Raw genomic sequence first — 135047 nt, forward strand, 5'->3', positions numbered from 1 at the left:
TATGGATCATTGATGGGAAGTGTATCTATTATATATTATGTACCTTGCCGCCCTATTAAACTTATTAATGAGAAAACATATTTTTAAGTACTTATTTAACATAACTACTAAAAAAATAAATCATAAATACTATTACTAAACAATAACTATTGGTTATGTTAATAAACTGTTCTAATCAATTAAATAAAATTTAATATATCACCATGGTTTTAAATAAATTTGCTCTACCAATTAATATAATTATTATATAGATATAATTAAGTTCCTTCAACAAACTAACGTGTTCAATAAAATTTAAATTATATTATTATAAAAAACAATAGCAAATAACCAAACTTAAAAATTCATACTTTTTATTATACAACATACAAATAATGAGAAAAAAATAAACTATTTAATTTGTTTGCGTCTTGCTTTTAGTGCGTACGAATAAATTATATAAAAATATTCACAGTGACTGGTTTATAATTATATTATCGTTCCAATACGAACCTACGTCACCCATATCGTATAAAATATATCATATATGTATGTATTGTGCGTGTAGTGAGTAGGTACGCCATGCCATCGAACGACCCACAACCGATTATTAATAATTTTTACGAATTAGTAAAAAAAAACAAAATAACGAAATATGTTATTTATAGTTGGTATTTAAATAATAGATATACTTTCTGGCAGTCGTTCAATAATTTACTTGGACGTTTATAGTTTATTGTTATGTATTATAAAATAAAGAAGAAATGTTAATTATATTAACAAGAATAATATGTTATATTTAAATATTAAACATTTTTATTCATCATCCTTCAGAGTAATAAACGTACATTAGAAAATAAAAAAAAAATCCTAGATTCTCAATAAAATATTGACCTAAAATTGCCGCCCTAGGCAACTGCCTACTTTGCCTGACGTTAAATCTACCACTGAATATATAATTGATTTATAAACTTATACTATCTAAACTATTAACATATTAAAATACTTATATTTTAGTGCAACTGTGCAAGTAAGTAGGTATTTGATTACAACTGAACTAAACCTGTAACAATTCTATACAGCAGAAATCAATTTATGATCTCAAAAGAAAAATTTTTACAGAATGTAGACGAACTAGGTAATTCAATTGAATTGCAAAAAAAGCAGCCCACTATACTTTTCTAATTTAGGAGGACAAGAATATGATCGGTGTACTTGTATAGTTGTATGCTGTTTAGCAAAACAAATAAATACAAATGTAGGAAAGCAGACAGACAAATTGCATAGTCTATAACTTATATATAAGTGTCATTCTACTAAATCTTGTACAAATTAATAGGTAATAATAAAAATAAAATTATGAATGATCGATATTATAATTCAATATTAGGTATGTAAATTATTTGTTTGTATTCGCGGTTTACATTGCTTGTATATATCTAATATACAAAAATCTCGTGTCACAATATTGAAAATGTTTGTTACCAAACTTCCTAGAACGGCTGGACCGATTTTCATGAAATTTTGTGTGTATATTAAGTAGGTCTCAGAAAGTGATGTTAACTATTTTTCATACCCCTAGGTTTAAAGGGTGGCTCACCACAAAGGGTTGAAATGAGTAAAAAAAAATAATAATAATAATCACGCGTTGCCACGGCTACTAGAATATTTTTTTTATATGTGTATTTTATCGGCGTGTAGATATAAAATGTTTTGAAGCGTAAGCACCGGCTAGCTCAATTTTATTACCTCTTTATTATGTTTAAAAGCTGTGCGATTATTTAATATATTATTCGAATAATAGATTATTTTTAACGAATGATACATAATCGGTTAATCGATTGAAAAAAGGTGTACCTAGTACCTGCGATAGTTATAAATAGTAATAATTAATAAATTAAGTTAAATTTAAAAAAGGTGGGCAAGTGAGTATCGCTCTGCTGTATAATAGAGATGGAGAGTAGGTCACTATAATGGACGAGTTAAATTTGAATGCAATGATAGGTATCATTGTGTACGAAAAACGATTCTGAACGGAGTTGATTTGTCAATCTAGGATAATTAGTAGGATATATTACATTACTACCTATATTTAAATTGTAATATAATATCGTTATTTTACACGATTTCGTAAAAAATTAAATTTTGTACGCTCATAAAATGTTTTCTATAATAACGTTAGAATTCTTTTTACAGTTACTTGAAGGAAAACTTAAGAATAACCTTGTAATAGGTTTTTTAACCTTAGGTATAAATCACAAAAACTTTATGAATTTTCAACTTCAAAATTCCTTATACGTTTTCGCGATTTTAATATATTTTGTGAATATTTGAACTTTAAATACTTATTTTTACTAAGATATGTACAATTTATAATAAGCCTTGTATTAAATTTTAAAGATTTTTTGGAAAGCCAAATTTTTTATAGGCATTTTAAATTAAAAAAAATTAAGAAAAATCGAAAATTTCAACTGTCTATAAATAGCTTAAAACAAGTCAAAATATTTTGAAAATTTAATCGTAAATAGATAACGCTAATATAAATATTTGGTGAAAATTTCAAGTATATACAATGATTTGTTTTCGAGTTACAGCAAAATAAAAAAATCGGTTTTGTCAAAAAGTGATTATGTGTAACGTACGTTTATGCGTAATAATTCCCATTTTCCGTCACTTTTTTAGGATTTTCCTAACGCTTTTGAAAACTGCTGGAAATTTGTTACTTTTGACCCTCCAGAGTATCAACTAGATAAATTTTCTTTTTCGAAGAGGGGCTAAAGTCAAAAATCAAATCGTGATGACAAACACAAAAAAACATATATTATTATTATAAAATTAATACATTCCTCACTTCGTTCATAATCTAAAATGAAACTTTAGACGGAATAGTTATGTACAATTGATATGTCAGAGATATTATCTATACACCAAATCAGAAAACCAAAAATAATTATTATCCTGTTATTACACTGTTGAAAATTCGTAAATATATTTTGTCTAATAATTGTTGAACATAAAGTATAATCTAAGATTATTATTAATCATTAATGTATGGTTATTGAACAGAAACAAATAAGATAAACTATAATCAAGTTATTAATATTAACTAATACTTATTTTCCGTATGGATACACTTACAATTTTTACGAGTACTATTATCGAAGTATAAATGTACAATACTAAATACTACTAAACCACCGAAATGGTCAAAATTTATTAAATATGTAAAAAAAGCAGAAATTTTACAAATAATGTTAAAATATGTATTTATGATGAAATATATAAAAACATGTAAAATAAAATATATTTTATTTTATTGCAAATCACGTGAAATGAATTTATCATGTTTTAGTAAAAATATGTATTTACATACAAATACCAGCCCTAGTTATAACAATTGAAGATTTTATAAGTTTTTACTACAAAATACTTGTAGTTTGTAGATATGAAATAAAATTTACATCATTATTAATAAAATCAAAAAATGTATTGCACCATTAAAATTTAAAAAATAATATTGTAAATAGTAATAGATGAAAGTAATTTTCAAATAAAATTTATACGAATTCAAATATGTTTTCAGAAATATTATTTATTATACAATTTAGTCAATACGAATTACGATTGACAAAATATTTATACTTTTAGATATACATTAATATTAATTGTGTAACACAATTAATGCATTATTGACAAATGCGTGTAGATAGGTACTACGAGAACGGTATTTTCTTCTATTTCTTGTATATACCAAATACCAATGTTATACGGACTATATGATAACCTACTACTCACAAATTTACACGATACGTATGCACAACGATTGGTATCGAATCACTGCAAATTAATTTTTTAATAAGAACAGTTTAACAATTTTTAATTTCCAAAAGTGTGAAAAAGTGTGAATCAAATATATGTATTGTATCAAAGCCAACTCAATAGTTAATAATTAATATTGGCGATAAATTTGATAGTATAAGAAGGGGGCCACTTCACATATACACGATACACATTACTTCATCTTTCAAAAATATTAAAAATAATATTACCTATTATTGGCTATTTCATATACTTATATGCATACCAACTATATTATTTATACTGTCTGATTGTTAATTGATAATAATCTATAAGCATATACAAAACACGTTCGTTTAGTCGTCTAGAAGTACAACATAGTAACAGAATAAGGAATTATAAGTGTAATTGTTGTGTAATATCGAATATATTAAACATAATCGTTAATTATGATAGGTACAAAGTACGTTTGGAAGAAGTATTATTGCATGAGTAACAACTAAAAAATAATCTACTTTTCCAGGCACCGTAAAAATAGTACAAAGTACAATATAGAACTCTAGCAATAATAGTTATACAGATAACAATAAGTAATTCTGTTCATTTATGGACATTTTTTATTCTCTATTTAATCATAGACAATATAGTACATTAAGAAATGAAAAATATATGGTGAAATACAGTACCACTTTTCATGACATATCCGGGTCCCTACAAAAGGGGGTAGTTGCACCTGAAGTAAATGAATTTAGAATTTTTGAAATTTTGATAGGTATGTACATCTTATATTATATTAAATAATATTTTTTTATCACTAAAGCATTCGACATTTATGAACGATTTATTGAATTTATAAATTATAAAATGTATACAAGAAAGAGGAATATTATTAAAGTTTAACCTCATTTCAGTTTTAATATAAAAGATCTACAAAATATATGGGATAGTTGGTATCAGCCCTCAAAGGCTCAAAGTTGTATTCGAATCGTAGCAAGTAACTAACAAAAAGTAAATATAAAATCAAATTTCGGAGATAATATGTATTGACGTATTATATAAAACGAATACAAATAAAATGAAAATTTTTTCGATAAAACTTCAAAATCTCATTCACCAATTCATCTCTTCTGAAAGTACTGAAACCGAAATGATACTTAGAAAATTAGAAATTATGTGACTTACTACACAACTGACTTTATTCTATTAGATTTATAATATTTAGATCAACGATTTCAAGCAGTAAAAAGTATTTTTTAACATTTTTAAACCATTATTTATCATCACTAAACAGTGAAAAACTAGAATTGAAAACAAAATTACTTATTCAAAAATACAAATCATTTTTATCTAAAAATATATGTGTCATGAAATATTATTTCTAAAAACTATAAATTCTTCAACATTTCAAAAAGTTATATTGTAATTTCGACCATTTAAACTATTAAACTTCATTTGCGTGAAAAAATGTCCAGACAATTTTTGTAAATTGTGTATATTAATCTTTGAATATTTTAATTATGTATTCCAGTGACTGTAGCAGGAGTAGAAAGACCTTTCGCAGAAAGTTGGGAAATTCACTGAAAAAGTGACAAATATCAATAATGAATCAAGAACGATTAAACTCACTATAATGCTATATTTTATAAATGAAGCATGCATTGGCTCCAACACTAAATTTCGATGATGTCATATTATCTGAGTTAGCTGTACTCAAAGTCCGTTAATAAAATTTGTACTTAAAAAAAAATACAATTTATCATATTTAGCCAAATTAAAATATAGACATTTGATATTTTATTTTTTCATAAACAACATTGTAATAAAAAGACATTATTATTATAAAAATGCTTATTATTCTTGACTTTTAATAATTCATAGTAAATCTTATTATTGGAAGTTTTATAAATATCTAACCTAAAAAACATTTAGTACAGTGGCCCAAAATTAGATGAAAACCTATCAACCTATACAAATATTGTAATATTAGTACCTATGTCATTATGCAGCAACTATATAAATAACTATACATATATATATATATATATATATATATATATATATATATATATGACATATAGTTAAAAAAATTTAATAAGTATAGGTAACCAGTAACCACTGCACTCTACTACATAATATATTAATAATATGGGTGTAGCTTGTCATTGCAATGGATTAATAATTGTATATTATATATCAAACGATTATGAGCGGAAACGGTCCGGATGGATATTGGCTATATTACTAAGTATGTATTATTTTATATCGTATATTATATATTTATATTATAATTATAATTTATTTTACTTAAGTAACCTAAATATTTTAATAATAGCATTGTGAACGGAAGATATATACAAATATATTAATAAATAGCCAAATAGGTATATACATCAAGTTGTAACATTTTAAGTTTCCACAAATAGGTTGAATGGAATAGGTTAAATTAAAACAAAATAACTAAAATTAATAGCTTACTACTAATAATAGGTATTCATAATTTCACTAACATTTTAACTTCAGATATATATAAACAAAATTGTAATAGTATATTTTTTAGACTTTATGGACTTTTGGTTTTAAAAAGAACTAGCTACCTACATATATTAATAAATATAAAATATTATTATAATTATAATAAGTTAAAAGTTTCTAATAAGCTTATAAATTTGAAAAAGATGCGCTAATAAACCTTTATAATGCATTATATTTTAAAATAATACTTTTAAAAATGCTCTGCAAGTATAATATAATTATATCATAATTTAAAAAATATTAGTATTTATCAAGTGTTAAATATGTTTAATCCAAGATATTACGTATAAAACTTGCATTAAAAATGTGTATTTTATGGTACAAATAACAAATACGTCGATAACCATACATATAATTATTATATATTTTTTTAAGCTTAAATAAAATGTTTTAAATAAATACTTCACATATTATACTTTCCTACCCTGGACATATACATTTCGAACGAAGCAATAACGATAATTAATTTATACGAATAATGCGATAATAAGTAATTTTATGTTTCATTGTTTATAGGTAATAAGTTAATATTACTTTTAACTATTAATGAACTTTTTTTTACAATTAGTTTTAACCAATTAAAAAAATATAACTTTTGGACCACGTCAATAAAATTGGCCCTTCAGCTTAATTTAAACGTTTTGAAAATGATGTCCAAAGACTATGTTCCCATCCTTAATGAATAGACTATTGTGCGGCGTATTAAATAATAAATTTAGTCATGAGTTTTATCTTACTTTAAAATTATTTAATTTAATAAATAGCAAATGATTTGTAAGTACCTATGTGTATTAATATATATAATTTCTTATAATACGTAGAAAAACTTCAAAATACAATTAGGTACTTAATATAGATTATATAAAATATAATTATTATTATATTTTGAGTTTAATTGCCAATTAAAAGGACGTTTCACCTGCATGTGTCGTCACCGTCTTACACACGTACCACAAAGTAAATTTTTGTTCACCAATTTCAATAGTGTGCTTTTAGTTTTAGTATTTGAGTGAATTGATCTATTATTAGACTTTTAGGTAAGAATATTATCCGTGTTCTCTCATTGTCTTTTTATGATATTTTAATTTTTAGGTGAGTTATGAGTATTAAATTATTAAATATTTGAAAATGTTCATAATTCACTTAAAAATTAAAATATCGTAAAAACCCAACGAGAGAAACACAGATAATGTTCTTATCTAAAAGTTAGATAATAGGTCAATTCACTCTAATAATGAAACTAAAATCACACTATTGAAACTGGAGAACGAAAATTTACTGTCGTACGTGTGTAAAACGGAGACAACACATATGTGGTGAAATGTCCCCTTAATAAATAATAATTTTAAATTAAAAAAAAGTTGTTGTATGTATGCATATGAAATTTGAATTATTTTGTAAAAATAAAACTATTGGTAAATAGATTAGTTTTGTATTAAAATAAATTGTATCAAATATCAATACTGCAATATCAATATTAAATGGGTTATTATCAAATTTAAATTTATAAATCTATTCTATAAACTGGAGACTTCAACTACCAATAGGTTCAAAAGGGTAAAATCTAAGAGACAATAGCAAGGTTTTGGGGTTTAAATTGTTAATATAGTTTATAACCAGGGAAAAATTTAAAATTATATATTATCATACTTTGTCATGTAGGTATATATTAATGTTAAGTAAATTTTTCCTGTAGTACCTATTAGACGGTCTAGATCAGTGATTCTCAACTGGTGTGTCGCCGGGTAAGTTCAAAAGCGTTGCGGTAAGTACTAATATTAAATAACACAAAATGTACAAACCTTGTTGACACTATATTTACAAAAATGTATAGGTATTAATGTATTATTCTTATTTTTTTTTATTGTGTGTCACAAAGTATGAAAAATTTTAATAGTGTGTCCCCATAATACAAAGGTTGAGAAATACTGGTCTCGACACTGATCATATTCTAGAACAGACTTATAAATCAGGAAAATACATCCAGATGCTGCACAATAGAGTATTGATATAGTTTAAAGTAGATGGTGATTACATACAAGTTTACTGATAACAGATGGGAATCTTTGCATAGTTGATATGATTTCCCACATAACTAATATTTAATGTGTAATGACTGTAATGTAACTCAGAACATATTAAGTGGGTAACTAACAACTAATAAGATCTACAAAAAATAGGACAATGATGGGATATAATCGCCACACTGAACACACCATTGTGATAATTACAGTGGTCTAGGTAGCTAGGTACTCAATGACAAGGAACATTTTAAATCTACTAAACAACAGAGAAAATTTATATAAATTTATTATGAATATTATTTTATTTTATTCTATTCTAATTAATTTCTTTTTTCTTTTTTTTCTTCTTTGCATAGCTTACTCAGTTATTACCTATTTAATTGTTATTTTATAACTTTTTTTTATAGTTATAAAATATTTATTAATAGTTTGTATTTACTTAAAATATTTGTTTATTTGTACTAAAAATATCAAATTTAATTAATATTATATACTTAAGTTTAATTTTTATTTCTGTATCCTTATTATAGATGTAATTATTTAAAATTGTATATTTTAAAAGGTTATAATTAATTGTATATCTAACTACTGTGTTCTAGTTGTTATAATGTAAGTCTACTAGGAGTTCATGAAATCAGACCTTAAAGGCCTATTATTGTGCAATACCATGTTATCGTCGCTTTTATATTAATTGTTAATGGAACATTCAATAATATTCAATAAAACAACTATAACATAGTATAAAACCCATTTAAATCAAACATTGGTTAGTGGCTACCATTCTGAAATAAATTAATAAAATACAAAAATACATCAAAATACATTTTATGGATATTCGTATGGTTACGTATATTTTATATTATTATAAATATTTAACAACAAACGATGATAAAAGAGAAAAAAACTATAACAATCTCAACAATAACAACGATTGGCAATAAAATATTATTATTATAAAACTAAAACTATACATACATATATATTGTATAAATTGTATATATATATGTATGTACATATTTTTAAAAATATATGTTCGTCTATAATTAAAATAGTCATAATAAAAATATCTATTATATTTTAATACATAAACGTACATCCACAATGTTCGTATACAATTTACACATACAACAATAATTTGGGTATGTTTATGAGAGGAGGGTATTGTGGTAAATAATTATGAAAAAAAGATACGCAAGTGTCACAAAAATTCTAACAAAAATTAAAGATATATGGCAGTAGTGAATTTATTATTTATTGGAAATATATAAACGCTTATATCAACGTTCACTGTTGCCACCGCTATAACTATTGATAAAAAAAAAATAATAAAACAAAACAAAACACTACCATTATTGTAAAACTATTAAACACTACCCACAGACTTTCATACTAAACTAGATAAATAACCCGGAATGTTGTGCATATAAAAAGTTGATGTTCATCTACCATGTCTTTGGTTGTTAAAATTCCATAGAAATATATAAATTATATATTATACAATATCAATGACTATTTATATTTATATTAATTTTCCAACCAAATAAATGTGTCAGGATGCCTCTTTTGATTACACGAGTTTTTATTTTATCTTATGTAGTTTAAAAGTCTGTGATGTCTACCACTGCTATTAATGCCGCGATACCACCCAGAATATAGAGGAGCAATATGACGACCACTGAATAATGTAATTACCGCAAACAGGCCTCCAGCATTTCAACAAACAATTTGTTCATTTTGACAACAGTTGTACTACTGCTACCGGTGCCATTACCTATAGATGATGATCGGTCAGCGGCCGCAGATTGCCTGGTAAAACCTACTCCAGAACCTGCAAGGACTGTATTTTGCGGTTGTAGTGGTTGAGTGGTTGCAGCTAATTGCTGTTGATTTTCCCGGTGAACTCGGGTCCAGTACTGTCGAATTAATTGATCGGCCTGTCGAAGTGCGGGCAAACACATAAGCAGTTGAATGAGCTTAGACGAAGCAGAGTTTGTTGATTCTGAATGATGAGAATGATGATGATGGTGTTGTTGGTTGTCAACTAATGGTGTGCTTCCACAACAATCATCATCGTCCATCACCATGTTATTGGTAGTGCTATTAAAAATTATAAAGTACTAATAAATTTAAGTACTAATTAATAATATAATATTATTAGTAAATAGAAAAAAAATATATTACACATTGATAGTTCTAAATATGTTACTAACCCGACAACAACGACTGTAGCTGCAGAAGCATCTGTAGTGGATATGCCTGTGGTATCCATGCGCTGTTGTGACTGGCGATGATGTTGCTGTTGATGATTGTCAACAACGACAACAATTTCGCTACCGTTGTCAAGCTGATTAGATGCAGTATTGTTGTTGCTGTTAGTTTTGCAGCAACAGCTACAGCAATTGGAAGTCATTCCATTGGCATCTGCAGTGGTAGCTCCACTGTTGCCACAACAATCCATAGTTACAGCTGGCGTAGAACAACAATTAGTACCGCCATCACAACAACAACAATTTGATACTGCTGCCACCGCCACAGTCATCTCTAGATGGGTTTGAAGAGCACGGGCAATGGTAGCACGAAACTGCTTGACAGCTGACTGCTGCTGCTGAACTACAACATCGTCGCCTTTAGACACTGTTCTGTTAGTACTGTGGTTTTTTCCAGTGGTTGCTGCAGTTGTCGCAGATGATGATGCCAATGTTAGATCATCTGAATTAGCCAGGACTAATGCCTTGAGCAGATAGTATTGATCTGAAGTCAAGCCTTCTCCACCATTTACTGCCTTAAATTGTCGAACTATATGAGCCGACTAAGCAGCAGACAAACAATAATCAGATAATTATTAATGTTATATTGGTATACAAAATACATAATTCAAAACTAAACAGTATTCATTTTTATATTATAAAATAAGTAATTATTATTTTGCAATCTTAAATCAAGTAAATTAAAAATGTATTTTGTTGCATTCAAGAAATTAAGTCTATATGGATATTTTACATAAATGAATAAATTATTAAATATGAGGTGGTGCTCAGCAGTAAAGAGTACAGGGATATTAGCATTATTATTTTTTATATGTTTCGGCACAACAAATGTACAATAATAAAGTGACCACATAAAATGTTCCATAAAAAACGATGTTTTACTTTTTATATTGTCTGAGTTAATACACGAAGAGATATATTACAGTTTTATTAACAATTGTTGCTGCAAGTTAAATACGAAGAAACTATGATTATATAGTAGTTTATGCAATAATGACAATTAATTAGTCGGCATATTATAAATAAGTATTAGGTTGATAGGGACAATAAAGCTAACATAATCTTATGTTCTGAGGATAAAAGAATAATGCACTATCATGTCGTACTTGCGTCGTACACTTAAATATATGAGTACACTAAAGATATATCTCTCAATGACGGGCATTTTTGTAGATTTTACAAATAAATTATATAATACTTATAAAATCATACGAATTATATGTTTTATACCTTCAGAAAAAATAAATATATCATACATACTTGCATTCTTTAAGAAGAAGAAATGTATTAGTATGTTTTTATTTTCTAAAAAAAATATAGCAAATTACTTTTATTTATAGAATATTTTAGTAAATTTCATGAGACAACTACACCTAGTATTTTAATTAAAATTAGATAAGTATAATTAAATTAATATAATTTTATATTTTATTATCAGAAAATTATTTCATGGATTTTTCAAGAAAAAAAACATTAAGGACTTGTACATTTATATTATAGTGAAATCTTAGAGCTTGTTCGGTCCATACTCCATACTAACCAAGTTGTAAATGTCCAGCACAGTTGGAGTTGTTATCACCCCCGTACCACTAGTCGTACCATTTGACGATGAAGCGGCGCCGTTAGTTGTAGAACAACACTCTTTAGCTAACTTCTCGTCCAACCAATAGTCTGTAGCATACCGTAACTTAAGACCATTGCCACTACATTCTTCATTGACAACGCCAATACTATTAATGTCACTACCTCCGTCACCACTTTGACCATTAAACTGTTCCAAGGAACGGAATGCCGTGGTTAATGTCAATAATTCCGCCCAAGTTGACTGCAATAAGCGCATCTGGTCATTGAGCGATAGGTCAGTGAACCCTACAAGTAAAAATAAATTTTATCGATATTAAATCACATAGACGTCGATATCAAAACTACGTACAAACGCACGTTAAATCATCATTCATCACATTTCATAGATTGAGGGACTTTTTGTTTAAAATAAAGGTATACCAAATGCACTTGAAATGACTTACCTTAAGTAACGAACAAAGAAACTCTGAAAGTAATTATATACCTATGATCATTCTATTTTTTATAAATTCATTATAAGCACGGATAGATAAAAAAATGGAGAATTTTTCAATATTAATTTATATTCAACAATAAATTTTGCATCAAAATGTGACAATAATACACTTATTATATACATACTTATATAACTATAATATGAATAAATTAAATTATATACGCACCGGGTATCTGCTTGGCCCAACCAATGGTGCTTACCAGCTCTCTGTCATATAGTTCAGCGAGCGTGTGCACTACCATAGTGGCCGCCACCGATGGCGACGACGCTGCTGATGCTGACGACGATGATGATGACGTCGACGATGGCGATGACGTTGAAGATATACCGTCTTCGCCACCCATTGTCACCGCGGTCACTGTTCCTTGTTGTACCCCGAGCGTTGAGGACTGTGTAAAAAACTCCATTGTGAGGGCAGCGTTAGTTGATCCGTCCCCGCTACCTAATAACGTTGGCATTTCCGGTTCACATTGTCTAAGGGCTTCCAACATTTTTTCTAAAAAAATCAACGAACAAAAGTTATTATTTACTTAATTTAATAATAAAAAACATGAGATATTCAAAACAATAACTACATTACATATATAATGTTTTAATATTTAAGAAGACGTCAAATTTACATGACGTGTCGTCTCAGTCTTATAAATATAAGTAAAACATACCAAATTTGCTTTCAGACAAACTTAAAAGTAAGAATATAATCTAGGTCCTTATAGGTTTGTATTGATATTTTTATTTTAAAGTGAGGTGTGTAAAATATTCTAATTTTAAAATGATCATAACTATTTTAAAATTTAAATATCAATAAAATATTTTAAGATAATCTAGATAATATTCTTATTTTCAAGCCTAATAATATCTAAATCCAATTTAGGTTAACTAATAACACGAAATTGGATCTGCAAAAGCAGAACGCGTATTATTGCTATGTGTATGTTTGTAAGATAAAGAGACACGAGAGTTCAACGTCTTTAAAAGCTATAAAATATTATGTACGAATAAATTTAATACTTAAAATTTTAAATTCAGTAACGCTACAACTAATTTACTTACACTTTTTAAAATTATTAAATAAAATAATTATTATACTAATTTTCAAACTCACCACACTCCTTGATTGTATCAACTGCAGTTACAGCATCATTACAACAACACTGCTGCTCATACTCTTGTTTGATACACACGCCATCGTCATTATTGTTGTTCCACCCACCAGTTCCTCTTCCGTTACTGTTATGCAATCTTTGGTGATGATGTTGGTTGCTATGTACTGACACTGCTGCGGTTGTACCATTAGTACCGTTTGAACACATTTGGCCAGGTACTGAATTCGATTGTTGATGGTGATATGAATGATGGTGATGATAATTTCCAGAGGTAATAATTTTGTTGTTTCCGAAAGCATTATTAAAAGACTGCTGTTGATGGTGGTGATGATGAATAGACGATGCAGCATTGTTGTGCGTATGATGATGATGATGGTGGTGAATAGAATTATTGACAGTTGTTGCCGCAGTAGATTGCTGTTGCTGATGCACAGTTTGCGGTGCCGATTGGACAACAGATATCGCCGCAGTAGGTATAGGAGTAGACGGCTGTCTTCGGTATTTTTGACGACCACCGCGCACCCGATCCAGACGTACGCCTTCTTTGAGCATACCGGTCCTCAGACACTTCTGCATCCGACATGCCTGACATGCTTTACGCCGTCGTTTATTGATTTCACAATCCCCACTGGCAGGACATGTATATTCGATGTTACCTTCATATTAAAATTAAGTATAGTTATATAATACCTAACACAATTTATCACAGCAATACAGCATGTATTATAGTTAATAACTACCGATTGCCATTATGTACTCTACAATTACACACAGCGAGGAATTTGATGGTAGTGATAATATTAGAAATAACAGATGGTTGCTGAAATAATGACGTGACGAGATACCACATCCTGACACAATTCGGGAATTGGTTTAGTACAAGTGATGAGAGTGCGGTGTAAGTAAGTCATAAGGAAATAAGTTTATAAAAAAAAGCATGGGCTTGTACAAACCCTGTATGGTGCGCTTGAAGAACGCCTTGCAAGCTTCACACGATGCTACGCCATAATGGAAGCCTGAAGCAACGTCACCGCATACCAGACACAGGCGTCGTGGTGGAGGTGGTGACGAGGAAGTAGCATTGGTGGTGTTATTATTGTTAGTGACAATTGTCACCGCCGCTGACGCGTTCATATTGTGCTGTTGTTGCTGATGATGGTGCTGGTGTTGTTGGTGATGATGGTGATGGTGATGCAAACCATCACCACTGACCACGGATGACATGGATACATCTTCTTCTTTGATCATTACAACGGTAGTAGAAGGCGGAATTTGTTGCTGCTGTTGTTGATTATGATGGTGTTGATGCTACAGAAAAAAATAAAACAATGAAAAAGTAGGTATTTAATAGTTTTTTGTACAACTTAGTACTCGTAATGTGTAATTTATATTAAGGTAATATTATTGGTTATTACTTATTACAATTGTCCACGAAAACAGTAAATATTACTAGATATCCACATTTTGTGAGTAGCGGACGTGTAATTGTATCAGTACGTATCGCAAATGACAACAACCGATTTATTACAGCGAAAACTCAATACAAATCCGTATTATTACATAACCAACCCATAGACGACATAATAACAATAATAATATCGTAATACTATGTGCATTTGCATCGCGATATCGGTGATCCACTATTATTACCACACAACAGTATAGTGCAATAACGATATTATACGGCTATGAATTATTCAAATGCATTCGCAAGTATCATTTAAATGTCAAATTTAATGTGCATGCGAATATATACCGACGAGAAATACATAGTGTATTAATGACATATTTTACATCACATCGTCAAATTGCTATGCAAAATTATATCATAGTTGAATCATTTATTTGAAAATGTATTTGTTTTTTTTAAAAAAAAACCTACTATTATTCTAAAATTTTACCTGTTGCTGTTGTATCCCTGCTGCTGCAGTAGTGCTTGAACAACAAAATTGAGCAACCGATGACGATGGTTGTCGGTGTCGGCCGTTACCAGAATCAACTGATACTAACATAAGCCGTTCTTGGCGATTGGTGGTAGTGGTTGATGCTGATGATGATGTGATACTATCAAATTGCTGATTATGTTGAATTTGAAGCTGTTGATGTTTAGCGGCTGCAGCAGTTAATCTAGGTCGGCGGTGACGACGATACATCTGTAAACAAAAAAACAAATAAATACAAATTAATACTAATAATTCATAAATACATACAGATTATTGGTAAATAGTTAATAAAAGTATCTAGTGTAAAGTATCTCTTAGTATAGTGAAACTATATAATTATTAATTACTAATAAGTGAGTTCAGAAAATAAAGCATTTTTTTTTTAGTTTGACATAAAATGCTATAAAATTTAAGTCATGTTACTATAATTTCAAGTTTCAAATTAAAACTGAAGGTTCTTATTTTTCTTATTTCAGTGGTTTTTTTAAAACAAATCTTTTTACTAGTTATTGTATATTTTTACATTGAGATGATGCAGATAATAATTGAACAAAAACACAAATCTTTTTTTTTCTAATTTTTTCTAATTTCTGATTATTTACCATACAATTAAAATTAAAAAAGAATTATTTAATACATTCTATTTTTTGTTTTTGTTGTATATATTGGTCATAGGGCAATAAACATATTCAAACATTCAAATGATAATGTTTCATTATGGAAAAACAAACTATAATTGACTGGTATACAATAAGTAATATTAAATATTTTTATTATTTTTATTTTTTAGAAAACAAAAAACTTTAATTAAAAAAGTTAAGTCAAGTTTTTTGTTCTACGTGATATATATATAAAAAAAGATTACTTTGTATTAAAACTAATAATTAATGAGTCTTGAAAAAATATACTCAGTACAAGCAGAAATACCTAATATTTTATAATACAAGAGGAAACACATAAAAGTTTTTAAAGGGAGACCCTATTTCTTTATTGAAATTTAAGGAAAGAGGTTTATTATCTTTAACTTATTTATGTTTTTTAAGTAATAAATTAAACACTTATTTTGATGATTTTAGGTGCTTTAATTCTTTTTCCAGTATAATTAATTTAATTTTCTGGTATAATTAGTAATAATCAGTATAACTGGACAGTAGGCTAAATTATGTGGATGCTAAGAGTTTAGCACACAGAATATCATAATTAGCACTCTTAAAAATCCAAACCATAATTTTCAATTTTTGAATAAATAACTATTCAATTTAAATTAATATTGTGTTTTTTGATTATTTAAATTCATTATTTAAACATTTATGCTTTAAAATATTTTATTTTAGATCATTTGTAGAATAGTTTGATAATAATAATAGTTATCACAGTCATTATTATTGATATTACACTTAAGAAAATACCATACAAAAACATACCTTTCAAAATTTGTAAGAATAATTTATAACTCCAATAAGTTATGGAAAACACAAACGCAGTTTTTCAAGCGTACGGTGATTAAAAAATTGATTATGGACGAATATGTTATAACAATTCATTGATTTATCTTTTTTAAATATACAATGAGATATTAAAAATAACTAAAAATCAATTTTATATCTAATTTAGTTATTTTTTTGAAATAGAATGAAGATTGGTTGGATTGGTATTTGTGAACAAGTACTCTCGAAAATCTAAGTCTAGTTGCATCTATGGACTATGCATATGGTAGGGTCAGATTTATGATCTAGTTTTAGATCAGTATACATTTTATTTTTCAATATTATGAAGGAATCATGAAAAAATATTAGTTACAAAACCCTTTTTAAATAAAATATGGTATGGTTTTTAGTGAACTAGTTAAATATATTAGTTTTTATTTCAATCTGGTTCTGAATTGTCATAGTGCTTTCATTCATACTATTTAGTATTTAGTATTTTTTTTAGTAAATTAAAATTAATTAATAAATTAATGATCAACAATGATATGTTGTGTGTTAGTGTTATCTATTATCTAACAACAAGAATATAGTCCAACACCAAGGTACCTATGTAATTTACCAAAAATAAATATTATTGTAGATACCAATTAAAAAAATTAAGTAAAAAGATCAGCAAATTGGATCTGATTAAGTTCTCTTATATTTATTTTAAATTACTAGTTACAAAAAATTTTTAATGCAAATTACTAGTAAAAAACTTTAGGTCACAATTAATAAAACTCTTAGATAAATTCTTTTATAAACTACAGTAAAGAACATAAAATAATATAAGTGTATCTATGTTATTTTGTAGTTCATTATAATATTATCTATATATATTCATAGTTAGGTACAATATCTGTTTTACAAATATTATCTAACAAAACTTTTATTTCTTCAATTATTTTTTTATATTATGATCTAAGATATGTTTATCACAGGCCGATTAATTGTGTCAACATAAAAACAGATCACATTTTGTATCTACACGATAATCAATACTCACATCTTCTATTTCGTTTGTGTCGTGTTGCTGTTGATGCTGCAAGTGGATCAATTGATGTTTAGTGTCATCATCATCGTCCATACTCTCTTTTTTAACATAAATCAGGGTTGTAGTAGTTGCCTCGTCATCTACAGCAAATTCATCATCGTGTCCATCTACACCCACAAATGTTGTAGACGCTGTCACATCAGACTCTTCAACGACCACAGTAGAGCGACGACCGTTTCCACCACCACCGCCGACGACATTGGCACGATGCATGGCACCCAGTCAGTGGGGTTACCTTCCTAAACGTCGGCCGGCAGCACCTAACCAAGACGGTCTAGCAGCCAACGGTAACAGCGGTGGCAGCTGAAGAGTCGTCTGTTTGGCACTGTCTGCGTAAATTACATTCATCACGTGCACGCAGCCAGTCGTTCTCAATACTCGTGTTGCAAGGGCTGGCCGGCGAGTGCCCGTGGACAGCGCAAAAAGAAAAATTCAAACCCCGAATGGAAAAAAATCGTCTAATCTCTGTCGGTTACCTAACTGCCATTAAAACTCCACGGCCGTCCGGTTTACTCGCTCGCACAAATTAATCGCGCGCCCGCCGTACCTGGATAGCGGAGAGCAACGCGCGCGCAACCGTCGGCCGTTCGCGACGACTCTACGATATTTTTTTCAATACCTATATTTTGTTTTTTTTTTTACGGAGAAAAACAGACACGATTGATGATACCGTCGGTGTGCTAGTGTGCGCGTGTGTGTGCGTGTGATAATACGTCGTCGGCACAGCGCATGCGCAAACACGTCCGCTTGCCGATGCCTGGCCGCCCCTTGGACTATGATATTATTATCTATAGATACGGTGACGGCGGCGCCGAGGCGGTGGTAAATAGTGTATTTAGCGTTGGCAATGTGTCTACTAACGGACGGACGCTATTATTTCCTATAATGAAAAAAAAAAAAAAAAAAAAGGAGTATAATTTAATCTAATATTTTTTTTCTCACACGTATAATAATAGGAGGTGTCAGGGGCGAGCGCGCGCGCGTTCGCTTGAACAAATAAAATTACCTACCGCGGTGTTGTAACTCGTGCAAGTCGTCGGGTTTATATAGGAAAAAAAAATAGACTTATTGCGTACACGCAATACAGCCAAAACACATCGCACGTTCGTGTAAATGCGTTTTAAAAGCTGTGACGCGCGTTACGAAACGACTACGACGACGTCGATGGCGATGACGACGAGAGCCGCGTATAAAATACTCACCCGTGCATATTATATTGTATTGAAAATATAACTGTTGACATAATAATAATAATATTCGAGTAGCCCGGCCAAGGCCGCCACCGTAGTCTAAACGACATAATATAATATTATAATAATATATTGTTAGGAGGTACCTTTATGCATTGGCTACATTATATAATTTGTTACAGCAGCTACCTACCGAACGGGTTGGTCCTCAGTGGGTGGCGGGAAGGGGTGAATGACTATGCACATTGCATTCGTCGCGGCGTAAACGAGTCTGGTGCCGTGGCGGCCTTCAAAAAATTTAATTTATAAATTATTAAATTATATTGTGGATTCCTAGTCTTTCTATCGTTAACAATTCATTAATTCGTGTTTAAAATTAATTAATAAAAAAGTTTTCGAATACTTATATGTTACTGATATACATATTTATATATTTATAAATATATACTCATATTAAATTATGTCTGGAATTATTCATCTTTCTAATTGTAAAATTGATGAATTTTATATTATTTTTTATACTACAATATAGTATAGCCAGTATAGGTATATGACCTAGGTATGAGGTATCTACTTATCTTTTAAATAACTTCATGTATTGTAGTAATAACTAATTTTGTGCATAACGTTACAGTTTTTGTTCATGACTATGTTTAATCAGAGGCGTGTCCAAGGCCGTAACTGAAAAAAAATTTCGGGGGGGGGTCCAACATTTTTTTTTATATATAAACGTTGAAAATGAACTATATTCATAACTAAACTATTTCTACTTTTAAAAATTCGAGAGGCGGACTCCTAGACCCTCCCCCCAGTTACGGCCTTGGGCGTGTCTAAGACCAAAATTCAGGACAAACATGGTTATAAAAATTTTGTATAGTCAACAAATTTTTGTTTTTACTTAAGGATTAAAAATCAGGGTAGGCCCGGACTTACCAGACCTACCCGCTGAACACGCTTCTGCGTTAAAAAATTTTATTATATAATTATAATTGTCAATATATAACAGATGATATATTATTAGGATAACTTTAAAAACATATTATTTCTGAGCATTTGGTAGCGTGGACGCGCAAAATGCAAACTATATTATACATTTATATTGGACCAATTGTGATTTTTTTATTGATATATTACTTATATTTATATAATACCATCTTGTTGCTCATATAGAAACAATTTTCAGCCTAAAAATTATATGTGGTCATGTTGAGCCTGTTGAGGACATCGAGGGCGGTTAACTGGAAAATTAAATATAACTCATGATATTAATTCGTTAAATATTTACCAAAAATATATGGAGACATAATTAATTAACTAAGCCAATATTATGTTATCACCTATACCAGCTAGTAAATAATGTATTAATATGTAGGTATTTATTACCTACCTATATTATAGACTATAGACCTGTAGTATTATAAAATATACTTATAATGTTACTGTCGTAGTATTGTCGTCAGAATATATATTGATACCTATTAACCTACAACCTACATACAATAATGTAACTAATATAAGTTAATGAATTTGTAAACAAATATAACGTAATGTAATTATATGTAAACATTATTGAATATGAAATAATATTTATAATATTGTACAGCATTGGATCATTTGGATTCACCATCAATAAAAGTAATAAATATAATAGTAGGCACCTATCTAAAAATTAGGAACTGAAATTGTACATATTTATAAAAGTTTAATAACTAACCTATTTGGAAAGTATTAATACAAAAATATAACAATTAACAAATATTGTAATCATTATATTATTTAAAACTAATCCAAAATATTAAGATAACGAAACAACTAATAATGTAGGTATAGCTATACAATAAATTGATGCTTAATACCTATACTTATTGTCTGCATGATTATAATAATTACATATAGGTTACCTTAATACTACACGTCTGCACAAATGTTTTAATTTTTGAAGATAAATGAACGTCGATTATCGGCCACACATAAAAAATTAGATAACGAAGACACCTATTCAAACACTCTAATACTGTATACTTATAATATAATATACACAAACAAGTGCATAGAAATATGTAAAAATATTTCCAATTTAAAATAATAAAGAATAAAATAAAAATGAGCTAATTCTATCGAGCATAATCTCTATTCTTCCGAATTGATTTATTGTAAATACGTTTTGCTTTTTTTGCTCATCACAAGGTTGGTAAATTACAATCAAAAATGTAATTGATTGAATATTTAGTAGGTACCTATTCATAATTAACATATTATACAAATAAAAGCTTATGATTAAATTAAAATAGTATAGATGTTTAAATATTCTCATAATAATAGGAAGCAAATAGATTATAATAATTATAATAAATAATAATATAATATTTATATATACGAGTGGGTATCTGCTATAATAATTTAGTAATATTGTGGTATGCTGCTGTTAGCGTTACAAATGGAAAAGAACCAGCTGTTATTTCAGTTTATGGCAAAAATGATCCCTTATGTAAACATTCAGTATACTTAAGTACCGATATACCGATTCACCAAGTATATTTAAAATTCAGGAAAATATATCAACAGGGGAAATTTAAAAAAAGTTTAACTTTAATGTTATATATAATTAGGTAGGTACTTAAGGGCTAAGATATTATTATAAACTAGTGTCTAATCACTGTACTTGTTTAAAATAATTCTGAAACTAAAACATTTATATGTTCATAAATTAGCTATATGCTACATTTTTTTTTAAATTTTGTGATTTTCTTAAATCATGAATTATGATTGAAATTATACACCATAAATACATTATTGTTTTTATTGTATTTTTGAGAGGGGGTAGAGGTTAGATAATGGACTGAGCTAAAAAATACAAAAATCTTAAGAAAATGTTGCATGTCTATAAATAGTTCAAAAAAGTTAAATTATTTTGAAAATTTTATCATGTATAATGTATATAAAATGCAGTATAAACATTTTGTAAAAATTTACAGTTATTTGTTTTTGAGTTGTATAGAAAAATCAAAATTTTTAACAAACATACTTTTGCATAGAAATTCTCGTTTTTTTGTTTTTTTTTTTCGATAATTTTGAAAAATACTGAGATCGTGTATACAAACAATTCTTATCGTATTCTTACACAAAAAAAAACACACTAATCAATACTTTTATTATTAAAAATTATAGACTATAAAGTATACGTATAACTGCTCTTTTGTATAGATAAAAGGTGTGGAGCTTACATACTACCTACATACATCTTAGTTGAGTAACTTAACTTGAGTTGGTCATTCCGTCATTTGGAATGGATGTGATAAATTACTTAAATTTGAATTCAACGGTAAACTATGGAATACAAATAAAAAAAAATAGATCCAAGCGGAGATTCTGTCAGACTATGATATTATTACCAAAATTAAAAAATAATTATAAAAAAAAATAATAATAAAAAATTTAAAATGATTATAAATAGATTAAAGTTGGTAGAGATATTTTAAAAATTATATGGAGTACATGAAATAACAATTTAAATAACAGTGGAATGTTTCTAGTGTAAATGATTTATACTATTTTGAATTACTACACAAAAACTTAAGCTACTTGATGAGAAATTATTATTTTATGTATAAGTATCCAATATTGTTAAAATGTATACACTTCAGAATTTCAGATGCTTATAAGAATTATTTGTGAAATTACACTCAATTATTTTTTATAATTTTTTAAAACTATTTCTTCAATATTTAATGTCCAAAGTGTTCAAACATTTTGACATAAATATTATTTTCGAATTTAAAAAGAACCAAAATCGTCTAGGTATTTATAGCTCAAAATATTTTAGATTCTGAATGGAATGTTGAATGTATTGATTTTACAATGATGTGCGTTTATATTTTCATCATATTTTGATGTTTTAGAGTACCTAGTAAAAGTGTTTTGATTTTTAACTTCAGCTCCGATTTTAAAAGGAAATAGAATCTAGTTGCTAGTGTTGCTACTTTGGGGGGACAAAAGTAAAAAAATTCTAGTAGTTTTCAAAAGCGTCAGGAAAAACCTTGAAAACATAACGGAAAAACGGGAATGCTTATATTAACGTTAAATATTTTGACCTTTTTAAAGCTACTTAAAGACAATTTAAATTTTCGACTTTTCTAAATTTTTTTTCTTGAAATGCCGATAAAAAAATATTGGCTTTCCGAAAAATCTTTAAAATTTAATACAAGGTTTATTATAAGTTGTACTTATTGTAGTAAAAATAAATATTTAAGGTTCAAATGTTAACGAAATATATTAAAATCACGAAAGTTTATAAGGAATTTTGAAGTTGATAATTCATAAATTTTTTATGATTTATACCTAAGGTTAAAAAACCCATTACAAGGTTATTCATGAGTTTTCCTTCAAGTAACTGTAAAAAAAAATTCCAGCGTCAATATAGAAAAAATTTTATGAGCGTATGAAATGAAAATTTTTTTCGAAGTCAAGTAAAATATCTAACGATATTGATATATTATAATTTAAATAATTAATATAATAAAATATATCCTACTAATTATCATTGACTGTCAAATCATCTTCGTTGGGAATCGTTTTTCGTATAAAATGATACATGTCATTGCATTCAAATTAAACACATCCATTATAGTGACCCACTCTCCATCTTGGCTATACAGCAGAGCGATACCCTGATACTCACTTGCCCACCCTTTTTTTATTTATTTATTGTACAAATATGAAATAATACCAATATAAACATTTGGTAAAAATTTAAAGTATGAACAATAGGTAATTCATTTTTGAATTTATTTATTACATCAATATAAAATAATTTCTATTTTGTTGAAAATTGGTTTAGCGTAAAACAATCGTTTTTCATATTTTTTTGTATTTCCAATTATTAAAAAAAACTACTGGGAATTTTTGATTCGATTAAACTAGATTCATTATTCTACCACAAAAGAATCTTATATTAACAACCCAAGCATTTTAATACGTCTTCTAATAGTTACGTCACACACACAAAAATACACATTATATTGTAAAACTAATACATAGTTATACTCAGAAATCGTTTTTCTTTATCGAGTGTTTTATTTCCGGAGACTTTGGTACCTAACTAACACTTAATCTTTATCTAAAATTATATTGTATGTAATGAAAAATTATACCTACGCGATGGACAAGTGTAGCTCCATTATTAATCTTACTTAAATATTTTAAATAAAAAGTAAACAATAAAATTATTTACATAACAATTATTATACAGGTGCCTTGCCATAATAATCATCTATAGGCAATAGCCACTAGTTTCTTAAATTTTAAGACTTAAAAGTAAACATTTTTACACATATTTGAATACCTATAGTAATGGAAAAGGTACTTACATTAATTAAATTTTTAAAATATTTACAGGAATAATAAAAAGATTAGTTGAAACCCGATTGAGCACAATCTTTATAATTTTGGAACAACTCGATTAAGCACGGTCTATTTTTTTTAACAACCCGATTGAGCACAATCAAACGAATGCAAATGCATATTTTATTATATGTTTTTTTTAGATAAATTTTTATTTAAAAATAATTTTGTTAAAAATTACAACTATAAATTAACTTTTAAATTAATCTGTAATGAACATACATTATATATATTTGTAAAATAATTTAATTTTATAATTGTATATACTGATAAATACTTTGATGATTATATTATAAAATAATTTCTGTAAAAATATTTTAATTTTTTTTTAAATTATTATTTTGCTGTACGGGACAGCAACGTTGTGGGTATTTATATGCTCAATTGTGTTATATTCTAGATTCCTATTATTTAATTGTATCTGTACTCAATTGGGTTCAAATCTAATTGTGAGATGGTATTTCGCACCAATTTTATTATCTGTAATTTGCGCCACCAATAGGAAAATTTAAGTACATACCTATGTAATTTGCACTAAAATATAAAAATATAGCTTGTATTTTGCGCCGAATCTAAAAATTAATTTTGGTTATTTGCACCACGACAGAAAACGAAATGGAATATGTATCTGCGCCACACTTTTAACTTCTGCAATTGTTGGAATTTAAGTATATTTATACATTTATTTATAATTATAACATAACTAATTTTTATATGTTTTTTAATATTAGTAATTGTGTGTTTTTAATAATTTTCTAGAAATGTATAACTATTAAAATGTACTTGATTGATCAACTAATAAAAATACAGTGTTGATTTGTAAAAAAAAAAATTGTTTAGTTATTTAAAAGTAGCGCAAATAACAATTTTTAAAGGTAACAGATGGCACATATTAGTAAATTACACAATGTCCTTTTATTTAGTTTTATATGGCGTACACTACAATTTTAAAAAGTAGCGCAAATTACTAAAATTAATTTTTAAATTTAGTGTAAATTACATAGGTATGTAATGTATTTTTTTTTTAGGTTGTTTTTGGCGCAAATTACATACGTCCATATAATTTGTATAAATAAATTATAAATTACATACAAATTGATTAGGATTTTTGAAATTTGATTGAAAGCAGATTTCGCTGAAAATAATCAACTTTTGTGAACCATTACTCGTACCAACACACTCGATAAGTAACTGATTTGAAACCGATAAAATATACTTAGTTAAATTTTGGCAGACAAACAATTAATAATATAATAAAATATTTAAAGTCTAATTATGTAAATAATTGTGATTATGAAGTTTGTATGAATAATAAAAAAAATGTTTATCATTTAAATTCCAATACTCTTTTTATATAACTTATTACTAATAGGTATAATTTTATTTTATTACAATTTATTACCAACGTCACAATATTTTAATTGAACAATACAAGTTTATAAATTAAACTGATTTTTTTGATTTGTTAGGTTTTTTGTAGAAATATTATGAAACAAGACGAAAACTTAAAAGTGTTTAAGTATTAAGTAAATAAATTAGTTAAATACCTATATAAATAAAAAACATCATCAACATTTTTAAATTCTAATGTTAAAATTATTTTATCTATTGGTTTTTATAATTTTATTAGTTATTTTTCTTAAAAACACAAATTGAATAAAATAAAAATAATATCTTCTACAAAGAAAGAAAACATTAAATTTTCGCTAACACTGTAATTTTTACTTTATATATATATATATACTTTAAATTTCCGTGATAAAGTCAAAAATTACGGTAAATTCATAGACTATATGAGTTGTTATTAGCTATAATTTATTAATTATAAATAATCAATAATTAATAATGTTTGTCAGGATTTTGCTTTTGAAAGTGTTGAAAATGTGTTATATAGCTATATAGGGAAGGCTTAACTAAGATCTGAATAATTCTTAAACTCTTAACTTTGGTATGATGATGCAGTGAGTATACACGATTTTAGATTTTTGTAGGAACCTTTATAAGCATTTAAATAGCTGGTTAAATTTTTATATGTCTTACATAATATGTTCATAGAAAACTAAAATCATTTTTTTGCTATTTCGTAGAGAGGGAAAGGAATGCACCACCCTCAGCACCAATCGCTACGCCATTGCCAATAATATTATCTATTTATATTCGTAATAAACTAATAATGTTATTTTTTAAGCTACCTGTTCATATTATGTAATTCTAACACAAAAATAAATATGTTCACCTTTTTATCGAGGATATATAACTTTAACTTGTGGTTATCACAATAAAATCAGCTTGAGCTAATTATTTTAATTTATATATGTTATTTAATTAAAAAAAAAAAAAAAACAATACGCGCAAAGCTTAAATACTTATAACTTAAAAATGCATAGCTGTGCTTTGGGGGGGAAGTCTAGGGGGCACACGCATACCTTAAAGGGACGCCCAAAATGTTTTTATCATATTTTAAACTATACATAAATAAAATATACGAGAAAGATTATTGTTTTACAATTATTTTGGATCATTACACATTTTTTCTGAACAAATTTCCGACTATGGTCGAGCAATAACAATTATATTAGTCAACCGCAACGTTTATTTTTATATTATTTGGCTTTATAATAAAACATTGTATTCTTTATCTCAAAATCTATACTGTACGTCCAGCATGCGGGGTGTGATAAGCGATGGTAAATAAAACCAGAAAGGTACGAATTTGAAATTATTGCCTATTGGTAATACCTATATAATTTAAAAATAAATAATTATTTATTACGCTCTTTTAGTAAATTGAAATTAACTAAGCCGTATTTACGATCAACCATGTCGCAAGAGAGATTAACCAATCGTTATTGTCAATTGAGAATGAAATTATGAAATAACGAAAAACATCGATTTTGAAGACGTCATTGAAGATTTTACTTTAAAAAAGTCCAAGAAAATTAAGTTTTAAACTAAGTTCCTATATTATACGCTCTTATGATACATTTGTAAATATAATATGTATAATATAATATAATTTATGAATTTGTATTGATTTTTAATTATTTTATACCTAACTATTTTGTTTAATAATTACTATTCCAATCAGCTTTAGTTTTTTGTCAAATCAATGTTCAAAATATGTTGTAAAAACAAAAAAAAATTCAATCAAATAGGAATGAAATGCATGATGATAAATAAAATAGGGGGCAAAATTTTTAATTTTGTCCGGGGCGCCAAATCTCAAAGGCACGGTTATGGTTATAATTATTTTAAAATGTATTAGAAAATCCTGCATTAATTATTATAAGGTTATACAAATAATATTTTAACAAAAAAAAGAGTTTAATGTTTAGAGTAAGTACCTGTCATAAGTGTAGATACTAGTCAACTACTGATGAAACATTTTTAAGGAATGTAGTTTTTAAATTCTATTCGGTAATTTCCTGTTATACGAGCCTTCCATGATTTTTGACAACATCACAATCCTGTTATTTAAGACTACCAAAATGGTACTTTCTTTTTATACTAGACTACGGCTATTCCGTGACCACCACCCAAGACGACTACCTCCTTTATCGCGACTACCACAATTAGCTGTAAGATATCCACACACTGCGTTCTAGCGTAGCAATTCACAATTGTTATATTATCTATTATATTATATATATATATATATACAGAGTGATTCAAAATTTATGTTACAGCCATTTTAACACATCGATATTCAAAATAGAAAACAATTTATGATACAAAAGTTTTTTGATGTAGAAACATCTAAAATGATTATACGACACTGTCGACACTAATATTATTAGTTATTACATTTTTTTTTTATATATAATTCGTAAATGTGGCTATCATTATTTATTATTTTATTTGTGGATTTATCATTTTTTACCACTATTATTTTTATATTTATTATAATTATTATTTTATTGTTTTTAGTGACCGTACGCCACATATGTAGCGTGTGTTGTGTAATACATTACAAATGATTACTGGGTATTTAAATCCTTTTTTTATATATATAACTCGAATATAGCCATCCCAATAATACCTACTGATTAAAAAAATATCAAAGAATTAAATATGCAGCTGCATTATACAAATATAAATATTAAATAAAACTAAGGTAGTCTGTGATAATAGGAAAGTGTGTAAATTTTGGTAGTCTTAGATAATAGGATTGTGGTGTTTCACAAAACAACCGCGGTAGTCTTATATAACGGAGGTAGTCTTGGGAGGTAGTCGCGAAAATAGCCGTAGTCTCGTATAACAGGAAAGTACCCTCTAATTATATTTATTAAAAATAAATTTTAAATAAAAGAGGAGCGAGAAAACTTTAAAAAAAGAAAAAGTCATTACTTAATGTTTTGTTGATTTTTTCATTGTCATCGGTTACCTAGGAACCCAACAACATGTTCATAAGTATGACATATATTGAATATTGATATATTTTCTTATAGGTTAGTTTCTTTTATTTATTTTTTATAGTTACTATGGATATCAACGTGCAATTAGTTACATTTTATATTAAATTATTTACCTGTATTTTAGGTTAGGTGTGGCTTATACAACTAATATAAGAACTAAGTCTTTAGAGGAGTCTAGACGACCCGTTTTTTTTTTTATTATTTATCTGTAGTGTCTCAAAACATTTTATTTCAATATGTCCCAGAAATATGATTTGTTATTATACTCATAAATTCGTATTGCATCAATTGATATTTAATAATATACCTTTTTTAAGTATCAGCAGTTTCATCATATCAATTTAATAAATAGTGAGATTTTTTTAAAAATATATAAAAAATAAAAAAAGCTTGATATATTTTGTAAATTGTATTATTATCAAATACCAATTAGAAACGATTTGTTTGATTAAATTGTTATTTAATAGTTTAATATTATCAATTTCGTTTGTTATTATTATTTTTTATTTATGGGATAACAAATCAGAAAATTGTAATTAGTTATTATTAGGAAACAGATTTAAATAAAATTGCATTTTTTTTTTTTTTTGAAAACATTGCTTTCCAAGCACAAAGTTTATTTCATACATCAATGTATTAAAAAACATAATTTTTATTTTGCAATTTTTGATATTTTTATTGCATTTTTTTTATGTTTTTAAGTCATTTTATTATAAGAATTCCAAATTGATAAAATTCAATAAAAATGAAGCAGCACCCGATTATACAGCGCATTAGCGCTATTATGAAACACAAGGTAAAAGTATAATGAATGTATCTATATAAATTTTATAATCATTTTTTGGAAATATTTTACAGAGTAAAAAGAAAATAGGAGAACTAGAACATGATGAATATGACATGAATAATACCTAAGAATAAAAAATTATATAATTAAACACATTTTTACATTATTAAAAAAAATGTTAAGAGCATTCTTTAAGTGCATTAAAAAAAAAATTCTGTTATGAGTGCATTAAATCGTATTTTTTAAGGCATTTTTCTTGTTTTTTAGAGTTTTTAAATCCGTCCCCTAGTATACATTGCAAATCAACGAAATCAACTATAGTTTCTATGGCATTTACATTAACATAGAAGTTTGTAAGTTAGTCTATACAATGCTCCTGAAATGTTTATAGTATTTTTTAGTTATTAGAAAATTCTCTCATATAAATGGTTCTATAGGATCTATATTTAAGTGATTTACTCATATATTTTTTTAGTTCATAATCCAATCTTACTACATTATATTATAATACACCATGTTTGCTTCATTTATTACAAAATGCTTCAGAAATGAAAAAATTTTTATCAGTAATTATGTTTCTTAATTATTTTTCAGTCAGTAATACTAACTGATAATTAACCATTCTTTTTTTTTTAATTATTAAATTCTAAATGATCTATAATATAATACCTATTTCCACTTCTTTTATCATTTTTTAATTATACGTTATTACAATAACTTGAATTTTTTCAAAATTATTTTAATTTACAATAGATAAACAATGGCAATATTGAATGCCTATAAACCAAGATTTTAGTGATGATTTAAAAAAAAACTAAATTATTTATTTATTAAACATAATTTTAATATTACTTATGTATAGTATTATAAAAAATAAAAATAATAAAAAGAGTGAACAATTTTATGCTGCCTTTTATAGTTACCTAGAAGGTATAAAATTATGCTTCTTTTAATCATTAAATTAATAGTATAAAAGTATTATTTATATAAAAATAGTTTTTATTAATTTTATAGTTTCAATTTATTAAGTCTTATAATGAAAATGTATACTTAGATTTTTGATGAATAGAAATGTGTACAAAAGCATATTTTCAATTTAAAAGAGTGTACTAATATAAAAGCATATTTTTTGCAATTTCATTATGGTTATTTTAAAAATGACAGAAATTCAACTTTTTAAAATAATCTTGTTTTAATAACTTGTTACCTTGAGACATCAGACACTGATAAATTATATAAGCAAAATACTTTGGTATTTACTACTTTAGTAAACATCATACTATTGATTCAAAAATTATAAAAACTGAAAGCAATCAGTTCTTATCATAAGAAAATACATACTTAACTATCCTAAGAACATAAAGGTATTGATGTACAATAATATATTTTCTGTAGAGAAATTAGTTATTAAGTTATTATTATGACCAATTATTTCATTGAATTGTATGTAAATTTATATTGGTTAAGATGATTAGACAAACAGTTGATTTTTCATAACTTCTCTTATCCAATTATAGAATTATACATAATCTATCCGTCTATGTATATCAAGAAGTAACTTGTCGGCCAACTTATGAGCAAAGGCTCTCTACAAATCAGAGATACGGAAGGAAACTTGGTGGGGTGATGGATGCACATTGCTACCACAGTCTATAATAATTGGTCACTGCTGAGTTTCCTTCTTAACGCCAATGGAGAATATTTATTCATTATTATTTTTGATTGGTCTTCAATCAAATCTTTCATACAATATTATTTATTAGTGATGTAGATATTTAAATCTAACATATTTATTGGCATTAATAAAACTTAACAGATCAATATGTAACAATGATTTTAACGGCAATAGAAATATATTAGATTTTTTGTATAATATAAATTAATTATTTATTTATATTTAATAGCAGATTAATGTAACAGTTTAATCATATAATGGAAATTATATAATTAGTATAAATAGCTAAATATTATTCTCAATATTGTTGATAACATTTTTAATATTTTTTTTTTATTTGTGTGGACAAAATAAAAGATGATAAGTATAGGAAAAGTTTTTATTAGTGTATAAAAGTCACTAATAAATTTATTTAAGAGGATGCCATACTCGTGTTTTGTCTAGCTCTGTCTTACTAACATACATCATAACATATTTGTGTTCAACAAAATACATTTTGTGATGTTAGTTTTAATATTAGAGTAAATTTACCTATTATAAAATTTAAGGTAAGAATACTATCTAGAAAATTACATAATGCTCCTATTGATATTATCATTTTATAGTGAGTTATAGTTATGTAAAATATTAGTATAAAAAAGTTCATAACTCACTTTAAAATGATAATATCAATAAGAGCATAGGTCATTTTTAAGATAATATTCTTACCTTTAAATTTGATAATAGGTAAGTTTAATTTAATATTAAAACTAATATCACAAAATGTTTTCTGTTGAACATAAATTTGTTATGATGTACGTTAATAAGACACAACACATGTGGATATGCTGACCTCTTAAAACATTATAATATATTGATATTAAAACAACAATAGAAAAAAAATAATAATTAATGCGTCACTATTGTTTATGCTCATTAAAATCCGTTGTTAAATCATTAAAATATTATAATTTCTGGATAATATATAACAGTCATTTTTACTTTTGTTATTTTCAAGTATTAATCAAAATAATTGCCTATATGTATTATTGCATGTAGTTATATAAATGGTTTAGGACTTAAATTTCATGTATTTTTTTTAACGATATATTTAATGTTATAATAGATTAATTGTTGGAAATTAACTCAAAATTAAAAAATATACAATAAATAAATACATATTCAAATAAAATAACTTGTTATTAAAGAATGATGTCATTTCCAAAAAAAGAAATACTAGTAGTAGGTAGTTTTATAGTTATTATTGTTAAAAAATTATTTTATACATAATATTATAACAATAGCATGTAGTTGTTTAAAAAAAAAAATTACATGACTTACAATATTGTAAGAATGAACAAGTGGAGGAGGTAGCAGAGAAAATACAATATATTTCCTTGATTAAAGTAATTTTTCACCGCAGCCACTGTCATTTATATTTGCATGTTAATAGTAATTAATATTTACATTAATATACATTACATCATAACTGACTTGTAGTCATAATATACAATATTATTGTTCAGGCTCTGATTTGTGCTGCTTTTCAGTCTCTGTCGTGGAATATTGCTCAATGAGCTTAGCTAGAGTCTTTTTAACACGCAAAGAAGGAAGGCGTGCATGAGGGTTGCCGTGCCAGCATTCTCGCATTGTCAACACTACCGCGTTCATTATCTATTAAAAACAAATAACAATATAGAAAACAATCATTAAACAATATCATTTATAATAAGATATACCCCTTGAGACTAAGCTCAAATGATATTTCAATCAAAATAACAGATGGTGAATTATTTAGAAAACCAAAAAAACCTACCGGGTTGGCTAACCACTCTGCTGCCACGCCGGGACGGCTCTGTATAGGATCGGTAGAGCATACGACACGACGCATGTCATCGAATCCGGGGTCCCACCCAACGCCACGGTCTTGGTATGGTGCGCGGTACACATATGGGTCATATCTGTTATCTGTGGAGGGCTGTTGTTGATTGTCATTTAGTTGTCGCGTGGGTTTTTCAGTATCATCGGTTTCGGGTGCGATTAACGTCCTGGACAGGACTTCCCACATGACGAGTGCGTACGAGTATACATCACCGCGGCGATATGCGTCGAAGCACCAATACGCCGAAGAAGAAGAAGCAGCGGCGGCGACAGATGCAGCGGTGGAAGATGAGGAGGAAGCTACTGATGATACCGCAGTCGTCGAAGTGGACGCAGAAGCTAATGCTAAAGCGGCCGCAGAGGATATGCTGAAAACAAATTACATAGAATAAAAATACGGTTTCAACCATTATATTGATGAAATATTGTCACACTAAAACTGGATATAATTTTATTTCACCTATCGTCCAAAACTTCTGGCGCCATGTACCGCTTTGTACCAACTCTCGTATTTTGGTTAGCACCCGCGGCTGTTGTTGTTTGAATCGGGAGCGTAGCGTCACGGCTAGTGACGGCCATTCCAAAATCAGCTACACAACACGCACCTGTTTCTGCGCATTTTACCAACACGTTTTTACTCTTGATGTCCCGGTGCGCGATTCCCGGTTTACCCTATTTATAAAATACAACCAATATACACGTTAACAAATTGAAATATTACATTGGTGTACAGATAAGATAAAATGACACCATTATCGATTAAGACGTTAGGGGTCGTTATGTGTAGACACAAGTCAATAAACAAGGTGTAAATGAGGTGTTGTGATATATCTTGCGAGGTACAATATACAACGTATTTACATATAATTTAGATAATTGATGATAAAGAGAAAAGTAGGAAAAATGTTACCTGCGTGCCGTGGATTTCAGTGTGCAGATGACACAGCCCGCTAGCTACAGTGTACAGCACGTTTAACATTTGGCCCACCGTGAGTGGTGGTCTATCGCGGTCGATTTGCTGCAGTCGACCACCCGCAGCGTCGATGGCGCCGATGTCATATCCATTGTACGTAGCCTCAGCGGCGGCAGCAGGTGTCTGTAGAAAATCGTACAATGATCCATGTCGGTGATAGTGAGTAATAAGCAGTAACTGAGTGGTATACGAGTTACGTGAAGTCATGATGTCGGAACCAATAAAACCTAATATATTGTCGTGTCTCATCAAAACCGTGCTGAAATTTAATTAGAATTAAATAATTAATATTAACGTTATAGTCGGCAGCGTTTGGGTGTATATTAATATGTACACACACATAAGAATAAGAAAATGAATATATGAAGTATACCTGTAGATTTCAGTCTCTCGCTTCCATGATGGTTCGTCCTTCGATAAGAATATTTTTACGGCCACGTGCTCATGACCACCATTCCAGTAAGTAGCTCGCCACACTTCACCATAACGACCCTTGCCGACCAATTGCCGGAGTTGTATCTGCTTGGCCAAAGTGCGTTGAACTAGCACAGGCATACCGTACCCGCTGCCACTTGTCCAATCATCTTGGCGGTCGTTTCGTTTTTGGTAAGGCGGTGGTAAAAAGTCGTCATCGACTGTAGACTCAGTCATGGCCGCTGGTGAGTACTCTGCTGTATACGATGGTCGGTTGCTGTTACTACCATGTGTATTTTCATCGTCACCTGTTACCTCGTTGGTTACCACGACGCCCTTGAGCAAGTCGACCATGGTTAAAGCGGTCCCGTGGGGTTTCCTCCTACCTCTTTTCTTCCCTTCGCAGCAAGATGATGATGACGCCGCTGACGATAATGACGAAGACGACGATGACATTGACGAAAATGACAAATGTCGATGTCTCTTTTTATCACTATCATCACTGTTACCATCGTCGTAGTGGCGAGTACTCTGCTTTCGTCGTTTACTCCTTCTACTGCTGCTGCTCTTACTCCTCTTTCGACGTTTTCTCTTCTTACTCTTACTGTCGTTTCTATACAACGCATAGACCGTCAAAGTGACTGTAGTCACGATTACAACAACAAGCAGTAACGCCGCTACGGATATGGATGACCACCGCCACCAAGCCACAGCTGCTAGCAAAGAACCATTTTCGTCGATCCCCGATGTTAAGCCGCTGCCGGACAATGATGGAAACGCACCGTCGTTGCAGCGATCACGACCGGTGCAACATTCAATTGCATAGCTAGGAGGCTGTTGCTGGTCGGCGGACCCGGATGAATAAGTATGCGACGACGTCCAAACCATGGACCTGGGTTGTTTTGAGGTATCATTGTTTTTTATTGCCGAGTCATTGCTAATAGCACCCATACAAGGATGCAGCGGTTGATGCTCCAAGTAGGATTCAGTTAAATGTCTGTTTCCACCAGCCATACAGCCACGACTGATGCGTACAAGGCCGTGCTCTTCACGCACTTTTGCCTTCCAGCACTAAAATAATGGAAAAATAAGGGTTATACAATTTTAATTATAACAGTGAAAGGGACAACTACATTATCTGTTGTATCGAAAAATAAAAAAATTTGTCTTTGTAATTTTAATTTCCATACTATACCCAAGTCAAATTAAAGAACAATTTATGACAATTTTGAAGTTTATTAAAACAAATTTTAAGTGTTTAGGTGTCAACGGTATTCCATATTCTTTAACTATTAATAAGCACTATACGGTATAATTAAATTAGTATTACAATTTAAAATTTAAATAGGTATTTTTAAAGTTTTAGATGATTTAAGAATTACTTGGAGCGGAGATTATACAAGCGGTTTACCTAAAGTACCATGTATATCAATGATATAATTAATGTAATCTATGTTATAAGCTTTGAATTGGACTGGGGGGACATGTTGAAGAAATGTAGATATTATATTATTAATATGATAAATTAAATACTCACACGCACAGCACCGGAACACACATTTAATTCTTCGACCCTGTTACTGCTGTCTGGCGTCAGTGGCTGGCCACGATCGGACAAACAGTACGACTGTTCATCAACATTTTGCTCGTCTCGCCATGTAGGTAACACGCCCGAACATGACATGCAAGTCAGCAATTCGGTAAGATGCTCTTGATCGATGTCACTGTCATCACCACCGCCTACCATTGACAGCAACGAGCCATCGCTATCCTTTTCACTATCATCTTCGTCGTCGTTGCCACCGAGGCTTTCAAGCCTTTCCTGTTCACCCATCTCCATTGAGTGGTACAGATCTAAAGACGATATGCCATTTCCTCCAGGTTTTTTCTGCTGTCCAGTCGGCTCTTTTTCCGCGGTGGCCACCGGTACATCTAAGGAGACAAAAATTTAGATAAACATAACCAAGACACATACAAAAATCGTTATCAACGGCTAATAAATGCAATCTAAGTCATTAGCCATTCATTAAAGTATACCAGTAATAAAACTTTTTTTTAAGTTTTAAAATAATTTTGTATGTGGCAATTTGTATACAATTTTGAATATAAGTCTTGCTACAATCAATTTTCAACACGACTAAAAATTGTTATTATTGTGTAATTATTATTATTTTTATTTGAATTTTTTTTTATTATATTATTTGTTATAAATTATACAATCTGAAAAACCTATTCTAAACTGATGTTCACTTACAAAAGAATTGTAGAAGAAATGTTATAGACTAGAGCTATTTATATTTTGTACATACAAATAAGACTTGCTCTGTATTAAAAATTGATCAAAATATTTCTGAAATAATATTATTGAAAAATAATTTTATTTAAAATATTAAAATATTATAATGACAAAAATAAGATTAAGAAATTATCTTAATCATCGATTTTTTATTGTATAATCATTAAGTAATAAATGTGAGAATCATTTTAATTTTGGAAACAAGTATAGTACTAACTATTAATTTTATAATAAAACATTTTTTTATAATTTTTACTATTTATTCATAACTTTTAAGAAACTAAAGTTTAACAAATAAATACTTTATATATTATTGTCTAGTACTTTAAGTAATTATTCAAAAATGTTAACCAAATCTCATATTTATCTCAAAATAAAGTTAAACAATTTTTATTAGATACTATGTAAATTATGGAAATCTTTATCAAAAATGAGAAAAACATTTTATCATTTTATAGTAATTATTACTCAATATGTGTAAGATCGAATTGAACATTATATAATATACACAACACAACTGTAATTTATTGTTTATTGTAAGAAATAAATAATTTAGGCACAAACATTGATATATTTATATGATGGGGTAAAACTGTTTGAAATTCACAAATACTTGGGTTGCTACTGATTATTTAAGATAATATTTTTAGAAATAAATACCAATACATACCAATACCTTGATTAAGTGTAAATAAGTACCGATTTTCTAAAAAAGTAAAAGTATTGAAAAATATAAAAACTATGACTTTTATTAAGAGGCTATTACACCCATATGTGTATTAGATTTACAAACACACAACATATCAAATTTGCTTTCAATAAAACTGATTGTTGGTAACTTTAATATTAGAGTGAATTGAATGATTATCAAACTTAAAGATAAGAACATCATCAACTATCCCTCAACGATTTTGTACAATATTTTGATTTTTAAGCGTATGAGTATGTAAGATACTAAAATATAAAAATACTCATAACTTCCTTATAAATTAAAATAATATAAAAAGCTGACAAAAGATAATAGATAATATACTTGCCTTTAAGTGTGATGACAGATTACTATTCAATTTGTAATTTGCTTTAATACATGAGTTAAAAACACAAAAATAGTTTTATTGAAAGAAAATTGTCCATGTTATTTGTTTGTAAGACGAATATTACACATGTAGGTTTAGCATCCTGTGATGTGATACATAAGTAATATTTTATTAGATGTTTGAATTTATTTTGAGTAGGTTCCTTATATAAATAAAATAAGATGAAAACATCTTTATAGTTATAATAATCTTAATTATACCTACTTAACAATTACAAATTATTTCATTCATTTATAAAAAGTACTTGTAAAAGATTACTGTACACTGTAATAAAGGTAATATTAATTAGAGTAGGTATTATATAATAGATGTTGATTCAAGTAGTATTATGTATAAATCACAGTTGAAATTGTATAGAATTATAATTATATATGTTTTTCCAGTAAATTAACATAATGTATAATGTAAATTATTGATAAAAGTCAACTTAATAAAATAACTAATTTTTCAGAAAAACTAAAATTAAATTATAGACATAATTAAAAAGGTATCTAAAAACGATTAAGTTGTATCAAATTAAGTCTCTATGATATTATGATAAGATTAATATTTAAGACTCCTTTTTTACATCAAACACAAATCACACAATTCAAAATGTAAATAATTTAGTCTTTATTTTTTTTTTAATGTTATTAATGGCTGATGCCTGAATAAAATAAACTAATATTTTATTATCACATTATCTTTCTAAAATTTGTTTTAAGTCGGTAATACTTATCAAGAAATATAAAAATACAAAAAGGCGAGTAGGTAGGTATATCATATTTAAATATTTAATATTTCATTATTTTTATGGCTTTAAGTTGGTTAAAGAACTCAGAGATGTACTAAACAAATCAATGACTAAAATCATCTCAGTTACAATACTAGTGAGTGTCAAATAAATAGTAACCACAATTCAAAAGAAAAAAAAAGGATAAATTAAGTGTCACAGATTAAAAAATATAAATATATTACTTGGTATGACAGTTGCTACTGCAGTGGTGACTAGCAGCATCAGCACTAATGTAACAGTTGTTGCCGTCATTTGTGTGTGTAAAAATTTCACTAGAACACTCATTGCTGTATTGATCTCTTGGGCGTTTTGGTCAACAACCTTTACTGCAGTAGAAGAGGCCCGAGTTGCATTGTCACACTGGTCACAGTAGTCATCACGGCCTTCGATATATGCGTTAGCAACATTCAGCACAGCTGAAGTAACAGAGGAGTAGTGTAGTCATCAGCATCATCACAATTATCGGTGCCGTATAAGCAGACGGCCACGAAACAGCGAACTGAATGCGAAAGCCATTTCTGTAAATTGATATATTATTTTAATTCATAAAAAAAAAAAAAAAACACGATATTATAACAACACACTTACAAAACACCACGACGAACGAATTCGCACGGAGGACTGGTCTAAGTCATCCACCAACACTGTCTGCTCGTTTGTGTAGTCGTTGTTTCTGTCACGGACCGTATATAGAAGCAAAGTATTCAACGCTTATCGTCGAGGAGTGTACTGACTGTACTGAACACTGTACATGCGCGTATGAAAGTGATCATCGTCGTGTATGTACTCTATAATTGTAATTATTATTATGCCGCCGTCGCAATACTCGCGCGCACGAAAGGTTAATATTGTCACAAGCGACACAAGCTATTATATGTTCCTTGGTCACAATGCGTCGGCGGGCACACACTACTACGACTATGGCGGGGCGGGTTGTGGCGGGCGCCGTCGAGGAATGCGGCGGCGGCGGTGGTGGCGGCGGTGGCAGCGGTAGCGGCTCCGCAGTGGACGTAGTAGACGATCGGAGTTGTCGTTCGGTCCCTCACCGCTCTGTAACCGCGGCTGCTAACCAGTGTCCGTCCGTGACCATGTTTCGGTCGGCGCAGCCACGCAGCCGCAAGCGCGCGGGTGTACGGACGTCCGCCACTATCTCACGAGCTATCAGATAGGCCTGCGACGACTTCAGCGCTGCCGCCGCCGCCGACACCACCACGATTTCGTCGACCGCGACCACCACTACCGAGCACCGGCAGTGTCCACGTCACCATCGCGGCAACGCACCGACGGTGACGACGGTTCGAACACAGTGGCGTACATCCAGCGACCGGCCGCCACTACCGGTATAACGCACGTCGGGCATACCGTTCGCACTCTGCAAGTCGTCGTCGTCGTGTTCGGTACGCGCTAATAGCCCATAATGATATTATGATGACAATGATGCACCGTCGTATGTTTCAACCGAGCGGTAGTGTCGCGACGCGTTGTTAATCGTTGTCGTTTCGCATTTCCACGGCCAGTACAACGCAACACCTTTTATCGAAGAACACGCCAAGAGTTGATCGCTGTTAATATTGGGGCGGCGGCAGCAGCATTTACACACCTGTCTACCCGTACGTTGATATCACCGCGGCAGACACTGTAACAGACGGTGTATAAATCATTAGGTTTTCGTCGTCGGGGCTGCGGCCATCACCGGTGAGCACACGATATAATTGTATTGTTATTTAATATATTCTATATTTTTACTTACTCAAGACCGACTGTTGACTACATACGTCTTCGTCGTCGTCATCATGATCGTGGCGGCCGGCACTATTGCTTTTACCCCTCGTGCCGTGCGTTTCGGGTGTCGGCGTTGACCCGCTACCATACTATAATATTTTAACGAAATTGTACACACCAACGTAAAAAACATATTATTATAATTTTTTTTTTTTTTTTGTTTTTTTTTTTGCACCTTACCAATTCGGTATACATGTTGTCTATACATAATATAGTAACCGAAAACTACGTCGGAGAAACGATGATAAAGAACACTTTGGTCGAGACTGCGGCTGCCGCCACTGAAGCAGCGGGCGTGCGGGCAGTGGCGTTGGCACTGCTCGTCACGGTGGCGTTCAGCTGCGCATTTTTCTTCATGATGCGCTGGGCAGCGTCGGCGTCGTCTGCCGAACGGCGGCGGAGGTCGACGCGTCACCAGCGCGGAAACGATGGCGACGGTTTCACGCCGGCGTCGAAGCAGAAGAAGTCAACGTCGGCCGCAGTCCAACCAAAGAGGAAGAACAACAGCGGCAAAAATGGCGCTGTCCGTCCACAGGCGTCCGCCGGCGCCAATACCACTGCGGTCGCGGGTGCCTCGGGCCCGTCTGGTAACACTGCCAACGGTAAGAACGGCGACAAGAAGAAGAAAAAGGGTGCCGCGGACGTTGACGTGTGTGCCGCCGACAACGCGACGACGGCAACGTCCGCCGGCCACCGCGGCGCAAACAAGGCGGCAGAAACTGCGGCGGTGGTCGCTGGCAACGGTCGCGCGGCCGCTGTTGCAGACCGTTCCAACGAGCGGAACCGCCGGGCCCGGCGCCAACGGCAGCAACAGGAGCAGTCCCGCAGCGGCGGCGAAAGTTCGACGCACAGCGGCGACCACAACCTGACGCCGGCCGCCACTGAAAACGACAACCATCGTCGCCGCTCGTCGTCCTGGTCTTCGCACAGCCTGCACGCCGACGAGGATCACCTGGTCGCCGACGACTCGGCAGCCGCGTACGACGACGACGATCCGGATCAGGGCGAATGGATCACAATGGTAACGTATATTTTATTCCCGTTGACATTAATTTAATTTTATCATACGGTTGTGCGGACCATACGTTACAACATTATCGTGTGTAGACTTGGGGGGACCGTATTCATTTAAATACAATATTCCAGTAGTTCGTGTCATCAATTATTACGATTGTGTGAGTCGCTACATGTGGCACAGTCGGGTCACCGATAACGTGCCAGTAGTCTACCTCCTACAATCAATGTCGTATAATGATATGGTAATGAGTACCTAATGTGTGTATGTTTGTCCAAGTACAGAAACATTTTAAGACATTATCATAATGTGCGGTTTAAGACCGGTACTTATTTTGTGTACGATATCGTGTTAACGGATGTGAATTAATAGGTAGGTACTAAAGGATTCGTTGGTAATAAGAAATCGATACACTTTGATTTGATTTGATTTTTAACCAAATTAAAATATCACGGTGTACATTCTTAACCTATGTGTTATTACGACTCAATAGCCGATCGCGCGGTGTTTATTTTTCTGTACGAATTCAGATACTTATTTTACTTACATAATGTTTTTTTTAGTTGTTTCTGTTATTACGTTTTTCATTTTACTCGCAGCACGTCGTACGGATGATAGGGGTATTACAATACCTGTATGATTCTTTTTAAACAGTTATTATATAGAGTTCCCGTCGCGCAATTATTTTTAATAATACCTACGTGTTTTTTTTTTTTTAATCGAGTATTAAAAACAATTGATTTGGAATATTTATTCAAATAATCAAAGGAAATCATTGATTTTGGTAAATACTAGAATATTAGATTGTAAATTTTAAATACACTTTTTATTTGTTGGAAATGTTTTATAGATAAGTATACAATAATAAGGTAAAATATTTTCGTAGGTACATTCGAATTCTTAAAAGTTTCTATATAGACTGTTAGTAATTTTATTTTAATTTCGGTTAAATATTTTATACATTATACCTCCCAATTAGGTTAATATTAAATTAATTAATACATTCCCAACATTTTTTTGTATAATATGTATGTGGGAATACAACTTTATTTAGTTATTTGAGTTTCGCTCAATCATTTTTGATAATACTTACGAGTTTTTTTATTTGAAGAATTTAGATAGATAGATAGATTTGAATTATTTATTTGAAGAATTGAAAAAATTATTGATATTTGATAGACATAGACATTATATATATTTTTTCCTTTTTTTTTGGCAATGTGCTTATTAAACTGCAGGTAGGTATATTTACAAAAACGTTGTAAAATAATCTAGTGCATCTAAATTCTCGAGGTTGCTGTGTAAACTGATGGTATAATTTAATTTGATTTTCGGCCAAATATAATTTTTACATTTTTGTATCGAACAGTTTATTCTGTTAATATTTAATTAATTGATTCAATTGTATAGTTTTTTTTTATTTATTTATTTACTATGTTTTTGTGAGAATGCAATTTATTATAGGGTGATATGGATATTAATAATACATTAAAATAACTTATTTAATCATTTTCCTATTGAATAGAAACTTGATTAATTTATATTTTTTATGTATAAAAGAAATACTGTTTGAATTGATTTCGTTATAATTTTAATAGTTGGTGAACATTTTCTTTTTATTTTGATTGTAAAAATTGGATTTTTGTAAACGCACTTTAATAAGTTCACTCAAAAATAAATATTATATGCGATATAGTCTTGAAATTTCAAAATACAATTCCAATTATTAAATAAAATCGTATAGTAGTTCTCGTAAAAATAATATCACGAAATTCGAGTTTCTTTTTTTAATGGCTTTTAATCAATTACTAAGAAACATAAAGAATTCGTGTGAGGTATTTTAATTAGTGTGTTAAAATAACATTAATTGACTTTTTTTTTATATGTATATACCTAATGTATAAATTAATTGATTTATTTTGATACAATCAAGTTGTTTCTTAACTATGAATTTTAAAATATATAATTATAATATAAGTTTAATGGAATTTATATTGTACAATATTCAATGAAAAAATGGTTTTTCTCTTGGATTATTTAAAATTTAAATTAAATTATTTTATGGTATGTACCTATTATGTTTTAGATTTGTTGTATTGCATATCTATTTACACACAATTGTTAGTATTACAATTTAATATCTTACTCAAGCCTCATACAAATTATTATTCCAAATCAAATTTTTTTAACTTATTTTTTTGTGAATTAATAAAGTTTGAAAAAACACACTTTTTAGTTTGTTTAAAACAATTTCTTTTGTCATTGCTTTTAAATATGATATAATACTATAAAACTATTCTATTCTGTATAGATCATTCTCATTTCAGTTATAATTTGTTTTCCTCATTTTATTAAATTAATTTTTTATATGATATTTAAAAAGTATTAGTTTGGAATGAATGTGACTACGAATGCAATTTTACTGCTCTTTTAATGTAGCAGTAGAAATGTTATCATTTTATCTAAACTATATTTATATAAATATTAACACATTAACATCTTAAAATATTTATTACAGTAATTTTTTTTTTTTTATATATAGACTGGTGGTGGTAGTAGTGGTGCCAATTCTATCGCTGTTGTTAACAATAGTAACACTGAATCAAATCGGAAAAAACAGAATCAACGGCGTGATGATAACGTAGTCATATCCGTTACAACTAAACTTGAACGCCGGCGACTTCAGCATGAGAAACAACAACAAGAAGAAGCCCAGCGACAAGAAAAGCAACAGCGGCAAGAGAAACAACAAAATCAAGAGAAAGAAAATCAACAAGATAAACAACACCAACAAGATAAACAACCGCAAAAAGAGAAACAACAACAGCGGCGTGACAAGCAGCTGCCGCAACAGCAACCGCAACAACGGAAACGTGATAAGCCATCGCAGCAGCAAATCACTGCACCCTCCGTCAACGACATTGCCACTGCATCAACTGCATCAGTAAAAACGGTTGCTACCGATAAACAACCACCATGTCAACAGAACCGCCGAGATCACGATAACAAGGCTGATGTCGACATGACAGATAAACGGTCCCGTGCCGAGTATGATGCTTCGGTAAAAACGTTACGGGCTGAGTATGAAAAAGAATCAAAGATATTGCGAGCAGAACACGAAAAAACGACTAAACGTTTACGTTTAGAAAACGAAAATTTACGATCTAAAAATAGTTCAGTGACAGAGCGTTTGCGTACCGCTGAACGTGAGACAGCGATAACAAAAAGACTACGAATAGAGCACGAAGCGGCAGTGAAAGTATTAGAAACAGAACGTGACGTCCAGCTAGCAGCATTGCAGGCTAAACACGACGCAATGATGAATACATTGCGTATGGAACTCGAGAACCTGCGACAGACCGCGTCTCAGAGTTCGCAAGTGGCTCATAAGGCTGTTGTTGAAGTGACGCATAATGAAGACGTGACAGCGATACGAGATGCTGACGTGGTTAACGAAAATATGAAACACTCAGAAAACGAGGCCATCGCGATCCGGCATCTCCGTGAAGAAAACGAGAAACTTCGTAAGGAGCACGAAGCGACGACTCGGATTCTACGCGAGGAAAATGAGAAACTTCGAAAGGATCACGAGATTGTAATTCGAGGACTACGCGAGGAAAATGATAATATGCGTATAAAACACGAGACTTCAATGAAGAATCTATGGACTGAGCATGAAACTGTGATCGAAGGTGTACGTGCGGAAAATGAAACTGTCCAGCGATCCGCAATGCAAAGTCTACGAGCGGATCACGAGGCGATGATCGGAGCTTTACAAACTGAACATGAGACCTTGGTTCAAAAATTGCGTAACGAAAATGATGGACTACGCAAGCGTCAGGAAACTACTATGCAAAGTATGCGTGAACTTAAAGATCATATGCGTACGGAGCACCAAAATGAAATCCGTAGTATGCGGGTAAAAAATGAGAATATGGCCAAAGAACACAAGATCGCAATCCAAGGTCTTATTGAGGAAAAGGAACATCTACATACTGAGCACGAGGCAGTAGTTCAAGATCTATGTAAGAAAAATGAGGATTTACGTAAGCAAAATGAAGATCTACGTTTGGAGCTGGAGACCACAACAAAGAGTCTGCGAGCTGAACACGAGACCGCGATCAAGGTGTTGCGGGACGAATACGAGGCTGCGGCGGAAAGAGCACGTCGTCTCACCGAGCATGATGCGGCAGTGATTGAAGAGTTGCGTGAGCAACATAGAACTGAAGTTGAGAGGCTCCAGCGTCAACTAGCTGAAGAGGAGCAACAGCGTACCGCCATAGCAGCGGTAAGTACCCAATATGGGTATTTGAGTATTAATATAAATTATTTTAGTATACAGTACTAGGTTTAATTATAATATAATTTAAAGTTGTAATACTTCAAGTTAAATAATTCGGATTTTTATGTTTTATTAGTGTCCACAGACAACCAATGATGTTAACTCCGACAAAATTGACACATTAAAGAAGCAAAATAAAATTCTAAGCGCCACTGTATATCATTACAAGCAGATCATTACTGATACGGTATGTTTTCATTGTATACACACTACTACAGAGTACATTAGAAATATTAGATTTTGTAAGTTGCATGTTGTAATAGCGGTGCTATGGTAGGGATTATCACATAAGTACATATTAATCTATAATACAATACAGAATTTTTTTTAATTATTAAAAATATCTCATCATTTTACTTCAATATTTATTCTCATAATAACATTTTTGAAATTTGTATAGGAACAAATGCTGAGTCGGTTGCATGGACATGTAGAACGTGAAGAGTCGAAGTGGTCAGCTCACGCAGAAGACCTTCAGAAACAGTTGGATGAAGCATTAAGTCAATTGAATACCCGTAATTTACAAAGAAGTAGACAAAAGAATCAAAACAACAGTGAAAATGAAGAGGAAAATTCTGAAGATGAAAGTGAAGTTGTGACATCGACAGTGAAATGATTGAATAGTATAATATTCTAACAGCAGCAGCGATAGCAATTAAATATTATTAATTTTTATACATAATTTATTTTGAATGTATTACCCGCAACTGAACTTTGACTGGGACATTAATAATAATAGAATAATTGTAAAAAAAAAGACAATAAACCACGCGCACGCGTAGGTCGCATATATCATAACTTTTTTAAATTGTAAATGATGATAATATAGTGATTATTTAATATAAATAATTATACAATATTATTTACCATATATAATATTATGTGTAATTAACTGCTATTTCGATATTGTAAATAAATATATATATATTTTTTTTTAATTGCTAGCCACTACCACTGTGATTCAACGCATTTATCCTCCGTTTTTCACTGGTGGTGGTAGCTATTGCCTATTATCCATAAATGTATTTGTTTTTTTACTTATTTTTTTATTATTATATAATTTATTGAATTTGGTACAAGATACAACTCCTAAGTTGATTGTTGTGTATTATGGCTACTCTCATCTGATTATTATTGTGCGTGTACCTGTTTATATTATTACTTTAACTGCTATAATATTATTGTGTACATGTAGTAATAATATTTTTATCATCGCCTTGTGCATTACTTACATACATTGTGCAGTTATTTTATATCCATGTATCACTCACTCACTTAATTATTTATTTATTACTTATTAGTATTATTTATTTTCAATAACAATATGTATTCTCGTTTACTTATTAGTTATTATTTGTATTACTTTTATGTATACCATTACCTTTGGTATGTACAATATTATAATTACTTTATTATATATTATTGATTATACTATTATTGTTTAATATATTTCTACTGTGGGTAAACATCTATTTTTATTGAAAAATGTGCGATGCACTTAATTTTATTAAGTTGTCATAGTGTATTTTAAAATCTTTAGATAATTTTTTATTTTGTAAAATTATTCTTCATGTCTAAAATCATTTTTATAATAATTAAATAATGACATCAAAGAAAAACAGACTTAATGTGCTGATTTATGTCATCAATCACAATAAAAAAAAAAAAATGTAACATTGTTAAATTTAATATATTAACTGATATACTCGCAGTAATGTGTATTAGTATATTACTTTTCACATTACTCATTACAATATTAATAATATATTATTTTTAATTATCTATCAAAAATATATTAATTTTTATATGGAAAATAATAAATAATATCATATTATGTTTATATTTTACTAAAATTGATGTATTATTTTGATACTATAATGTTGATTTTCAATTTTATCATATTATTGTATAAGATTGTCTAAACTGAATGAATGTATCAATTAAAAACTTATTTGATAAAGTTTAACAAATAATAACTATCAAAACCATGCACTATTTAAACAATGTTAAGCTTAATAATGTTATTCAATGTTATAAAATGAGATAAAAATAAATATAATATAAAAATCACACAAAATTTATCTTTTGGCAATTATAGTACAATGTTGCATTAATTTAAAAATATTGTTAATTAAAATAATATTTTATGACAAAAATCATAAAAAACTTATATATTTTTTAAAAGTATATATCTGCATTTAATAATAAATAATTAAATATAAATAAAAATAAATGCATCATAAAAGTGGTAAATTTATGAATCATATGAATATAAATACTCTGTACTGCTGTAGTACCTAGTGTATTATACTGTTTATTCACCTTTCAGTATTATTTTAAATACACTAAACTTAATGTATTGTATGAGTATTACTTTTTTATGTTATTGTTATTCGTTAATAATTGTCGATTGATAATGTTTTATAATAAAAAATGTATATTATACTCTATATAAATTGTCATTATATGAATTTATCATTGTAAATAAATTGAATTTCTTATGGTAGCATAATTACAATTAAAGAATCACTAGAACCATGATAATATTTTAAATAATACAATCATATTACCTAATATATTTAGGTGAAGGGTATTTTTAAATTCAAAATATGAATTGGTAACCTGATAAAAGTTACAAACTATGTTGCACCAATATAAAGTATGTTGATAACTGAAATGTATTATGTATTGCATTTAAAGAAAAAGAACAAAATGGAAATATTAAAAAAAAAAATCAAATAATTACGTAAATTTAAATTCAAAAAAATATGTATTTATTCTATAAAGTTCTGAATTATGTGTAAGAAAAAACCTTTTATCACATTATTAAATGTATATAAATTATTGTCTATATTAAATAATGTACAAAATATATCTTATGATAAGGATACTTTTTATGAGCTGAACAAATAAAATATATCGAATTGTATATAATATCGATCTTTCATAACCACTGTTTGCAAGTTTAACATGATACTAGAAGATTAAAAGCATAATAAGAGTAATATTTTAAGGGTTTGCAAGGGTATTTTAAGATGTAAGATTGCATAATATTATACAATTTGATTATAACAAAATTTATTAAAATATTTTTTGTAAAATGAAGCTAAGTCATTCCGGGAAAAGTGGGATATGAGAGTAATTATTTAATTAGCAATTAAATTGTTACTTCACTGTCAACCTTTAAGGTAAGCGCTACTGATAAGATGGCTTTTGTGAAATACATATTACTATTGATTTTAAATACTATTATTTGTCTTCAATAATATACTCGTATTAGTATTTAACTATATTAGAGACATATTTTCCAGCACTCAAAAACATTATTCAACGGATATTATTTTAAATTGACATCAACAACATTTATACTAATAAAAACGAAAATTTAATGACAATATCAAACATTTTTAAACATATTAATACAACAGAATATTTATTATTAATTTAATATTCATTAAAAGTCTGCGCCGTTCAACTATTTCCCTGTATTATTGAAAAGTCGGCAGTTTTTCTTATTGTTCCCCTCGTTATCCGAGTTGCGTTATACCGCAATAACAATCAACATGAAATTCAAATTCATATGCAGTATGTACAAATAAAATTTTTTATTTTCGATACAATCATTAATGTAACAAGTTTACACGAATAGTACAGAATACGTATAATAAATATAATATAAATAATAGTAGTATTATTAAAAATGTGAATGATTTTTATTTTGTTTTGTTTACGTTGTCGTTGAAACTGTCAGTGAACTCTGTTCGGATGAGGTTGTCGGTGACCGTTATCTTCTGGACTCCCGCGGACGGTGGCGATGGCATGGCGCCATACCGGTGATTGAAAAATACTCTTACATCATTAGCAGCGGATTAGTGTATTGTTGCTGTTGCTGTTGCTGCTGCTGGTGTTGCTGGTGTTGCTGCTGCTGCTGCTGCTGCTGCTGCTGGTGATGGTGTGTTTGATTGTACGCCTGGAATTGCTGTTGGGGCTGATCGAGCAGGCTGCCGGTTGTCGCGTAGCTGTTCTGCCGCTGCACATCGTTGACGTGGTGATGTGAGTGATTGTGGTTCAGCATGTCTTCGCCCGCGTAGTCGATCTGCACGTACAGGTTCCGGACTCCGACTGCGCCGAACACCTGTTGCGCGTATCGCACCAGACCGTTGGCGAATTGGTCGCGGTCGTGCAACAGTCTGGCGGCGTCCGCGGACTGCAGGCTCGTCTGGCCCGCGAATTGCAAGGGCGACGGTGACAAGGACGCCGCGTAGTCGCTGTTGCCGCCCGGACCGACGCTCCCGATGAATCCGGACCGCACCTCGATCTTGATGCTGCCCGCGTAGGTGTCCGCGCACAGCGTCCAGAACCGCGGTTCCTGGATGCCCATCACGGCCGGATGGTACCGGTGCAGTCGGGAGTAGCACGCGTCCAGCACGCGCCGCTCGTCGTCCAGCTCGACGGGCGTGCGCATCATGAGTACGCGGGCCGAGTCGCGGAGCAGTCCCCACACCGAGGCGGCCACGAGCACGGCGATGAATATGGAACACACGGGGTCCGCGCGCATCCACCCGAAAGCTCGCATCAGCAGCGCCGAGATGACCACGCCCACGCTGCCCAGCGTGTCGGCCAAGATGTGCAACAGCACGCCCTTCATCAGATGGTTTTGATGGCTGTGGCCGCTCTGACCGGTGCCGGACGTCGGCGCCGACGCGTTGTTTTGCTGGTGACCGCCGCCGCCGCCCATCGATATGGACACTTGGTGGTGCTGGTTGTACGGGTCGTCTCCGGGCGCGTCGTGACTGTGCCCGTGACCACCGCCGCCGCCGCCGCCGTGACTGTGCCCGTGGCCACCGCCGTGACTGTGCCCGTGGCCACCGCCGTGACTGTGACCGTGGCTGCCGCCGTGCTGGAACACGTATATGCCGACCAGGTTGACGAGCAGCCCCAGCACGCTGACCACGAACAGGCGGTCGTGGTGCACCTCGGGCGGTTCGATGGCCCGTTCCACGGCTTCCGTTAGTATGAAAAACGCTATGAACAACAAGAACAGCGCGTTGACGAATCCGGCCAGTACTTCGGCCCGCTTATAGCCGTAGGCGAACGAATCGTCAGCTGGCCACCGGCTGACTACTTGAGCTGCCAGCCCGGCCACTAGGCCAGTGCAATCGAAGAACATGTGAAACGAGTCCGATATCAAGCCCAAGCTGTTCGTCCACATGCCGTACGCGAGTTCCACGAAAGCGAACACGAAGTTTAGGGCCAAAAAGCCCATCAAATTGCGGGCATTCGAGTCGGACACTACAGAACGTATGGCCCCCTTGAGCTTTGTCAAGAGGCTGGTGGGCGAAGGCATACCGGTGGAACTACCGCTTGTCATTTTTGCTACCACGCTTGATTTTCTCTGTGATGTTGAAGATGATAGTGGAATCATCGTATAGTAACCACTTTTCGGTGGTCGAGCTGTGTCTGTCGATGCTGGTTGATTACAAGTGACTATTGACAATAAAAAGTATCAAACAGCTATTGAGATTTGAGATTGTGACAGTTGAGGAAATAGTAATATGGTATGTTTAATCCTAATCATATAGTACTACTGGAACAATTGAAACACTTATATTTGTAGTTGTCAACGATAAATTTAGTTTCTAAATTCCTTTGCTGTAAAAAAAAAAAAAAAAAAAGGTTATGATTATTTTAAAACATACACAATATTATAGTAGCTAGCAGTTTGTAGTAACAATACAGTGAAAATAAAAGTTTATTTATTTATTGTCTGTACTAATAAAATATTGTATAGTCACAATGCTATATTGTACACCTAAGTAAATATTAAATATAATAAGCATTATTAAAAAAAATGAATATGTTCTTGTTCTATGTTAACCTTTTATATTAGATTTTTATTTATTTTATTGGTTTGTTTGAATATCAACATAAGAATATTTTATGTACAAAAATTTAAAATCATAAGTTGTACATTAAATATTAATTTATAAGTTAAAAATATAAAAACAAATAAGTATATTGCTATATAATAACTGATTTTCACAAAAATATTTATTAATCAATTACTTCTACTTACTACTTAATTACCCATCAGACTATCAGAGTTCTTTATTATTACTTTTTTTTTATCAGTTTAATAATAATCTAGTTTTAGCTGCCTAAGTGTATAAAATAGTATCTAATAGTATCTAATCAAGCGCATATTTCTAGTAGAAGTGCAAGAGAATTTTTTATTATTAATGAAGTGTATTTTACAAACACAACTAAAATAATAAATAATGACATAATATTACAACATTTTATAAATAAGAATGTAACTACAATACTAGTCAACGGTCAACATATTAATAGTTATTAATACTTAATTATTTTAATAATAAATAAATATATTTGTAATTAAATTATTACGTTAAATATTGTAATTTTTTTTATGTATGATAATGTAAACCTAGCTATGCATTTAGTGTTTTATCTTTCATAATATCTTTTCGCCTTTTTTTCAATATTTCTAGCTATGCCACTGGGCACTAATAACAATTAGTAATAATCAGAGTTATTTGACTTGAAAGTTATTAGTATATAGTATTATAACATAATATGTTCTTTTGGGATTGTAGGTTTTTGTTATTTTTTTTGTGTTAAATTTTTTTTTCTACCAGGCAAGAATACAGAATATGGTTAAAGCATTAAAAACTTTCAGTAGAATAACATGTTTAGCACTGGCTGTAACTTAAAGATATAAGGTTATGTATTAGGTAATGTAACAACATCTAAATCGAAGATGTTCAGAGAGTGTCGATTATTGATTAATACGTTTCAAGTTTTAGGTGTTCAAGGGAACAACAATTAATGCAGGTAAAATTTACAATTTTTTTTTCATGAGTCTTTATTTGAGTATGATAAGAGAAAAATTGAAATCGTTATATTAATATTGTAACGTTTTACTTTGCAAAATACTAATTTAATTTAATTGATAAAATTGTCTGCACGTACTAAACTTATGAATAGATAATATGCACACTTATTCTCTAATTATTCACAATGCACAGTTACATTTAGGTAAATCCATGTTATGAGCACAAACCTGTGTATGCAAGTAGATGTAATGCGGTAGAATATGATACACGGTACGACTATTTGACGGTATTCGCTGTAGTTACGATCGGTGTGATCGCTGTGGTTCTGGCGACGACCGTGAAGATATGCATCACTGCTGCGGGCATTCACAGACCTTGGATGGACGGCAAGGGATAGAAAACACGGAAAACAAGGAACCGTCCGTCCGCCTTGTGGATAGATGTGAAGAAGAAGAAGGTGTACGCGAATGAGGGCGTGTAAACGATAGCGGCCGGCCGGCGCGTCGGTCCTCACCACACGCTATCGAATACGCGCTCAAGACGAGAAACCAAACGTCACTAGCTCGAGTGATCGGCGATCGCGGCTTACTTATCTTACGTTGCAGTTTAATGATCTCTCGGTGCGTATCGTGCGTCTCGTGCCCCCATGCGCGCCGTGTGTATACGTGGACGGACTCGGCGCAAGCGGTAGTCGAGCGTTCGCGATAAGCGGTGCGGTGATAGCTTATCACCGAGCCCGTTATCAACCACGGCGAGCGATGATAGCTGCCGCTGGTGAGCTGTTGCTGCTGTGCGGCGCGTGCGGTGGCCCGGCGAGCCGCCGCCGCGGAACATCGTACCGGGCCCGGCCTGCGTGCCGAATCGTCGCCGCCGCCGCCGCCGTTATCACGAGTCGGTCGTGACGAGTTGTTATTATTGTATAGTATGACACTCCGATCGGCTCGGACACTTGTACACTGTAATATAACTATATAGTATCACGTAAAAGCGGTGCACGCACGGACGCTGAGTCGGCTCGTTCTCCCAACTCCGGTTCACGGTCACTCGCTCACTCGTCGTACCCGTCAGCCGTCTGTCGTTAGAACACAACTTCACGGGGTCATCAATGATGTCCGTTGATGACGGAGAGTCGTCGGTGGCAGCGATTCGGTAGGACTGCGCTAAACCCGTAGGTCTCCCGCCGTAATCGCCATTATAAACGTCGACAACAGCGAACGGCCCTCGACGACAACGACGACGATATCGTCGTACGATCGTCTTTTGCGGAGATCGATCATTACGACCGTTCATGGTGCCCGTCGTGTGATTAACGGCGACGGAGTGGAGGTCAACGTCGCGCGTCGCCGTCGCCGTCGCCGCCAATTCAAGGCGAACGTGTATTCGTCATAAGTTTATAAACGGCCAGTAGGTCGCTAGTAGCCGACTCTCACGGTCTCTGCACAACGGCGACTGGCTGAGCGACGATGGTCGGGATCGTCTGATCGTCGCGCTTCTCATTCGTCGGTGGACCGCGACAGTGGACCGAGGAGCGACCACAACGACCAACGGACCCGGGGTCGTGCGGCGCGGCGGCGGTGTCGGCTACGACGTCGGCATCGGCTTCGTGACATAGGGCAGACCAACAGTTTTTTTCTCCGTTGTAACTGCTGAACCGTACTGCTCGGGGCCTGTTCAATTCCATCCGTTGATCGTCGACCACGGACACGAACGATCACTTATACTCGGCGTATCACTGCACTCGAGCAGGTAACAAGACAGTTCATGTGTATTGATTATATAGATAGTGTTACAATCTGAATACGGTGTGTGCACCTGCATAACAACAAGGTAATTCAAGCGAAAAGTTAACTAAATAATTTTTTGGGGAATTTCAAAACATTAAACTGTTTCCATAGTTTTTTTCTACTAACATTCACATACTCGTGTCATATACTAAAGTATTTATTTGTACATTAAAATAGTCATATTTAATTGAGTTGAACTTTTTTGAATTCATTTAAGATGTACAAATTTTATTAGTTCACTGTTTAATTAATATTTGATATAAAGTAACTAAAAAAAAAAAAACCTGTTATTTTAATAGTGCTCTTATTTTTATGCATTAATCTGTTAGTACCTATCAACAACTTCTGTACATTGCCGAACTGGCATATAGTATTAATAAAAAAAAATACTACCAAAATATATTGATTTTTACAACCAAAATATGTGCTAAAAGCTCAATGTAATAGGTATACTAATAATATGATTTATTTCATTTATCTATGGCCTTATTGTTATTACCTACTTACATTGAAAAAGCTATTAAAATCTCAGTAAAAAAAACAACACATTAAAAAAGGTAGATATCTTAAATATTAATAAAATGTTTAATTAACTATAGTGATTACAATTTCAAATGGATAAGAAAGTACTATTTAAAATTGAATAGTAAATATTAATCTGAATTGTCTAAAACTGAGAAAAAAAACAGAATTATTGTAAAATATTTACAATTATTTATATTTTAATGAAATATGTAAAATTAAATGTAACTCATTTCGTTTAAAATTTTGTGAAACAAATTTATCATTTAAAAATATGTATCAAATCACAGCAAAATATATATTTACTTATAAATGTAAGTTTTAGTCTTCAATACTTGACTCTCTGAGTAATTAATTGAATATTATTTACTACTTTATTAGTTATTATTAAAAAACAATGATTATTGTAAATTACATAAATGATATCTACAAGTGCTGTGTCTGCTATACCAACGTATTACGTTAGGAGTATGTCAGTATTATCAATTTTGTGTTTATAGTTATAAATTACAATAAATTGACCTTTAATTAAATTTAAATATAAGAATATAATATTTTTTTATGTTTTAATTTTAAATCAAATTATAAGTTAATATGCACAATTTTAAGATACTCATAACTTGATTTAAAATTAAAATTAAATAAAAAAGCCAACACCAAAACAACATATCTTTTATATTTTATAATTTATAAATTTAAAGTAATACTAAAATTGACTAAAACTATCAACACTAAATGAAATCTTCTGAGAAAAATTTGCTGTTCATATCCTCTTAAAATGAAAACATAAAAATGTATGTTATCGTCAAAGATGTAAATTAATGTTAATTACTAGTCGATCACAATATTTCTTACCAAATTACACAATATTATACAATGTTAACTAGGAAATAACTATAATGCCTATTATTTTCAAACAATGATGTATTTAGAAAAATTTCCTAGGTATTGACGGTATAATTCATGGCTTTTTCTTAAAAATCAACAGATGTGCTTGTAAAAAGTAATGTTTTATGCAATTCAAATCAAAGTGTCACAATACATTAAATTGGGAAAATAAATAATTATGTATAATTTATCTTATATTTTTATAGTTTTGACTCATTTTAAATATTTTGCTTAACAAAATCATCAACATTGTCTATTAGTATTAGACATTAAGGTAATTTTCTAGCCATAGTTATAAATGTATTTACAACATTACCTATGTTAAAAGGTCATTGTCAGTTAATGCCTAGATATTGATGATATTGTCTATTATTGTTAGAAATTTACATTATTGCCTAATTTACATCATTTACATATGTATTGAAAATATTAACAATCATAAAAGTATAACACTGTAAAGATTTATAATATTCCTCTCAATTTTATCACATCATAAATAATTTTAATATCTTAATATTTTATTATATATATGTTCTTAATTTAATTATTTACATTTAAATATTAAATTCACACTATAGCATCTCATAATCAATGTTTTGAGTATATTATCTACTACTAGTAAGTAGTGACTACTTGTTAAAAATAAGCAGTAGTTAGTAGTTACAAGAAAAGTATGAATTTGCTCATTATGAGCAATATTGAGCACTTTAAATTCATAATATTACTGACTCATCTATATTTGTCCATACCAATCATTCTAGTTATAAACACAAATATTACTAATTATTGAAATGTGTAGTAATAGAATATAGATTTTCTTTAAATTTACATTTTAGTTTTTTAATATGTTTATTAAGTACTTACAGATATGAACGTTTTTCATTTATTTTTCATAGTTGATCAATCTATACAGTACCTTTTATTAATTTTTTCTAGAACTTATAATAATATATAACAATTATAACATGCCTTTGATCATTTATTAAGAAAATACTAATTCAGTATAAAATGCTGGAAATAAAATGATATATTTTTAGATTTAACTGATCTAAGTTAACTGTATAGGTACCTATGCAATATTACTATTATAATCGTATTATATTTATGAGAGTTGTTGACTTGTTAAAAAAACATAATATTATAATATAATACCTATACATTTTTTTTTTTTAAAGGATGTTTGATAATGGAAATAAATGTTAATACAAATGGGTAATATGTTAGTACTTAATGTTCATGAAAATGTTAAAAAGGAATAAGAACTAATTTTATTTTGATTATGAAAATAAAATAGTTTTTTTAACATAAATATACTAATGTATAACACATTTTGCTTCTAAAAAATTCTTTGATGATGAAAAAAAAAAGTGAAAAGTAAGCACGATGGTGGTCAAATAACATATATTGATGATTTGTGTAATCCTGGTAGTTAAATTTATATATATAATAATAATAATAAATTAAAATAACATAATTTAATATTTATAATCTCCAGAAAAAAATCAATATTTGGCCAACAGTATTTTTAAGTTTATTTATTTAAGATATATCATTGAACAATTTTTAATGTTGAGCATATTATATCAACACTCAACAGCAGTTTAATAATTTTCAATTGTCAGGTTGCTGGTGGCAGTATGGAGGTCAACGTTTCTTTAAGTCAATTATCTAATATACACAAAAAATAAAATAATTCATGTAGATAAAGTTCTTGGAATTTCAACAAATATAGTACTTATAAGTCAATAGTCATCAATTAAGTGTTCACAAATTTGTTTTTTAAACACTGGTTTATTTTGAATAATAAATATAAAATCTGAAATATTATAGGCTCTACAATTATACCTCAACTTTTAGATCAATAACATTATTTAGGTATAATTTTGGTACATTTAATTTAATAAGAATATTAAAAATTCTAGGTACTAGCTTTAATTTAAACAGTACTATTTTACTATCCTAGGTAAGTAATACACAGAACCATAAACTGGTTATTTTATATCAATGCGTGAATTAATTAAAATAAAATTGGCCTTGATTTTCAACTGATATGTAATGAATTAACAAGACGCGTATTACTAAAACATAATGATTTTTAAAATTATATTTATTAATATTACATAGATATAGGATATATAAAGGAGTTCAAATGATACTGAATGTAAACATATTTTTATATCATGTTAGCAGTCGACTAAATTCACTGTTAAATAAAAAGTATTCATTCTTAAATATCAGTTGAATTTAATTGTTTTATATATGACATCATTAACTTAAGTATTCATGTTGATTGAACTGGCTCATAAAATAATAGATTATCTATATTTTATGATACTTCAACATTGATAAAACTATCAATTTAGTTAAATACATATATTAAAATATACCATTTGTATCTTTTATTATTATTAATAAATACTTCAGTTAGTATGTATACCTAAAATATTTAATAACATTTTAGTATAAAAAAATGTAAATTTAAATCACTAATTTATGTTGAAAATTAATTTTATAATATAATTTGTTTGTTTTAGTGATAAAAGGCTGTGTTTGGTAGCTAACCAAATAATCATCAACAAAATTGTTATGTTTACGGCGGCGCGGCGTTGCGTTTCTAACGCCCTGTCTGGTGTGTCAGTGTGCGGCTGTAATCGATATAGCCCTAATACAATTGCTGGTTGTTATATTAGGAAGTTAACTAGAACTGCCAATAATGGCGGTGGTGGCTTTAAAGCTGTTATCACAACAGCTCTTCTATTCATCATGGGTGCATTATACTGTCTATATGGTACTGGTGGCAGTACAGGTAGCACAGTGACACCTGTTGCTTTTAGCCAACAATCATTAGGTAACTACATTCTATAATAATTAAGTTCACAAGATGAATTATTAAATATTTTTTAGGATTATGTTTGAAGGTCAATTAAATAGTTTTATTAAAAAATAAGTATAAATAATTATTAAATATAATAATATATGTTTTTACTATGATCTGTATAACATAATTCATAGTATATTTTCTCAATATCAATATATTTTTAATGTATCATTGTTAATAAGTTTTTGACACTTGAATTTTTTTATTTTTACTTAATTTGTATTGAATTAAATATACTTTATTATTATGAAATATATTTTATTAGGTTACTATTAAATTAACTTAACTCATAAATAAGAATATAAGATAATCCCGTAACTCAGAATAAGAGCAATCTTGCTATACCCAAGATTGCACATAAAATATCTTCTCTTGGAAAATATTAATCTATACCAAATATTCATACTGTAAACCTGAAATAATTCTATTAATATTATTGTTAGTCTCTTATATGTATTCCTCTTAAGCTACACAATCAATTTATTACAAATATTATTACGTTATTTTTTAATACAATTATTACATATTTACATTATAATTCATCGTTTTCAGGAAGCAGTGATTCGATAATCGGAGTGAATCCAGATGCAATTGCAGACGTAGCGACAATGAATGGTGGAAACTCGAACACAAACCTGGCTTGTGGTGGTAACAACGGTAAGAAGCGACGAAGAAAACAGCAAAAGATAAAACCACCGAATGGTGTGGTGACAGCTGCTGATATGTACGAGCCCGGTTTTCGTATACGAAACGCAGGCCTCTGTTCAACTAACACTAGATTATTAATACTGATTACTTCAGCAGCGGCTCCAGCGCACTCTCAAAATCGACAAGCCATTCGTATGACATGGATGAACCGATATGGTCCAAGTGTGAGTATGGCGTTCCTAGTAGGTACACCACAGATGTCTGAGACAGACCCAGTGGCCCGAGTGCTGGAGGCCGAAGAACAAGCGCTAAAGACCCGTTTAAATCGACATGATATCAACAATAACATCAAACCAAAAGAAAAGGCTAATTCCAAGTCATCAGCAGCTGTGGCCTCTGCAGCGGCAGATTCGGTGGTAGAACCACTGAATGATGCTTCTGGTCGTTCTCGAATTTCGCCAGGCCGAGAACCAAATCCTGGAGAAGGCTTAGATGCGCATGCTATGCATGGACTAAACGAAGCAGAACGGGCGGTGCAACGAGTATTAGGTCGAGAATATGGTCGGTATGGTGATTTAGTAGAGTGCCAGTCTCGAGACACTTACACCAACTTGACCCTGAAATCTATCGCTGCACTCGAATGGACCCGTCAATATTGTCCGTGGGCTCGGTATCTATTAAAAACAGACGACGACATGTTCATAGATGTACGTAGATTATTGCGGTTCATCAACAAAGTGGAAACCGAAACTGTTACGGAATCCAATGTCGGTGGACTTCATCCTCGTCCCCTTGAGCCCATACATGACCCATATGAATTATTCACCTTAGGTGCGGATATGTTTGAGTCTGTAACCACCCCTAGTTTTGATATTGAACTTCCACCTACCATATGGGGTCGATTAGCACATGGATGGCGTCCGATTCGACAACATAACAGTAAATATTATGTTTCCCGTACGCAATATACTGGTCGAGTGTATCCTGATTTCTGCACGGGGCCCGCATACCTTATGACTAGGTCGGCAGTTAGCCCTCTATACGAGGCGGCACTAGGCAAAGATTTTGACGTGGTCGATGATGAAGATGAAGATGGTAATCAGGAAAACAAAAAAAATACGAACGAAGAAGATGAAGGTCCGGAAACCAAAACATACTTAGGAAAAGATTGTGGCGACGGTAATCAGACTTTAGATGTCGATGATGATAAAGCATCATCGAATACATATGTTAGCAAAAATACCGTGCCATACTTGAAATTAGAGGATGTATACTTAACCGGAGTAGTGGCTGAGCGACTAACGCGTCGGGCGACCGAGCGACAGGCGCGCCGAGAGCTCAAAGAAAAAGCAAAACTCGCTTTAAGTAACGGTAATCATAGCCAAAAATCAAATGATGGTAAAGTAGTAACCAATCACGATAGTGGTAAAAATACGAGACTGAAAACGACAGATATAATTGTGAAGGTGCGACGAATTCACGATGATCAATTCGCAAACAAGAAAATCACTGGTCGCGCATTGGATCGAGCTGTGTGCAATGGTCTAAGCCCCAGCGATAATGTAGGTACTAGTGGAAGCAGTGGATTTAGTTGGTTCCGATGGTATTGGGGTGATACAGCGTTGGACAAGGATATAAAAAAGAAGAAAAAAGATCAAGGAGTAATTTCCTTGCACATGGTTAAGTATTACGAGCAGTTTGATCTGTGGCGACGGCTAATGGACGGCAGGACTAAGTGTAAGTCTTAACGCTCGTATTCTACGAATTTGTGAATTTTTTTTTTTACTGTAAGGCAACCGTAACTATAGCTTCTGTGTATATTATAAACGCAGCATATACATAGTCTCCTAGGTTATTGTTTTTGTACTTTTGTTTCAGCTCGCAATATTCTCAATATTTATTTTTGTATTGACGACTTAAAAATTATCCCTTCCGGCTTCCATAATTTTTTTTACCGTTACAGATGCCGGTTAAAAATATTAATACCCACGTGAAGTAATTAAACCTAAGTAATTAGGTTCTATTTTTACAAATGATGTATAATTTTTTTTATTTATGTGTTTGTATATGAACACTGATCAGAATGCAAAGAACATTTATTTATATCTGATAAACAGGCATTCATTTTGATTCCTAGTTATAATTATGATATGAATATCATTTTTATATCCCAGAGTGGTTTACTTATTTATACCATATTACCATGTATTCAATTCTGTGTATTAAAGTATTATTGTTGTAACAAAACCATAAGCATTATAGTATATATATTTTATTTTTCATTGTTATCATTAAGTACTATTCTTCTTGGTCCCCTTACTAATAATTTTTTTTTAATTTAATTTAAGACTCATGCCATGACGCAAAAACTCGTACAAACAATGATATACTATTATGTTTATACATATTTCTTTTTTATATCCACACCTATTTTTTGTTGTACTAACGTCAGGACCCACTATTCCACTATGAACAAATAAAACCCCACCACCATTTATAGGATTATTATTTTATGTTATATTTTTTTTTATTTTATATAATATATTAGATATTTATATTTATATAGTTGACAAATTGTAACAAAATTTATTTTATAGACTAAATACATATGAATGGTATGTTTTATTAAGATGTATAATTCTTATGCAATAAATAATTTTAAAATGGTCGCGATAATCAAACTATATTATATGTAACTATATTAAAATAGTTAAAATTTTAAGGAAAAACTAAATACAAACTTATAATTATATTATACTCATTCATTGAATCTGTATCCATGTATTAATTATATACTTAAGTATGTTGTATTTGTGCTTCTCACAACTCACAAGTTAGGTTGTAATATTTGTAGAAAAATAAACTATTTATATTTTTATTTTTGAATACTAAATACATAACATTCATTATGATACATCATGATTTATGTATATTTTGGTTATTTTTGATAATTCTGTTATCGTTTAACAAAACATATTATCCTCAAGGCTCAAAAGATTAAATATTTTAATTGAAAAGTGAACATTTTTAAATTATATTATACTTCAGTTTTGGTTATGCATTGGAACCAACTTGGCTTTTCTTCCTGGTATCCTTAAGATAATGTCCACTAAAAATATAGAACTATAGTTTTTTTTTTTAATTTATTACTAATATCTTTTTTATTAATTTTTAAAATAAATTTCGGATTTGTATTTTTATAATGTACTTACTCAAACATTATTAATTGTATTAACTTTATTCAATTCATCTACTAGTTTATAATTGTTATACAATTTTAATAGGAATTTAACATCAGAAAATACTATTATATTTTTAAATATTATCAACACTAATACATACATAGCTTCAAACGAAATTTTTGTATGAAAAACACTTATTTAAGTATATTTAAATCAAAACATTTTCTAATACACCATTTAAAAATACATATTATTAATTTAAAATTAATAATACTAACAATTATCCTATTATTATTTGTAATAAACTTACAATGACACTAAAAAAAAAAATATGACCTATACATTTTAATTTCATTTTGTATTTTGTTTTTATTTGAACTTAAATATCATAAATAAAATGTTCTTTATTTGATTTACTCACAATCAATTGTATTAATTTATCTAACTCTTCTACCTTATATAAGAGTGCTAGTTTACTTAATTTATTTTAGAGCAATAAACAGTTTTTGAAGTGTTGTATTTTTTCTTAGAGGACAGCTACCACAAAAAATGTTTTACCAAATAAAATACTACTAAAAGTCCTAAAGTTGCCTTAATTTATGGAGTACTCACATTATATCGTAACATAATAAAATTCATTTCAATGTTAACTTAGCTATGAAAAAATATAATTATTGATTATCCCATGACTTTATTTAAGGAAAAAGCATTAAGTAAAATATATAAGCACAAAATATAAATTAGGCAACAGGTTTAATTTTTGTCCATGTCAAAAAAAAATAAAACACAAAAATAATCATAATTAGTAGAGGTTCTTAAGTATTTGCTATTAGCATTGAATTTACACTGTGATAAATATTCAATAGTATTAAGTTAAGCCATACATCATAATAATAGATTATAAAATGTATTCCTATTATTTAGACAATTAAGTTAAAAAATATTAACTACCTACTATGCCATATTATATTATATTTATAACAATAAAAATAGACTAAGTTACCTATTAGACATCAGTAACTTTTTCACATATTTAAATAAATATAAGTTATAACTGTAAATCTTAACATAAATATAAATATAAAATTAAGACTTAAAATTTAAAATATGTTTTTAAGTTCAAATAAGTATTTACATTGAATATTGTTTTTGATAATTAGGGCTAGGATTTCTATGCATTTGCATGTTTTTTTCCTTAAGTCTAAATTGATTGGTTATCAGATATGTCCACAATTTGGCTTATTCTTGATTAAATAGTACAATTTTTTTTTTTTTTGCATATTTTGAACATAATGCATATAGTTGCATATATATAAATTTAAAAGAATCTTGTTAATTTTAAATGGTATTTATTTAAGGAACGTCTATAATCATTGGTTTATTTGTCGAATTACTGTAAATATACTACCTATCAAACTAAAATGGACTTAGTACTAAAGAAGAATAAGGGATTCAAAATATTTCTCGAAATGTGTAATATTATAAACAGTGAATATAAAAAAGAAGAAATAGATGTTATTATTACTTTATATCTGGGACAAATCACGTCATTTAAATATGCTCCTATAACATCGTGTGATGCAAAAAGAAGTTTCAGCCAATATAAATCTTCGATTTAATCGCTGGTCATTCACATTTGAAAATTAACAAAAAAATTGTTTTTATATATTTTTGCATATTTTATAATTTTTTACTACATAGAAATTCTAGCCCTACTGATAACCATTCACAATAGTACACTTTGAATTTTAAAAATCATACTCATTTGTTTATTTCACAAGAATATTTAATATTAAAACATCAAATTTTAAATGAATATTTTAAAATATAAATGAACACATTGTACATTGTTTTTGAGATAATCATTAATAACTTAACATTTTGAATATACATTATACTCATTTGTCTATTTTAGTCTTGCAATAATTATTTACCCATTCATTTTCTTTAGTAAATAATTCGACTATTTCTTTTAAAGTCAAATTTGGAATAAGTTGATCGACAGTCAAAGGTTGGTATGACACAGGATCAAAATTTCCTATATTCTATTGGGTAAAAGTTTAATATTAATACATTAGTAAATAATTAAATAACTAATGATTATTTATAAAATTTAAAAAAAATTTCATGTGTGTGTTTACACTTCAACTTTTTGTTAATAAATTTAAAACTTATGTCTTAATATAATTATATCAGAAATACAATATATTCACCATTAAGTGTTCCTCTATGTCTTTGCGATCATAACTTAAGCCACATGGAGTGACAACAGGATTTTTTAAAATACCATAACCTATGGTTCCACACAGATAACTGGGTAACTCGTGTTTCTGATAAAAAAAAAAAATTCATTGAAATGAGACATAATGTTAGTAAACAATAAACCACTTATATGTAAAAAACTAGGTATCTATAATACATAAATATTAGTATAATTATTACCTTTAATTGATCATCATTCATAACAAATATCATTTTAAGGTCTGTAGCAAATTTCTCCTAAAAATCAAATAAAATAACAATCAAAAGATCAACAAACATAATTTAGTAACTAAACCAACATGTTTGTTTTTTATTTTCATAACTAAATCTTCACTCATATAGTCGTCTGATGATTTTACACTTCTGATTTGTCGAATCATGTTATCCTTTAGTAGTTTTTGCAAGTATGACTTAAATTAAATATCAGTTTATACCTTAATTGTTAATAATAAATTTAAAATTATTAAAATACAAAATTTAATAACAATATTTATTTACCAAAAGAGTTGTTTGTTGATTCTGTCTCACTTTATTTTGTTTCTCCTGTTTCTGTCTATAAGCTTTTCTAAGTTGACTTGTTAATTCATCACCATAGTTAATTTTCTTTTCCTTTATAAGAGTATGAGCTTTATATAAAAACAAATCAAATTGAATATTATTAAAATAATCATAGCTATACATGTCATGCCTTTCAGTAAATTGTTTATGGCTTCATCATAATTTCTCAATTCAATTAGTGCTATTCCCTGAAAAAAATATGCTTTTTCAATACTTGGGTCAATTTCTAATGCACGACAACAATCTGTATATGCTTTATCCCATTGATTTAATTTAATGTAGCACAAAGCACGATTAGTGAAATACTTAGGGACCTCTGAGTTTTTTATCTAGACATTAAACAATTTTAGCCAAACAAATAATTAATGAAAAATAATTAACTTTGTGCTTACAATTGCTATACTATAACACTGAATTGCATTTTCATATTGTTTGATTTTGAACAAGCGATTACCTTCTTCCTTAAGATTTTCATCAGTTTGATTACTGGTATTATATGTACAAATATTAAATTGACTCATTTTAGAAATAAACCACTGTTTTCAATATTTTAAAATAATATTTTTATAATCTGTATACATAGTTACCAAACACATTACAAATTAATATATAACTACAAAACTTAATAAATATTTATTTATTTATTTCCATTAATCACTGTAAATAATATTACCTATGTGACTAATCAGTTAATCAGTAAGCAATATTACTAATAAATTATTATTTATACCTATTGTTATTATTGTTTTCTATACAATAACCTTTCCATTATTATTTATTAGTATTATTCATGTTCAAGTTGTTCAACAAATTTACAAATGTAGTATTTGGTATAGGAAAACCAATATTTACAGTGAGAACTAATCTAATTTATTTTTACTGTAAAATATTCTTTCAAAAATAAAATTAGGTACCTATGTTACTTCTTTTATCTTCAATACATAATTTATACTGAATATTAATATTATGATAAGATTAACAAAGCAGCGGAATTTAATAAAAATTTTTCTAAGATGTTAAAAAATACTGGAAGAAATAATGATATATGAAGAAATATAGATGGCATAACTTATAGTGATATATTCACGTAAAAATTACTAAACATTCTTTAAAAGTCAACACTACTACTTAATAGCTTTACTCGAACCCGAGAAGATTGTATGTAGCCAAAACAGAAATAGTAAATAATCGACCTGTAACGCTTTTTAATATTACAAACAAACAATTAGAGAGATTAATATTAAACTGAATTCAACATTACAACCAATCCCAGATAAATGCATACCAATAACGCAAGCTCGAATAAGAAACAGCCATGAAAATGGATGTACTCGTATATTGTATATAGAGGCTATAGAGCAAGTCTTAGCGCTCATCGCAATAATTGAGACATGATTTCAGAGGAAGCAAGAGATATTTGTTATGTATATTTGATTAATCAGTAATCTACCGCATACAATTCTGTTTGGAGAAAGAGGTTTGTGTAGAAGTTTATTAATGTAGGTACCTAATTTCTTGCGAGAAAATGAACTATTAACAATAACATGCTAGTAAACCGTGTGTTTAAAGTATTCAAGGATGCTAGAAAAAATAGATTGCGCTCGGTGAATATTGATATACATATACCATATATCTACCGACTACCACAGAGATCAATGCTATCTCTAGCAACAACCAACAACTGAGATTTACGGTTTTAGTAATAAATAATAATAATTATAAAGAAAGAAGAGAATTATATACATTTACAAATGATTTGAGCAAATTTCAAAATGTATTTTAAAATAATACATAAGGGATTATATGTACATATTATGTAGGTACATAGTCAGAATGCAAATTCTATTTAAATATTCATGTATTGATGTAAGATGTAATATCTAATAACAATTTAATTAATTTGAAATTATATTTTATTTTTTTTAAATTTGTATAATAGAATATTTTTAAGTAATAAAATATACTAAACAATCGGTAAGTTTTTAGTGTATAAATGTATAATTAACAAATGGTCTATTGTCTGTAATTTAAAAGAAAATAATGACAAAATCTAAATGAAAAATAAATTTTCAAAATGTTCAGAATTATTGATATTGAAAATGTACAGCTCTAGGTAGTAGGTACAATCAACACGGTTAATAGTGGTTACCGGTACTTTCAAATATTGCACCACCAAAAATTAAAAGGAATGAAACATTAGTAAGACTATATTATTAAGACTGATACATACTAGAACTAAATCTTCACAAACAGGAATAACAGTCAGTTCGTAGGGCATATTGAAGACAAATGTCTTATAATAGAAGGTTCGCGCTGGGAATAAATAATATAGGTATTAATAAAGTTACAAAGGAAGCAATTGAGTAGAAAAAGACCTTGGATATAGATATTTTAATTTAACTGCATTCTATACATATATAATGTATTATTATAAATCTTATAATTTTATTTATAACTTTTATGATTGCTACTGTGTTAGTGTTACTATTTGCCACACGGAATAATAATATTAAATGTGTATGTAAGAAGTTGAATTTTCTAATTATTTATATAGGTAGCAATGTATCATTGTATATATTTATATCACAATAAGTATGAAAACTATAATGCAATTTACATAATAAATTATATCTTCATAAACTATACTAGTTTTTGCCCATGACAAAATAAACATTTAATCGAATTTTCGTATCGGTTTACAGTTATTCGTTTTTGAGTTACCTATATCAAAAAAAGAACAAAAATCGATTTCGTCAAAAGTTTGAAGAAATACGCAATACCTATACTCTGACTTCTGTTAAAGCGATTTTCACACGATAAATCCTATCTGACACGTTTGTCGATATAGGCCATGGTACATTATATACTTTTTTTTATAGTGACTACATATTTTATTGTTATCCAATTACAATCTTAAACGTAATAACTACAGCAACAACAACCTGAACAACCACTGAACAATGTATATTTAGTGCGAAATTGCGGACTATAATAATTATTATCTTAGTTATATCAATATAGGTACATCATGTTATTCGAACGACAGCCCGATGCCCACCCCGTAATTATCCACCGCGTGGTTTAGGAATGTGCTCAGCGACATGGCCATCCGATCGCCCAGCCGTTTCTCCCATAAGCTGCTGACGATGCCGTTCGTGTCGATGGCAGCCCGGAACACGGACGTGTCTGACAGAATGCGAAATGCCAACCGGGTAGTGACTATCGAATGGGCCGGATCCAAATCAACCGTGGTGCCTGTTTGTAGCCAATCTGTGCAATGGCGGTAGTACGCCAGCTTGGTTGCCCAGCTTGTCGTGCTTACTCTACCACTGACCAGGTAAGAGGGCCCTGCGTACTTGGCCACTAGGCTTGGCCGTAAATGAGACTCGTCAAGGCCGCACGAGGTGTCCCTTTTGTACGCCAAATTTACGCCCAACGACAGCCGATCTGTCACGGACTGTCAAAGTACAAAGACGAGGTAGGTATAGATGCAATACACGATAACCATGAAAATAGAATACTATTTATTATAAACTAGGGTCTAGAGGGATTGGAAATTTTTTTTTATAACGTAACATACAATTCAATACAGCTAGTACAGCTCATTCTAATATATTTTTGTAACACGTACATTGAATTTAAAAAGTCAAACTGATTCTTACGTAATTAAAAAGGGAAAAACACTATAACTGAACTTAAATATAATCACTAAAAAAAAAAAATTTTAAATGAAAAAAAATATTTATATAACAAAAAATTGTTGACAGTTATATAAATACAATTTATTGATTCACTTATGTTGAACTAATTTTGTAACATATATTTTTATATTGTACTCGTATAGTATTTTATTGTTTTACTTTTTTATAACACATTGATAATATTATATTTGTATATTAAACTTTCCCTTTGCGGACAAAAATATTTGAAGATTAACATTAATTTCAATTAATAAAAAGATAATAGGTACTTATTTGCATGTCATTTAAGATAAATTATTTTGTTTATGTATTGCATTATTATACCATAAACTGGTGGAATTGATATCAAAACGGTAGAATCGATAAAATTCCTTGTATTATTTGAGACCCGCAAACACGTTTTAACCATAATAGTATGTATATTTTAATGCATTTTTAATCATGTAATATATGTTTTTATTTCAAATTTAAAGAAAAAAATTATAAGTTTACTGTCTAAAAAGGTCGAAGCTTTCTTGTTTTTGCTAATATAAAGCAAATCAAAATTAAAAAAATGTTTTCATTATTCACTACTCGCACAGACGATCTGTGGAACAAAAAAGTTTCGTATACATTCAGCCCTTGAAAAAAGCTGTAGGTACAATGACTATAATCTATAATGTACATTAATCTATAAGTCCTAAACATACATAATATTGCAATGTGTTAAGTTTACTTGCAAGATTTGGAATGAACAGTGCCTAAACAGCGGGTCGATGGTCAAAGACAGCGTCCGGGTCGGAAACCAGTAGTCCAAGTTGACCAGAAACTTGACGGGATTAAGCCATCCGCACACCTGTCCGGCCAGGGACGCGTCCAGCCTGTTGCCGCCGATCTCCAACCGACCGATCGCTTCAAAGTTCCACTTGCCCGACTTGGGGTTCAAGTCGGTCATGGCGGACGCGTTAATGCCCCGCCACTCGGATATTTCGTACAAGGCCGACATCCACAGTCCGCTCGGCTTGGGGCCATCCGTGTTGAGCTTGAACACCGTCGTGATCGGCCACCCCAGCATCGGGGTCTTGGACAGCAGGTGGAGCCGACAGCCGGTGAACGGTACCGGCATCAAACTGTCCACCGACCGGAATATGTCGCGCATCAGGCTCGTCGGCGGCGCATAGGTCGCCTGGCAATCGTCTGCGTTGTCCACGGTCATAACGATGGCGATCGCGTTCGTACGTCTATTCGATATTGTGCTGAAATATTATTATATAAAAAGCCGCGTGAATACGTCACGGAACACTGCTGTGCGCGATATCCGGTGATTGATATCCTCGTGCGTCGCTCTTGACGCTCTATATATCCTGCAAAATCGACCGGCCCGGGCTGCGGACACTACTCTCTATTGCTGTTCCAACGATCGTCGAAGTACGGGGCACTTCCGTCTACTATCGTCTATCGCATAAACGTACGACGTCCATGCGTGTATAATACATATTGTAAGTGTTTTTTTTTTGTAATAAGGTGTGAACGGTAGTAGTTTAACAGACTATAGTCGCCATAGTAGCGTTCTGTACATCGTATTATGCGAATAATGTACAATTTAAGTTTACCGGCGATTATACAGTGTATAACGTTATACTTGTTATTGTTTTTATTGTTTTATTTTTTTTTTATTAATGAATCCTTTGAAAAAAACTAATATTGTAAAACTATATTGAATATATAACATATTATAATTTCGCGTTATTAAGTAGAATTTTACTATCATAAAAATGATGAATAGGCACAATAACTAAAAAAAAAAAAAAACTATAAAAGCCTTGTAGATTAAAGTTTAAATTACTTTTTGATTGAACTTACCTTATTTTTGTAGTAAAAATATACCTACTATAGTATAATAATTAATAATAATATATACTTTAATATTAGACAGTCTCCGCTCAGAATCGTTTTTTGTGGGCAATGATTTATAATTGAATTCAAACTCGACGCCTACTGTACGTCTGTACAACATTTCAGCACAGTGGGTTCCCCAATTTTTTTCAATAAAAAATACATGATCATTGACAATTATTTTTCAAATCAACGCTTTTCGCGCGAATTTAACTCGTGTCTCGTGCACCGAAGTGGAGGTAAAATATCCCAGTCATGTGCACATGTGTATGACAAATCGGTTGTTTTTCCGTCCCAAATAACCAGGGTCCCATACTACTGCGTCACCATTGTTGTATTCCCATAGAGCCGACAGAACACAATACTGGCGGTCGAATAAAAGTTTACTGAAATAATAATTAAAATATATTCTACTATACCTACCTATAGTGTGTGACTATATACAGTACATAGCACATACATTGATACATTACATCATAATTACTTATTCATTTTCATATACCTACATTATACATACTTTAACACATGATAAACAATAAAATTTACTTGATAAACATTTTTTTTTAAATTAAATACAAACATAAATACACTACACACACTTGTATTATATATATATACATTATACGTATTATACATTTATTAACGTATTATAATTTATAGGTATATTAAAATATGTGTGACCAACAATTAATAGTTAACATAAAATTCTAAAAATATAATATAGCTTCCTGAGCTATTTGAAGCTTTAAAATGTAATACAAAGTTCCTTATAAATAGTTGATACTGAAACCAAAAAAATCTAAAAATATATAAGCATAATTTTTTTTATAGATATTTTAATTTCAAATTTATACAAAATTACATACCTATTTAAACTATGAATAATTATTAAATAATACATAATTATTATGTACTAATTATTATTTTCTTATAATTAAAAAAATATATTTTTTAGGATTTAGAATTTTTATACATAGATATAATTATATTTTTTACACAATACAACATTTTCAAATGCAGTATTTTTAACAAAAATGTATTTAGCTAAGAAATATATATCTTAAAATATCCTGGTAGGTACCTATCTAGTATTTGGATAAAATAAGTAAATTAGTTAAATAATATTTAATTATATAAATAATTATATCATAATTATTAAATTTATATTTGATACCTAATCTAAATACCTAATCAATTTTGACTGTGATATCTACCTAAAATAATTTCTTAAATTGACTATTTTATTGAATTAAGTATACTCATAGATGTTCTCGTGGGTATGATGAATATGCAATTCACACTTATTTAAATATGATATATGAATAGTGTTCAAAAATACTTTTTAGTTTATAAAAAAAAAAATTAAAAATATGTAGGTAATAGGTATTATTGATATTTATGGATTTATTATGTAACAAAAATCATGAAATTATATCCTTTTCAATAAGCACGTATTTAAAAAACTTTGTTTGTAGGACATAACTTCCATTGCAATTAATCACAACACTACTAAACAATTCAGTATCTATGATAATAATTATAATATATTAATATCAAAAATAATGATACAAAATGAAATCAAACTATATTTTTTAATATATTATTAAAATATGCTGTGTAAATTTAGCCATATAATGTATATAATTTTCTATTCGTATAATAGAATATTAAAATACTGAATAGGTATATGAAAATTTGAAATCTTAAACAAATTAAATTATACTTAATACTTATATACTTATATTTCGTCTTGTACATATTAAATATAAAATATATATTTAAGCAATTGAAGGTTTTATATATTATTATTACAGTGAGTTCTGCTTAATGTAATCACATTGGTTCAGATCATTTTGATTCTAATAACTGCTTGATTCCATAAAACAGTTTTTTTTTTATTATTATTATTGATGAGTTTATATTTTTATATGTATGTTTAAAATTAAATTAAAATTAAATAAAGAATTTATTTATTTTTGATTGTACTTGAGAATCTACTAATTTCATTTTCATATTAACCTGAAATTAAAATCCATATTCAATTAATATAATATATACATGATTTTTAATTATTTAAAATTAAATAAATAATAATGAATGTACATTGTGTCATTTGTACCAATAACTTTTGGAACAATTGAAAAGTAATGTCATCACTATATTTTTTAATAGCTCCTTTTAACTTTTTCTAAACAATTCTTGTTTCTTTTAAGCGAAAGATTGAAATACTATAAAAACGATAAGAATGTTCTAAAAAATTATCCGGTATTTGGTGATTCTAATAAAAGGTTAATTTAACATTAGTAACATAAGATCTGGTTTAGGATTTTCAATTTTAATTCTAATAAACAGTTGATTCTATAAACCAGTGATTACATTAAACGGAACTCACTGTATATTGTACTTGCTTTACAAAAGAGTAAAAAACAAAATATTTTCATTCAACATTATAGTGAAAATAATATTAAGAAGATAATAGTGTTGTGATTATAGTACCTATACATATAGATATAATACAACTTAAAAGCATCTATTTATATATTATAATGTTTATAGCATACCTACCTTCATTAATTCATTACACATGTTTTATATTATATAATTTCTTTAGGAATTTTAATTCTTCTAGTTATTTAATAAATATTTTGGTCAATTTTTACAACATAAATTTTGTTAGATAACCACAATTAATAAATAATATTACCATAGCCAATTTCATTAAATTCTTCTTTTGATGTGTATAAATTAAAAACAAGTAAAAAAGTACATATTATTTAAAAGTGTATACATGGTCAAATGGAATGGTGGCCTTAAAAAATGTATGTTAATGAATTAAAACTGGTCTCATATTCATATATCATACTTATAAAATTCCCACAGTATAAAATTCTGAATGGAGCAAAAAAAAAAAAAACATTAATTTTTAATAAAATTACATTTTATTCTATTGCAAATTTAATATTAATTTGAGAATATATCATAACTTATATTATATAAAGTTATAGTTATACTTTATTCTCAGACTAATTGTAATTTATGAGTAAACGACTGTTTAAGGGATTTCTGTCTACCTATATGACACAATATATCCACATCATTAAGTATATCAATATCAAATATTTTATATAATATTATCCTAGTTTAATAAGCTTAATTCTAAACGACACACATTTAATTTATTCATAGTTAGTAATGTTAAAAATATTATATTAAAATAAATATAATATTCTTGGTCAAATGTTAAAATTGAAACATAGTTTTGATAATTCTTTATTATAACATTTTTTTCTAAAATAATAGGTATTTTGAATTTCACTGGAACACGGTTTCATATATCTTCACACTATTATCATGTATTATATATATCTCAAAAAAACCAACCGTGTAGTTACAAGTAGAACAAAATAATCATTTAAATCATTATTATACCTATAAAGTATCTGTAGGCTGTTTTTTACCTAGTTATTCTTACTATATTATTAGTAAATATTATTACATAATATATAGTATTTTTTTACATAAAAAAAAATGTCCATGTACATTACTAATTTACTAAATAAGTTATACTTACATTTTCTTAAATAAATACCTATATAATTATTTTAAAAACTAAAACCAATTTATCCATACATATTCAAGTGGAAGTATTACTATAAGTAGCCTTTTTAAAATTCTAAATAATAAATACATTTTTAAATATAAATAAAACTATAATGTATAAATAAATGACCCTAAAACATAGTATACTATAATATATAGGTACATACAAATTATAAATACCTATTACCCATGCATTAATTGTTTATTAATACAGGAATCCACTCCTTCAAGATTGAATAGGATAAAAACATAATTCAAAAACTTCCATACCATCATCAATGTATCCGACTTACAACAGGTTCTACAACTTGGGAAACAAAACAAAAAATCAGCACTTAAGACCATGTCTACCGCAAGATCTTCTACTATCAGACGTTAGTGAAGATGGAGATGAGCATCAAATGTAAATTTATACCACTAAAAATTATCAATAAAAAATATTAACATTTATAAATAATATCACTATACCACAAAAACATTGTAATTTGTAATTAGAATATGTATTTTAAACTTGTAATAGCATGCATATGCTGAAAATTTTTAAACTAAATAATAATAATAATAAATTGTTTATTAATAGGTAATATAGGTATAATTATTAGATTATATTAAAATACACTTTAATTTAAAATATTTTTCTACAATTCCAACGATGATCTAGAAATATCCGTCCTGAAAGTTCAATATCATCTATACCCGTGGAAAATTAATTTATTTTAATGACATTTTTTCGTCAATAACAGGTATGAAAAATTCAATTTAATGACATAGTTCATAAAATAAACTTAAAATTATTGAGAAAATAATTATAAAATTAGTTGTTTAAATGTGATAAAAATATTATATTTTATATTTCTTGTAAACTGTAGCCTAATTCCAGTAATTCCACACTAACCCACATTATACGTATTAATGTATTATATTATATTATTTATTATATTTGAATATCAAACTTTTAGCGCCAAATATATTTGGTATATAAGTGATACAAGCGATCCGCATTCTTAACAGATAACTAGGTCCAGTGTAGGTAACCTCTTATCACCTTGAACACACGCTAAAATGTTGTTGTCAACAATACCTCATTTTTTAAGCAATTAATCGAATCGATGCTGCTTACTGCTTGGTAGTTGGTGTTTACTGTTTAGAAGTGAAAACTATCTATGTGCTATTTGACTTTTCGTTGACGATACGTTCATTTTTATATTATTGTCTTAGCAGATGACTGCTGCTCGTTGATCATTTGTATCCGTGAAAACAGCAAACAAATACTATAACTTACAAAATGGCAGCCAGACGGACAGGACTTCTTACCGAAGATTTATCGCACGTCGAGTTCGAGACCAGTGAAGATGTTGAAGTACTTACGACGTTCGATAATATGAAGCTTCGGGAAGACTTGGTTCGTGGAATATACTCGTACGGTAAGTAGCTCATTACCATTCATGGTCATTACGCCTTAACTCCATTATGTAATGTTGTGGTTTCTTATTTATTGAATTATACTCTTTTAGGTTTCGAACGTCCATCGGCTATTCAACAAAGAGCTATCAAGCCAATGATCAAAGGACGAGATGTTATTGCCCAGGCTCAATCGGGAACTGGTAAAACGGCCACATTCTCCATTGCTATGTTACAATCTATAGACAGCCAGTTAAGAGATACACAAGTGTTGTGTTTGTCGCCAACTAGAGAGCTCGCTGTACAAATTCAAAAGGTACATTACAGGCTTTTTTTATCAAAATATTTTATTTGTGCATTCAGTGTTCTACTGTATAGGGTTTAACCTAATAATTTATAATTAAAATATCGATATCAAAATTGACAAGTGGGACTAATATTTAAAATAAAATAGGATAATATACAATAAACCTATTATAAATTGGTACTTTCCTATTGAGACTACAATTATTATCGTGATTATTCAAGATTACATCCTGTATCGTTACTACCAAAATCTGGAAAATGACCACATGGTCTGAAGTTCAAAACTATTATTATTTTATCATATACATTACATTTACTCGTTAGTTAAAAGTAGTTTTTCAGTCTCACTTTGATTTTATATGCATTTTCATGTATATTTTTTAGTGTATACAGTTAGGTAGATGTAAGAAATGCCAATGATTTGTTTGGAAGAGAATGCTTTTTTTTTATAGGTATTTACTATTAAGAAATTTGCATATTTATATTTTATAGAAAAGTAAACTAATTTTTCTTTTTATGCTTTTTAAAAATAGTTTGATTTTGAATAAGAGCATATTTTCACATATTTCTTAAAAAAAAAACAAGAAGTATAAATGCAAAATGCTCATGTATTTTTATTTTGTTTTATGCATTAATGCATACATATTTGGAAAGTAATAAAATTACCTAACTGAGTTTGTTATAGAGGATAAAACAAAGCATTTTAAAATATTATCTTTCAAATGTTCAATAATATATGTATTAATGCATAATATGTAATAATTATATACATTATATTATGTAGGAGTTATGTTGTGGATTAATATATTTTAAATTCCGAGTGGAGCAATTAATGTATGGATCTTATAATAATGTATTATTATGTGTATGTATTTATAATTTTTAATAAAAAAATACTTCGATTTTCAGTAGAATAATAGACATTTTTACACAAAACTAGTTTTTGACGAAATACATTTTCTTCTTTAGTGTTACTCGAAAACAAACGACCTTAAAAATTTGAAGTTTTCTTTAAATGTATTTATTAGCATTTTTATACATTTCTATAAGTTATTCATACACTGATTAAAAAATAAATAATCATAAGATGTTTTTATAAGTATTTAAAGTTAGAATTTTGAAAAATTCATTACAATTGTGAAAATTTAAATATTATTTTTCAGTTACAAATTTTTAATAGTCATACCTAAGATTTGAAAATTATATATATATATATATGATTACTCATGAGTAGTCAATGCTAAAACCAAGAAATCCAGAGAAATAAATGTATGAATTTTATTTTTTATTTTAAACATTGCATTTAAAACTTAGACAAAACTTGATATTCAAGTAATAAATAATGGTTTTAGTTGTTTATCATAATTTTAAAATATGTTTAGTGGGATTTGAAACTTTCACTTGTATTTTAAATATAATAATTTATTATATTTTATATACACAATGGATTTTTTTAGATATTTTGATTAATTTTATGGTATTTTCTATTTATAGTTTATATCATATAATTTTTTAAATAAATTACTATAATAATCAACAGCTATTTATTTATATGATAATAGTAATAGGTTGACAGACAATCTTCACTCAGAATTATTGTTCTTTGGGTACAATAATTATCCATTTCAGTGACCCACTCAACAATCAATCTTTGATTATTGTTCTTAATAAATAATAATTTTATCTTAGAAATATTTAATTGTTCTATTAATTCACACAACATTGTAGAAAAAACTAGTTATTCGTTTTCTTAATTTAAAATTTAAAATTTAAAATAACACTTAATTTATTATAGGTAGTTCTGGCATTGGGCGATTATCTTAATGTTCAGTGCCACGCGTGTATTGGTGGTACTAACCTCGGAGAAGACTTAAGAAAATTGGATTTTGGGCAACATATTGTTTCTGGTACTCCTGGACGTGTGTTTGGTATGTAATAAAGATTTTATTCTTGAATTGTTAATATATTAAAAAATTTTTACAGATATGATAAGACGAAAAGCATTGCGTACTCGTAATATTAAGACATTGGTGTTAGATGAAGCTGATGAAATGTTAAATAAAGGATTTAAAGAGCAAATATACGATGTTTATCGTTTCTTGCCACCTGCTACACAAGTACGATAAGATTATCATAGAGCACAATAACATAGTTGCTTATTTAGTATTCATTTTTACCATCTAGATAATTTTAAGTTAACTATTTTTATTTTATAACTTTGAAGTTATTATTACTTTAATTATATTTTTTTTTGTCAAATTAAGTCCTACACTTCTAACTTTTATAATTTTTGTTACTAATAAAATATTTTTATAATTTTATTTATTTCATAGGTTATTCTAATATCAGCTACATTACCACATGAAATATTAGAAATGACTAACAAATTTATGACCGATCCAATAAGAATCTTAGTAAAACGGTTTGTATACAATATTTGATTAAAAATATTTTGATTTAAGTTTTTAATGAATTAATGTATTATATAGTGATGAATTGACACTTGAAGGAATTAAACAGTTCTTTGTAGCTGTTGAACGTGAAGAATGGAAATTTGATACCTTATGTGACTTGTACGATACACTAACTATAACTCAGGCAGTTATTTTCTGCAGTACTAAGAGGAAGGTTAGTCATCAATCATTAAAATAAAATAAATCAGCAAATCATAATTAACCACTAACATTGAATTGAATTGCTTAGGTTGATTGGTTGACAGAGAAAATGAGAGAGTCAAATTTTACTGTAAGTTCAATGCACGGAGACATGCCACAAAAAGAAAGGGACGCTATCATGAAAGAATTTCGTGCTGGACAAACGCAAGTGTTTTAAGAAATATTATATTTTTGAGATTATTAATAACTTATAACAATGAAGCTGTTGGACATTTTTTTAATTTATTGTTATTATGTATACACAGGCGAGTTTTGATTACAACAGATATTTGGGCTCGGGGAATTGATGTACAACAAGTGTCTTTGGTTATAAATTATGATTTGCCCAACAACCGTGAATTGTATATACACAGGTAATTTATTTTTGTTGTTAACTAAAAATATAAAATATAGTTAATATTTAAAATACAAATATTTTTACCAGTCAAGGCCGAATTAAGAAAAAATGCGCATCTAGGCAATGGTTTTACTTGTGCCCCTATACCCTAAAATTTTATTGTACTCTGCCCATAAATCTTTGATGTTTATAATCTCATATTATAAAAACCATTGTACCTATATATTATACAATATACAAATATCAAAATATGTATTATAATATATGAAATATACATAACCTAGTTACAATACTTATGGAATAAGCTATTTATACTATTTTGAAGTTCATAAATTATAAAAAAAATAATAGAATATCTAAAATAAGATAAATTATTATAGAGCATTTATTTGTGTATGTTTGATAGTTTATTTTAAAAAACCAACCCGTAAACAATTTTATGAATTTTGATTAATAATATAATATTATATGACCTACTACTTATTATTTATTATATACTATAATATATCATATCACACACCTTCATAAAATAATGAATAATAACTACACACAAAACTGTACACAGTTCAGCATAAATAATCAATGATGAACAAAATAAAAATATAAATCTGTAAACATAGATTTGCAGTATAGAAAACTATAATAACAATAATAATATGATATAATTATATATTAATATAAATAAATTTATAATATAATATGATTTTTTAGTATATTTTTAATTAAATTCAATATCAAATCTGTCAAAAAATAAAAATAAATTAAGGACTTGGCTTCAGATTCTGCTTGGTGCCTTTCAAAATTTGGTACTCTAGATGATTGCCTATACTGCCTCTACGTTAATCCGACTCTGTTTCCAGTGTATTTCAACCCATACCATTTTAATAACATTGTTCTATAACATATTTTTTATTGATATTATCTGTTAATTTTAGGATTGGCCGTTCTGGAAGATTTGGTCGCAAAGGTGTGGCAATAAATTTTGTTAAAAGTGATGACATAAGGATTTTACGCGATATTGAACAATATTACTCCACACAAATTGATGAAATGCCAATGAATGGTAAAGTTAACAAATAGTTGTTGTATTATAGATAATGAAATATTATCTAACATTATTTTAAAAAAAAAACACTATCAATTTATAATTTTATATACACTTTGTACCTTTAGTTTTTATTTCTCATAAAAACAATATTAACTAAAGTATACATCAAAACTTTCTTTAATAAATATTATTTTAAATTGACACTAAAATATTATTTATATTTTTCAGTTGCTGATTTGATATGAAGACATGGAAAAAAAATTAGCATTAGAACTTTTTCTATAACATTACAACTTTTATTATATTATAATTAAATATTCACAAATGAAAAATATTTTGTATTTTAATTTTTAGCACGTATTATAGTATCTACCTATTATATTGCTGATGTAAATTTTTCATAACTATAATTATAAGCATTGTAATACGTAATCCTTTTGCATTGTTAAAACTTTTGCAGAAAAAAACTCTTTCACTGATTATTAGAGATAATAAAATGATTAAATATGATAAATATAATGATAAATGTTTTCTTAATTATCCTTATGAATGAGTATAAAAGTGATCCCTTTGTATGGGACAAAAAAAAAAATAAAATAGAAATAACTTAATAGTGATGATTTCATTACTCAATAAATAACTAATATGTTTTTTTTAAGAATCAGAAGTTTACAAACATGTATAAGTCCTTTAATATTAAATATTTAAGTTAAAGAACTTCATATTTAATAAAATTTTTGTGTAACAATTTTTTTTATAAGCAAATCTTTTACAGTTGGTAAAAAAATATAATAACTATCTATAGAATAGTATCAAAATTAATATTTATAACATACTTTTTTAACATTATCATAATAATTATACCAAAATATTACAAACATTAGTTGTATGATGTCTAGATTTCAAATCTGTAACTTACTTTCCATATATTTTCGAGGTATAATATACTAAACAGATTATGATATAGTTATAAGTATGTATTTTTCAACTTTGTTGAAATAGTGGTGATGGAGCTATCTTTTTAAATTTATAAAAGTATGTTGTTGGATCGTCAAACGTCTTTTAAATTTTAAAACATCTTTAAAATCTTTGTGGTTCTTTATACTCCTGATATTTAAAATACTTATTTGTTAAAATTAATTCATGGAAAATTGTGTTTATATGCAAAGTTGTCTATTAAAATATTTTTTTATTTTTTTTCAAAAGAAATTTCAAATCCAACATAAACAAAAAGGATTGAAAAAAGTATTAGTTTTATATTTTTAGTTTTTAACTTAGCTTAATTTGTTTTTCACACTCAGGTTAGGTATTTAAAATATGATTGATGCTTGTTATTGGTGTTGTAAAGTGTTTGAGTAATATAATTCACTGTTTTTATATTTTCCCTTTTATAAATAAATTTGGAAGATAATAACTTTTCATTGTTATTGAAAAACGGGAAAAATTTACCAACTACAATTTAAAAAAAAAACTAGTTGAACTTCACAACAAATTATTATAAATAAAAATCTAGAGCACTAACATGATTTTAAAGAATGTACATTATTTAATTTGCAATTTTTACTCAGTGACATCTGTAAAATTAATGAAATGGTAACATTTATTGTTTATGTAATTATTTTTTTTTTACGACACTAAAGCAATAACCATCAGTAGCACACCATTCGAATATTACATGACTTATATACTTCATACTGAAAATACTGAGTACTAACTCAGAATAAGACAATAAATAACATTTTTAATAATTTTAATAAAGTGAAGTTAATATTTTATTCTATAAAAATTTGTAATGAAGTATTGTTCAATTAAAATTTATTGATCGATAATAATATACATCCAAAATGTAAAAATATTGATTATGATTTAGAATAAACTATACAAATAAAAATATCGATTAGAGATTCATTAACCTTGTACAAGGTTTTTAATTGAGGAAAAATTCTTTATTGAAATTTAAATAAAAAATAAAAAAAATAAATATTCAACAAGTAACAACTAACCATACGTCCATCCTCACTGTAACGGCGTTACAAACAACTTAAATATTCACAATATTTCAATATAACTAAAAAATCTAACTTATCGATATCCCCTTTAGTCTGTACCCTGCTTATTACTATTATTAAAATGTCAACAATGAAATTTTCTAATCAATTCGCTCTGGCGCTTATTATTCGTTTGCCCCTGTATACCAATGAAAGAAATCTAATATACTTATACAATATACAATATATACACTAGGACAAATGTATCAGGTATAAATATTAGTCAAATGTCACTAGGTAGCTTATTGCTATAAATTATAATGTTCAAGTGTTTATATATATATATTTTAATATTTATTTAATAATCAGTTTTTTCCAACTCGCTTGAATTTCATACTTTTTGGATTGTTTTGTGTGATAGAAATTATTTTTTCTAACAATACCTATACCGGCTAAACCTAATGTAATGATAGAAAAACAGGTACGTAGGATTCGTAGGAAGCCGCTTTGCTTGGTCGTTAGTGTTGTTACTTGTTCTCAACATGGTGAAATTATATTTCTTTCTATGCATTTTTTCCCCATAAAATAACAAACATTGATGCAGTCGGTTGTTTTTTCGTCCGAAACAACCAGGATCCTATACCATTGTAACACGCTTCACCGTTGTTGTGAACCTCATTAGTTAGTTATTAATGTTAGAATATAATTATTATTATAATATTATATTAAATGATGAAATAGGTAAATAGGTAATATACACATTCTAGGAAAAACAAGCGTGTGACGTCGAAAGAGGTCATTTTCGGGAAAATAGATTAACTTGAGTAAGCAATCTATATAGTGGCGTGATCACGAATCTCGATACATTATAAGGAACGGAGATGAGCTAAGCTGTAGAGAAGTCCGAATCGAGTAATAATATACGAATAATATACACACCAACACACGATTTACGTTAAAATTATATTTGTGAAATTTTAGTAGAGTACAAATGTACTCTAAATACCTAATTAAATAATTAGGTACATTGTATTGCTTTATTTCGATTGTCTCGATTGAACGGCGCAATCAAGCGAAGCACGCTATTACTAGTTTACAGTTGTATCGTTGTATGATAATATGTATCCCCACAATATTGCGTCAGGCAACTGGCGATCTAATAAAAATTGGCAGTAAAATAAAAATACTCTTTGTCTACATAATAAATAAACTCATAGTTAATATTAAATACTACATTGAGTACATTGAATACATACACTATGTATAGCATATTTCAAACCCTAAGCAAGCAAAGTATTCAAGATTCAACCAATGATTCACCCAATATTCACTACAATAGTACAACATATACATAATACATAATATATAATTTAAAACTGTAGGTATGCTAATTTAGGATTTTTGACGTAGGAAATTGGTTGTCAACAATTTAATATAAAAAAAAACCTATAATATAATTAATTATTCATTCATTCACATATACATTTTAAAAATGGCAATGTGTATAGTAGATAACTAATATAATGGTAAAAAGTATCATAAAAAGTCTCTATGAATAATATTTTTTCGCCAATTGTTATTTTTCGTTCAAAATATCAAATATCCAATTTTGTCAAAATTGAAATATATATACACTTATAAAAATAATTCGACACATTATAAGTACAATATTTCTCTAAGATTAATATGCTTTATTAATTATAATAATTACAAAAATAATAAATTTTTTTGCAAAAAAAATAATATATACCTTGTACGTTTTTTCTTTTGGTTTTTAGTTAATTTTGTTTTATCAATTGAAGTACAAAAGATTTTTCATTTTAATCAATATAAATCCGATATTGATTTCGTAAGTACTTATACCTACTTCTATAGTGCTATAATATCTAGTATTATATTATAAGCAAGGGCAATATAGGCAATGAATAAAATAAGTCCGAAATTTCCATCGTGGATTAACAAATGAATACGAATTATTAATCAAAAACATTTTGTGAATAAAGATTTTGTTTTAACAAGCTTTCTCAAACCAAAACAAAAAACAAAAAAAAACGATGCAAACGTGACACGGCCTGCGGAAAAACGTAGGTAGTTAAAATACCATAAACATAGATTTTACTTACTATACTGAATTATTTTTAGAATTAGAATGATAATAATATAGTAATTGGCCTCTAATCCACAGTTTATTTGATACGAGAGACTTTATATCAGTCGATGTCTGATGTCTGATTGGCTGAATTCAATTTCTTGTTGGCCGGTTTGTCAGTAAAACATAATATTATTATTATTATAATAAGAATGACGAGTGGAAAGTAACACGAAATATCATAGAGCCCACAACGGCTAACCAAATGTGGTCCGATGTATGACCGTTCGTGGGTCGTAACCATCAGGGTCCCATGCAGACGAGCGCGCGTGCGTCTTTCGAGTAGCTATCGACTGCACGACACTACACAACAGCGATAGTAATACGCGCGCAACATTGTGTATACTCCGCGCCATCGCGAGAGACCGCAACTGGGCGGCGATGTTGTGTAACGTCTACGCGCGTACTATATAGTCAGTATCTGTATATAACAGCGGCTGTCGATTGATCTGAAAACGTTATTCTTTCTTTCCGGACAAAACTGAAATCGCAGAGAGAATGTTCATCGAGATGTACCGAGTGGTGAATTCAAAATCGCCCAATAGTTATAACAGTTATTTTATAACTAATTTGACATTTATTTTATTACCGCGTAAATTATCAGAGCAATCGATCGAATATCCGGATTAGCATATTTCTTATCCGGGATATATACTGTTATTTGGCATCCTCCGACAAAGACTTCCGGGGCAAGTGCCACGGTTCACCTTAGATCCGGCACTGCGAATATCAAACCGTTAGATAATATTTACAGTAATTTTACACATAATATATTACTCCTTCTTAACGATTTCGAAAATTTGCGTTTTTGATCTAAAAACCACTAACGGCACCTAACCTCTTCAGCTTAAATAATTATAAATTTTGGTCAAAATTTGAGGCAAATTGATCAACACGATAATACCCAATCCTAATGTCAGCGTTTCGCACGACGCAGTTGAAACGAGCTCGTACACCAGCGATTCAGTATTCCTAGTTGTTTTCTAAAGGTTTGCGAAGAGACCTTGTATTTTCAATATCGTTCAATATGATGCAGTTTTGTAAAAACGATAATCATACAATAGTAAAAAAACATTCTATTGTGACTAGTGGTCGAAATCTATTCTTGTTTAAACTGAATCAGCCGCCATGCACTGTAGACTACAAGAGTGCACTGTTTTCGTTTTTTCCGAAGCACCGATGACCGAAGATGGTTGCGAAATCGTGTCGTGGTCACATTATTATGGTCGTAGTGGTTTTCGTCGCGAGTCAAACGTATTAGGAGTTCATGCAACTCGCGTCTCGTACTCTCGTACGACTGTGACTTAACGCGCCACTACAAACCGCATATTATTATTATTATTGCGGTTGAAAATCTATACTATGTTTTTTTCGGTACCTATCATGAGTTCTGCCAGTTGTGGTATCAAAATTTGAAAGTTAAAAGGCTCAATCCATGGTTAAATCAAAAGGGCCCACTACAATTATTTACTATTTATTATCCCATAACATTATGATTTATCAAAATTAAACTTTGATCAGATTTTTACACGTTACACAAAATTACATTATTATTTCTTATCAATATTATTTGAACTATAAATCATTAAAACAATTTATCGGATCTTAGAAAATAATATTATTAATTCATACATTTACTTAAAACAATAAGTATAAGTATGATGATAATCAATGAATTATTAACTTTTGTCATTTAAAATATAATTTAAATAATTAAATACGAATAAAGAGGAATCCAAAACCTGAAAGCTACTCAATTATTTATAATAGTCCTATACCGCAATTATGTTTGGTGAACTCTCAATTGCAAAACATTATTAGGGGGACATAAAATGGCATTATCATAACAAATATAATTATTTTTATACTTGAGATATTTTTATTTTTCAAAAAAAGGTTATTACATATTTTGTTATCGTTCAAAGAATATTAATCGTAGAAACTATAAACATTCCATTATTACATCAAATTATTTGAAAAAGATTTTTTTTATCTGTATAACTCAAAATCGAAAAACCATGTTAATAATTGAAATTTCCATCAAATGTTTATATTATAGCACCTTTTTTAAGGCTTTAAACGTCATAACAATTGATGAATTTCGTCAAAATCAGTGAAATTATTTTGTAGTTAAAATTTCATAAAAAATTGTTCTTTTTATATCTAAGATTTGAAATTTAATACAGCTAGGTAAACTATGATATTTTATATGTTTTTCTGCCTATATAACAAACAAAAAAAAAAATGTTTATTGTAAGATTATTATTCCTAAAAAAATGTTCGATGTTTTGTTGCATTATAAAACAAATAACCATATAGATACTTGAAAGTTGAAATTTTCACCAATGTTCATGTTATCATATTTCCAAACATAATGAATTTATAACATTATTTTACTTTTTTTGAGCTAAACTATATAAACTATATATAATTATTTAGAAAGGTTAAAAATACATAGACACATTTTTCTTTTTACAATAATTTTATGTTAGAGTTTTGACGAATATATTATTATTATTTATTATCACGACAATTTACACATAATTTTATATATTCATACCTAAAGATGAAGATGTAGACATTATAATGCAATTATGTATCATAAATACATAATTATAATTGTTTTCAAATTTTTCGAGTAATAATATTTTTTAAATGTTTCAAAATATTTTAAGAATTATTATGGCCAAAAAATGTTTTTAAATCGTTTTTATAAATTTTCAAAATCAAATTTATACTTATGAAATGTTTTTGAAATATTCTACATTAAATAAAAAATTTAAATACATTTTGAAATGTGTTTTTTTCCGTGTAGGAATTATCGTGTCAGACACGACACACGTCATATATACGTCGTATAGTATACGACTATACAAGTGGTTTAAAAATAAATACTTATAGTGGAGGAGTATTACAAAACGTTACAACTATTTACCTTTATAGTCTATGTTTGATAAAAAAATTCAGTTTTCATTTTTTAGCACTAGCTATTCTGAGACATGAAAATGTTACACGGCCCTGTAGTTTTATTTTATCATAAGTGTTTTTTGTTTACAATGATTTATCATTGAATTCAAATTAATCATCAAAACAGATCCACAGAGATACTCGAAATATTCTCTGCGGCATAATCATATCTCTAGGTTTTTTGTCATATGTTTTTTTATAGTATACATATATAAATAAAACATATAACCATATTATACATGATGAATGCACAATATGTAGCATAATATTATTAAGTAAATGGTAATGTGCATTTATTGTTAATGCTAAATAATATATTTTATTATTTTAATTATAAAATAAAATGTTATACCACTACTTATTAACTAAATTATAATAAAATACAGTATCTATTATAATCAAGTAATCAACGGTTATGATGCTCTAGTCTATAACGCTATTATGTTTGTAGTGTTCGTACTGCATGACATGTTGCCGGTAATCGGTATCGCCGCGGTCATCGTGTCTTCATAGACTCCTGGTATGTCGGTGGCGCTTAAGTTGACGATCTTCATTTTTGAATCTAATTTTGGCGTAAAATTATATAATTATAATTATAATATATTTATAATTATTATTATATAATTAATAAAATAAAATAAACTAAAATGTACTAATTAATTCAATTCAATTTAAAATAAGTAATACACATTTTTTTAAATAAAAATTATTATTTTGATCATATGATATTAAGTTATTGTATAAAGATGATGTAGTTCAACAATGTTTAATGATATGACAGTAATCTAAGTAAGTAAACTCAGAATAAATAATTTAAAAATAATGTATACATTATTTTATAACATATATTACTATCAACTCATCTATATACTATATTCACTCATATATTAATTATTATTGATTTTATATTTTTATTATCATTATTAATTTGTTTTTGATTGTATTTTAATTTTAATATTACCTAACTCTCTCATAATTCATAAATAATGTGTGGTATACTGGTATTGTGAAACTTATATTTTTCTATATTACATGTATGCATATTAGAACCAAAACCACATTAAGTTTAAAAAAGTTTAATAGTTTTAACATAGACTGATAATAATAATATATGAGCACTATCTACTTATGAAGTCTGCTCACGCTTAGCATGGGTATACACTATACAGGTTTAAAGTTCAAATGTATGTATGGGTACTTAAAATAAAAGCAATCTCCATCTTCAAGTTATTTAATTTTTATTATTTTTATTTTTTATTTGTATAATATGAGTTAAAAATATGATTTCCTTTATTATTTATTTATTGGATCATGTATATTGATGTCAAAACTCAAAATATATCTATTAACGTATGTATACGAAATTAATAAAATATTTTCATAATCAATTAAATAATAAATATTCAATTATATTCACATCACATATATACACATTAATTAAGTTTAAATATGGTCTATGGCCAACATGAAGTATTAGACAGTATGGTTTACCGATTAAGTAAATTATTGTAAATATAATTTGAAATTTTGCAAATAATTAGACGTAAATAAAAGCACAAAAAAAAATACTAATAAGTTATTTATAATTTATAATATATAAGATCCAATTATGTAGAAAACAAGTGATTAAAGTGTAAGTATTAAAATGATAATAAGCTGATATTTTCACTATGAATAGTAGTGAATATTTTTTAATTTAAATAATAAATATTTTGATATATTTGAATTTATCTTAATCACATTAATTTGTTTGGTTTCAAATTGAGCTACTAATTACGTAGCACTGTACCTGCATAATAACAGTGTTATTTTTAATATAATTTTTTTTTTTTATGATGGGTAGAGACAGAAGTAATGGATAGAGCGGAATTTTAAAATCTGCTCACCTGTGAGCATATTTGTTAATTTAGCCCTGCATCTATACATTTTTAAACAAAAGTTTCAAATTTCAAATGTCTATAAAACTAAAAAAGAGTCAAAATATTTTGAAAATCATACAATGTGTAAAAATGCTAACATAAATGTATAATACCTACATATATTTTTAATATCTATGGTTATTATTTGTTTTTGAATTATGAAAAAACATCAAAATATTCAAAATAGATATTGTTGAAAATCAGTTTAGATTCTAAACTTTAGAATTTATTAAGAAAACTATTGAGAATTTTTTTTTTATCCCTAACAAAATATATTGAAGTTAAATATCAAAGCATTTTTACTGCTTTAAAATGTGATGACAGGCACACCGCAAAAAAAAAAAATACGTCATTCAAAAAATTAATACACTTTTGCCGGGTTGCATGAAACTGAACTTTAAATTTTAATTAATTAATTAATTTAATGAATAGTAATAGTTTTATTGAACCGTTAAATATTTTTACAGACGTGTTTGGGTTGCACAAACCGTTCAATAAAAATATATTGGTATTAAACATGACACCAAGATTTAGCTTATCACAGAAAAAGTACTATATTAAGTTCTATGGTGACGATGTACTACTGATACGTACACGTGATAACTGTAGGGTTATCGAATGATTAAAATTTAAAGAGCCGAAATCTGCCTATTAGTTTAGTGAGCTGATAACCTATATTTTAACGGCCCAATAAAATTATTGAACGTTTAAAGATTGTTTAACGGATGAATAAAATCATTCGTTAGCGCGTTAACGGCTCGTTAAACGTTTAACGTTTAAAATTTGGACGTTCATGCAACCCGGCATTAGTCTCCGCTCAGAATCTAATATCTATGTTTAATAACTGAATATACCGTTGACATAATATTTTGTCAATGGGTTATACTAGTTAATATATTATTATTATTATAAAAAAAGTCCCAGATAAGTAGGTAATTGCACAGATATTTATATTTAATATACATGTTTTGATAATTTAACACAATAAAATACACTACATTATTTAATAGATACTTAATTAGTTAATTGTTAATAAAATTGTTAGCTGTATGGACTGTATACATATAACATATTTTAATATATAATAATACATCAATACATATATTGATATATAATATATATATATATATATATATATATTATCAGGTTTTACAATAATGAATACATTTGTTTATATATTATAATATTTTAATATACATAGATTAATATTATTGAACTATATGCGATATGTCTAATTCATTGTCGTCTATAGTCACTAACTATACTGCACGATACAATATTACAGTGTTCTATAATATTATTATTATTATTATATTACGATTTCATTGGATTCTACCGCGAGTCGGAATACTGTCGGCTCTGTGAGAATACGAAAACGGTGACGCGGTAGTATGGGATCCTGGTTATCTGGGACGGAAAAACAACCGACCGGTCATGCACTAACATGTGCACATTACACTGCACTGGAATACCGGTGAATACGTTCATTGCAATGGCGGCGAGAACATTTCACACCTCCGTTCGATGCACGAAACACGAGTTGAATTTGTGTGGATAACGCTGATTTGAAAAGAATGGTGATCACGTGTGATGATCTTACATATTTTTTATTGAAAAAAAAACCTAGGATGTCGCTCTGCAGTCTGTCAAGTCACACATGAACCCTCTCGAGCAAGTCAAGGTAATAGATGTGTTAAATTTAAATTTAATGATTAGCTATTGCACACGGAAATATGATTCTAAACGGAGACTGACGACAGTTGTCACTTGTCAGCCTATATTTCTTGGGATGTATTCTTATTATAGCTTGGATTGCTAATTGCTATTGCTTATTAATAAATAATAATACATAGGTTGAACTAGTAGTTGTCTGCAAAAACAAATCGTAGGTTCATCAAATTAAAATATCGAAAAAATTCAACACATTTATGATAGGTATATTCATTTTTTAATATGCAAATTTTTTATGTCGTATGTGTGTAAGACGGAATCAATAACAGATGCGGACGTGTTGTCCTTTTTATATTATTCCATATAATAATTACAAGTTGTTTAATTCGTTTAATTAACCAATTTCCTTAAAATTTAAATTTAAAATGTCTATAAAAACAAAATAATTGTGCATATACGTCTTTTCGATATTTTAATATTGCTTTAAGTACTCATGAGTTATGACTAGAACAATTTTATTTAGATTTTTAAACTTTTTGATCAAGTAAAAAAGAATTGAATCGATATTTAATAAAAAAGATTTAAACAAATTCAAGGATTTAAAATACTTACACCTAAATAGTTTAAAATTAGTCTGAATATTTCAACAATTTGATAACTTAAACAATATTCACATATTTCTGATTTCAATAATATATAAATAATATTTTTAAAATAATAACAAATTGATTTAACAATAAATCGTTGTTGTACATACTATGTTTTTTAAATAAATATAATATCATAAAAAATTTGAACAAATAAATAAAATAATATACGGTATACCATTTAAATCGCTCAAAAAAATGTATGAAATTTATACATTAACTTTTTTTTAATTTCCAACATAAAATGTATTGGAAATCTTATACTAAATTTTCAACCATTTTTTATTTAATAATAAGCCTTATAGTGTTCATAAATATAAAATAGATGTTATAATACATAAAAAAATTAAAAAGTAGAACACTTAAAATGTCTGAAGTTCAAATATTACAAAAAGTATTAATATTTTGAAAATGATTATTATGAAAGTATACAGATAATTTTTATTTTTAATGTCTCCAAAGAACTAATTAGATCTATTTTTTTTGTACCAAAAATCAACTTAAAATTTTAAAATTGAATTCTTTTCACTGTTCCCAAAGGTGACATCTAACGCACAAAAAAATCACACATCATTAAATGGTAAGACTAATACATTTATTGTTCTGCTAATAATATAAGTAATAAGTACCTAAATATAAGCAATAATATGCTTTTAAATAAGTATATTAATTGCACATTTTTTTAGCTTTTTACATAAAAAATTTAACATATTAATATAATATACATTTAAATAAATCATCACAAGAAAAATTATTTCTAGAGTTCTTAATAATTAATAAATTATTATTTATTATACAATTTAATATTTATACTATACGTATAACTACGTAGATACATTTATTTTACCACCTAAAGGTTAAGTGAAAATTATGATTATAAAAATTAATACCCAATTAGTTTCACTTACTTTTATACAGTTAACTCATTACTCATATGTCCCGAGTTAGGATACATACATTTTATTATTTTAGGTTAAATATTCAATTTATAAATTGTATTTTTGTTCTCTCAAACCTATAGGTAACAAGAAGTAAAAGCTTTAATCTAAATTTTAATTTCTATGCAATTTTTTACTTTTTAGTCAATAAAATAATTAGATAAATCGTTGTAATGTATTAACTCCCTCAATGAATTTATTAAAAAAAAAATTAGGTTATTAAATACTATGCTATATTAGCATATATTTGCACGATATTTTTATGAGTAATTTATAAAAAACCACTAGGTGGACTAGTGTAACGTTACTCCAATCTCTATAAATGAAATAATCATTTTTTATAAATTTTTTTTATTAAATATTAGCATGCATTATTTGTATGACTGTTGTCGAAGTTGACATTTCAACAATTTCCCGGTAAAACCTGTTTTTTACTTAGCCTACTATAACTAGAATAATATACATTATTTCATATATGACCATTATCTGTTTCCATCTGACGTTTCTCAGGCGCAAATTATTGATATAAATTATATTATATATTGATTTTTAGAATTAGCTTACAATTATATTAAAAAAATAACATTTAAAGGTCATTATTATGACATTTTTTTAAATTAAATTATATATTTTGTATTGCCACAGGGCACTTCTTATATGATATTAAAATTTTATTAATTGAAAATATGGTCCTTAGATCTTAACTCTTAAGGCATATGCATACTTAAACATTCCAAAAATCAAAATTTGAATAATTTTATTATTAAAGAAAAAATAATGTTATCATGCTTGGACTGCATTACCTTGTCTATTTTGTTATTTTGTTGATCGCTATTAAATAGTTAACAAAATTATTTTATGACTATTCATGGTTTAAATATTATACCTATGACCTATTTATTATTATATAATTATTACCTTAACGATTTTTTATAATTTATTTATTTATTTATATTATATAATAAACAGATTTAGAACCCTTGAGCAAAATACAATTAATTACTTGTGCGTACATTTTTTTTAAAACTAATAATGAACAATTTGATAGTTTACATATATATTATATGAATAACAAGAATTATAAGATGTATAAATATAAGTGTAACAATAATAACAGTAGAATAACATAATAATAGTAGTAAACTAGTAAAACTTATAATATAACAACAGTGAACAGAATAACAAGAAAATTACTAATAAATCGGACCATGAATTTAAACAATTAAATTTAAAGCAATATACATATTCTGTCTGAATACATTACGGTCATTACGTGATATAGAAAAAAAAATCAACATAATCCGTTATACTATGGTTCGCCAATGACAAGGCTCTGGGGAAAAATGAGGTGGAAGTACAGTTTTATTTATTTTTATTTTTATTTATATTAATATCGAAAGATTACTAGGCCTCACTGACAAAACTCGTGTGGAGGCCCAGGGTTATTTTATATTACAAATAATTCTTATTGTTTCAAGTACATATTTTACGTTTTCATATAAAGACAAATAAGGAGTTTTTCATAAATAAATCACATAAATAATTTCAGTAATATTATAATCGTTAATTAGTATATTACATACAACATTGAGTTTTAAACACATCATGTTCATATCGGAGCTAGTTGGTAATAAATTGCTTTTATAAAGATGAATATGAAATAAGTTGGATATTATAAATATACAGTAAGTACTTACAAATGAAAAAATCAAGTCCAAATTTTCCAAATTCTTTCTTAGGAATTATTATACCCATAATTAGTAGGGTGGATTTTGATATAAAAAGTAGAACACGTTCGAGAGTAATATATTATTGTGGAACATTGAAAGAAATACGTTCTATAAGAGAAAGGAATATATAATTTTGCTACTAATTAATTTAGAGAGGAAGGATAGGTATGTCAGTTTTTTTACGACGAGTAGATATAATAGTTTGAGATTAAGGATATTTTGAATATAAATTATACTATAGTAGTTTTCATTATTTAATATTTTTTTAAAAATAAATGAAGCGCAAAAATCTTCTTTATGCCCTTTCGATTTTTTCAATATGTAACACGATGATAATAAGCACCATATTATAACCATACGATAGACTCATACTCCAATATAAAACGGATAGGATAACCCGATAACAGTACATAGTATTTAGACAATAATATAATCAGTAAAAATAATATTTTAGTATCTGAAACGCTGCACATAACGATTAAAATTTTTTAATTAAATTTTGTTTATAGATTATTAGTAATGACTAATGTATCTACCTACATATCATAAAACACTGTACTTATTTATAAGTTATAAATCTTACTGCATAATCTGTTTTCAGAATTTAATAATTAAATTATCTTGTATTCAATACTCGTTACGCGTATAATGAAATACCAGTAATTTTAATAATTTGATTTTTTACTTTATTTCATATAAATAATAATTTTTTATTAGCATTGTTCTGATATTTTTAAAAGTGTAGTTACCGGGTCAGCACTAGGATCAATTATAGAAAATAAGTTACATTTATTCATATTTTCAGCAAATTCATTTTTATCTAATGTTATTTGACTATCAGATAATAATTGTATTCCATAGTCTAAAATATATTCTAATACTTTCTAAAATGCTAATACTTGAATATGTCGTCTATCCGCATTCAGTCCTACCCGATGTATACCCTGTTTTTTATATTTGATAACTGCATGTGCATAAATACGCAATTTCGAATAAAAATTGGTATATGAGGTTTTTTCTATCTCAGATACTGCTGACGTACTTTTTTCAGTACTTGCACCATTATCGAATATAATACATTCTTATATTGGTATTGTCCGGAAAACATCTTGGTTATACTATTTTTCCATTAATTTCTAAAAATGACCAATCTATTAAATATTGATTAGTTTTACATTCGAAAATCAATTTGTCAAAAGTTACCATTAAGCCGGTTTGTACATTTGGAGACATATAAAATATCCACGATTGTCAAAAGTTGTATTCAAGTTTCCATGGATTTATATCACGTTTTTTACGTTTTGTATCACCGTTATCCTCACCATTATCATCATATATGTCTATAGTACAAAATGAATCTACTCCGAATGTATCGCATTCTAATGTATCTATATATACTCCGAAAAAGTTATTTGGATAAGCAATTGATAACCTATCATCACTTCTTATACTTTCTGGTTTTTTGGTTTTGGAAAAGAAATGTATACCGGGTTGATTTCCCTAGCAATTATTTTGCATCAAAAAATTATACCATCCACAACAGCTTGCATCTCCTGGATAATAGTTTGAAACTGTATTAGACACAAAACAACGACTATTCTCGTCATTTAAATCTATGTGTGCGCTATTACAAGCACAATGATCACTAAAAAATGTCAAATGATCGCCATAACAATTGTTATTTTCATATAACCATATATAATACTCGGGTGGTAATTATATAGATCCGGGTTTTCGATATTTTATTAAATGCGCTATATCATTATAATTATAACAACTACCACATGCGCTTCCTTCTGGCGATCTAAAACTTACAGTCATCATTGACGATTCTCCGCAGTAATTTTTATGTCCATAAAATACTAAAGATACTGTATCATAAGAGGTAATTAGACAAGTTGTAAAATTAGATACACTTAACAAACATAAAATAATTACGATAAACATTTTGTGGATGTCCCGGATCAAGTGCGCCAGAATGGTGGCTACGTTGCTGTCCTTGACTAACGTGAAGTGCCGGTGTCGGTTGGGCGTTTTCTTCATGGCCACCACATCCTCGACATCCGCAATGGACCTGACACTGATCTGTTTGCGCTTTTTCACCTTGGGCATGGTGATCTGCGCCGTCGGCATCATATTGACGCTTTTTCAATACGATCTACACCCTCGGTAGATGATATAATATAAATGCAATATGTGAAGAGGATAGGTACGCGTAAGGCGTAATGTGTGTCTTACACAACGAGAATCGTGATATTTTTAATTGAGTGCACGATGTGTTTTAAGTCGTTGCCGTTGGCCAGCCGTCGGTGTACTGCGAAGACTGAAGGTACGCGAACAGTTGTATTGGCGTTGTGGATCCCCATAAAAGTTTCGTAGATAAGAGCGCGTTCGCGATACGTATGCATTTTTCTTATTCGTCTTGTGTTGTGATAAAACGCTGCAGGTAACGCACATGCACACGCAATCGATAAAATATTATACGAGGTAATTTTTAATAAATGTTTATACAATATCAACGTATTATTTACTAACTGTAATACATATTTATATATATATAAGTGTCTGTATAATAAATATTTGCATGGGCTTCAAAGTTCAATATTATAATAACTATAAAGGCTGTGGGTTTACTGAAGGTATATGTAAATTCTATTAAAACACCCAAGACAGGTAAGTATTCTCTTATAAGTTATCAAAGTATACGTTCAAAATAAATTAATGAAATTAATAAAATATGATGTAAAAAAAATAACATATATTTATTTGACATCTTTGACAGATAAAAAAGTTGTTAATATCTTGAGTTATGAGAATTAGTTGTTAAGTTTAGCCGTTCAATTAGTTCTGGCCAATTTATATAATTTTGTTTAGTAGTTTGTAAAAACATTTTAAATGTTATAATTTACATCTTTTTTAAAAAGTCAAGGTTGAGAAAAACACATTTATTATATATCGTGATTAAAATGAGGAGCTCTGTACTCTTAGTATAGAGTCTATACTTTAATTATATCTTGAAAAAAGTATTAATCGTTTGAGAAAGATTTCAATTTTGAATTATACAATCAACGTACCAAATAAGTATACAATAATTTAAGGGTATTATAAGTGTCATAAATGTCTTTACACGAGCGTTTTATCGTTATCGGTATGACGATATGAAGTTTAAAAGTTTGATTATATATGTATATAACGTATGATGACAGGCTGGTGAGGAGTAAGTAGGTACTATTTTGTGCTAAGTCAATTTATTAAGAAACATTCTATGATACAAAATGTTCAAAATATAATGTTATAATAATGTAAGAAAAATGTATACATTTATTTTATATTCTTTTAAAATATTACGAATAATAAAGCACTTGAATTATAACTTATAACTTACAATAATAATGCAATAAATTAATAACATGTTTACATATTTAGTTTATAATAAAAATCATAAACTGGTAAATTTTTTAAAATGACTTCTTTTTTTTTAATATAGTTTGAATAGTTTTGTGTGATTTTGAACGCATAACCGAGTATAGGCATTAGGCATATTATATTTTTGTATTATAATTTGACATTCAATATTATAGTTCTTAAATATCGTCTATACAAAGTGATGATTAGGTATATGATCCATAAACTTTGCACATTTATAGATTAAATAAAATATTTTATCTAATATTGTTTAATACCTACCTACACCTATAATAATATATAAACAGTATACAAAATAGGTACCTACATAGGCGCCGCCAGGAATTTTATTAGGGGGGTACATCGTGCAAGTAGGTATACGCTAATTTCTAAATAATGCTTGTATACGTAATAATAATAATAATACATAAAAATATTTTTTCAAATTGTATGACAATACAAAGTTATTTTAGTTTTTTTTTTCAACGGCTAAAATGTAACACAGGCTAATGGTTACAATTAGAAAACTCAATAATGACAATAGTAGCCTTTATCCTACACAACAACTCGTAAGCTTATCGCATACGATAAAAGTGACCGATTTATAGATTGAATATACACGTGACAACTGAAATGTCCTAATGTCCTATACATTGACACTATATGATAGAAAATCGTTGAAAAAAGTAAAAAAAATCACTTTCAAATTTTATAATCGAACGTGTTTTAACATTTTAAGTCAATCAATATAAATAAGCAAATGCTTTAAGTCCCGATCGCTGTTGATGACCGATTGTCCGGATTATGTATGACGAGTGTACATAAAAAGAGACTAGAAGAGGATACCAAATTCATTGAAAATTCAATTGAAGAATTTGGAAAAACCTAGGCGTTTACAATTATTATTTTACAATATAAATGTTTCTATGTTGCCTCACCTTTTATAATACTCATTAATTTCAAATTTTCTAATTTGTAATTTGTTCTGAACTCAGTCCAGGAACATTTTGAAGATAATTTGTTTGAGAACATTCGATGAAGAATTATTTTTACAACATTTTTTATGTCAGTACCATCAATAGTAGTAATAAATGCTTTCTAAAAATAAAAATTTACTTTATATATTTAATAGTTAAGCATTATCAACAAACATGAGTATTTATATAGTATACACTTATTATTTGACATTCAAATTTAGAATCATTTTTAGTTTTTGTATCAACATTATTTATAGTTTGTATATCTTCCATTGGAAAAAGAAAGATGAAATCTTCATCAAACATCTAATGAGAATTACGGTAATAACCTGCTGTAATAGATTCAAGCATTTTTTCTATTTTATCAATTTTGGCATCAATTCTTTTTACATAAGAGTTGGTTGAAATACATAAACTAGTAACTTTTGCAACCATTTCTTCTATAAAATTTAGATACATGAATTAGAATTAATGATTTTTTTGAGATACATTATATAATAGCTATAAATGAAACAAGTATCTATTTATTAAAGAAAAAATAGTAATTAAATATCTTATAATTTGGATTTTGTAATTTACTTTCATATATTTAAGCAACAAAAACAATAATTTCAACAATATTCATTCAGGTATTTTTTTTTTTTTTATTATCCATAATTGATCTATTTGCTTCAACAATAGAGGTTAGTGAATTTTTTATAAGATTGAATTATTGCAATAATAAAATTTCTAATAATAAAATAATATAATAATATAATTTTATAATAATTTTTTTATTTTATTTTATAATAAAATATAGATATATTGATAATATAAATACCTATAATTTCATTTCAAACATGAAATTATAAATTATAATATAGTAATTAATAATATGTTGCATTACCCAAGTTTGTACGATACCCATAAACATTATTCAAATTACAGTTGTTATCGTTATTTACTGAATTTACAATATCCTCAACATCATTATCATGTATTGTATTATATGCAAAATTGTCAAGAAATTGAAATGGTTTTTTTTTTGCTGTATAGTTCAAATTGACTGCTCGTGCAACGTTCACAATTGGCTAATTTTAGGTATATATTATAATAAAATTAGATGATGAATCGTGTTTGTAATTTAAAATTATAACAATTGAGTCATTTAACTTATATATATTATCAACACTAGAAGAGAATATTTTGTCATTAGAATTATTATCTAATGTTAAACCAGCATATAATTGTTCTTTGCCATATTGTGTATTAATATTGTATGAAATAGTTGCTACAGAAGCATCTGGTTGAATATTCATATTTTATGAAGTATAATTCAGTACTCTCATTGCATCTAATAATTATACAATTTCAAGTTTTAAAAATAAAAATAATTAGTTATAAGAAAAATATGATATTATTCATATTTACCAGAAATAACATTGTTTGACAATGTATTCTGCATGAAGGGTACACATATTATACCTTTTCGATTTTTAGTGTCCGTTACAATTTTTATAGGTGTTTGTACTGCACTACTATCTATATATTAATATATAATATACCTAATTAATATTTAAAACTTATAATAGTTACCCCCTATCTAATATAAAAATGTTGACTCCTATTAATTTTTATAAATAACAATAATTAAACTAAGACTAAGTAACAAAATATTTTTAATTAATAAGCTAAAAATAATTTATAAAAAAGCATATATTAATTATTATTAAGTACCTATCTAACACTGCACAGAAATATAAGAAATTTAGTTTTCAATTTACCACTTTCATCAAGGTCATAATTTAAATTTTCATTCTTTTTAAATTTCATCTTTTGTTTCCTTTTACCACGGCCTAAGCTTCTATCAGACTCTGATGCTTGTATAAATATTTCTTTCTCCCTTATGGAAGCTAGTTCATAAGTAACTAAAATACAATTATTCAAGTTTTTATAAATTTGCTTCAAAAATATTATCTAAAATTGAATTTGGTAATTTAGGTATTTATTAAAAATAAATGGGTAATATGATTAAGGCATATAAGGCACTTTGATCCATGAAAAATTATAGCCCTATGCGCACCCACATTTATATTACAACACATTAAAAAATAGTAATATACATAGGTAGGTATAGGTACTTAAAATTACTTACAATATTCTTCAATAACTTTTACTGGAAACAATATCCAATCTCTTGTTGGCTTTTCTGCCATTTTAATCATTGAATCGGTGATTCTCTTTTTAGGCCATTGGCAAAATACATTATCGCCAACCAGGATCAACTAATTAGATGGAAGTACAGAGTACTTGTTTTCCTCTTCAAATAAACCTACAGGCTACAGTCCATGACTGTAGAAATAAATTAAATCATATACAGGACTATAGGTATAGGTACTTAAATGTATCATAAAAAAATGTTGTTTATCATTAAGATAAAAAATTTAAAACAAGGTTCTTTATACGTTTTTCAACCTATATTAAAAATTAAATTTAAGTTAAATCAACTACATATTTTATGAATGTTTGAATTTAAATTTTTTACAACGGTTTTTCATCTGTTTAATACCTATTTCTTCCCAAATGATATTGATATTTGTTGCAATTAAAAAATGAATAACAGTATAGACATTTAACATTTTCACAAAATGTTTGTGTTATCATTTATCATAATCTATGCATGGTTATATTTTAAAACTTTTTTTGAGCACGTCAAATTTTCAAACTTTTCAAATTTTTTATATGAATGTTGTCAAAAAATTATTCATTGGGTCAAAATTCTTAAACATTTAATACAGGACTTCAAATAAGTTGTTCTTATCTAATATCTATCCTGTAAAAATTCAAAATTCAAATGTATTGTTATTTTCAATTTTTGTTATCTACCTAAATGGTTTTAAATTGATTACAATGTTTTTTACTCCATGATATGTAATTTATTCTTTTATGACTGTCTTAAGTTGTATAATACCTAACCTAACCGTGTTGGTACACGAATCTCTCTTTCCACGGTCAGTCTATTTAGTAAATGTCTGTAAAAACCACGTTAATTTTTAAGATTTGTAGTACATAGAAAGTTTATTATTTGTCGTTTCCATTATATTATTTTAGGTAAGTATTTTAAACATATAAAAACATAATAATTAAAATGTATTAAACAATAAAACTATTATATTATTTTAGCAACACAAGAAATTGTTTATTATTAATTATTTTCGCCTACGTTATAATAAATGCACTGACATTAAACATCTTATTTATATACGATGAAAAAAAAATGTTATAGGAGACTTATTGTCAAGGTTAAATACTATGTTAAATATTAAATTAAGCGAAGAGGAAGATAAACAGATGAGAGATGTAGTATTTGTAGTTGTAAATAATATGCAATTTAGTGAAGAGAAGTTACAATTGTACCAAAAAAAAACTATTTAAGATAAAGATCGGAAATTAGTTCATAAATAATATTTTGATTATTATTATTATATTTTTAGGTGGAAATGAGAATGAATGGAATACTGTATGCCCATATGCTGTTCTAAATGATAACAAGAAATCATCAAAGTCTTCACAAATTATGTAAACATACTTGTTTTAATTGTATACAAATTATTGTTAATGTTTATTATGCTATTTTTTTTTAGGTTTAATAAAAACACATTACAAAAGCCAATTTTTAGTGAGTCTGAAGAAAGACAAGAAATTATGTTTGGTATGGCTTATCTTTAATAAAACTCATGCATGTTTAATAATTAATAATTCAATTTATATTTTGTCAGGCGTAGAAAGTATGATGCTTCAATTTGCTCAACTCACTCCTTCAATAAATTCTTCTGGTTCACAACCCGAAGAGCCTATTAAAGAAGCAGATCCAATCCTTGATAAAATTAAAATGGAATGTAAAAATATCCTTCTTGAATATGAGCAACTGAAAAATTTAGATGTGTGTATTTAAGGCTAAAACTATTTAGAGTATAACAATATTTATAATGTATTGTTTGAATTATAATATGTATTTTATTATATAGGATATAATTTATTCATTATCGGAAGATGAATCTTCGGTAATTCGAACAAGACATGAAGAATTTGTGAAATTAATGTCACTTATAACTTTAGATAATAATCCAATCACTCAAACAACTGTGGTAGGAAAAATATTTGCAGAACTTTTATCTAAAAATATTCTTTCGATGGAGGCCATAACTCAAGGGTGAATTTATTTTTTACTAACTATATAACATACTAATCTTTGTTGTGTTTGTTTTTTTTAAAGAATTGATGCTGTCCTTAAAAATTGGAATGATTATTTGATAGATAACCCTCAATTTTTCTCCTATATTGCTGCCATTATTGGTAAATTTTTATTTATACACTTAATAAATTATTTGATTTATACAAGAATTTTAAAAACAAAATATTTTTTTTTTTATAGCTCCATTATTATTATCACAAAATGCTTCCTTTGATTTTAATAATTTAAAAGATTCGTGTACGTCAATACGACCAGATAATTCTAGTAAATTTTTCATAGAAGTATTAAATAAAATTCTTAGTTCCGAGGAAACACAAAACATAAAAGAAGTAAGTAATAGTATTAAATTCTGATTAGAATTAATATTAGTTTACAGTTACATGTTTTTTAGCAGAATAAATGAATCTAATTTTATTTATGGTTTCTAATAACAAATCAGTCTCAATTGTTGAGCATAAATTTTGCACCAAACACTTATTATAGTGGTTTCTTTTTATCATATAAATTTAAAATTATTCTAAGTTTTTATCAAGATTCTAAAACAATCATAAATGTTTATGTACTTTTTTTTACATATTTAGACCACAGGTTTTCAAACTGGATTACGTTATATTTTCAAATAGTACATTTTTTAATCATCTATTACTTTTTGTTGATGTTCAAATTCAGTTTATATACTAAAACAACAAAACAAATAAATAAAGGTCATTCATTGATATTGTAGATCATCAAATTTAAAAAAAAATCCCAATATAGGTCGTACAATTAAAAGTTTGGGAACTTCTGGTTTAGACATTTGAAGTTCTACTTAATATGTTTGAATATTTAATTAACCATAATGTTATTTAAATGCTTTTAGTTAGTCTAAGAATATGAATTTTAAGTCTAAAAACTTTTTTGTTATCATTCTGTACCTAATAAAATTAAATTAAATTAAATTTATAAAACATGTTTTATTCATTCTGATGTGATGCATAATGTTTCTAATGAGTATAAGTTTAGCATTTAAAAATTTTCTTAATATTATTTGTTATATATATTTGTAACTTATATTTTGTTGTTAATTTAATCATTCATTCCACTATATCTAATACATTTTTAAATTTTATGAATGATATTTTTTTTATATTTTTAGCAAAAAGGTGGTATATTGTGGATTTACAATAAGTGGATGATGTCACAATATGTTTCTCTTGATGTATTTATGCCTAATAACCAAATAAATAATTTTTTTAAAAATGATGTAAGTTTTTAAAACCTTTTTATGTTATTTTTATTTTATTTATAAAATGTATTTCATTTTAGCGAATTGGAGTATTCCTTTTATCTATTGCTATGTATGATAAAATGAAGCTGACTAATAGTAAACTACTGTATGATATATTAAATAGTTGGATAAATGTGAGTAAATTAATTAGTGATTTAAAATGTTGCATTATATTTTTTTATGTTTTGTATGTTTGATATGGTGTTATTACTTAATTTTTTCTATTTAATTAAGGTTAATATCAGTGCAGAAATAATAAAATGTCCTCAGTTTGTGCGAGCATTAACTATAGCTATTGTCATAGTACGTTCAAGTAAGTCATATTTTTAATACTTTTGTATACTAGTTATTCAAATATTAAATTTGAACTTTTAGAACTGAATCATTCTTATGAAGATTTCTTTGACCATGCTCATGTGAAATTATTGAATTATTATATTCGGTCTGAACCACTTCCAGAACCTGAAATCCAGGCTCGAGAAGTTCAATGTCTGTATGGCATTCAAATAATATCTGGAGTACTTAAGCATCCTAGAGGTAAATTGATATTAATTTAATTTTTAGATGTATTATTAATTCAATTGTTTTTCCACTAGGAATGGTATTAAGACTATTTCATACACTCTATCAGTATAGTATTATAAGTACAGAATCGTTTGAACTATGGAAAAAAGAAGATGAATTCAAAGCAGGATTTGATGAAGACTTGGAAACAAAAACCATGGCTGTTGTAGTTTTAAATTCATTTTTCCTTTCACTAGCAGAAAACGATTCTGATTCTGATGAATCATTTGAATAGTGTACCAACACTATCTTATAGCTTCGTATATCCATCAATTGACACAAATTTTTCTATTTTTTTTATTTTATTGTAGATATCATGTTATAAAAAATTTATAAAAATAAGAAAAAAAAATTCTAAATACTTAATTTTAAATAGCCATTTTTATTTATTTTCTTTGGAATTCAATTATTTATAAATTTGCAAATATTTGTATACAGTGTTTTTATGTGAAGGGTTTTATTTCAATTTATTTATCTTTTGTACATCTGCTTTTATTTTATATTAAAGCTAGACTTCTTAACAATAAAAATAATAAATGATCTAAATTGTTATCTCTCCACTCTTCTCTTTTTGACAATGGAATTATGACAAATTAATTTTGTTGATATAGCTACTTATATGAATTATAATATATAATATAATTGCGTGTTTATTATCTACATTAGTTTTTAATACATGCTTCAGTAAATATGGAGCCTATGCTATTTCAAAATTAAATTTCATTTAATGTAATGTGTCTTGATACAAATTCTTATAAAAGTTTCGAATTTACAAAATAATAATTTTTATGAAGATAATTCGTTGGAGAAAATAACTATATTTTTCTATATACGTTGATACCATTGTCGGACTATTGTGTACAGTTATATATAAATTAATAATGTGTAAAGTTAAGGTTAATGTTATTTCTAATACATTTATATGTATAAATATGGTATGCAACTATGTATTTTGCATATTAAACAGTTTACTTATTAGAGGAAAAAAATGTCATGTAAATGAAGTTTTAAAATTAAAATTCTTATTGGTATTTATTATGTAATGTATTTTACCAATGTTATGTAAATTTGGTGTGAATCTTATGTCATTGGCTTTGCTCTCCATGCCACAGATGAATATAATTATTATTAAATATTAACCTATCAGTTATTTTATTCAATGATATTGATATTGGATCTATAGCTAGGTACAATTATTCAAAAAAAGGAAAATTTGTTAATATAAATAATAGACACATTTTCAAATAAACTCAGTCAAAATTGTCTTGTTTTAGTGTATGTTTGTATTTGCTCATATTTTTATTTGTATTTGTCTGTTTTAAAACTTTTAAATTCTCAAGTCTTGCTATAACCTTAAGTCTTTAATAACTTTTAATCATTGTAACAACATCCAAACCCTAGTTATTATTATTTAATATTAGATAAATCATATTTTTATGTTGTGAAAAGGTGATGTTCTATCAAAAACTGTTTGATTTTTATGCATTATTTAGCTATATGTTGAACGCGAAATTTAATCATACAAGTTTTCGAAATAAATGTTGTTATTTTGCAGTGTTTAGAAATGGTTTATCTAATATTAGTTTATTAAAACAAAATATGAAAGTAGGTATGATAATAGTACTAATTGGGACTTGAAAGTTCATGCATTAAAAACTATCAAAATATACGCTTAAAATCATTTAAATATGAGCTAAATGTATATTTTGTTTTTTTTACGTTATTTTTTTTGTTTTTGGTAAAAATAATAACTAAAAGATGGAAAAAAATATCCAAAATTTTAATATGATTTAATATGTTATATTTACTTCAAGAATTAAAATGTACAACTATGGATTTTGAAAATGTTGGGGTTTCAAGTACAAATGAATGACAATTATTAGCCCGACCAAGCAATAATGACGCTAATTTTAATCAAGTTTTTATTTTATATTGGCAAAGTTAAAAGGACATATTTTTCAACAAATACATTTTGAAATATACTCAAAGTCCGACATTATCATGAAATATTAATAAAAAAAAAAAATAATAATAATAACACTAAAATGCAATTTTATGCTTAAATTTTTAAAAAACCTCAAAATATGCGAAAATAGGTACATTAAAATATCATTTTTGAACTCGTTAGATTGTGATTCAAATTTTTATCTCATCCAGCAACGTTTTGATGCACTCAGTAAAAACATATTAATGCATGAACCCTAGTTAGTACCTATTATTTAAATTAAAAAATATATTTAGGAACCTAAATTAGTCGAAAAATACAGGTACCTATTTGTATAAATTTTAAATAATTATATGCTGTATAATATAATTTATACAACAATTTTGTATAAATAGCTATTGCCTATTTATTTATCATATGATATTTGTTTATAATTTTATATCATAAATAATAAATATTATGTTATAATTATAAATAGAACAATATATTATGTATTATAATACTATGTAGGTATATTATATTGTTAACTAATGTGTTTTTTTTTCAATACAATGATGCGATTTTACCTATGTAATATATTAAACTTAAATTAAGATACCAAACATACGTTTTATGACTATAATAAATTGATAGTTAGATAGCGTAAAGATTATTAAGGTTGTATAAGAATGCATCGGCATATAACAGAAGCACAAATGTCTATTATTATTATTATTAATTGATGGCATTTTATAAATTAAAATACAAAATTCAAATGTTAATAACTTTTTTAATTATTAATGCATAATTATGAATGATACGTCAAAACTCATTAAAAAATTAATCGTATATGAATCATATTTCAAAAATATATGTTCCCAATTGAATTTTAAAAGTTACCCCTAAAATTTCCCTTTGTTAATTAATATCAAATTATTTTAGATCGTATGATTTAAAAAGGTTTTCATGTAGGTAATTTTTCTCTAATTTAAGTATATCAAGCTGAATTCTGTTGTCACATGAAATTTGGAACATTCTGTGTATATAAATATAAAATATTAAAAAATAATTGATTAAATATTTTAGTTTTAAACATGCTCTTCTCAATATCTGTATATATTTTGACCATAAATGTATACTATTCCTTGCCTAATTATAAAAATTTAATAGTTACATTTCTAATTTTTATTTCTAAGAGTGACCGTTTACATGTTTGTTATGATCAATATGTGTAATCAGTTATTATAGTGTATTATGCTTGAGCAATGTAGAAAATTATGATCAGTGGGCAATAATTGTGATAAAAGGATAGAAAAAACAGTTTCCAATTAATCTACAACTATTTATTTTTATGTAATGTAAATGTTTAAAAATAAATTTGCTACATAATATGTCTTAAAAACTTATTTATAGTACTGAAATACTATATTACACAAAATGATATACGGTTATAAATGTATAATAAACTATTGAATTATTCAAATTTTATTCGTTTCTGTACTATTTAATTAACTTAAATTATACTTTTATATTATTAACCATATTTTTTCTCTAAGAATATTAAATTTTTATAAAATTTTTATATTACATTTCTGTATGGCTTAGGTTTTTTATAGGTATACCCTCTAATAAATCTGTCGGTAATCAACATGCAAATGATTATCTATAGAATATAGACACAGAAATCTAATTGTATTACTTTGACACCAACGTGCGTATATCGTTGACTGTCTTTAGTTGTTTATACAGTGGTTTTTAATGTTTTTTTTATTCTCAGTGGATAGAAACCGTGCCTATCGTTTTGCTTACACATAAAGCCATATGCCCATATAGGTATAACAAGCGGGTTTTAGTGAACGGAAACAGTCGACCACCCGAAATTTTTTTCATACAAATATACAAATTGAATAACCAGTGACGCCCGCAGAAATGTAGCTCAGGGGGGGGGGCAAAAAAAATTGTAAGTATCTAAATACTTATTGGAAGATTTACCGCTACATTTTTCATCTACTCATATCTTGTAATACTATCATAAATTTATGATAATTTATAATATTTTTGTGAATCAAAACTAATTTAAGTTAATATAAAATTACACTATTAGTTCTAATATTTATAAAAAAAAACGATATAAATCTAGTTAAGCACCCACGCAGTTTTCTAAATTTTTTTCTATCACATTGATGGGGGTTTTTACGCTGAGAACGATGGTGCAATCAGAATTGAGCGGTCAAATTTAGTTTTTGAGTTATAATACTTTGATGTTGTAAATATGTTAAATAAATCAATAGGGCACTGTTATCAGTACATTATCGTATAGGTATTGATATTTATTCTTTTTTTTAATTTATAAATATTATATTCCGTGTATAATAAGTAAATAAAGCATTGTGCGAATAGGTACGTAAAACACGTATAATCGCGAATTCGCGAACTTCACGAGGCAGTAATTTAAAAACAAACGATTTTCGCCAATTTGATTTTGGCCTTTGGGCCATCATTCTTAAATGTTGATTTACCAAAGTTGACTAGGCTTACTTGGGGTGGTGTTGTATAGCAAATCGAGGGATATTTTCGTTTTTAAATATACAAGCGAGTGCAAAAAAAAAAAATGAAAAATTCGTGTAAGTGTTAGGTTTTAAAAAAAGTACATAAAATTAATTTTTGTATGATATAATCGACCCAGCTCATCAAGAATCGTAAGGTCTGAACCATTGCACCACACTTGAAGTATATCGTTAAAAACATACTGGGTGTTTAAGAATTATAATGGAAACTGAAAATTTTGATCAGCTGTAACTTAAAAACTATTGATTTCCGCCAATTTTTTTTTGCACCATTATTCTTAAAACGTTGATTTACTTAGGTTTCTAAAAAAAAATTCAAAAATTCTCGTGAATGCTAAACTAGATTTGTTCCCAAAAAGTAATGGCAATCTCCTTTTGTTCCAATTTTGTAAGTGACACAAAAAGTCTCAAGGGGGCAATGGCCCCCACTGGTCCTCCTTCCGGGCGTCCCTGTGAATAACCTATGTTGAGTTGTAGGCGAATATAAACAACTACGTGTGTAACCAGCTTTACAATTACGTATTCTACATACCTACTTCATTACTTATACAATTAATAGTTATGTACTCGTACTATTATACTTAGTTTAATTAAGATACTTGCTCGGTGACTAACTTGTGCGCAAACGGCAAGTATACACTATACACAGTGTGCTTACAAATAGTTGACTTGTGTCTGTGATACAACTGACGAACGGGTGTTCCATGACCACAGCCCGACAAACACCTACAAAGTCGCCGATTACGTAAAATTTGAAGTATTTGAAAAGACATATGGATGTCTTAAAATTTATTTCGCTTGCAACTTAGTCGGGCAATATAACCAATAATTGATAAAAACAGATTTAGCTTTGCCTAAAATGTACACAATGTAAATTATTCACACTGACAGTAAATTTACCAACAGTTTTAGACTTTAGTAGACACCCGCTGTTTTATACTCTATAACTAGGTACTATAATAGAATAGTTGTAAAAGTAGTAACAGTACATACTACAACTGTTTGGCTCTTGACCATTATATTGTTATTCGTGTCAATTTAATTGATGTAATGAAATTTCTATGTTCCAAAATAATATTACTCTGTCCCAACGAGAGAACATGTCGCGGCTTGCCGAATATTGGTTCTTTTGCTGTTGAGCGACACTCCGCAGTGGTGGAACTTTATTCTACAGTAGGATGTAGTGTAATCGCGTAGGGATGCGTAGAAGAGATTATAATGTATTATACAATATGTTCGGGGGGAAATGACCGGCCGATGTCATTTGAAAGTATACCTAAAATTATGAAGAAATATCCTTTAAAGAGGGGGTCTAACTTTAATATTTTTTAAAATATTGGAAATTTAACTGTTTTTTAAATAAAACCAAACCTACCGCGCAATTTTTATGTTTCCTCAAAACTTTTCAACATTTTAACATAACTTTTTTTTTAATTTAAAGCTATTTAATTATCCTATTAACCAACATACACAATTAAACCAGAATCATACAAAATATTATTATTAAATTGAAAAAGTAAACTTTATTTATCAAAATTTAGAATTTTTAAAAATAAATCTCGTATTACTCAAAATAATTCAATATTTAGTATAGGTTTTTTTTGGTTGTTTATTATTTTACTGAATAATACCTAGAATATTTAATAAGTTTGGTTTTCATATTTTCCATAATTGCAGAGTTATACGCGTTGTTAATGGTTACTATCTTCATTTTTTTAGAATCGAATATCGGTCGTACAATAAGTGTTTCATCTAGAGCTCAACCTTGTTTATAGTCAGGTGGGGAACTTTGAAAATCTGATTAATTAATTAAATATACACATTTATTTCTTTGTTATTTATTTTTATATTAAAATTAGACTACTTTATTTTTATTTTGTGTTTTTTTCATTTATTAATTTCATTAATTTCCATTTTGTATTTAAGAAATAAACTAATACATATTATTTTATTAAATTATTTATATTACTTCTGGTGAATTTATGTCTCATGTTTAGTAAAATTATAAATAGCCAATAGTTATACAATCACAAAAGATCTGTAATGTTTAGTTGCGTATAACTCTCAACTCAGAAATGATGAAAAATATGAAAACCAAACTTTTAAGGTATTCTTAGTAAGCGTTTTGTATTCCCAAATCGATTATATTTAAAATGACAAAAAGTTGTCAACGTTATTATTGTACATTCGCTACTTGTGGCTATGAGTATTCACCTACTTTATATTATTTTGAAACTAACGTGTAAATATTATAAATATTTACATTGTTCGACATACCAACAAAAATATTGTTTACGCATAACTTTATATTGTACTATATTAGTATAGGTGTTATTCGTATACATACAAAAGTATAAATTGAATATGGTATATTTGACGATTTTTATTTCAATATTTTTTTCGTCGCTTAAATCGGACGTATGGTTTTCTAGTCCATTGTGCAAGCCGTAATACATACCTATCAATAGTGGTCTCTAAACTACAAAGTATATATTATATTATATTATAATAATATTGCAATTTGTGAGCAGTATGTCGTTTAAATCGTTTAATATATCGTTTTCGATTTGTTGTTAATTTTATTAACTATAGGTAAAAATATATTATATTATTGATTTCGATATACTGTTTAATTTTGACTGAACGAAAGTTATATTTTCTGTAGCTTGAATATTTTACCAAACATTAGCGTAAATTGGTACGGCTATTCTTGGAATTTCACACGAATTTTATTAAATTTATTTACGAGTAATATTTATAAGAAACCATGGAAGCGATGCAGTAATGTTACTTTAGACTCCCCCCCCACACACAACTTTAATAAACACTTTTTTACAATTTTTTTTATTACATATACGTTATTTGTTATAGCATTATTGTGTCTAATTGTCATATCAGAAATTCACATTTTTTACTAGGAGATGCATTTGAAATGACTTATTCAAATTAAATTCATGTTAATTAGTGAACTATTTTTTTTTTAAATAAGTTCATTGATTTTATTGAGGGGGTCGGTGTAATGTACACATAACACAGTATTATCAATATATTGCTGTCGCAAATATAATTACACGTATTGACGGATATTTTGAGGATAATACGATATAATATAATATTTCGACTTGACGTCATAGCTATACATTATTAATTATATTCACCTATATATTATATATTATATAATCGTGTATACATTAATTAACATGTCCATGAATTGATTAGTAATAACATCACTGAAACGAACTTGATTAGACGCGCCCGACATTATGCGATGATTTATACCTTTGGCTTTTGAACCATCGGATCGGATGCGGGTATATAATATATTATATACATACACAATACTATAGTATATACATAATACATTATTATGAACCACCACAATGAGAGGTGCTGCTGCATATGGAAAATAACAACACGAGGATATACGTAAACTTCGTAACCATCACACATTCGATTTTCTTGTCACGTCAATACATCATTATGTACAATGTACATGTAATTCATATGATATACCTACGCATCTTTTTGTTTATAATATATAAATGTACTGAATTTAAATAATCATTTCGATATATCATACATCAGAAAACACACTAATATATTAATAATACCAATTTCAAAGTCCAAACCTAATTCCGTAGAAACATTTTTTTTCCATAAGAATTATTTGATATCCTACAACTTATGTACTTACGGATACCATTTGATATAAGCATATGTTATAGTGTAATTCGTATTTTATATAAGACGATGACGTCGATAACTCGTGTTCCATGATTCACGAGCCACTGTTATACGCGATTAATGCAATATTTGGTTAGTTTATCCTCCCATCATGTGAGAAACCAGTTTTTGATTAAATTTGTTTTTTTTTTTAATTTCGTTGTAATTCAATAATAAATAATCGTAGTAGATGATTACATTTGTGGATATCCCTACCGAGTCTATGACGTCTATATTACGTTAATATTACGAATTATACTCAATTTGCCGCGAGTGTATCAACAAATTATAATAATATTAATAGTTCGTTTACGTTGTCGATCTATTGCAGTTATATAAGTATCTAATTAAGATAAACAATAATCTAATCGGCTAAAAACTTTCAAGATACAATATTAGTCTATAATAAATCAAATTAAAACTATGATAATATAAATTCTTTGTAATATAATGACCGCAGAAGACATATTATACAGTGAAGAAACCGTATTTTATTATTCAACATCGACAGTATATAACTAAACACGACTACAAATCATTTACAATCAATAAGTGCCAGTGAAGTAGATGTTTAATTGACAATCCGTATTTTAGATTTTGAATGGAACGATATAGATGTATTGATTTTACAGTGATATGTGTTTTTGTGTCTGTGTACACGATAGTCGCGATAGGACCGATAGCCGATAGGTATACGATACAATGTTTCAATTGAAAATTGTATCAAGTTAGTTTAAATAGGTCAAAATTAAAAATTCCGGTACTTTTTTTTATAATCGGTAAAAACAAATAATATGTTAAGGAAAATGAGAATTTTTATATTAAACAAGTTTTTGACTTAATTAATTTCTTTAATTTGTTATAATTCACAACCAAATAACCGCAGAAACTTAAAGTTTTCACCATTTTTTATACACATAATATAATTTTTGAAAATATTTTAAATTTTTTTCAGCTATTTATATACACAATTGAAATTTTTGTTGAAAATGTATAAATGGATAAAAATGCTTTAAAATATGATATAAGAATCCTAACAAGTTTTTCATTTTTTAGTTAATAAATATCAAAAATTTATATTTTTATAAAATTCACAATACTTTTTTATAAACATTTAAATTAAGATTTTTTAAAAATATTGTCTAAATCTCAATAATTACAAATTATTTGGTATAGTTAAAAATTCATAAAAAAATGTTGTTTATCATTAAGATTAAAAATTTAAAACAAAGGTTCTTTATACGTTTTTCAACCTATATTAAAAATTAAATTAAAATTAAATCTAGTACATATTTTATGGCTGTTTGAGTTAAAAATTTTTACAACGATCTTTCATTTGTTTAATATACCTATTTCTCCCCAAATGATATTGTTATTTGTTGCAATTCAAAAATGAATAACAGTATAGATATTTAACATTTTCATAACATTTTTATATTATTATAATCTATACATGACAATTTTCTAAAACTTTTTTTGAGCATGTTAAATTTTCAAATTTTTTCTTTAAATGTTGTTAAAAAATTTATTTATTGGGTCAAAATTCTTAAATATTTAATACAGGTCTTCAAATAAGTTGTTCTTATATCTATCCTGTATAAAAATATTAAAAAAATATTTGCAGATTTTTTTTTAAACGCTTATGAAGTTTGAATTTTCACTAAATTACTTATTATAAACGATAAATAACGATGTTAATTATTATATTTTTACTTTTTCCTTTTTGATAGGTTCAACCATTTTTCGTAGGAATTTTTACGTATATTATATTATGTTATTATGAATTTTATTATTCGCAATGATATTTTTGTTTTTTTGTAAGGTATTATATCCATTCATACTGTTATACGATATTTAGGTATAGAAATATGTTATTAAATTTTGAGTTATATATGTATAGGTTGATAAAGTTTGGAATAAATAATATATATTATTATAATAATTAAAATTAAGTGCTTATAATATAAAATAATGAAACATTTTCTAAAAAATTATGTAAACCTACTGTAATACTAAAAGGAAAATAAATTATTTTTAATTTTATAGCTATATAGAATAGGTATCAAAAAACATATCATGAAATATATTTTGTGCTGTAGGTTGACAGATCGCCTCCGCTCAAAATCGTATTTTGTATCTACCTATATTAAGGTATATCATTAAATTTAAATTTAACATACACATAATAATCATTCACTCGACACTTAATGTACAGCAGAAATAAAGGTCAGGTATACATTTATATATTTATTTGTATTAATATGATAATCAAATATTATAAATGCAATATTTCGGTAAAAATTAATTTAATCTACTGTATTAGTGCATTACTAATAGTAAAATACAGGGCTACAATTATAGGAATATAAATATAAATATAAACTTATATTATTACTTTTATTATTAATTATATAGGCTGACAGTCTTTTCTCCAAATCGTTTTTCATATGTGATGAATTATCATTGAATTGACATCATAATATACATTACAGTGGCCTACTCAATGGTGAGGTAAAATATTGTTACCTATACTAAAATACTAAATTGATGCAGAGTAATTATTACCTATATAGGGCTACACTAACCTATTTTTTTTTTTAGTCTAGATTTAATCCAAAAACCTTGAAAGTTTATTTCAATAAGTCAATAGCCCACATATTAAGTTTTTCTTAGATCAATTTTAAAAATATAGAAAATACAATTGTTTTTATAAACATTTGAAGTTCACGAAAATTTGTTGATTATTTTTTACATAACATTTATTCATACAATTAAAAAATTTAAAACGAGGGTTTGACCCACACGATTTTATATACATTTTCTTACAGTGTCCTCAAAATACTAGAAAAGTAACATTTTTTTTTTTTATAGTCATTTCATATTAAAATTTTAGCGAAATTGGATATTCAAACAAAAAAATCACTATATTATATAATCGAAATGGATGGAATAATTGTGACCCACTTAATAACAATGTCCATTTAATACATATATACTGTACAGCAAAGGGGTTACCATAATTTTCTATTTTAACAGCTTAAAGGATGTGTTGTGTACAAACGATGGGACTTTGTGCACATTTTTGCACCGATGATGCTTAACCATTCAGCTCTTTCAAAAGTTTAGATCCAGAAGTATGGTGGTTGGACAGTTACGTATTTCAGAATTTTACGTGAAATTTAAAAAATATTAAGATATTGTTAAGGCTGCTCTCAAAATAAGTAGGTGGTACTATCAATCTTCAGATTAGAAAATTTTTATTAAACATTACGATATTTTTATAATCTATCGTTTTTTCCTTAATACAAATTAAAACGAGCATAGATATACAATGTAAACATATTAACGTTAACTATTTCTAATCAAAAACGATTAAATAACGAAAATCAATTAAGAACAATAATCTGTAAATCAGTTAATATTAGACTATGCTTATCATCAAATCATTATTTTTTTATATTATAAAAATGTAATTTTCAATGATAAATCTGTATAAAATAAAGAGCATTGCGATGTAATCGCACACCATTGCATCCCTCATCCCTGAAATGACGCTCCGGCTGATGCGATAGTTTTTTAACGAATTAGGAACTCCGTTTAGACACAGTAATTCAATTTCTAGTCCTATTATGTTTTATCCAAAACCGTAATTCACCACGTGACCACGTCATATGTAAATTTTATGTACGACACAGCTGACTGCTGTTATACAGAGTTAAATCGTGTTTTTTCAAAACGTATAATAACGCAATTGCGCGTAATTTTCATTCGGAATAATATTGTATCGGTTTACCTTTTTTTTTACCCATTTCAATAGCCGCGGGCCGCCGCTCATGCATGACTCGTGACGAGGAGCCGGTCTGACAATCACCGATGCTCTGCCGCCTTCACAAACCGTCATCCAATATTATAGGGTCCTGGTACATCGGAGATACAATAGCGGCATAATGGCACAAGAAAAATAACTCGTACACATAATATATATATTATAATATATTTAATATGCGTATTTTCAAATTATTAATCATTTACGTCGGTTTGAGCAATTTGTGAACATTTCGACAAAAGATTTAGAAAAAAAAAAGGAAGGACGGCGAGTTATTATTTTTATTTATTTATTCTCGTAAAATCACCTGCATACGCGTTATTTTTAAAGGTACAATTCTTTCGTTCCATCCGGACACCGGACACGGTTTGTACGAATGACGAATTATTAACATTATGTGTGTGAATATAGCCGACAACTGACGACGTATTTAATATGTCAGTAACAGATAAAAAATGTTAAAAAAATACCATTAGTCATCGAAAAATATACCATAAAATATATGTATCAATATAAAATACGCTAAATACGCCTTAAATAAAATTTAAAAACGTCTAATAGCCACTATAAATACTTTCAGTATTCAGTGATTTTAAAAAAGAAAATATATTTGAATTCATAAACTTTTGCGTAGTGAATTATTATTAGTTATTTCCGGTTTTATACATTTGTCGATTTTCAACGATAAAAATTGAAATAAAAATTTTCAAAATGAAAAACGTGTTCCGACGTAAATTAATTTTTCGTAAATTCAAAAATCTGAAAATCAAATACCGATTTGATTTAGATGACACGTGCGATACGGACGTAGACGAAAGAACACACCACTGCTTTTGGCCGTCTTATCGTCACAACCCATCCGTTAACGATGTCAAACGAACATAGTTTTAATTTAAAACGTACGACGCGAGACGGGTTGACGACGCGGAAATCGGAATAATATCCGCTCGTATTTGCTCATAAATGTTATGCCGTCGCACAGCCGTGTCGCATACGGCGGCGGCGGCGGCGGCGACCGAGTCGAGTGAGCGAGCCGTATATGATGGGGCCCTGGTACACACACCGCGAGACGGCAACGGACTTGCTTCGCGGCGCCGACACCTCGGCCACCGGCCGCGGCGTTGTCCCCCCAAACTCGCGAGTCCGATTCGATGGGCGGACTCGGTCCGGCGCTGTTCCGCCGCGGAGTCGGCGTAGTACAATAACTAATGTTCATATCCGTTGCGTTGGTAGCACGACTGCTTTGCATGGGACCCTGGTAACCGGCGCCCGGAAAGACGTCGCACTGTCGTACGGTCCGTGTCAGCCGGACAGCGTCCTATGGTGGCGCGGAATCGATCAATCTGGGTGGGCCGCGAGCGCCGGTGGCGCCATCTGTACGACGCCAACACCGGTGTCCGCCGCCGCCGCCGTCGCACGCAGATGCCGCTCGTCTATCGGTATGACGCGTTTGAGCAGGCACCGGCAACCTGCGGCCCTACATATATATTTCATAGTGTTTAAAACAATTTCAATTTTATAACTTGCATTGATATAAATACAATTTAATCATGACAATTATATAATAATGTGCACATCTCATGAGATGAGCTATGAGCGAGAACGTAATCTAATCGTATATATATATAACATATAATAATAAATTTTATTTTTAATATTTTAATTTTGTGTGCGGCCCTCAATGAAAAATCGAAAAAAATTATGGCCCGTGTAGGTAAAAAGGTTGTCGATCCCTGCGTTAGAGTAACAGGATGATGATTAGTGAAGGGGCGCCCGTAAACTATGTGTTCGGCGGCTATATTATATTGACAACAACAATAATATTCTACTTCACTACGACATCGTTGTTGCTTAAATTCTAGGTACATTCATGGAGTGTGGAGTTAGGTGTAGGACCACTACTACTGATGCAGGTGCTTACCTAAATTCGAAAACAATATTAAACATCGTTTTGCAAATGCCAAATTTTGATCAATTGATCAATCAAGTCCTCATAATGTGAGTATGTATTAAGTGGACGTCATACCCGCATGTGTTGTCTCTGTCTAACGAACGTAAGACATAGCAAATTTGCGTTCAGCAGATTTAATTTTATGCTGTTAGCTTTAATATTAGAGCCAATCATGGGCGTGTCCAGACATTTGACGCAGAGGGAGCAACCTGGCGCATACTAAGGGGGCTAAGGAGCTTTAGGCTCCCTTTTTGAACAATTTTTCTTAGTTCATGGTGCCACCTGAAATCGCAGGAGTGCAGGCGCATACCCTGTACCTCCCGTGGACACGCTTATGGAGTCGATTTACCTATTATCAAACTTAAAGGTATTAACAATATCTAGATTCTAGATTCTAGGGCATCACATAGGGCTTTTATTGATATTTTAATTTTTAAGCGAGTTACGAGTATTAATGTCTCAATAATTTACATAACTATAACTCACTTAAAAATTAAGAACTAACTAAACAGTAAACAATAAACATAATTTTTCTTTGAGGTACGGTATTTATAATAGCCAATAGTGCAAATATTGTCATATACTGCATTTAATTTATAGAAAATAGATATTGAATAAAAATGATGTAGATAATAATTTTAATTTATGTCAAAATATATAATTAGGGATGCACATACTACAGCCTACACACCCTTATTCAGTCATTAAATATCTTATTATGAAAAATTTAGGCTATTTGCGTTATGGAGAATCTATTTTACTCTTTTATTTTTAATATTTTAGTGATTTATTTATAAGCTAAATTAATGGTAATAGAATATTATCTGCGTTTGCCCTCACGTTTTTTCAAAGTTTTAATTTTTGATCATGATGTTATGATCAAATTTAAATTTTGATACTTTATACACTCATATCTTGCTTATATATCTATACTAAAATATTGAGAAAAAAAATCAGAAATAAAATTTTAAAATCGTTCTGTTGTACATTATATTGTAGTCATTGAATAAGTCACTGTAATGTATAAATTAAATTTGTATATTAATGCTAAATCATAGCCTACGAAAAACAATTGTGATGAATTGAGGAAAGAGCATCATGTACTACTCAGTATACCTATTTAATTATATAGTGTTTAATATATTGCTATTGTTTAGTCATTTATTTTACTACTAAGAAAAGATTAAAAGGAGATAGTTTGAATTAATTTTGACGGGACCATTGCATTTATTATATTTAATCATTTGAATAATTTAAATGTATTATTGTCATTAATTTTATTCAATACCATTTTACCGTAGAAATGTAAAAATGCTTCATGATATAAAATATAGGCAATAGTTTAAAATTAATCTAAATGTTTTGAAAATGTCATTGTTTATTATATTTATATAATAATAACATAAACCTACATAATTGTTTTAAGACCTCGCGAATTATATTTTTGAGTTAGGTACTACAAAATAATTAAAGGAGATGACAGACAGAAAATGTTGAGACAGAAAAAAATATATATTATTAGTTTATTACCTATTGTAAAATAATTCATCACCAGGACCGAACTGGGATAAAAATTTCTACCGGGAAAATACAAAAAAAATCGGACCAATTAGGTATACCTATAAAAACAACCCTAAGAAAACATATATTTTCATACAAAGTGATTGTATATTATTTTGAGAATTTGTACACTTAATATTATTATCAAATTCATACTCTTCGTCAACAGATTCGGTTCAACAGGAACGATTCGTTACTCAATAAACACGACACTTCGATAAACGTCAAACGGTAACTATTTACTCCGCTAATTATTTAATCGGTTATAGTCACACTTTTTAACATGAAAAATTGCAAAAATTTTTTTTTATTGCAGACCATGTACATAATAAACAATCATACGTTACCATAGGAATCTAAATATCTAATTATTTTTATTATTTTTTTATTTTTAAACAAAAAATAATTGGGTTTTCAATAACCCAATAGTTCAAACAAGCGGCTCACCGGGAAACTCCCAGTATCCCGCCTGCTCAGTCCGGCTCTGTTCATCGCTGCGCTCAGAATTTAAAACAGTTTATGTTATTATGCTTACCTATCTTAATATTTGATAACAGATCAATATATTATGCTTTTATATATTAAAACTAACAAGTAACAGCGCAGTACAACTACAACACAACATTTGAACTGTCGAATGCAAATAATTTCCAATGTTAATGTTAGTAAGATATGCATGTGTAACACACGTGGGTGTGCAGACGACCTCATTAAGTTAATGAACACTAAAGTATATAATACTTTTGTAGATAATATAAACTTAGGTGGCAGTCTGATTTTGGGTTAGACAGTCTGGTGTATAAATACGGATAGAATTCGAACACTTTGATGTAAATGTACACCAATATTAGTAAAACAAGGCGAAAACAAATTTAATATTTGACCGAACAAATGTATAATGTAAATTAATAAATAGGGTTCTGAGCTATGCATTTATTATTATTGTACAAAGTCACTTTTTAAGTCGAATATATCGAAGACTTTTTTTAAAAAAAATATTGGTTTTTTAAACCGAAATTCCAGTTATCATATTACGGTATGTACAAGTATTTTGTCTACAAATAAAATTATTATATTTTTTTTACGGAATTAATGAATGCCACTAAGTACATGAAAAACCGGAATCAAAGACTTTGATCGATCATTTTCAAAAACATTGCAACTGATCTCAACAAATTTTTTTTCGCTACACCGAATTCCAATTTATGATACCATAGATATCTCGTTAGTTGTAATTCGATGAATAAATACATTATTTTATTTGATCGTTCATAAAATCGTAAGCGTATAAATCGGATTTTTTTTTTTTAATTTTACGTTTCAATAAGTCCGTATACACGAATCAAACATATAATCATCGGCCATCGATAAATAATTTAGTAGTAGGTGCTATATATTGACCGATATAATGTATAATGTATGTTTTTTCGTACAAAAATAATAAAACCTTTTAGTTTTTGAGGACACAGTACTTTTCACCAAATAAACTATAAGCACTCTACAGGCCTCACAAATTATTGATTTTTCAACATAAATATTCAAAAAATAATATAGCAAGTATAATTACTTCCACGTTAATTTTGACGCGAGCTAATTTCGAAATATGATTTTATAGTTATAATTTCTAAGTTGTAATTAATGTTAAATTACTACAGAAATCGAAAAAGTTATCCGAGGAAAGATTGATTATTGATATTATACATGTATACCTACACGGCTACACGTACACCTATAAAAAAAAAATGTATAAAAATAAATGCAATATATAATGTTATAATTAAGTTTAATTATTGTTTGAATTAATAAAAGAATTTTAAACAAAATTAAGTTAGTGGGAGAAAAAAATGTCAGATATCTAGGAAGAAAAATTGTTTATTTTTAATTTTTTAATTTTGTATGAACAATTTCTATTAATATATAAGAATACAATATAAAAATATTTAGTTGTTCGTAATAATTAATAAATAATAATATTTTTTTTTGCGGCCCACAACATTTTTTGTAGAATTGTTTTGGCCCGCAGCACTAATAGTAGTGATATAATATTAATAATATCATACATTATTATTGAATACAGATATATGATCTAGGTATTATTCAATTGTAATATTATAATATAACAATATTAAAATTGTTTCTTTTTTAAAAAAAAATAATGACTTGAAAATAATAATATTTATATTTAGTTTGTAATATATTATTTTTTGAATACCTTTAGGTTTTAGATTGAGCACACGTTTTCTTACTCGAGAAAAGCCCCAAAATAATTTCCATTGCACGTCTTCAGATACAACAGTAAAATGACGTTTTACTAAAAAACATGTTCAAGCACTTTTGATAATATTCTGCACTCTTGGGTTGTATTTTGTATACATGTATTACTGACAAAATAAACTTTATAAATTGTACTAAATCTTAACCTGAAAATCTTTCTGTTTAATTTTACTCAAATAGTTTGAAAAATGTTGTTTTTTTATTTTTTAAATGTTTATAAAATATTTATTTTAGATATTGTTAAAGTTCCATAGTAAACAGGTATAATAATCAATAGGTTCTCAAATATATATTTTGTCAACCACATTTAGGCTACCTTCAATTGCAATTTAAATATACCGATATGTACCGATTTTATGATTGATCAACAGTCAACTACCTAATCTGAAGTTAAACGCGATTAAGTGAATACATTTGTTATTGAAAAGTATTCCAACTCCACTAGTAATCGTAAAATAATACTATGAACTAATATAATATTATTTTATAAATATACATAATGTAAATATATATGTTGAATTAGATAGATTTGATTATATATAATGGCTGACAATACAAAATAATTTGTATAATTTATTACGCATTTTAATTGTATAATTATTTTAATAGAAGTTAACAAACATAATATATACTTTTTAATCTGTTTACCTACTATTTATTAGTACCTACTGTATGACCTTGATAGACAGTCATGAAATTATAATTTAATAAAAAAAGTAGACATGTTATTGTTTACATATATAGGTACTAAAATATTAGGGTGTGTACCTATGTGTTTAAGAAGCATTTAAAAATAATTATTGAAATGGTGCCTGGGGGTATGGGGGCGTAACCCCCCCACGGATTTTTGTGTCCTCAGCACCACCAATATTTGGACTCTAGTTCCGTCTATGAATACCTCATGTATGTAAATGTTGTCATATTTTGGCTGGGTCGAAGAGATCAGACTTATATACACGATTGCAATATTATGATCACACAGTATAACGTAGGTTAATTAATAACCAGATTTCAACTATACCCTACGGTCTAGGTTACGGTTTAAGAGTTACCAAATGGCGGTCTGCGAACAAATTTTATCCGGCCCGTAGACAAAAAATAAATAATATAACAACATTATAAAATGCGTTATTGATACAAATTATTATTTTTGTTAAATATTAATGGTTTTTAAATAATGTAATTATCACTGTAAATAGGTATGTACTTAGAATTTTGATGGTCCGCGAAAAATTTTCAGATTCCTAATGTGACCCTTTAAAAATATTAATTGGTAAACCCGGGTCTAGGATTAATTTTTCCGATGTCACATAATATAGTTTCACATTTAAAATTATAATGCGTTTTGAATTAGCATATTTTTATACAGGTACACACATTTTTCCAGAATTTCGCAAGTATTAAAATATTACAGTAATGTGCTATGAATTAAGGCAGTGGCGGATCCAGAGTTGAATTTTGGAGGCTTCCTAAAAAAATGATTTCTGAGCTATATATACATAATACATTATAATGATATTTATGTTGTTTATTTTAATGTTAATTTTATCTGTTTTCATTCCAATAACGGCAATAACATTCCCAATGGTTTCCAAAATAGATATTATGTAATCAATTATAATTATTAAATTATCACATAATTTAAAATATTTGTTGTAAATAAACAGAATGTCGGAGAGGTCTAGGGGGGAGGGCGAGGGCCCTAGGCCTCCCTGGATCCGCCACTGAATTAAGGCAATTAAAATAAAAACGTGTCGTACATTGAAAATAGATTGTAATCTGTTACAGTATAACTAAAAAGAAATATAACATTTTCTGCATAACTAATACGAAAAACAATTATATGAATGTTGTATTCCCATTATCCAATTACGACTATATAATAACATAATTATTGTCGAACGAAAAAACTACAGTTCATCATGATTTATAGTGGTCCCCGAGAAAAGAACGCAACCGACATGCGTTCTCGGCGTGTGATTCTCGACACTATAACATAAAAATAATAATAATTACAATAATAAGGCTGCAGTACTCTTACTCGCGGTGCATTTATGTACGCATTTATTTCTCGTAGAATTTCTGACGACAGCGGTGTACGTGCGGTTTGTGATCGGGATACACGGTATATGCCTAACACGCGCATACACTATTATCTGCGTATTACATCATTATAAAATATAATACCCAACGGAAGAGAGCGGCCGGGCATGATATACGCGTGCGTATTTTTATTTCGTTATTACGACTCGTCGACACCGCAATACATCGATATTTAAACATAAAATAATGTGATATTGTGTGTGTACTTAAATACACGGCGTTTCAATAGTACGGAGGCACACGAATAGTTTTGCGAAAAAAATAAATCCCTGAGATATTAAACACGCACGCACACTCGTCGACTAAATAGACTTTCAATTATTCGATATAATATGATGTGGTCTATTATAATTGTATATAAATTATAAACAACATACAAAAATCGCTCTGAATAAATTATTAGTTTTACTGCGTATATGTTTTAAATGGCTAAACATGTGTTCATTGATATTATATTAACCCCATTCGTATATACCTATCGTTGTTGTGGTTGTGGAGCTGTAATGATTGGAAATCTGTAATATATATTGTTATGAAATAAACTGTAACGAAAACAAACATATCTGTTTTGATGTTACTTATTTGTTTATTATAATTGGTAAAATACTTAACTCAATACTTAACTATATAGAATAATGTATAGATATAGATACTTATAATGTAGACTTCGTGTTTATTTACGCGCAGAAACCATTTTGTAGATGCGATGGCGTTGAGAAACTATTTTAAAATATTTAGACTTTCTCATTTAAAACTTTTGAAAGTTTTAAATATTATTATATGTATATGATATGTCTAGTATGAAAATTTAAAATTTTAGAAGTTAGATCAAAATAAATTTTAATGTGAAATCAATAACATATTATTACATTTTGGTTTTTAGAATTAAAAGTTTAAAAAACAATAAAATTACTTTGTATAATATAAGAAACTGAATTTCACTAAGTACCGTTTTTCAAATGCTTTGGTAATTGATAAATGTCTTCAATATTTATCTGGCGTCACAAATATGATGCATACTATCTAAAAAAAATCTAAGCACGTTTAAAAATAAATTAGTGGTATAATCAGGTGCAGTTTTCGTGAAAACGTTTTCGAAAAATCGATTTAAGTTTTATAAACTGTATATATGATTGCGTTTATATTGTATATATATATATATATATATATGTTTGCATGACTATAACTTACGTCCCAGCAGCACACCATTACAAACACGTATAGATTGCAGACTCTGCCGTCGCAGTAAAATGTCATTATAAGTTTTCGGAACTTTGATAGTAGACTGTTCGAAAACGATTTGGTGAAAATTGATACAATTTCACCGCCATAATACCATGGTAATATTATACAATAATAGTATCATTATGATAGCTTTATATTATATTATATACTGCTGTAAAAGCAGTGGAATATACTATACGGTGATGGGTTACATAGAAAAATCGTTAAATCAATTAAAGTAGAGCGTATTGACTAGTGAAATTGGGTAAAATTAAACGGAAAGCGTATTGATTACCTATAAACCAGAGAATATTTTATCTGTCGCACAAAATAATAATATGATTATGTTTAATAATTAATATGCATTATATTAGAATAATAATGATCGAACTAAAGCGGTTAATAGACACACCGGTTGCATCAGAGTTGGGCCTGAAATTAATTATAATTCTATTCTAAATTTTATATTTCTAAAATTTTTAACCATATATTCTGTGACTATATAGATGATATGTTTACTTTTTGATCTATTAACACAGTGAGGAAAATGTTTATTTTCTGGGACCTAACCAATTCCGTAATACACAACATTTGAATCTGGGTAATGGGTATATCATCTGACTATTATGAACTACAGTGCCCTGTGTACCTGTACATGCACGTCCGCAATATTCTCGCTTATATGAAAAATAATATGACATATATATATAAGGCGTAAGATGCAGTTACACGCACAGCGTTTGTCTTAGTTGACATACAGCTTTTTTTATTTCCGACAAGAATGATTTTGGGAAATTATATCGTTCTCCTAAAATCGGAAGTATTTTTTTAGTTACAAAGAAATAAAATAAAATTGTATTTTTCACGTTTTTTAAAAACTAGCCCATGGTTTTTATGTAGAATCGTCTTTAGGTTTTCTAACATGCAGATATATCTGTCTAGAGACGTAGATTTATAAACGGCGCGGCGGCCGGGCTATTCGGTATATATATATATATATATATATATATTATTCACGACGAGGGCGAACACCGCGGCGGTGGCACACTCTGTATGACTGTATAGCGTGTGAGAATAATACTTGCGAGCGGAAACCATCGCGGAACTGAGTTCGTTTTTTCAGTCTCCCCCAGCGGGAGATGTACAATAATATTATTATTATTATTAATTTCACCGAGTCCCCGTCGTCGTCGCGGTCGTCTCCGCAGCAGCAGCAGTAACGGCAGCAACGGCAGCAGCCGCGCCGTTTCCCTTCGCCGGTTATCGCGCCACTTCGGCGCACATATTACATTAGTATGTATATATATATATATATACCTTCGGAAACTGTCACACGACAACCCGTAGTAAATTTTACGGGAACACAAAAATATTAATTAAACTCGTATTATACCGCCATACAGCCGAGCAGCCGACGCGTAATAATAATAATCGATACGGCTGTTACATATATACGTATATTGTTATTCTCGCCGCCCTCGATAATAACGATCTATATGCGTATATTATATTATACACTCACTCCCGTCATCTGCTGTTGCGAGTATATAACAGCGGGCGCTCCTCACTGTCACGGATACGCGCGTATAATAATATATAGTATATTGCATATAAGCGATGCACCGTCGTAAATCGACCGACCCAGGAGGACGTCGTATATTTATCGGTGTTCCGCGGGTATATAGAGCTGCAGGGCCGGCCCTAGAAGTATTGGTGCCCCGGGCGAAACCATGTTTTGGTCTTTTCACCCTCCCCCCCCATTCAAGGTTTGAGAATTAGTAAAATTAAGTTTTTTAGTAAGTTTAAATAAAATTATTTAGTAGGTATGTATTTTGTATTATAACTTACAACTTTATTACCTGATCATACAATACTGTTATAAGGTTATTAACTTATAAAATTGCCGCATTGCACAAAAAATAATATTATTTTAAATTTGATACTCATAACTATAATTAATATTAAAACCGGTTATATAATTATATAATATACATAGTTTATGTAAATATGAGACAATCACAGATGTATTTTCAATTAAAACGATATTAGATAATGACTATTTCAAATCGTGTAGATTGTTAACGAGTATTAAAAGATAAATTAAATAAAAATAGTTTTCAGTTTGGTGTGCCCTCCGTACTGGCGCCCTCGGCGTTCGCCTAGGTCGCTCATAGCTTTCGCCGGCCCTAATAGAGGCGTACACGTGAAGTCAAATCGTAGGGAGTCGAGCACGTCGCAGACGACACGACAGCGAGACGATGACCAGCTACGACGCGCGGAGATCTGCCGGAAATACGAATGATGAGGCCTAAATTATAATCAAATTTGTCGGACGCGAGCAGATGCGAGCTGAACGGTTGTGGTGCGATAGCGGCGAATTGGCTGGAAAAAAAAATTATTATATTAAACGCGAGCTCGGCGAAGAAATCGTTGTAATATTGTGCGAGTCTCTCCTTTATTGTATTTTACATATATTGCACGCCGGGTTTACATATATTATTTCGTGTATATATACACACATATACGCAGACGAGATAATATAATATAACGCGTGTTACTGTATTTCGCGAGTGCATTACAAAAGTGGCGCACAATATTATTATTGTACGTATATACTATATATATATATATCTACCGACGTATATATGTACGTGTGTATAGAATACAATTTGCACATTTAACCCGTTACATGCAACGTTATTATGTACAAGCCCGGGGATGTTATTATTTGGATTTGCCGAGGGAAGCGACGCCGCGGCGCCGAGTGTCAAACACTCAAATAACCGGCGCGGCGCGTGTTTAATGGTCTTAGTTTAGCGTTTACGGATTTGTATTCTATACACAGTAATAATAATAATAATAATAATAATAATAATAATAATAATATGAACTCGAACGATGCGTATACGGGACAGCTGTATGTGCTGTACTTAATAAATACATATAGGGGCGGCTCGCGAAATTTCTTCGATGACTGTATTTTTATGGATTTTTTCGTTTTTGAAAAACCGCTATGCCACGTGTAAAATATACCGCGAATACACCTATACACCGCTGACTTGAAATTACGTTGAAAACAATCATAACTATTTATCGGCTAAAGATCATTTTTAATGTCTCAGTTCAGACGATCGTAAAAACCTAAAATCAATTTATACGTCATAATAATATTATAATCTATGTGTAGTATACGACTATATATTGACATGTATATATTATTATGGCTGGGGTCATTCCATAAATGTGTGTGACGCGGAGAGCGTCATACCACGACGTCATGAACCACCTGTAGGTTTATGATATATATGTACCTACATGGGCTACATGATGTCCGACATATCTGCATATAGTGCATGCAGACATGCAGTGCAGATATTCGTTTGCGTGTGCGGACTATTTGATAAGTTAATGTATGAAAAAATAAAAAAATAAAATAATTTATAATAAGATGTAAGAGGTAACATCATATAGGTAATCTTAGTTGAATTAAAAATTAACTTTTGCATGTTTGACAATTTTCACAATTTTTATATAGTTTATTATGATGTGAGATTAATCTCGTTTATAGTAGGTTTTTTGAAAATAAAGATAAACCAAAACTGTTTATTGTTCATTACAATAATATAATATCAATTTAATTGACAATTTAAATTATTATAGTTGTACGTCTTAAAGAAAACTGTACTGGCCAAAAAGGAACCTGTAAGTTGTTATTACTAAAAATGGAAGGATACATTTGTATACGTAATAATAGCAACAATAATAATAACAAATAGTTTAATATCAATAAAAAATGGTAAAATTATAGTAACATAATTAAAATGTATAAGCAGCTATTAATAAATGATAAAAATTAAAACAACAAGTCAATAATTGACTTGATAATTTATTTAACTATGAAAAATATAAATTATGAACTCTATAATAAATGTTAAAGGCCAACTAGATCTGATAAAAGGGAGTTTTTGCATAACGTCGGTTAAACATTACGGTAAAAGTAATGTTCGGTTAAGCTAAACATTTTTATTTTTAGCTTAATTGATGGAACTTCAGTTTTTGCATAACCGGTGATGAGATTAAAAATTGTTATCAGACTTAAATGTTTAATAACTGATTTCGATAAATCGACTAAAATAACGTACACGTTATATTATAAAAAATAACCGATTACGATATTCAAATAACCGTTCCGCTATTTGGAGCGCATGCGCAAAGACATAATTTGGTAAATAACGTTAACGGGTCTATACGTTATTTTTTTACCGGCGTTGTGCAAAAACTCCCTAAAACTATTAAATAAATCGATTAAGACCCAACACATAGATGGCAATGAAAAATAAAACATAATTAGCAATTATAGCATTTATAACAATTATTCCAATGAATAAACACCGACTGACATTGTTATTGTACAGCGTACATAATACATATTATTATATCTTATCTGGCATTGTGGTTGAAGCAAAAAAAAATATATATGAATGGAAATCCCGAATAGCATCCGAAATGCTGATGTATCGGAAAATGTAATATTACCCATTTCGTTTTATGTATAATTATGAAACACGTAGGCATGCCTGCGACGTGATATTATAACTATAAGTACTACGTATAAATTGAACTTTACAAACAATAATAATCTTATAATATTAATAAATAATAATAATAATAATAATGACTGATAAATATTTTATACGTGTACATCGAAGAAAACGCTGTGAATTAAATTTATTCTTGTAATAACAACTAACACGTATATTTATCTCGCTCTTGAGTTCTTGACGAATAAAACGTTGATGCCTGTATTGCCTACACGTAAGTTAAGGTGTGTCAATGCGAATACAATATATAAACAAGATACGAAAATCTTATTGGTGTCAAAAATAATATTTAATTTGTTAATAAACTTAGTATTGTCTATAATTATTGTAGTCAAGACATAATTTAATACAATATATAGACATAAGACTCGTGTTGTCCGTGTGACAAGCGTAACGTAGCAAATCGTACGTTTATCTCTTTTACAGAAAAATATTATATGCTTTTGAGGTGGATACAACTTTTTTTTTGGCCAGCGACGCCCGCTGTTATTTTTATTCGGAATTTTTGTAAGGTTACCCCCTAGCAACCGATGATTATTATAATTACGTGAACATAGTATAGCCTCGTTGGTAGGCACAATATTTTAATCATAATTTTAAAAACGTATTATGTTATATAACTCAGTGTTTTTCGCGCAGCGGAGATTATATCAAGTAGCACGATTTTTATTAATTAGAGTGAAGTGACTTATATTTTGAAGTTTAAAGATGAGATTGTTGTCTGGGGTATTTCGGAGGTTTTTATTACAGAATAAGTTCTAAGCGTTTTCATTTTAAAATTATTCATTTTTTGTGAATTTAAAAAACTAAAAGGATATCATAATTTAATTCGAAATTAAAATATCAATAAAAAGCATCCCAGATATCTTATCTTTATAATCGGTCAATTAGACGATAAAAAAAAAAAAAAAAAAAAGAATAATACAATTTACCGTGTTGTACGTTTGTAAGACGGAGATACACGTCATGCGCGAGTGAGGCGGTGCGCGTGTGATGCACCGATACGACGCGTACGTCCAACAGTCGCCGCCCGCCGGGCCACCGCCACCGTCGTCCTGTATTGATGGGATCCTGGTATATTAGTGGCGCCTAGTTAGACGATCGTCCTCGCCTAACCTCAATCACATTCACTTTCACTTTTCACGGTTTGGAAACAAATACGCGATATAGTAGGGGTTTTTTTGTATAACACCTATAACTGTGTAGTATTTTTTTGTCCGACTTCGTTGTTATTTTCCTCACTCGATTAATGTTGATTTATTAATGTTTTACATTCTGATTTTAACGACACAACTGTTTAATTGTTATTAATACAAACGATAATAAGATAAATCTGAGTGTCCCCGGCGAAATCTGAAATAACAGTGACAAATCGTCGCACTCAGAAACGGGACTGCTCCGAGCGGAGATTTTGTTACATTTATTTATGTTAACGTTGAATACATTTTTTCACGATTAACAAATGTTATTAATAACACGATTATGTACAATTGAAGTATGACACGCTGAGGACTGCGGAGGGAAATATAACTAGCTGTCCTAGTACACTTCGTTGTCCGTAAAAAATATCACCGCTATACGTAAAAGATTTTTTTAAAACTTATTAACTGACATTGTGGATATTGTCGGCCCACCGGGCTATTATTTTTTCTCTTAGAGCTATTTCTGACCTTTTTTCTTTTTGCAGCTCGACTCCTAAGGGTTGTAACGTAATAAGGGGTCCTAGCTGAATCGGCAAACGTCGTTTTGCCCGAATTTAAGAGCAAATACACGTATATGGTCGTTAGTCACGAGTTTATACAAAAATCACATAAAAAAAAACCACTTTTAATTTTTCCCAAATTTTTCTATTTTCCGAATAATTTTTATAATTTTTCTTTCCGTATAAACCTTATTTGGATTATTACGAACATTAAAAAAGGCAAGTCCAATCGGTTCATCCATTTTCAAGTTACATGCATGGTTATACCAACGAATAGAATTTAATTTATATATTATATTATATTATTATTACCGTTAAATAAAATAAAAACCTTTTAAAACAAATTTCTATAAAACACTTTACAACTTATAAAAGTATTATTTGTATTTGATTTCTTATCTTTAAAATAATAATTATATGTTGTCAATGAAAAACTTTTAAGGTAGGTACAGTAGCTATGTTTATTAATACTCTTAACCAAATATACACAAAAACACTTATTATTATTGTTTACCGTCTTTAAACTAAAACTCACATTCTCACAACTCACGAGTATAAATCTTATTTAGGTAACTTTTTTGCTAAACATTTAAATATAAATATTTAATAACCATTATCAATGTGCTCTAAAAATTATAGATATATATATTTTTTTAAATACCTAGCAAAGTTAATATTATTTTAAACTATAATATACCTATCCCAGAGCTTGGTGGAGAAAAGTCATAAGTTGGGAGACCCACTCCTAAGTAAATATCACATCAAATAAGTAGTATTTCTTTATTTTTATAAAATATTTATATAACATAAATATATATTTTTTTTTGAAAAATTATAACAATTTTACAAGATATACCTAAGCCCAATCATAGTGTATTAAACAAATTCCACAGGAAAAATTTCTATAATTACTATAAATCTTTGGTAATTTATCAGTAAATTACAATTCATACTATTTTTTAAAAACCAAAATTTGTGTCAATTTAACAATTTTGACATAGGCAATTATGTCGAATTTAGTTAAAGCGCTCGAGATAATTTCAATAAATAAAATGTTACCATATTCATTTATTTTTTTATAATTATATTTATATTTTATTGAGCTTTAAAAATATTTTTTCTATTAATGTATACATCATATAATACAACATTGTTTGTTATATACGTTTCTCGCGGAAAAATCAGATATCCGATAGATTGTAGTGTGTAAAGTGTAGATGTAGTTGTACCTGTGATTATACTACTTAAATAATCCTATCTCTAAATAAACAAAGTGAGTATACATCTTTCAAGTGATATTCTTAAAAAAAAACCAATAATAAAAAAAAGGTCTATTATACGCTAATAAATTATAAAATTGGTTTTACGAACTATAAACCTACAGAATAGAAATAAGAAGTGATATAGGTACATGCATTGTTGAATTTACGGCCATTGACACGATGACATTTTACAATACATCATAATAATAATTATTATATAAATATATTGTATTAATGATATTTTATTGAATCGATTCGGAAATATAAATATCGTTTACAAGTTAACAACGATGTGTGCAGTTGAATGGTTTTTTTTTTTAAATGGTATACGATCGTCACTCGCTGTACACAATATTATACATTATTATACATCCTACTCCTATACAGTAGTCTTACATTATATTTTTTCGTTTTATGTACTAAACTGAAACTGACTAGTATTGAGGGCGGAGAGCGGAGAAGCCATTTATGGACGTGTTAAAAATTGAAGTTTAAAGTTGTTCGGCTCGTACAAGTCTATTAAAAATATACTACCAGTACCAATTATTAACTGGTAACATACGTGTTTTTATGTGCATTTTAACCTGGAGTTATGACCTTAGGCTTCCCGTATAATATCAATTTTAAGTTCATCTGACTGTAGCTAGTTTTTATTTAACTATAGCAATGTAGACGTGATCAAGTGGTCCGAACAAAGACCATATGACCCACAAGTCCAGCCTTAGTTGTAATATTGTATAGTCGCATACACACCAACGAGAGACATTAATATAGTTTATAAAAAGTATATATACGAATCTACATTGTAAAATATAGTTGTTCGAAATTTTCATTAGGCGTAAATTATGGTAATTGGTAAGTGACAACATAATATACAATCGAGTATCGCGATCGTATAAAAACTGACCATCCACATGATTTTCCATACCAAACAAAGACAAACTGAGTAACTTAGAAAAGAAAACATCGATTGAATGTTTAATTTATTTTTCAATGACTGCGTAGTATTGTATGCGTTTTTATCAATATACATGTGTGAGTATTTTAGCATTAAAATATTGTGTTTACTGAACATTAGAATT

At 28.6% G+C, this 135047-nt stretch overlaps 10 protein-coding genes across 12 annotated transcripts; 4 read left to right on the forward strand and 6 right to left on the reverse strand.

The window, feature by feature from the left end:
• Positions 1–9353: 9353 nt before the first annotated feature.
• Positions 9354–19061, reverse strand: LOC113556061. The gene is made up of 8 exons (XM_026960784.2): positions 18202–19061; positions 15688–15939; positions 14740–15094; positions 13786–14442; positions 12847–13176; positions 12141–12469; positions 10544–11142; positions 9354–10430 (listed from the first exon to the last, which is right to left on the reverse strand). The coding sequence occupies exons 1-8, from the start codon at positions 18460–18462 to the stop codon at positions 10022–10024; spliced, it is 3192 nt and encodes a 1063-aa protein (XP_026816585.1). The 5' UTR covers positions 18463–19061; the 3' UTR covers positions 9354–10021.
• A 13877-nt stretch (positions 19062–32938) lies between these two features.
• LOC113559341 lies at positions 32939–40045 on the reverse strand. The gene is made up of 8 exons (XM_026965043.2): positions 39720–40045; positions 39314–39649; positions 36501–36895; positions 34923–36034; positions 34487–34808; positions 34037–34248; positions 33512–33944; positions 32939–33369 (listed from the first exon to the last, which is right to left on the reverse strand). The coding sequence occupies exons 2-8, from the start codon at positions 39414–39416 to the stop codon at positions 33211–33213; spliced, it is 2736 nt and encodes a 911-aa protein (XP_026820844.1). The 5' UTR covers positions 39417–39649; positions 39720–40045; the 3' UTR covers positions 32939–33210.
• A 259-nt stretch (positions 40046–40304) lies between these two features.
• LOC113559340 (trichohyalin-like) lies at positions 40305–47598 on the forward strand. The gene is made up of 5 exons (XM_026965042.2): positions 40305–40826; positions 41129–41934; positions 44471–46216; positions 46347–46457; positions 46671–47598. The coding sequence occupies exons 2-5, from the start codon at positions 41155–41157 to the stop codon at positions 46884–46886; spliced, it is 2853 nt and encodes a 950-aa protein (XP_026820843.1). The 5' UTR covers positions 40305–40826; positions 41129–41154; the 3' UTR covers positions 46887–47598.
• Positions 47599–49639: 2041 nt separating this feature from the next.
• Positions 49640–53824, reverse strand: LOC113559454 (zinc transporter 7). The gene is made up of 2 exons (XM_026965290.1): positions 53355–53824; positions 49640–51922 (listed from the first exon to the last, which is right to left on the reverse strand). The coding sequence occupies exon 2, from the start codon at positions 51693–51695 to the stop codon at positions 50121–50123; it is 1575 nt and encodes a 524-aa protein (XP_026821091.1). The 5' UTR covers positions 51696–51922; positions 53355–53824; the 3' UTR covers positions 49640–50120.
• A 203-nt stretch (positions 53825–54027) lies between these two features.
• On the forward strand, positions 54028–62583 carry LOC113559452. 2 transcript variants are annotated; one of them, XM_026965289.1, is made up of 3 exons: positions 54028–54954; positions 58856–59169; positions 59752–62583. In XM_026965289.1, exons 2-3 carry the CDS (start codon positions 58908–58910, stop codon positions 61593–61595), a joined length of 2106 nt encoding a protein of 701 aa, XP_026821090.1. In that variant the 5' UTR covers positions 54028–54954; positions 58856–58907; the 3' UTR covers positions 61596–62583. The 2 variants fall into 2 exon arrangements, with proteins under 2 accessions (XP_026821090.1, XP_026821089.1); XM_026965288.1 differs by having other exon boundaries at positions 54028–54873.
• Positions 62584–64927: 2344 nt separating this feature from the next.
• LOC113558131 (E3 ubiquitin-protein ligase CHIP-like) lies at positions 64928–68127 on the reverse strand. The gene is made up of 8 exons (XM_026963641.1): positions 68080–68127; positions 66242–66340; positions 65980–66178; positions 65790–65917; positions 65591–65701; positions 65472–65528; positions 65243–65359; positions 64928–65074 (listed from the first exon to the last, which is right to left on the reverse strand). The coding sequence occupies exons 1-8, from the start codon at positions 68125–68127 to the stop codon at positions 64928–64930; spliced, it is 906 nt and encodes a 301-aa protein (XP_026819442.1).
• A 753-nt stretch (positions 68128–68880) lies between these two features.
• LOC113557311 lies at positions 68881–70745 on the reverse strand. Its single transcript, XM_026962763.1, has 2 exons — positions 70266–70745; positions 68881–69306 (listed from the first exon to the last, which is right to left on the reverse strand). The coding sequence occupies exons 1-2, from the start codon at positions 70743–70745 to the stop codon at positions 68881–68883; spliced, it is 906 nt and encodes a 301-aa protein (XP_026818564.1).
• A 5364-nt stretch (positions 70746–76109) lies between these two features.
• On the forward strand, positions 76110–81120 carry LOC113557310 (eukaryotic initiation factor 4A-III). The gene is made up of 10 exons (XM_026962762.2): positions 76110–76449; positions 76540–76742; positions 78528–78660; positions 78716–78849; positions 79066–79154; positions 79222–79360; positions 79436–79551; positions 79653–79760; positions 80680–80807; positions 81021–81120. The coding sequence occupies exons 1-10, from the start codon at positions 76311–76313 to the stop codon at positions 81035–81037; spliced, it is 1206 nt and encodes a 401-aa protein (XP_026818563.1). The 5' UTR covers positions 76110–76310; the 3' UTR covers positions 81038–81120.
• Positions 81121–91372: 10252 nt separating this feature from the next.
• Positions 91373–105549, forward strand: LOC113557430 (eukaryotic translation initiation factor 4 gamma 3-like). Of its 2 annotated transcripts, none has more exons than XM_026962942.1 (12): positions 91373–91496; positions 102657–102741; positions 102807–102874; positions 102942–103105; positions 103191–103375; positions 103439–103518; positions 103598–103746; positions 104553–104660; positions 104723–104818; positions 104919–104997; positions 105060–105221; positions 105281–105549. In XM_026962942.1, coding segments are annotated over exons 2-12 (1296 nt in total). In that variant the 5' UTR covers positions 91373–91496; positions 102657–102739; the 3' UTR covers positions 105484–105549. The 2 variants fall into 2 exon arrangements, with proteins under 2 accessions (XP_026818743.1, XP_026818742.1); XM_026962941.1 differs by lacking the exon at positions 91373–91496 and adding an exon at positions 102248–102273.
• LOC113558130 lies at positions 96053–96937 on the reverse strand. Its single transcript, XM_026963640.1, has 2 exons — positions 96740–96937; positions 96053–96301 (listed from the first exon to the last, which is right to left on the reverse strand). The coding sequence occupies exons 1-2, from the start codon at positions 96935–96937 to the stop codon at positions 96053–96055; spliced, it is 447 nt and encodes a 148-aa protein (XP_026819441.1).
• Positions 105550–135047: the final 29498 nt, after the last annotated feature.

The sequence above is a fragment of the Rhopalosiphum maidis genome, chromosome 3 (assembly GCF_003676215.2).
Source record: "Rhopalosiphum maidis isolate BTI-1 chromosome 3, ASM367621v3, whole genome shotgun sequence".
In the NCBI taxonomy this organism is placed as follows: Eukaryota; Metazoa; Arthropoda; class Insecta; order Hemiptera; family Aphididae; genus Rhopalosiphum; species Rhopalosiphum maidis.

Bases quoted from the DNA above. Each gene is read 5' to 3' on its own strand.
- LOC113556061 (XM_026960784.2), bottom strand. From the start codon at position 18,462: ATGCATCGTGCCAATGTCGTCGGCGGTGGTGGTGGAAACGGTCGTCGC. The intron at 14,443-14,739 runs GTTTGTACAAGC...TTTAATATGAAG, and splicing joins CTTCAAGCGCACCATACAGG to GTAACATCGAATATACATGT. The intron at 12,470-12,846 runs GTGCGTATATAA...TTTTACTTGTAG, and splicing joins TTGGGCCAAGCAGATACCCG to GGTTCACTGACCTATCGCTC.
- LOC113557311 (XM_026962763.1), bottom strand. From the start codon at position 70,745: ATGACCGTGGACAACGCAGACGATTGCCAGGCGACCTATGCGCCGCCG. The intron at 69,307-70,265 runs GTAAACTTAACA...GTACTTTGACAG, and splicing joins GTTCATTCCAAATCTTGCAA to TCCGTGACAGATCGGCTGTC.
- LOC113559341 (XM_026965043.2), bottom strand. From the start codon at position 39,416: ATGAGTGTTCTAGTGAAATTTTTACACACACAAATGACGGCAACAACT. The intron at 34,809-34,922 runs GTATACTTCATA...ATTAAATTTCAG, and splicing joins CGAGAGACTGAAATCTACAG to CACGGTTTTGATGAGACACG. The intron at 34,249-34,486 runs GTAACATTTTTC...TTTTATAAATAG, and splicing joins CTGAAATCCACGGCACGCAG to GGTAAACCGGGAATCGCGCA.
- LOC113558131 (XM_026963641.1), bottom strand. From the start codon at position 68,127: ATGCCCTACGAACTGACTGTTATTCCTGTTTGTGAAGATTTAGTTCTA. The intron at 66,179-66,241 runs GTAAGCACAAAG...TTTAATGTCTAG, and splicing joins AGTGTTATAGTATAGCAATT to ATAAAAAACTCAGAGGTCCC. The intron at 65,918-65,979 runs GCATGACATGTA...TTTTATATAAAG, and splicing joins CATAAACAATTTACTGAAAG to CTCATACTCTTATAAAGGAA.
- LOC113557310 (XM_026962762.2), top strand. From the start codon at position 76,311: ATGGCAGCCAGACGGACAGGACTTCTTACCGAAGATTTATCGCACGTC. The intron at 78,661-78,715 runs GTATGTAATAAA...AAATTTTTACAG, and splicing joins TACTCCTGGACGTGTGTTTG to ATATGATAAGACGAAAAGCA. The intron at 79,552-79,652 runs GCAAGTGTTTTA...ATGTATACACAG, and splicing joins GAATTTCGTGCTGGACAAAC to GCGAGTTTTGATTACAACAG.
- LOC113559454 (XM_026965290.1), bottom strand. From the start codon at position 51,695: ATGATTCCACTATCATCTTCAACATCACAGAGAAAATCAAGCGTGGTA.
- LOC113559452 (XM_026965289.1), top strand. From the start codon at position 58,908: ATGTTTACGGCGGCGCGGCGTTGCGTTTCTAACGCCCTGTCTGGTGTG. The intron at 59,170-59,751 runs GTAACTACATTC...CATCGTTTTCAG, and splicing joins TTTTAGCCAACAATCATTAG to GAAGCAGTGATTCGATAATC.
- LOC113557430 (XM_026962942.1), top strand. The intron at 103,376-103,438 runs GTGAATTTATTT...TTTTTTTTAAAG, and splicing joins ATGGAGGCCATAACTCAAGG to AATTGATGCTGTCCTTAAAA. The intron at 103,519-103,597 runs GTAAATTTTTAT...TTTTTTTTATAG, and splicing joins CTATATTGCTGCCATTATTG to CTCCATTATTATTATCACAA.
- LOC113558130 (XM_026963640.1), bottom strand. From the start codon at position 96,937: ATGATGCCGACGGCGCAGATCACCATGCCCAAGGTGAAAAAGCGCAAA. The intron at 96,302-96,739 runs GTAATTATTTTA...AATAATTGCTAG, and splicing joins ACATCCACAAAATGTTTATC to GGAAATCAACCCGGTATACA.
- LOC113559340 (XM_026965042.2), top strand. From the start codon at position 41,155: ATGATAAAGAACACTTTGGTCGAGACTGCGGCTGCCGCCACTGAAGCA. The intron at 41,935-44,470 runs GTAACGTATATT...TTTTATATATAG, and splicing joins AGGGCGAATGGATCACAATG to ACTGGTGGTGGTAGTAGTGG. The intron at 46,458-46,670 runs GTATGTTTTCAT...AAATTTGTATAG, and splicing joins AGCAGATCATTACTGATACG to GAACAAATGCTGAGTCGGTT.